At 39.1% G+C, this 124,219-nt stretch overlaps 1 protein-coding gene across 1 annotated transcript; it reads left to right on the top strand.

Moving 5' to 3' along the window:
• Positions 1 to 17,640: 17,640 nt before the first annotated feature.
• Positions 17,641 to 103,525, top strand: GIPC2 (GIPC PDZ domain containing family member 2). The gene is made up of 6 exons (XM_080799933.1): positions 17,641 to 17,950; positions 56,951 to 57,136; positions 68,296 to 68,476; positions 87,563 to 87,669; positions 93,124 to 93,205; positions 103,133 to 103,525. The coding sequence occupies exons 1-6, from the start codon at positions 17,711 to 17,713 to the stop codon at positions 103,276 to 103,278; spliced, it is 942 nt and encodes a 313-aa protein (XP_080656059.1). The 5' UTR covers positions 17,641 to 17,710; the 3' UTR covers positions 103,279 to 103,525.
• The last annotated feature ends 20,694 nt before the right edge of the window (positions 103,526 to 124,219 follow it).

The raw sequence follows: 124,219 nt of genomic DNA, 5'->3' as shown, positions 1-124,219 counted from the left end.
TAAATAAAAGCTTTAAAAAAAAAATTTACAATGAGGTTAGGTTTCTTGTCTTCTTAATTGTCTTCTTAATGTGCCTAGTAGGTCTAACAGAGCAAAAACAAATTTGGAGTGGGAGTGGGAGATCCTGAAAGGCTTCTAGTGAGTGAGGAATGATAAACCATGTATTTATTGCTCATTAAATAATAGGCTATTATTATCTGTTTTTATTTATTTATTTTATTCATTTTTAAAAAGATTTTGTTTGAGAGAGAGAGAGAATAATTGGGGGCGGGGGCAGAGAGAATGGAAGAGGGAGAAGCAGATTTTCCACTGAGCATAGAACCCAATTCCGGGCTTGATCCCAGGACCCCAAGATCATGACTTGAGCTGAAGTCAGATGCTCAACCCACTGAGCTACCCAGGTGCCCCTCTTCTTATTTAATACAATCTTAATTTTAGTGAACCTAAAAACTAACTTCTTAGGGTTGCACCTAAAACTATTTTTTTCCTACAACAACTTCAATTCCTCAGCTAATCCTTTGTCTTCCACAGTGTTTTCAGAAATAACCCTTTCAGATGGGGAAATTATATTGTACTGTAGTTTTTATAAATCATGAATCATGAAATCATGAAAATGGGCACAGCCAACTTCAGAGGATTAATTACACAATAGGAATAGTTTTAAGGGCAACTGGGTGGCTCAGTCATTAAGTGTCTGACTTTTAATCCCAGCTCAGGTCTTGATCTCAAGGTCATGAGTTTGAGCCCTGGGTTGGGGCTACTTAAAAAAAAAAAAAAAAAAAAAGTTAGACATTTTATCCCCCTTTCCCAGAGTATTTGATGTATAAATTTTGGAGGAGATTATTAAAAGTTAAAATTGGAACCCTGAGCTGATAATGGGGTTTTAGTTTTATTTAAAAATTAATTGCTGGATTATATAGGTTATTCTCATGAAGTTTAAAGAGAGTATATACATGATGACCAAGTGGGATTTATTCTAGGTGTTCAAGTCTGGTTCAGTATTTATAAATTCTCTAATACATCCTTGTCTCACCGCCTTTGTACTATTGTTGGCAAATAATAGTATGTTATAGCACAAGAACACATTACATACACCTTGTTTTATATAATTGCTTTTTAAATCAGTTAAGAAGAAGAAATATACATTTATATGGTCTTTTATAATTACATAATTACCTTTGCCAGTGCTCTTTGTTTCTTCATGTGGATTTGAATTTATTGACCTGGGCTCCTTGCTTTCAGCCTGAAGAATTTTTGGCAGTATTTATTGTAAGGTGGGTCTGCTATCAACAAATTCATTTGGCTTTTGTTTATCTAGGAATAAATTTATTTTGCCTTCATTTTTAAAAGATAGACTTGCTAGATACAAGATTCTTGGTTGACAGATTTTATTCTTTGAGCACTTTGAATATGTTATTCTGCTGTCTCTGGCCTCATTATTTCTGGTTATAGGTCAGTCAATCTTATTGGGGTTCCTTTGTAAATAATGAGTCATTTATCTCTTGCTACTTTTGAGATTATCTTCTTTCTTTGGCTTTTAGCATTTTTATTCTGATGTTGTGAATCTCTGTGCTTATCCTATATTGAGTTTGTTGATATTTAGATTAATGTTTTTCATTAAATTTGGGAAGTTTCCAGCCATTATTTCTTCAAATATTTTTTTTGCTCTTTTCTTTCTGGTACTCCACTTTTGCATATAATTGGTATGCTTAATGGTGTTCCACCATTCTCTGAGGCTTGTTCACTTTTCTTCATTCTTTTTTCTCTCTCAATTCTTTGGATTGCACAATCTCATCAGTCTATCTTCAAGTTTGCTAATTCTTTTTTCTGCCAGTTCCAATCTACTGTTGAACCCCTCTAGTAAATTTATCATTTCATTTCCTGTTCTTTCAGCTGTAGAATTTGTTTGGTTCTTTTCTATAATTTCTCCTTATTGATATTCATTTGATGAGACATTCTCATCATATCTTCCCTTACTTAATCATGGTTTTCTTTTTTTTTCTTTTTTTGTTCTTAAAACATATTTACAATGTCTTCTTCTAAGTTTTTTTTTTTTTTAATTTATTTGACAGACAGAGATCACAAGTAGGCAGAGAGGCAGGCAGAGAGAGAGGAGGAAGCAGGCTCCCCACGGAGCAGAGAGCCCGATGCAGGGCTCGATCCCAGGGCCCTGGGATCATGACCTGAGCCGAAGGCAGAGGCCTCAACCCACTGAGCCACCCAGGTGCCCCTCTTCTTCTAAGTTTTGTCTGTTTAATCCAATATCTGGTTTCTTCAGAGGCAGTTTCTTTTGCCTTCTTTTTTTCCTGATGTATTGGTCATACTTTCCATGTCTTTGCACGTCTTATGATTTTTGTTGTTGTTGTTGTTGGCTATTAGGTATTTTAGATAATATAGCAACACTGGGTATTAGTTCCCACCCCCCTCTAGGACTTGTTATTTATTTGTCTGGTGACTGACTGAATTATTTTAATCAAGTCTATTTCCCCCATAAAGTGAAGCTTCTGATGTTACTCTCCAGAGGATGCAGGTTTGGGTATGCCCACAGTCACCCTGGGACAGCAGTGTTTTTGGCAAGGTTCTCTCTCTCTCACTGACCACACCCAGCTGTTAAACTACACTAATTGTTGACTGATATTCTGTTGTTTTCAACAATGCCTTTGGATCGTAAATTGCTCAGCAAACTGATTGAATCAAAGTAGGACTCCTTTGAAGGGATACTTCTGAAATTTTGTTTCAGATGTGTTCTGACCCCTTGGAAGGCTCCTCCCATTTGTCTCTTTCCTCTTTTCTCTCTGGCAAACCTGTGGTGGGGGGCTGGGAAGGGGTAAGAACAATGATGCTTTTGGGGGGTGGGTGACACCCCTGCTTTAGAAGCTGAATACTGGGATAGGGGTCAGTTTGGGAGTAGCCCCATGATTTTTAAGCTTGTTTCTCCCAGCATGGAAACCCTGCACCTTGAGCCAGTTTAAAGGAATTGAGACTCCAATATTTTCAGCAGAGCTGTCCCCAAGGTAGATCCTCTGTCCCACAAAGTGGGGAACGGTGGTGGAGGAAGGGAGTCCCCCAACTCTCCTTCACATTCACCACAATTTAGCCTAGCAACAGGTAGTTGGGGCAGGATGAGAAATGATGAGGTCCTGCCCTTCCCAGGAAGATAATTCTTTGAGTGGATTATAATTCTTCAGATTGGAGAAATAGGGGTATTCCTGGCTATGGCAGTCTCCAGTGGAGTTTCCATCCCATTGAGCTAGAAAGGAGAAGGATAGAGTGGATCTTGGCCAAACACCACAGATCCTCACTATTCCTATCAGATTTTAATAGTAGATTTTATCAAATAAATCTTTCTTCATTTGTTGTATGCCTTTAGAACCATTTCCAGAGAATTTAAATAGGTGTTTAAATTTTTTTTCATGAGTTTCACTGGGGACTAAGTCTGCATAATTTCTCATGCTATCTCACAATTGAGCCTTACACAGTTTAAACATTGACAGATTAAAAAAAATGTTTCTTGGGACACCTGGGTGGCTCAGTCAGTTAAGCCGCTGCCTTCGTCTCAGGCCATGATCCCAAGGTCCTGGGATCGAGTGCTGCATTGGGCTCCTTGCTTCGCAGGGAGCCTGCTTCTTTCTCCGCCTCCGCCTGCCACTCTGCCTGTTTGTTCATGCTCTCTCTCTCTCTCTCTGACAAATAAATAAATAAAATCTTTAAAAAAATTGTTTCTTGAAAGGGTGATAGGTATGTTGCTTCTAATATTTTTAGTTTCTCATATTTGTGCAATTATCAAAATGCCTAAAACTATTAATGTGTTTTAACAAATGACTTTGAAGAAAGAGGATCAATGTATCTTCATTCTTTTTTTATAAGTAATGTTTTTGCTTACTTATGAAGTATAAAGTACATAATAATATAGTACTAGAGGGTGGCCTATTTAAAATATGATTTACTTATGAAAGAAGGCAAAGTGAAGTTGGAAAGAATATTACTAGGCATCAGGTTATACCAATAACTAACATTTGTGAACTTGGTCAGGTTGTTCAACCTCACTGCCTTAGCTCTTTCTTATTTAAAAGTTTAATAAGATGATCTCGAGAGGTACCTTGCTGGCTCAGTTGGTAGAACATGTGATTCTTGATCCTTAGGGTCATGAGTTCAAGCCCTTTGTTGGGCATGGATCCTGCTTAAAATTAAAAAAAAAAAAAGTAAAATAATAAGATGCTCTCTAAGTCTTAGGTAACTCGAAAATATTGTATTCCTAACAAGGAATATTAAAGAATGAAGACTTCTAAGTTTTGCTTTAAAATTGCTTATTTATGGAGGGTACTTGACATAATGAGCATTGGGTGTTATACGCACCTGATGAAACACTAAATTCTACCCCTGAAACTAATAAAAAATTGCTCATTTATTTATCTTACAGGGAATCAAATTTTCAAAACAAGGATTTTTTTTCTTTAATTTTTTTACACTATGAGGTATCTATAGAAAAGAGACTGGAAGAAAACAAACCAAAACATTTAAAAGTGATGATCTCAAGATGGTAGGATTAAGGGTAACTATTGCTTTCATCTTCATTTTCAAATTTAAAACAATTTCTCCAAGGAGCACAGGCTGTATTTATAGTCACAAAGTTGTTTTACAAGTATTGTATTAATTGTAATTTTGATGACTGTTGTTAGATGACAATGACACTAGACGAGGTTTATCTTCCTGTAGATGAAATTGCCTTAACTGATTATACCATAAATTTAATTCACTAGATTCTAGTTTTTTTTTTGTTTTTTCTTTTTAATTCATGAACGGGCCAGAAGTTTATTTGTATCGTTGACAACTTTAGAAGGTCCTGCATGTTTCCTAAGAGAATAAAGTACTGGTACTAATCTTAGTACTAGTACTAGTACTAGTGTTAAGGTGGAAAAGAATGATGTATGCCTTTTATAGTTATAAGAAGTCACAGTATATGATAAAGGGAATTTAACTTAGGTATTGCTATTGTTGCATCATGTTTTGAAATTAAAATTTATAGGTTTAATATGGTTTTAAAAATTGATACAGGGAACAAAATTAGAAAATTAATTGTCCCATCTCTCGATTATTCTTAACTTAACCTTATTTTTTTTTCCTAATATTGTTACCAGGAATGATAATTATAGAAGTTTAGAAACTTTAAAATATCTATTAATAAGCTTGTTAGAATTTATTTTCAAATATATCTACATTATAAGTTTAAAAAGCTAATAAACCACAAAAATTTCATAAACAAGTAAAATTATTCTAACTCGAAGGAAATAAAAATTCTCAAATATTAGGCTATTTTCTAGTACTATGTAATATATAGTATTATTTTGTTTTTTACTCTGCCAGCAAGAATACATTGCTTATATTTGTGCATGAATGTTTATGTACATTAGTTTGAACTATATGAAGTTATATTCAATTTTTTTGAACTATAAAAAGGGAAATATGAAATTAGCTAAATTTTGACTTATGAAAATAATTTCATATACATATACAGAGTTTCATAAAACATCACCTGTCCTTCTTAGATGGAATGATCCAGATATTTTCTATTTTACTCTAGCTCATCAAATTTTTTTCTAATCGTATCCCAGTACATTTATTTCATGGTTTACATTTGTGAACTAACTCTCCAGTTTGAAAAACACTTGTAGATATTCTGATAAAGATACAAATACAGTGACTGCCAAAATTTAAACTTAATTGTCAGATTGTTTAAATTCACTCATTTTATTTTTATGAAATTCGTTTAAAAAAATTTTTATATTTATAAGGTAGACTCCCCACCCAACGTGGGGCTCAAATCCATAACCCTGAGATCAAGAGTCACATGTTCTCTGGACTGAGCCAGCCAGGCATCCTGTTTTTTTTTTTTTTTAAGATTTTATTTATTTCAGAGAGAGAGAGAGAGAGATCACAAGCAGAAAGAGAGGCAGCCAGAGAGAGAGAGGGGAAAGCAGGCTCCCTGCTGAGCAGAGAGCCTGACATGGGGCTCCTTCCCAGGACCTTGAGATCATGACCTGAGCTGAAGGCAGCGGCTTAACCCACTGAGCCACTCAGGCATCCTATTTTTATTAAATCCACTTTTAAACTACTAACTGGAATGTTTTCACTCATTATTTGTTTGTTGAAACAGTAGTAAATATTGTTTTTTCTTGGTCATGAGACAAATTCTAATAAAAAACAACTATGTCCATTAATTTATAGATGGAGTTCATTCCTTTCCCTCCCCCAGAACTTAAGATAATTATATATATAGCAATGTAAATTTCTATTAAATTTACCGTACTAAAGACCCATATCAGCTCTGACAACATTCAGACTTTCTTTGAATTCTGGTTATACATTATTTTAACAATACATTTTATTAGTTGGTAACATTAAAAAAAATAAGTCTACAAACCAATGACCTTATTATAAAAATCTTACATATAGAGAGATAGGTATTTTTAGAAAACAGAAATGTCTTAATTTTCTCATTCAATTTATTTAGAATACTGGTTCAGAACAGATTTGAGTGAGCTTGTTTCTGATGTGTTGCTTTAATCTGATAGAAGGGAAGATAAATGCACGCTTTTTACTTAAACTTTTTTTTTAAAATTTGCTTTAAACTTTAAAAGTGAATTTAAAATTGGCTTTTAAGAACTTCCATTCTCGGGGCGCCTGGGTGGCTCGGTGGGTTAAGGCCTCTGCCTTCGGCTCAGGTCATGGTCCCGGGGTCCTGGGATCCAGCCCCGCATCGGGCTCTCTGCTCGGCGGGGAGCCTGCTTCCTCCTCTCTCTCTACCTGCCTCTCTACTTGTGATCTGTCAAATGGATGAATAAAATCTTAAAAAAAAAAAAATAAAAAAAAATAAAAACTTCCATTCTCTTTGCCAGAATCACAACCATTTCAGGACTATATATGAGAAAATTAAATACCATTAAGAGTGTCTGATTGAATTCTATTTTCACGTTTCTTTTTACGGTAATCTTCAGGGACCACAAATATAATGTAGGGAAATGTTTCCCAAGTTGTTATATTCAATGGTTTTCATTTGCAAGCATTAAATGTAATCTTGATGTTCGAGGAGGTTGTACATAGGTTTTACTTGTAGGCTGTTGGACTTCATAGACCTTTGGGTAAATGTCCTCTTTATTACTGCTATTTCAGTTCAGGGTGTGCTTCTGGGATATAAATAAATGGGACACATACATGTATCTCTAAAACAGCAGCCAAGAAATTGCCTAATAACTGTTAAGAAACTGTTCTTAGGAAATTTAGATAAATAATTTGCATTAAGTGGGGGGTGTGTGTGTATAATTTCCAAAGTCATGAAAATGTATTTTCAGCAAAACTAAAATCTTCTTTTCTCCAGAATAAAACAGTCAAGAGTACTTACTAGTTGACTAAGTATATCTGGAAGATATCTTATGTATGTATGTATGTAATATCTTTACATACCTTGTATGTAATTTATACTTAGCGCATTAGCTAGGGTTCTCCAGAGAAACAGAACCAATGCAATAGCTAGATAGACTGATCTATTAAACTGAAGAATCAGGAAAGCCAGTGATATAATTCAGCCCAGGTCCAAAGGCCTGAGAATGACAGGGTTGCTGGTATAAGATCTGGAGTCTGAAGGCTCTAGAACCAAGAGTTCTGATGTCCCCCCACCCAGGACAGGAAAAGACGGACATCTCAGTTTAGAGAGAAAGCAATTTGCCTTTCCTTTGCCTTTTGTTCCCTTCTTGCCCTCAACAAATTGGATAATGCCCACCCACACCAGTGAGGGCAGATACCTTTATTTACCTGACTGAATCAAATGTTAATCTCTTCCAGAAACTCCTTCACAGACACACCCAGAAAAAGTGTTTTACTAGTTATGTTGGCAACCCTTAGGCCAGTCAAGCCGCTGACAAAATTAACTATCGCACACAGTGAGCACTTAAATTATATGTTATTATTGTGTAGAAGAATGTTTCTTGTTTCCCACTCAGAACACACAAGGAAATCATAATTGTTTCATTTATTAAATATATTACCTCATTTAAAGAAATAACCTATGTGGCTCAATAGTAGCTATTAGCTATTATTAGTCATAGCATCTTTTCATTTGAAAGTGGACTTCAAATCCTCATTTCAGGCCTTAATGCCAGGATTTATTCATTCAATATTAAACATTTAAGAGCAAACTATATGCCAGGGATTAAATTTATGGGGATTTGAGGGTTTCTACTTCCTGGCCAGGACAAGAAAGCAGCAAGAGCTCTCGGACAATCAACCTTAGAGAAAATATAGAGCTAGCTGGAAATAGGAGGAACTGTAGGGAGATTTAGGTTGTGCTGAACGAATTCCTTAGTCAGGGTTAATAGATGGGCGGGCTGGTGAGACAACGGTGAGAGGATTCATCTGAGGAAAGCTTCTCAAGTCTGCTCTTGCCTTTTTCAAGCACTACATTGAAATAGACATTATCTGCGGCTTTACACCCAAAATTGGAGGCAACAGCCCTGGCTGCAGAGGCTGATAACTGCAGAGTGTTACCAGGGCAATGCAAAGCCTTGGTGTCAAGAGGTGTTGATGAAAACAAATGTAGGCAGACTGGTAGTCCTGGGATGGCCATTGCTCTTTCTCCTTCCCTTCAAAGCCCTTGGGCTGGTGAACTATTTCTCCCAATGTGCTTCTTACTAAGGGTTTAAAGGTAAAATTCTGACAAAGGAGTTGCCTAATAGATAGGCAGCACACCAGAATGATCAACAGTATTTAGGCAGTGCCTGGGGTCCTGTGCCCTTAGGTTCTTCCCAAGTCCATAAACTCCTTCAACTAGGGCCCTGGTTGGAGGCCCTCTGCCAATTTATGTTACCAGCTAGAGTAACTCGGGGAATGTGGCCCAAGAGGTACCAATTTTCTTTCCATTCAAAGTGGACAATCAAGCAAACTGTCCAGAGTTCTTCACAATGGGGGGATTTCTTTCACCAGGTCTTTCAGGGCCATCCTGAGTAGGTTGTAATGCAGTAGCTTTCCATTTCTGGCTGGTGCCAGCATACGGTGCAGATCCAGGCCTGTGTGTTTTCCTCCTCTATAACTAGTCTTTACTTGGTCCCAATTTTGCCATGTCATTTATACGTAATGGAGTGTATCATTCTATTAATTCCCTTAATAATGGAGTACATGTTTCAGCTTTATGACTTGGTTGACCAAGTAACACTTGAGGAGTAGCTCAGGTTGCATAATCACTTGGTGTCCCACAATCAGGTGATGAGTCTCTACCAGCATCAGTCAGTAAGCCAGGAGCTGCTTTTCAAAGAGAGAAGGGCTGTTGGCAAAAAAGGGCATGCCTGTACTCCAAATCCGAGGGGTTTTCCTATGATTCTCCTATTGGGATTTATCAGAGGCCCCATCAATTTATATCTACTACAATATTCCATACACCTTTGAGCTGAATTTTGAAAAGGGGACTATCAGGCTACCATATTGGGAAAGAGCTTTTTAAATTTTTATTAACATATAATGTATTATTTACCCCAGGGGTACAGGTCTGTGAATCATCAGGCTTACACATTTCACAGCACTCACCATAGCACATACCCTCCCCAATGTCCATAACCCAGCCACCCTATCCCTACCCACCCTCCCCCCAGCAACTTTCAGTTTGTTTCCTGAGATTAAGAGTCCCTTATGGTTCCTCTCCCTCCTCATCCCATCTTGTTTCATTTTTTTCCCTCCCTACCCTGTCTCTCAAATTCCTCATATCAGAGAGAGCATATGATAATTGTCTTTCTCTGATTGACTTATTTCACTCAGCATAATACCCTCTAGTTCAAGAAGACTGTTTTGAATTAAATACTAAATACAATGTATCACAAAGATAGTTTGATTACTTTCTCATATAGTTTATTTATTTATTTTTAAAGGTTTTATTTATTTACTTGAGCGAGAGAGCAAGCATGACCAGGGGAGCTGTAGGCAGAGGGAGAAGCAGGTTCCCTGCTGAGTGAGGAGCCCTATGCAGGGCTCTATCCCAGGACCCTGGGATTATGACCTGAGCCTAAGGCAGGCACTGAATGACTGAGCCACCCAGGCACCTCTTTGATACAATTTATAACCTGAAATACTCATTTGCTAAGTAAATGTAGTTCAGGATTTGATTTAATGAACAGATAAAAATGTGATCAGCAAATGTGAATTTTCTATTACACTTTAAAATGATTGAATTGGATATGTTTTTAATTTCTCCTATAACATATTTACAATTTGAAGCAACTTTTCTTAATCCAAAATATTTGGAATTAAATGTTCTGATTATTTCGAATAAAGTACACCATGTTCAGACAGCCTATTTTCAAAGTCTGAGTGGAATGAAATATGCTATATGAAAACTGTTATCAAACAGAACACATATTTGATTCAGAAGATACTACAGGATCTTACAGTATGTCATTCATTTTCACTACGAATATCTATTATGTTATAATAACTAATATTTCTTAATTATTTACTATGTGCTGAGTACCATGCCACTTCATCTACAGATGTTATTTCATGTAACTCTTATTTACCATAAGAAATAAATATCTTTAAGCATGAAAAATTAGCCAAGAGGAGATGAAAAGATTTGCTTCAAATCATTGTTGACTACTATTACATAATAGTGTGATGACTTCAATCAGTTTTCTTAATGTAAAACTCATGCACTTAATTGGTATCCTGAACAGCTTCTCTGATTTATAACAGCTGTGGAAAGTATAGGCCATCATACCATCTCTGCAGAACATTCCCTTATGGCTGATTTTGTGCTTTTTAAAAACTTATAAACTCTCACCATTTTTATTTGTTTCACTTTTGAAAGGAAAGTGGAAAGCAAGATGCCCACTTAAAAATTCCATTCATATTGTGAGGTTATATCTATGCCGTGCTAATCAACATTCTCAGCATTCTGCTTGGCAGATACGAACTTCAGCCCTGTCTCTATTAAAAATTATGGCAAAACCTGAATTATGTTATCTTAAATGACAGAAGTTATAATGGTTAGTTTACAGATCAAATTATTTTTTTATTTTTAATTTTTTAAAATTTTTTATTTTATTTTTTTAAAAGATTTTATTTATTTATTTGACAGACAGAGATCACAAGTAGGCAGAGAGGCAGGCAGAGAGAGAGGAGGAAGCAGGCTCCCTGCTGAGCAGAGAGCCCGAAGTGGGGCTTGATCCCAGGATCTGGGATCATGACCCAAGCCGAAGGCAGAGGCTTTAACCCACTGAGCCACCCAGGCACCCCCAGATCAAATTCTTAATTTAAAAAACTTTCTGGGTAAATTCAGTGTTCTAATTTTAATGAACAAATGTGGCAAAATATTTGGGATAATATTTACTAGTACAATTCTTCCAATAAGACCAAGGAACAAAATGAAAAATGCTTGGCCATGTTTGAGAAATTATCACTTCCATGTATAAGTTTAAAAATGGAACAGTTGGATACATTTATCTCATCACCAGCAAATGACTTTCAGGTGCTGACAATCTTGCACATTTTTCTGCCAGCGAATGGATTGTAGTGTTCATATTTTTGATATGTAATATGATTATTCCAGAATTTCTACTCTTTAGGTGATATATTTTTCCTTAGAGAAATTATATCTTCTTGTCTTTACTATCTCTTGACCTTAAAACTACTGTTATAATTATTTTCAAAAGATTATTTAGGTTATTGCTTTTACTGAAAGTATGTCTTACTCTAGCTACTCTTTTGGGTTCTGTATGAAGGAAATTATTTGCCCAACCCTGGAAGAGTCATCAGAGGCTTATATGTCAACTACTTACTCCCACTAGTTGTAGTTTTGTACACAGATCTTAAATGAGTAAAATATATGGCTTTTGTATGTGGCTGCTAAGTTCCATGCAGCTCTTCCATATGTATGTTATTACAGAATTTGTTAAATTAGCTTATTGTTCACATCTGTTCTTGCTTTTGCACTGTTTTATTTACTATAACCTTGGTGATGCAGTGTAATTTGGACTCCATGCCCGAGGGCTTCTTCCAGGTATCCCTGGATGAGATAATGTATGTAAAATACTGAGCTACCAAGTGCAGAAACAGTCTCATTCATCATTATACTTGTGTAAGGAAACCTTACTGAAAAATAGTAGAAGCTGATAAACAGAGACCTCTAAAGAATTATGTTTGATCACGTATAGGAAATATGACCCTACTGAAAGAACTTGTAATCTAGTACCTACCTAGAATGGCCTTACCCTTCCCTACACTCCTTTCTTTTGCCCAGCTCCTCCAAGATGTAATGTCTACTGTCATCTACTCACATATTATGCTCTGCAGATTACCTGTATGACAATTACCTGTAGGTGGATATGAGAGAAGGTGGATTGCTGGAGCCCATCCCAGATGAATCAGAATATCTTAGGATGGGGCCTGGACATCTACATTTTAGATAACTCTCTCCTCCACTCATAATTCATATGCACACTAAGTACCCACTGTAGTTAGTCTTACTGATATCCCAGAAGCCCCTTTAGCGGTACTAACTCCTTCCTCTGATTCCCCAAGGTATTTATCTTTCATAAAGTCATGTAGAGCACTGCTTTCCTTCTCCTCATCTCTCAGTGACTCTGAGAGAAATGAAATATACAACTATCTGAACTCTAAGTCTTATCCTGTGGGTCTCAGGATATGGTGTTTACTTAAAGTTTGTTTTTTTTTTTAAAGATTTTTATTTATTTATTTGACAGACAGAGATCCCAAGTAGGGAAAGAGGCAGGCAGGGGGAAGGGGGAAGCAGGCTCCCTGCTGAGCAGGGAGCCCGATTTGGGGCTCGATCCCAGGACCCTGAGATCATGACCCGAGATGAAGGCAGAGGCTTAACCCACTGAGCCACCCAGGTGCCCCTACTTAAGGTTTTAATTCACATTAACTTATTTAGCTAGGTCGTGAGTTCCAAGTTAATGTATGAGAAACAACAAATAATCACTAGAGAAAGTATGACCAACTTAGCTTCACACACACACAAAAAATACTGAGCATTAAGCCAGACACATAGTAGGTGCTCAGTGAACACTTATGTATTATTGATTACTAACTTTATTCTTCCCACTATATCACTTTACCTTTTTTCTCTTCCCACTTTCTAGTTCTCTATTTCCAATTATTCCTAACAAAATCTACTTGAATTTCCGCTAACTAGGAGTTATTTCCTTGCCCATTTGTCATCTTAAGTTGTTTATTGTTGCCACGCAACTATAAAACATGCTATCTTTAGTTCCAGGGAAAACTGCATATGGCTTAACAAATCCTGTGTTTATTTTCTCTTAAGTATTTGATTACTGGATACATATATAATATAGAAATGGGGGAGGGAGAGTTGTTGGGGGAGAGGAGGACAGTGTGTATTTCTTCAGCGTACCTTATCTTACATGTTGTAATTAGAGGCTTTATTTTATGCTGAGCAAAACAGATTAGTAAATTTATCTTATGATTCATTTGATGACTACATGTTTTCTTATAAACAAGTTAATATTATTGTTTTTGGCAGACATTTAAGGTTATATTAATCTTAGAATTTTTTTATGACTCACTCATATTTGATTTTATAGCTGATACTCTTAAGCTGTTAGAAATGCCAAATACTGTAGATCAATAACCTGGGTTGAACTGTAGCCTTGATGGGAAATGCTGACTTTTTTTTTTAAGATTTTTTTTTGTTTATTTACTTGACAGAGAGCAAGAGAGCAGAAGCAGGGAGAGGAGCAGAGGGAGAGGGAGAAGAAGGCTCTGCGCTGAGCAGGGAGCCTGATGCAGGGCTCAATCCTAGGACCCTGGGATCGTGACCTGAGCCAAAGGGAGAGGCTTAACTGACTGAGCCACACATGTGCCCCATAAAGTGCAGACTTAATACTTTTGAATAATTGAAATTAATTCATTTATTTTAGGTAGTAAGAAAGGTCAATTTATTTTACTGATTTCTGTTATATACTTCACAATATGTGAGAATCTGGAGAGGATGCTAAAGAGGAATATGAAACATGGTTTCTACCATCAAGGAACTCTGTGGTAGGTAGACAATTTACCATACGTGAAAAAAGCATATATGCAAATACAAAACTCTCTTGTAAAAAACTATTTCTAGAACATTAGATTGTACTTTACGAATTCAGGAAAGTGAGGGATTAGGTGGACTGGTGTGCCAGTCTCTCTAGATCAACTTTCATCTTTTTTAGTTTTTCCCAGTGGCATCTGCAGCCTGGGCCATATCAATAGAGACTTTCTTCCCTCTGACATCTGGTTTAGTGTTAACTCTGAATAGGTAATTTGAGGGAAGGAGGAGAATGAGGTCAGGGTAGGTACATTTGTGGGCCCAGGGCAAGAATCAAAATGGAGGCTCAGATACCATATATTAACCATCAAAAACTAATTGCTTAAAAAACAAATAGTCAAATAATATATGTTCTATCCTTCTATTTTTTAAAATAAAGACATTTATTTTAGAAAGAGAGAGCAAGCATGATCAGAAAGGGTGGGGAGATTGAGGGAGAAAGTCAAGCAGACTCCATGTGGAACATAGAGCCCTACGTGGGGCTCAATCTCATGACCCTGATATCATGACCTGGGCTTAACCCAAGAGTTGGACCTTCAACTGACTGCACCAGCCAGGCATCCCTCCATCCTATTTTAACCAATATATTTTCATAATGATCTGAAAGGTAAAGTATAAATATAGAGTTTCTCGGTTCATCAGAGTTCCACAACACAAAGTAGGAACATGGGGAAAACCAGGTGTGTGTCTAGAGTCTACCTATTATACTCTTACCCAGCTTCACCTCCTCCCACTGACTTTCCTTGGCAAAGAGCTGCTCCTTGACTACACTACCCTCAGGCACAGGGTTGTGCCCACAAGCATTGCTGGCTGTCTGTACCCTAGGAAAGCCTATATAGTTTCTGGAAGGAGACTGGGGCCACTTCGGCAGGGAAATCCAGGGAAAGCATGAGTTCTGGGTTGCCACCCTTGTAGGGTTTTGTGCCTCTGAAGGAGGGCTGGAGCAGGGGTTCCTTTTGGTTGGGTCTAAGAATATTGGGTCAGACTTTTCATTTCCTCTATTGTTTTTCTTCTAGATACCCTCTGCTAGAGGATTCCTTCAAACAAATGTCACAGGTCCTCTCAAGGTGTTTTTGTCTACAGACCTTTCGAATTCCTCACCACTTTGGACTTTGGGATAGAAATGGCCCTGGGATATAATACTATGTGGTACGAGTATATCTTGACCACCACCTGCCCAGTCCCTTTGTCAAACCATCACCAAATAGTCTTAATTTGAGGGTACCATCTGTTTCTTCTGGGGTGGTGGCTAATACAGCTGGTTCCTTGAGTGAGATTGTACATGAAGATGAAGTTAATGTAGACCTCAAGCTAAAGAAAGATAGGATTTAGAAATTAAAGGGAATTGAAAGGCTAAAGAATCCAACCTTCCCACCCCATGCCAGTACTTTTGCTCTGTTTGATATTTTGACACAGCTTAGAAGCATTCTTCGAAGTTTTTCTTAATTTCACACTTTCTTGTTTTCCCTCACACTGCTTGGATATTGAGAATTATACCTGCCATATACCCTAGGGTGACTCACTTCTTTTCCTACTTTTCTTTAATCAAACTTCAGTGAGCTTTTTATTCCTACAATATTTTGTGAAGTTATCTGGCTTTCACTTGATGGGAATGCATCACTTACACATTAGGTTTTCTCTGCTCTTTTCTCAGCACATGACAAAGTAATATTATTTGATGTTACAGCAATCATAAACAAACGCAAATTCAAGCTCTGAGATCCTGTAGCAGTATTCCATTTTCAAGGAATATGAACGAGAATATGTTTATATTACTTTTTAAAGCCCATATGAACTGGAATATGTTTATACTAATTTTAAGTCATAGAACATAAAAAAATATTAAAATTACACTAAAGAATAGATCCCCTTCCTCCCTCAGGATATCTGCTAACCTTAATTTGAGAAACAAGGACTTTCAGGACTGAATTGATGTGAGAGATGGGGAAAAAGTTTGGTATGGTCATTCAAAGATGTCTGGTTTGGGTTACTGAATACATTATTCTATTTTCTATAATCAGGAGTAAAAAAAATGCTGTGAGTGAAAAGGATGAATTTGTAAAATCTCACTTTGAGTTTCCTGCAGTACATTTTCTTCGTGGTAGATTGAGCTGCTGATATAAATTTGGAGGTCAGCAACATCTACTGAAACCAAGAGAACAGATGGCCATTCAGGGAAAGCATGCAGAGTAAGAGAAGATGGCCAAGAAAAATAATAGGGTTAGAGAAAACAGTTCCTGGAAAGTAGCAGTTAGCACAGAGAGAGAGAGGTACGTCAAAACAGAGGCATGTTTTAAAAATGAAATGGTCAATGCAGTCAGATACTCTAAAAGGTCAAGTAGGATCAAGACTGAAAAGAGTTAATCATATCTGATGATTAAGAAGTGATCAGAGTACACGCAATTTCAGTGGAGTGTGGGGGCAAAGTCTAATCACAGCCAGCCTAAGAGCAAAGGGGGAAGTGAGGAAAAGCAGCCTATAATTCAAGATTATTTTTGTTTTGTTGTGAAGATGTAGCTATAGGCCACTGCAAAGGTAGTTCTTGAAAACAGTGTAAAAGATTTGCGCTTCTGACCACCAGTGAGTGGCACCAGATGGGGAGAAAGGCAAGAACCAACAGCTTAAAAACAGAGATCCTGGGGCACCTGGGTGGCTCAGTGGGTTGAGGCCTCTGCCTTTGGCTCAGGTCATGGTCCCAGGGTCCTGGCTGGGATCGAGCCCCGCATGGAGCTCTCTGCTCTGTGGGGAGCCTGCTTCCTCCTCTCTCTCTGTGCCTACTTGTGATCTCTGTCAAATGAATAAATTAAAATCTTCAAGAAAAAAAAAAAAGAGATCCTAAAAATGGATGAATCACTATATTGTACACCTGAAACATAACACTATTTGTTAATTATACTGGAATTAAAAAAAAAAGATCCTAGAAGAGTGAGGAGATCAGTGCAAGGGTCAAATAAGAGATTTCTTCGGAGTTTGGAGACGGGAGGTCGGTGTAGTTATACACAGGGGTGGGGAGTTGAGGGAGCTCACACATTGAACAGAATGGCTTCCATTTTCTCTGTGGAAAAAGGAGCAGGGTCCTCTGGCACCAATCTCAAAACTTTCCCTTCCAACTCTGCCATGCAGGGTGTGAGGTGCCGAGAAGGCCGATGAAGGTTGACTTCTACTTAAACCCCTATCCCCAGCGGCCCCATTCTTGTGAGCGCCTACCTCAGAATCGTGAAAAGCCCCGAAAGCCCACCGTGTTTGTTATTCTAAGACGTGTTCTGTAGCTTCAGCATCTTGAGGCTTTTACGGAAATAGAGCCTTTTTTTTCTTTTTTTAAGGCGAGGAGAGAAGCCGGGGAGATGAGATGCGGGAACGGGCCCAACTTTTCCTCTTTCCAGGTCTCCCCGGAGGGAGGGCGGCTGGCCGTTGCTGTCCAGATGCCCCTCCTCGCGGCGGCGGAGGGGGCCCGGACCTGGCGCGGCCGGGCGGAAGCACTTCTGCCATTGGCCCAGCGGCGGCTTTTACCTGCGCGGAGCCCGGGGGCCCGAGCTCAAAGTCCGCGACATCCTGCGGCAGAGGCAGCCGTCGGCAGTGCAGGTGGGCCCCCGCCCTCGGCCAGGCAAGATGCCCCTGGGGTTGCGGAGAAAGGTGAAAGCCAAGTCCAAGGAGGCCGCCCAGCTGGTGAAGGTCGAGCAGGTGGGCGCGGGCGGCGGCAGCCTCCCGAACCCCCCGCCTCCCACACGCAAGCTGGTTTTCTACACGCAGCTGGCCCACGGCAGCGCCACCGGCCGAGTGGAGAATTTCACCTGCATCCAGGAGCTCTACGCCAAGATCGCGGGAGTGTTCGGGATCTCGGCGTCTGAGGTAAGGGCTGGGCGCCCAGGCTCTGGCTGGCGCGCGCGCCCCCCGCCCCTCCCACGTGCCGCGCCGGCTTAAACGCGCCCGGGCTGGCGGGGCGGCGCGGCGTCCCCCTGCAGCGCCCCGGGCGAAGTGAGTAGCTGAAACGTGAAGTCCGGGACCACAGAAAGTCGCGTTTCCCGGGCCCGTGGCTTCTGGGAAACCGGGAGACCTTTCTTCCGCATGCCAATGAGTTATGCTTCCCTTGTCCTGGAATTCCTAGACGTTCCGGGCAGGAGCGCCTCCGCGGAGTGGAGATCTGACTGGGCAAGGTAACACCCTCCGCTTCGCCTGGACTTCACTTTCCTTCCTCTGCTGGGGTAGCATCTCCCAGGTTAAGGAAGGGAGAGAAAAGGGCCTGCTGGGTGATAGCACACCGCGGTCCCCTTAGCCCCTCAGGTGTGTTGTCTGGCGCCAAACACCAGCGCCCCTTTGGTAGTATTCCCAAGAATTTGATTATACCAAGGGTGCATAACGGGAAGAGAATTAGAGCTCACTCCATGGGATGGGTTAACGACACGTTCAGAGGGGAAAGCGGCTCTAAATTTTACACCCTGTCCTTTAAAAGAGGCTGAACCTCGCATTAATTAGATTGACTGCATGCGTGCCCGGAACCGAAGTTTGCTATGGGAAAGATGTGGGAAGCACTACTGTGCGGATGTTCATCGGACTGCCCTGTGCTTACCCCAGCGAACTGCAGATGCAAGAGAAGCTAGCCCAAGGAAGTCTTTTGTCCGCATTGGAGGAAAAGCATGAGATGTTGCCCCGGACTCCAGGGAGTGCAGAGAGCTGCCTTTGAATGACACAGAGCTGCACTTGGATTTCTGTTCTTTAGTGCTGTTTATCAGGTCTGCTCAAGTAAAACGGAGGTCGCGGCAAAATTCTACGGGGAGATGAGAGAGAGCTTGAAGTGTAACCTTTTGTTCTTTCAGGGTTCCTAGGCACTGAGGGGCAAATCACAAACCCATTTTGTGAATGATTTATGTTGACCTGGAGTAGTAACAGTATTTCACGTTCCTGTAGGACATTTCACTTCAAAAGGCACTTTCATGGGACTAATGAATGTCCTTTTCTCTAGGAGAGGCAGGTGCATGTAGTTCATTGGGTAGCTAAAGGACAGGATTTGGAAACACCTAAGCCTGGATGTGAGTCCAAGTTCTACCACTTACTGGCTGTCTCTCCTTGAACGAGTTAAACTTCCCTCACTTTCAGCCATGTCTAAAACAGAGGAGAAGGCGGATGCCTGGCTGGCTCAGTTGATAGAGCCTGTGACTCTTGATCTCTGGTTGGTGAGTTCAAGCGCCACATTGGGTGTGGAGATTACTTAATCTTGAAATACAAAATCTTGAAAAACAAAGAACAACAACAACAACAAAAAACCCAAATGAGAACGTCTACCTTGAAGGGTTGTAAAGACTGGAGCTCATAAATAAACTTAAGAGATTACATGGTACATGGTCCATGCTTAACATATTGTAACTAGTATTACCGATACCTAACAGTTAAGTGAGGAGCTGAGGTGCAAAGTAATTGGGTCTTGGCCAAGGTCACATAATTAGCAAGAAAAAATCTGGAATGTTATTTAAATTTGAATCTTCTGGTTTCTAAGCTAAGTGAGCTTGTTAACACACTTAACTGACAACTTTAAATGTCTCTTCTATAACCAGGGACTCCAGATTTAGTTGCTTTGCGTTAATAGCTTTCCTCATTATTCTGAGTTCAAGGTGCATGACTTTATTCAATCCACTTAATTCCGGAAAGAAATATTATCGATACCACTGCTTCAGAGAGGAAACAGGCTTTTGAGGTTCACAAACTTTTCAAAATTATGCATAGTAAGTAGCAGAGCCTGGGTTTAAACTCAGGTGTGTTTGTTTTTTGTTTTCTGACTCCAAATTCCATGAACTTCTCTTCTGTATTGCTTCCCAAGTTCTCCAGGGTCTCTGGGATAGCTGGCCAACATTTTCAGTGTTTTCACTTTCCAACACACTGAATTAGGAGATAAAATTCCGAGATAATATAATCCTGCTGTATCAAAGTTCATATATTTTTATAACTCCAAATATATGTATTGGTATACTTATGCATGTAACCAACATTAATGCAAGTTTTCTATTTGGACTAAGAATATTTAAGTATATCCAAGATAAAGTATTGGTCATCATAGTATAGTATGTCCTAAATATTTCAATAGTTACTTTGAAACAAGTAACTTATTAAAAGCATTTCTCGTGTCATTCCCCCAGCAAGGGGAATTACGGTATAAACTTTTGAGCTGTCAGTGGGAACAAAACAAATTTCCCCCCTTTAATAGTTTCAGTAGAGTATTAGCTCAGAATTCCTGCCTTTTTTCTAGAGCAGTGGCTTTAGGATTATAAATAGCTCTGTATAGAATTGAATCTTCTTTCCTAAGGGGGAGAGGAAAAGGGAAGGGCTTGGCCTGACCTGATTTCAGGTGGGGCAGATATACCGGGAGTTCATAATGTGCCCATGGCTGTACTAGGCATGTAAATAAGTCCGCAGCATGGTTGTTCCATCCTCACCATAGCACCGAGGTTGGGGTTCTTTTCACTTTATAAAACTAAGTGAGGCTCTGAGAAGTTAAGTAGCTTGCCCAGAGTCACTGAGCAGGTATAGGGCAGGGTCAGAATTTGAATGCAGGTTTTCTGGTTCCAAGTCCATTACATTGCAGCTATGAGGTTCTGGGTAACTGCATTCAAATTTCAATACAAACCCAGGAAAACTTATTTAAAACAAAGGGTCTTTTCAATTAAAGCCTAAGACCCCACCACAAAAATATTGCCTCAAAAAATGCTGTTGTGAAACTAATGCGGATTTCACCTATCTCAAGGTCCCTGAAGGAAGAAACTAAGGAAACTATGAATCTAGGCTCTGAATCACTTTCAGGGTGCAGCCTGTGATCATTACCTTGAAACAGATGGCCAATTATGCAGAAATCCCTTTGAGCTGGTACTTTTTTCTAAACAACTAAATGAGCAATTCAGCAAAAAGAACAAAGTAAATCTTGGTTAAAAGAGCAGTTAATTTCTGTAAGTGCAGGGACACTTTTACAAAAGTTTGATACCATTTTTTAAAATATTCAGGTTATACAAGGGAATTGAGCATTACACTCTTGAGCTTCAGTAGTCACATTTATTGAAGGGGCATTCTGAATATGTGACCACTGTGTTTGACAGTAGTTGGTGCCATGACATGTTTTCTTAGTTCTCTATTATGTGGAAAGACTGTAGAAAACAGTAATTTGAACAAGCTTTTAAGAAAACCAGTTTTGTGGTTCGATACCTCACATGTCCAGGAAATGAAAGCTCAGTGTCTTTAAAGATTTAAGAAATTATTGGGATTCCTGGGTGACTCAGTTGGTTAAGTGTCTGACTTTGGCTCAGGTCATGATCCCAGGACCCTGGGATGGAATCCGACATCGGGCTCCTTGCTCGTCGGGGATTCTGCCTCTCCCCCTGCTTGTGCATGCTTGTGTGCTCACTCTCTCTGACAAATAAAATCCTTAAAATTTCCTTTGACTTGGTTGTATTCGTTCATATATGTATAATACTAGTTCATTGACTGAATGGGTCAAGCAAATGTAGCCTCTTCTTTCTCAATACATAAAGCAGTCCAAAAAAACTAGTATTATTGGGAAGATCAGATTTTGAAAACTGATTTTTAATTTCAAGCTTTATATACAGTAGTTTATAAATAAGTTATACTGTGATTTCTCTCAATAAAACAGCTCTTCCCTTTTCACCTGCCCCACCTCCTGCTATTTCTCTTTTTTCTAGCAAAACTCACAAGTTGCTGTCTCCACTGAGACCTATCCTGTATCTTTTCTACCTGATCAGAACTCTCTGATAGCTCCCCATCTCACTTACAGCAAAAGCCAAAATCTTACAATGGGCTACAGGCCATGTTACCTCTCTAATACCCTTATTCCTCCTGCTTCAGCCAGTCTGGCCTCCTGGCCATTCCTTGAACCCTGGAGCCTTGGTGCTGTTGTCTTTACCAGAACTTCTTCCTGCAGAATGCAGTTCCTTCTTTAAGACTACTTGAATATCATCTTCTCCGGCTGGTACTGATCATCCCATTTAAAGTTCCCCTCCTCACTTAATTTTCCTGCATAGCATACTCACATCCTATGTATATGTAACTGATTTGTCTTTTTCTTCTCCCATTTAGTAGAATATAAGCTCCACAAAGGCAAGGATTTTGTCTATTTTCTTTCTTTCTTTCTTTCTTTTTTTTTTTTTTTTTTACTGATACAGCCCCAAAGGGCCTAGAACTCCACCTAAAACTTGATTGGAGATCAACTATTCATTGAATTAAAAAAATCTTCACACAGTAGTTAAAATCCTGTAGCTTCAGTATGCAGCTTTAGTACCAGTTACAATAATGATATCTTTTTTTTTTTTTAAGATTTTATTTATTTATTTGACAGAGATCACAAGTAGGCAGAGAGGCAGGCAGAGAGAGGGAGAAGCAGGCTCCCCGCTGAGCAGGGAGCCCGATGTGGGGCTCAATCCCAGAACCCTGAGATCATGTCCTGAGCTGAAGGCAGAGGCTTAACCCACTGAGACACACAGGTGCCCCACAATAATGATATCTTTTGTAGATGTTAACTTTTCCTACTGCTGTGTGAAGAAAGACTAGCTTTTGATGGTGGTAGAAATGAGGAGCATCACTTGTACTTTGAAGGGGGTGGGGAGTAAGAGGGTGAAGTATGGACACTGACTAGAAAGTATGGAAATGAAGATTTTTATGCAATTCTTGTATCTCTAAAAATTGCAGAAATTATCAAGTTGGAGGCTCTGTTTACAAGCAGAATTGCTTCCTAGCTGAAATAGTGTATGGGGAGCTGCCTTGTAAAGGTTCCCAGAAACTGCTTCCTTTTGTTTCCAAGTTGCTGGCATCTGCGCTGAGCTCTTGTGAAAGTCAATATTCTGTACTTATGTGGCACTTCTGGAGAATATGAACTGTACTGCAGACTTTATCATTTCCCAGCAATGCAGCTAACTGGCTAGTGGAACCATGCCTTTCTGCTTCACAAATGGGAAATCCAGGAAGACTAGAGCAAAATGAGCTTCACTGACTTGCATATGGTCCCTCCTAGGAGCAACAACAAACATACCAAATGAAGGAATTTGGGAATCCAGTGTGAATTTTTACCATTGAGCTATGAGAGCTGTGAAACAAGCCCAATAGAACTGAATAAAAGAGTGTAAGAGTGAGAAAAGCAGCCCCTGCCATCTGGGAGCTGGCTTGACACTCACAGGTAGGAGTTGGCATTCTCCTTTTGGGCATAAATGGTTTCACAGAACATCAAAATCAGATAAGATCACTCTGTGACTGATGGGGCAGGTCAAAAGTAAGACTACCCTGGGGGTGCCTGGCTGGCTCAATTGAAAGAGCATGTGACTCTTGATCTTGAGGCTGTAAGTTCAAGCCCCAAGTTGTGTGTAAAGATTATTTTAAAAGAAAATCTTGGGGCTCCTGGCTGGCTCAGTCGGAAGAGCATGTGACTCTTGATCTCAGGACTGAGTTTGAGCCCCACATTGAGTATAGAGATTACCTAAATGAAACTTAAAAATCTTAAAACAGAAACCAAAAACATCGCTCTGTAATCATGTCTGGACAGAAACCAAAACATGAACATTCTCACCACAAAAATGACCAGATTCGCACCCCTTTTCCCCCAGACCAGGTGACTGATAAAATCACTGCTGTTCCTTTCGTAATCCTAGCTTTTAGCTTTGATAACTTCTCCCACCTTAAAGATAGGTTTACTCAGATAGTCCTAGAATTGCCCCACCTCCTGATGCTAACCTATCCAGGGCAAACCCATGTTTCCTTGCATGTACTCCCAAGTCCTTTCTAGCATCCCCTTGCTCAGACCCCTCTGTGGTTCTCCATGGCATGCTGTCTCCCTTGATGCTAGGAACAGTAAACTAGAGGTGAGAAATCCTGGTGATCCTTGGCTGGAGGGCGTTGACAGTTGTTATTGTTGGATTATTACAATGGTGCCTGTAAAGAAGCACCCTGATAAGATTGTCCTGATCCTGCCCATCTTCTATTTTAATATGTTGATGGTCTGAGCATACCTATTAGAAACCTTCAGAGCTCCCAGTTACTTCCTGTCTTCTTCCTTGTTGGCTGCTATAACAAAATCACTCTCTGGATAGCTTTTAAACAACACAAATTTATTGCTAACGTTTCTAGAGCCTGGTGCATGACCACCTTCTGGTAATGCCCTTTCCTGGTTCATTGTTGGCCCCTTCTTGCTGTATCCCCACATGGTGGGGAGGGGCTGGTAGTCTCTCTGGAACTTCTGGTAAGACACTGATTCCATTCACAAGGTCTACCCCCAGGCTTAAGCAACTTCCAAATGCCCTACCTAATAATGCTGTCACCTGTGGGGATTCAACATTTGATTTTGGAGGGGAACACAAATATTCAGACAAAAGAACTTATAAATAACCCCCACCAGCTAAACAATGTCTCCTATTCCTCCCTCTTGAGTTCTGTCCTGTGCCTGCTCCTCCGATCTCCTCTTCTAACCATCCCCTCTTTCTCTGTGCCTTTTCTCATACTGTTCTCATTTTTTTAAAGTAGGCTCCACATGGCTGTGGGCTTGAACTCATGACCCTGAGTTCAAGACTTGAGTTGAGATTGAGTTGGATGTTTAACTGACTACTAAGCCTTCTCATTTCTGCTAGCTCTTATTCACCTTTCCAGTCTTAACTGCCACCTTTTCCAAGAAGCCTTCCTTGTGAATCTCTCAGTCTAGATTAGTTATAATATCCACTGTTGCATGATTTTAGCCTAACATTAGCACACTGAATTGAATTTAGTTATTTCTCTCTTCTCTCTCCCAGGATGGTTGGGGGAGGGAGGGCTTGGACTTCTTCTTTTTCTTTTCATTTCTTTTTGTTTCTTAAGTCCTATCTCTATGGTAGCTAGATGGTTTAGCTGCCCCGTGGAAGTCTGATAAATAAAATTAAATGACTGAATGGTGGATACAGTAGGAGCTGAAGATGGAGATGGTGAGTCTATAAACGTCCTTGAAGCTGTATAGATTTTATTCTGTAAGCAATGAAAAGAACTCAAATGTTTTTCAGCAGAGGAATGATCACTGACTTCTGTTTATATAAAGTAGAAATACAATTTACCATTCATTTGCTATGTTTGTCTTGCAAATGTTTGTTTTGTAAGTTGAATATGGGAGTATTTTCTGGAATTGTACAGTACCATCTGATAAATTCTAGTATTACGATCATTATGTTTGCTATCCCTCATGGGCATCAGTTTTTTTTTTTTTAAGCTTCATTTTTAGATTAAAAACTGGAAACAAAAATCACTAACATTTTGAGAAGTGGGAGAGTCTAAGCAGCTGCCTTGTAGACCTCATTGCTATCAGGAAGATAAGAAATGAATAAAACTGTTGACTTTTGCTGGAAATCCCCTGAAGTTAGCATGTGAACAATCCTAGAGTAAAGTCTGAACCCCTGGGCAGAGGCCAACCCCTCCTAGCGTGCTATGTCAGAGACTGATAGCTGGCCTCTGCCTTCTTTCACTCCCTCCCACCACTCCCATTCTGAGTGGACATGAAAGGCTCTTGCAGATTGCAAGAGATGTAACACTCAGATTACCTTAGGCAATTTGTGTGTATGTATTTGTATCAGGATGTATAGGAAGGTAAAGAAGCTCAGGACAGCTTCTCTAGGTGGGTAGTCCCTTTCCATGCACAACTGTAGGATCATTCATGCTGTCCAAGTGGAAGCAGTAGCTTTAGACTTTGAAGAACCAAGAGCAAGTCTGTTTGTCCTTCACCTTCCATTTCAGCTTCTCTCTCCCTCTCCCCCCACATCTCTTCTTGACTGATGAATACCTCTTATCCTTTTGATTTTGCTCCTTTTATGTCCTGTTGTCTCATCTGTGTCTTTGTTTTGTTACTGCTCTACTTTCTGTGCCCCATTGTGTCTCAAATTCAGACTCCCTGAGAGTGAGTCTCTGTGTTGGCAAGTCTGTGCACAGAACAGGTAGGACAGGACCTGTGAACCTGTGGATCAGGGGCTCATCTCTGGTCCAGCCTGTAAGGCATGTGGAACAAAAGCAGGTGAGTGGTAGTTAAGGAGTCACGCTGGAGAGGATTGTGGGCATGACAGGTATTCTGAAGACTACTTTAATTAGGCAAATGGTCGATCTCGTCCATGGCCTGTCCAGACTATGAAACTATTTTCAGTTCCCTCTGACTTTTTTAGTGCATTTTATTTTTTTAGTTAAGCTTTACACCCAGCATGGGGCTCGAACTCACAACCCCAAGATCAAGAGTTGGAAGATCAGGAATGCTCTCAGCTGAGCCAGCCAGGGACCACCCCACCAAATCCCTCCTCCCTTGATATTTATGCATGTTTTTCTGGGTACCTGGGAATCTTTCCCCTTCTCCTTCCCTATTAACTGCGTTAAAAGATGAACTGAGGTATATTAAAAATCTTAGGGTTTACTTGAGCAAAATCTATTGGAATTGAGCAGTGCCAAACCAGAAGTGATTAGAAGTGTTCCACAGACAGGAACTAGGGGCAAGGTTTTTGTAGAGGATATGTGGAAACTAATGTTTTCATTATTGTAATTTGTTGTCTCTAGGTTTTTTTTTTTTTTATTCTTAACCCAGAGGCATTTAGAGGCTTAGATTTTGGTTTGTTTACATAGGCTGCTGAGGTATTAGAACCACTTCAGTCTAAGAACCTCCTTGTTTAATTAAAGGACTTTTACTTATACTCAGGAGTCACTACCCCAAGCTCCCCCCCCACCCCGTCCGCCCCCATCTGCACCGCCCCCCCCCCCAAGGTTTCTTGCCTCTCCTCTGAGCTTCCATAACTCTTACAGACTGAATGATAACTGTTGACTTATTGTCTGTCCTTTCCGTAAGATTGAGAGCTGCTCTAGACAGGTACTAGTAGTTAGTATGAAGTAAATTTTTTTTTCATTTTAAAATTTTTATTATGGAGAAACTTAAATATGTGCAAAAGAAAAGAGTGTGATACCTTCCAGGTGCCCAGCTTCAACAATTATCGACACTTGACAGTATTTTTTTAATCTTCATTTAAATTTTTATTAAATATAGAACAGGTAGATAAAGGCATATAAAACAAATGTACAACTTAATGGATAAGTTGAACATCCTTGTAACCACACTCATGTCAGAAGATAGTCCTTGCCAGCCAATCCAGAACTTTCCAAATACCTCCTCCTGTCTGTCCCCAACAAGTAACCACTATCCTAACTAAATGTGCTTTCCTAAACACCATAATCTAATTTTGGCTGCTTTTAAATGTCGTGTGAGTCTCTTTTAAATGTATGGTTCCTTTCATTCTCTATTTTCCCCTTCCAATGTATTTGTTGAAGAAGCCAGATAATTTATTCTGTGTAATTTTTCAGCTTGTATTTTGCTGATTGCGTCCTGTGGTATAGCTTCTCATCCAGTCATTTTGTTTCTTGTAAATTGATAGTTGTATCTTAGGACTTAAGCAGATGAAGTTTGATTCCCAGTCCCCCACCCCAAACCATGAGACCAAATAAAAAACATAGTTAAAATTTTTACTGATTGAATTAATGAAACCCATAGGGAAAATAAGTAAATTTTTACCTTTGCGGATGGCTTCAATATTCCTCCTGGAATAGAATCTAGTCTATTTTGAAAAGCCTCTTCTATGTTCTGTTTCTGTTGTCTGTACAGTGAAGCAATGGTGTCTTTCTACAGTTGTTTGAATATATGGCTAGAACTATTTGGGTGCCCTTTATCTCGGATAAATCTTGCTAGCAGTGCACTTGGCAGAGCCAGATGGATTCTTTCCCTCATTGGAATGCTAGCAAGGATTTTAATTCTTCAAAAGAAACCTCGGGGGAGGTATTTCTTCCTGCTATTGTATAGAGAACCAAGTACTTTGGTTGATGCCCTTTAATAAGAGGGGTTTATCATATAAAAATGCATATTTTCCTCATTTGTATATGTTATGAATTTATAGCAAGAGAGTATAATAGTTTTAAAATAGAAGATATATGTATTAGGACTGTTCAGTTTGATTAGAAGACTTTTCGGTTATTGACTTTGCCTGTCACTCCTCCAGATCTTGAGATATATCGGTGAACAAAAGCAGGTCATAACCCCTACCCTTATGGAGTTGGTAGTCCAGTCCTCCTGCCTATGAGATGGATACCTCTTGAGTCCATGACCAATACCAGGCAGACTGAGTACATTGGGCATTTGTTGGCCTATTCTGAGTTCTTACAAAGTAGGGTTCTTTTTTACATCTGTATTTCTTGCATTTTAAGAAAAAGGGACCTAGAAGCTTTGCTAAGGAGGATGAAAATATAAGCATGTATATACTTTTTCCTGGACAACCCTCTGTGAGGTGGCTACTCTTCACTCCTCTGTGCTTGTACTCTTAAACTCGCCCCTTGTCTAGAAGCATTGAATGCCCATATAGCTCAGTGTTTGGAAGTGCCACTTATTATTTGTGAGACTTTGGGCAAATTACTGGTTGCTCTGTTGATAGGAGTTGACAGTTGATAGCTAGTTGATAGCTAGTGTTGATAGGAGTCACCATAAAAGATTGTAAGGTATAAATGAAGTAATTTATGTGAACATACAGATCAATGGCGGGTATTTAGCAAATGTTTTTATAATTATGGAGTTGAGTGGGGTTTCATTGTATTCCAACTTTTTAACTTTTTTTTTTTTTTACTTTTTAACTTGTTTACCAACTAAACAACACATGCCTGATTACTTTTTTTTTTTTTAATTTTTTATTTATTTTCAGCGTAACAGTATTCATTGTTTTTTCACCACACCCAGTGCTCCATGCAATCTGTGCCCTCCCTAATACCCACCACCTGGTTCCCCCACCCTCCCACCCCGCCCCTTCAAAATCCTCAGGTTGTTTTTCAGAGTCCATAGTCTCTCATGGTTCACCTCCCCTTCCAATTTCCCTCAACTCCCTTCTCCTCTCCATCTACCCTTGTCCTCTATATTATTTGTTATGCTCCACCAATAAGTGAAACCATATGATACTTGACTTTCTCTGTTTGATTTATTTCACTCAGCATAATCTCTTCCAGTCCTGTCCATGTTGCTACAAAAGTTGGGTATTCGTCCTTTCTGATGGAGGCATAATACTCCATAGTGTATATGGACCACATCTTCCTTATCCATTCATCCTTTGAAGGGCATCTTGGTTCTTTCCACAGTTTGGCGACCGTGGCCATTGCTGCTATAAACATTGGGGTACAGATGGCCCTTCTTTTCACTACATCTGTATCTTTGGGGTAAATACCCAGCAGTGCAATTACATGCCTGATTACTTTTAACTGATATTTGCTGAAGGAGTCCATCTACCTGAGCATTTACTATGAGTCCTGTATTGTGCTTGACCTTAGAACATAAAGGCCTTTCTCCAGTTGAGTTCAGTTCAAAGATAAGAACCTTATCTAGTTTTTGGTTGAGCTAGAATTTTCTAAAATGTGTTCCAAGGAATACTAATCTCTTAAAAATTATTTTAAAAAGCCTCAAGTGTTGCATAACTGGGAAATGTTATCTTGTAGACTCGTAATTTTATGTTAAAGGCCCTAAGAATCCACTAAAAATTTAAAAAGTTTGGTGTTTTTCATTCCTTACATTTATTTGACTGTGGGCCCCCCCCCCTTTTTTTAACCTGCACAATATCCCTTAGGCCAATATTCTAAGGTACATATTTAAAAAAAAAAACCTTACATATGTTTTAAAAAACTATTTGTCAGTTATGTTCAGTGATAGAAAGGTTCTCTGATGATGATCTAGTTAATGCTTATCTTTTATTTCATTCTGAAGAACTTGGCCAGATAGTTTCCATTTGTCCTCTGCTGATCTTTTTGCTGTTCTGTTCAATTTGCTATTCAATGTTGGGCAAGTCTTCCATCTCACTGGGCTTCAGTTTCTTCATATGTAATATGGGCTGGGTAGACTAGACCAGTGATTCCTAAACCTGGTTGCATCCCAGAATCACCTGGCAACCTTTTTTTTTTTTTTTTTAAAGATTTTATTTATTTATTTGACAGAGAGAGAGATCACAAGTAGGCAGGGAGGCAGGCAGAGAGAGAGGAGGAAGCAGGCTCTCCACAGAGCAGAGAGCCCGATGCGGGGCTCGATCCCAGGACCCTGGGATCATGACCTGAGCTGAAGGCAGAGGCTTTAACCCACTGAGCCACCCAGGCGCCCCACCTGGCAACCTTTTTAAAAGAACCATGGTTTCTGGGCCCCACTTCTATAAATTTGGGCTAGGACCTGAATATTATGATTTTTATGGTTCCCTGATATCCCTGGGCAGCTGACCTGTCATGTATTATTGGTAGATACATGTTTGGGAACCATTGGGTTAAATGAGGAGATCCAAAGTGCTTTTCAGCTTGAATGTTTCTCCAGAGCTTGTGTACTCAAAAAGATTTACCCTAAAGATACAGATGTGAAAAGAAGGGGCACATGCACCCCAGTGTTCATAGCAGCAATGTCCACAATAGCCAAACTGCTGAAGGAGCTGAGATATCCTTCCATAGATCAATAAAGATGTAGTTCATATCATATGGTTTCACTTATTGGTGGAGCATAACAAATAATATAGAGGACAAGGGTAGATGGAGAGGAGAAGGGAGTTGAGGGAAATTGGAAGGGGAGGTGAACCATGAGGGACTATGGACTCTGAAAAACAACCTGAGGGTTTTGAAGGGGCGGGGTGGGAGGGTGGGGGAACCAGGTGGTGGGTATTAGGGAGGGCACAGATTGCATGGAGCACTGGGTGTGGTGAAAAAACAATGAATACTGTTAGCTGAAAATAAATAAAAAATTTAATTAAAAAAAATAAAGTAAATATTGATATATATATAAAAAAAGATGTAGTTCATATATACAGTGGAATATTACTCAGCCATCAGAAAGGATGAATACTCATAATTTGCATTGACATGGGTGGAACTGGAGGGGATTATGCTAAGTGAAATAAGCAGAGAAACACAATTATCATATGTTTTCACTCATATGTGGAACTCTGGACTCTGGGAAACAGACTGAGGGTTACAGAAGGGAGCAGGTGGGAGTATGGGGTATTAAGGGGGGCATGTGTTGTGATGAGCACTGGGTGTTAAATGCAACTAATGAGTCATTGAACACTACATCAAAAACTAATGTGCTATATGCTGGCTAACTGAACGTAATAAAAAAGAGTGTCCTCTTTATGTACAAAGTATTAAAATACACACAAAGGTTACTAAGTGCCATTTTCTGGGGCTAACAATGTACAGGTGTGATGGTAACAAGGTCAACTAAGACAAGTATACATATGCTGATAATACAAGGTAGAGAATGAAGAATGTTGCCAGGGACACCAAATATACAGATGGGGATAAGGTAAGCGGAGATCAAAGAAAGGGGAGCTGGAATGTGGCTGAGAAAGTTATGTTAAAGCTTCAGAGTATTGAGTCATGTATACGTTTACTGCTCAATGTATATACCTAGCATGTCATTTTGATTCCACAAATGCAAAACTATAGCTATACAGCAAACTGTAGTAATGAAGCAATAAACAAGACTTTAAGCAAGAGGCTTTCTTTTTCTTTCTTTCTTTCTTTACATTTTTAAAATTCTAAACAAAACAGCAAAAGTTCTGTCTGCTTTGCAAGTGGTTGCACTATAGAAATCTTAGAAATTGTAGAGACCCTGGTGTATTTAAATGACCATTTAGAGATCATTTCCTTCTTGTTAAAGAAGTTCTGGACAGACAGCACAAGACAGAAACACTAATAGTGCCCCCTGTTAGATAAATAAATAAAAAATGAAGTGTTTTGAACTCCATTTCAGGAAATAGAATTCCATGTATATGATTCAGTAAGGTGCAGTAATATAAACTTAAAATAAAATTTTAGAATTTAGGGTATATATTCTGCTTTCGTGACCTCAAATATATTGCTTGGAAATTTGGGATGGTGACATCACACAAGTTCTTTTGTAGTTGCCTCAGACTGTTTGGATATAAACAGGATAGTTATGATCAATTTGTACCATTTATTTCTAATAAAGTGTGTCTAGTCTTGACTTCCTCTTAGTGTTATTAATCATACCCTACCTCTCAGGTCCTCTTCTTCCAAACTCCGCATGTTGACTCTCAGTTAAGAGTATCCATAATATTTGACCAAAGGGAAGTTGTCTCTTTTAATTTTGTTTCATTCTTTCACTGAATCTACCAGCAGAAATTATTCTCTGTAAAGCCGAAGTCCACAGGGGAGCTACATAGTAAATACTGTTATTTAAAACCAGTTTTTAGAGGTGCCTGACTGGCTCAGTCAGTGGAGCATGCAGCTCTTTATCTTGCGGTTGTGGGTTTGAGCCCCACATTGGGTGTAGAAATTACTTTAAAAACTGACTATTTTTTAAAGGTTTTTTTAATTTACTTGAAAAATAATAGATGCATGTGATAAAGATAAGGGGGGGAAAAAGTGGGTCACCCAGAGCCACCATTCTGTAGTCTTCTTCCCCAGAAGCATCTGTTGTGGACACTTTCTTGACCATCCTTACAGAAAAATACTCTGTGAATTTGTGTGTGTATGTGTGAAAGTACATGCATATCTGTGAGTATAAGCCTTTCCTTTCACTTTTATTTATTTTTGAGAGCAAGAGTGCACTTGGGCACACCCATGTGAGCAGGGGAGGGGAATAGAGAGAATCTTAAGCAGGCTCCATGTACAGTGCAAGCCTGGATCTCACAACCCTGAGATAATGGCCTGAGCTGAAATCAAAAGTCTGACACTTGACTGACTGAGCTACCCAGGTGCCCCCAAATAATAGAATTACTATTTATTTATTTATTTATTTATAGTAGGCTTCACGCTGGGCATGACTAATAGCAAGGAGGTCTTGTGGCTACTAGAGATAAGTGAAAGGCCAGAAGGGATCTTAGACCTTATCAGTGATAGAATATTTGTTCTTAGAAACCTATGGCCATCCATAAGTGGTGGTGAAGAGACTCAAGAACTCAAGCATTCAAAAAGTGTTTTTGCTATTCTATTAAAAAAAAAAATCTCCCTGGAGATAAAGAACATGTAGAGGAACAGTTTCAACTGTTTTTCTCTCTCTCTTTTAACTACTACTACTGTTTTCATTTTATTAAGTAAACTCTATCTCCATCATGGGGCTTGAACTCATGACCTCTGAGATTGAGTCACTTGCTCTACAGACTGAGACAGCTATGTACCCCTCAACTCTTTTTTTTTTTTTTAATGGCTAAAATCCAGGATAATCCTGTAGATCATCTCCATCTATAAAAGTCACAGATTCTTAAAATGTAGTGTTAAATTTATGAGGCCTTAAAGGGATATACAGTAACAAGGCTGAGGAAACGATAATTTTGTTTCTATTCTTGAGACAACTCACATATCCACATACTGCATTAATATAGTAGTAGTTTCTGTGATTGGTATTAACACTATGTCCTTGATGACCCAGGGCCAGAATCTTAATTTAACTTCTTGTGGCTTCTCACATTTGGTACTAACAGTTTGTCCTGGGTGTGGCTGGGTATTAGGGGCTGGTCATGATTCCTGTTACTTTCTTCTGTTTTCTTTATACTTCCCCCTTCCTGTCTTAATTTTCCTGTCCTTATGTGGAGGTGTGTGGGGGAAAGGGAAACATATCTTGAACTAAGAAGGGAATTTTTGTTGAATATCTACCCTTACCACTTAACCCATACCATCCTATGGGAAATGACAGTTCCTACCCACAGCCTTAGAGATGGCTACAATCCGTAGATGAGGCAACTGGAGCTCAGAGCAAAAGTAAACTATTCAAGTCATGCAGTCTAAAGGGATGTCTTTGATCTTAGGTTTGTCTGGCCCCAAAGCCCATACCTTTTCCTTTTATACAGTGGTTCCCAACCTTGTTGGACTTGAAGTAACACCCTTTTTATTACTCTGAAATAAAATTTTACCAACCTGTACACATAACTGAAAAAATTATATTAAATCTAATATTTATTTTTAGAGCAAGCATGCACACATGCCTGCAGGGGGTGGGGAGGGCAGAGGGGGAGAGAGAGACTCTCCAGCAGACTCCCCACCAACTGTGGAGCCCCATGCAGGGCTTGACCTCATGATCTCGGGATCATGACCTGAGTGAGCCGAAATCAAGAATCAGATGCTTAACCAACTGAGCCACCCTGGTGCCCCTTAACTCTAATATTAGAAACAAATATGGATTTCAACATGGGGAAAACTACCATAGAAGACCTAATGGAGCAGTTAGGTGCCTGTATCTACTTGTAGTGAATAAGTTTGGATTTAAAGAATAAGACAATATTCAACTCAATGTTTTGACTTTTTTTATATAACATGTAAAGAAAGAAGGGATCAATGATATTTGTTGATGTTTGTAGAATTACTGTAATGTAACAATAGGCATAGATTGATATTTGACTTTTTAACATAAAACGTTACGTGAATAGCATTGTTGTGAGTGCCTTGGTTTTCTAAAATGATAAACCATGCTTGGTAAAATTCAGCACAAACAGGTTAACTCTTTTCCTGATTTACATGGTAATTATAGTCCAGGAAAGTGATAACCAAAATACTTCAGCTGTAACACACTTAGGGTTTAGGCTTAAATAAATCTTTGTTTGTATTCCTCTCCTCAAAGTGAATGTCTGGGAGAACATTTAAAAATCACGTGGAAAACAGTTCTTAAAAATCATTTAAAAATCAGGGGCGCCTGGGTGGCTCAGTGGGTTAAAGCCTCTGCCTTTGGCTCAGGTCATGATCCCAGGGTCCTGGGATCGAGCCCCGCATTGGGCTCTCTGCTCTGCAGAGAGCCTACTTCCTCCTCTCTCTCTGCTAGCCTCTCTGCCTACTTGTGATCTCAGTCTGTCAAATAAATAAATAAAATCTTTAAAAAAAATCATTTAAAAATCACATGCCAAACAGTTCTTAACTGAGCTGGGCTTCTGTGTTAGAGTTCATACAGTATCCCTACATCAGCCCCTGTCTCCCAAATGCCAGCAGGGTCACACAATCATTTTAACAACCAAAAGGCCCTCCACAAAATTTCAGATTGCTTCATTAGGGGCCAATATCCCCCCTTCCCACCAGCAACATTGCTTTATAACCAGTTGCTAGAGATAAAGTACTTGCTCTGTGTGTGAAGTTAGGTGCTAAGGGGGAAAAAAGTGGGAAAGCAAGAAGGGAAAAACCAGCAGAAAGACCTGTTGGCTTTATATGTTCAGTTTTAGGATTAATCTTATAGGATTGTAATTATGTAGAGTGGAGAGTGGTTTGTTAAATTTGCGATGTTTTAGGCTTTTATATCTTATTATTTTTTTCAAAGATTATTTATTTATTTATTTGACAGACAGATCACAAGCAGAGAGGCAGGCAGAGAGAGAGGAAGGAAAGCAGGCTCCCTGCTGAGCAGAGAGCACGATGTGGGGTTCGATCCCAGGACCCCGGGACCATGACCTGAGCTGAAGGCAGAGACTTTAACCCACTGAGCCACCCAGGCGCCCCTAGACTTTTGTATCTTAAAGCAACGTATGTTGCTGTGGCTTTTTGAAGGGTCCATAGCGTCCTTTGAGAGACAGGGACTCAAGGTGGCATGATAGAAAAGTTTTCAGGACCATACAATGGGGGGTGGGTTTCAGGGTGGTGTGGTGTGCCCTGGGTTTGACTCCTGGAGATGCCACCTTCTAGCCTAAATTTTCTCATTGGCAAAATGTACAAATAATACCTGTTTTTTGTGATTTGTTGTAAGAGTTGAATGAAATACCAGGTTAGGTATCTAGAACAATTATTCAATAAATACTCTCTTTTCTTCTTTTCCTTAAACAAGATACATTTTTTTTTTTTTTACAACTCTTTGGATACTTTTTTTAATTTTTAAATTTTTCTCTTCTAGACCTATACACTAAAAAAATTTTTTTTATTAACATATAACGTATTATTTGCCCCAGGGGTACAGGTCTGTGAATCCTTAGGCTTCCACGTTTCACAGCACTCACCATAGCACATACCCTCCCCAATGTCCATAACCCAACCAACCTCTCCCTACCCCCCCACCCCCAGCAACCCTCAGTTTGTTTGCTGAGATTAAGAATCTCTTATGGTTTGTACCCCTCCTGATCCTGTCTTGTTTCATTTTTCTTTCCCTACCCCCTAAACCCCCTGCCCTGCCTCTCAAATTCCTTATATCAGAGAGATCATATGATAATTGTCTTTCTCTAAGTGACTTATTTCGCTCAGCATAATACTCTCTAGTTCCATCCACATTGTTGCAAATGGCTAGATTTCATTTCTTTTGATGGCTGTGTAGTATTCCATTGTATATATGTACTACATCTTCTTTTTCCATTTATCTGTTGATGGACATCTAGGTTCTTTCCATAGTTTGGCTATTGTGGACATTGCTGCTATAAACTTTCTGGTACGCATGCCCCTTCAGATCACTACATTTGTATCTTTAGGGTAAATACCCAGTAGGGCAATCGCTGGGTCATAGAGTAGCTCTATTTTCAACTCTTTGAGGAGTCTCCGTGCTATTTTCCACAGTCATTGCACCAGCTTGCATTCCCACCAACAGTGCAGGAAGGTTCCCCTTTCTCTGCATCCTCACCAACATCTGTCATTTCCTGACTTGTTAATTTTAGCCATTCTGACTGGTGTGAGGTGGTATCTCATTGTGGTTCTGATTTGTATTTCCCTGATGCTGAGTGATGCTGAGCACTTTTTCATGTGTCTGTTGGCCATCTGGATGTCTTCTTTGCAGAAATATCTGTTCATGTTTTCTGCTTATTTCTTGATTGGATTATTTGTTTTTTTTTTTTTTTTTTTTTGGATTATTTGTTCTTTGGGTGTTGAGTTTGATAAGTTATTTATAGGTTTTGGATACTAGTCCTTCATCTGATACGTCATTTGCAAATATCTTCTCCCATTCTGTCAGTTGTCTTTTGGTTTTGTTGACTATTTCCTTTGCTGTGCAAAAGCTTTTGATCTTTGATAAAGTCCCAATAGTTCATTTTTGCCCTTGCTTCCCTTGCCTTTGGTGATGTTTCTAGGAAGAAGTTGCTGCAACTGAGATCGAAGAGGTTGCTGCCTGTGTTCTCCTCAAGGATTTTGATGGATTGCTGTCTCACTTTGAGGTCTTTCATCCATTTTTCAGTCTATTTTTGTGTGTGGTGTAAGGAAATGGTCCAGTTTCATTCTGCTGCATGTGACTGTCCAATTTTTCCCAACACCATTTGTTGGAAAGGCTGTCTTTTTTCGACTGGACGTTCTTTCCTGCTTTGTTGAAGATTAGTTGAGAATAGAGTTGAGGGTCCATTTCTGAGCTCTCTATTCTGTTTCATTGATCTATGTGTCTGTTTTTGTGCCAGTACCATACTGTCTTGATGACAGCTTTGTAATAGAGCTCGAAGTCTGGAATTGTGATGCCACTAACTTTGACTTTCTTTTTCAACATTGCTCTGGGTATTCGGGGTCTTTTCTGGTTCCATATAAATTTGAGGATTATTTGTTCCATTTCTTTGAAAAACATTGATGGTATTTTGATAGGGATTGCATTAAACGTGTAGATTGTTTTTGGTAGCATAGAAATTTTTACAATATGTGTTCTTCCAAGCCATGAGTATGGAACGTTTTTTCATTTCTTTATGTCTTCCTCAGTTTCTTTCATGAGTACCTTATAGTTTTCTGAGTACAGATTCTTTGCCTCTTTGGTTAGGTTTATTCCTAGGTATCTTACAGTTTTGGATGCAGTTGTAAATGGAATTGACTCCTTAATTTTTCTTTCTTCTGTCTTGCTATTGGTGTGTAGAAATGTAACTGATTTCTGTGCATTGATTTTATATCCTGAGACTTTACTGAATTCCTGTATGAGTTCTAGCAGTTTTGTAGTGGAACCTTTTGGGTTTTCCACATAAAGTATCACATCATCTGCAAAGAATGAGAGTTTGACTTCTTCTTTGCCGATTTGGATGCCTTTTATTTCTTTTTGTTGACTGATTGCTGAGGCTAGGATTTCTAGTACTATGTGGAATAGCAGTGGTGATTGTGGTCATCCTTGCCGTGTTCCTGACCTTAGGAGAAAATCTCTCAGTTTTTCCCCATTGAGAATGATATTTGCTGTGGGTTTTTCATAGATGGCTTTGATGATATTGAGGTATGTACCCTCTACCCCTGCACTTTGAAGAGTTTTGATCAAGAGAGGATACTGTACTTTGTCAAATGCTTTTTCAGCATCTATTGAGAGTATCATATGGTTCTTGTTCTTTCTTTTATTAATGTATTATATCACATTGATTGATTTATGGATGTTGAACCCACCTTGCAGCCCAGGAATAAATCCCACTCGGTTGTGATGAATAATCCTTTTAATGTACTGTTGGATCCTATTGGCTAGTATTTTGGTGAGAATTTTCACATCTGTGTTCATCAAGGATATTGGTAATTCTCCTTTTTGGTGGGATCTTTGTCTGGTTTTGGGATCAAGGTAATGTTGTCCTCATAAAATGAGTTTGAAAGTTTTCCTTCCATTTCTATTTTTTGGAACAGTTTTAGAAGAGTAGGTATTAATTCTTCCTTAAATGTTTGGTAGAATTCCCCTGGTAAGCCGTCTGGCTCTGGGCTCTTGTTTGTTGGGAGATTTTGATGACTGCTTCAATCTTCTTACTGGTTATGGGTCTCTTCAGGTTTTCTGTTTCTTCCTAATTCAATTTTGGTAGTTTATATGTCTCTAGGAATGCATCCATTTCTTCCAGATTGTCAAATTTGCTGGCATATAGTTGCTCATAATATGTTCTTATAATTGTTTGTATTTCCTTGGGGTTGGTTGTGATCTCTTCTCCTTCATTCATGATTTTATTAATTTGGGTCCTTTCTCTTTTCGATAAGTCTGTCTAGGGGTTTATCAATTTTATTAATTCTTTCAAAGAACCAGCTCCTAGTTTTGTTCATTTGTTCTACTGTTCTTTTGGTTACTGTTCCACTGATTTCTGCTCTGATCTTTATGATTCTCTTCCCCTCCTGGGTTTAGGCTTTCTTTGCTGTTCTTTCTCCAGCTCCTTTAGGTATAGGGTTAGGTTGTGTACTTGAGACCTTTCTTATGTCTTGAGAAAGGCTTGTATCGCTATATACTTTCCTCTAAAGACTGCCTTTGCTGTGTCCCAAAGATTTTGATCAGTTGTGTTTTCATTATCATTTGTTTCCATAAATTTTTTCAATTCTTCTTTAATTTCCTGATTGACCCATTCATTCTTTAGTAGGATGCTCTTTAGTCTCCATGTATCTGGGTTCTTTCCAAATTTCCTCTTGTGATTAACTTCTAGCTTCAGAGCATTGTGGTCTGAAAATATGCAGGGAATGATCCCAGTCTTTTGGTTGAGACCTGATTTGTGACCCAGGATGTGATCTATTCTGGAGAATGTTCCATGTGCACTAGAGAGGAGTGTGTATTCTGTTGTTTTGGGATGGAATGTTCTAAATATATCTGTGATGTCCATCTGGTCCAGTGTGTCACTTAAAGCCCTTATTTCCTTGTTGATCTTTTGCTTGGATGATCTGTCCATTTCAGTGAGGAGAGTATTAAAGTCCCCTACTATTATTGTATTATTGTCAATGTGTTTCTTTGATTTTCTTATTAATTGGTTTATGTAATTGGCTGCTCCCGTGTTAGAGGCATAGATATTTAAAATTGTTAGATCTTGTTGGACAGACCTTTTAAGTATGATACAGTGTCCTTCCTCATCTCTTATTATAGTCTTTGGCTTAAAATCTAATTGACCTGATAAAAGGATTGCCACCCCAGCTTTCTTCTGATGTCCATTAGCATGGTAAATTGTTTTCCACCCCCTCACTTTAAATCTGGAGGTGTCTTTGGGTCTAAAATGAGTTTCTTGTAGACAGCATATCGATAAGTCTTGTTTTTTATCCATTCTGGTACCCTGTGTCTTTTGATTGGGGCATTTAGCCCATTTACGTTCAGGGTAACTATTGAAAGATAGGAATTTAGTGTCATTGTATTGCCTGTAAGGTGACTGTTACTGTATATTGTCTCTGTTCCTTTCTGGTCTACTACTTTTAGGCCCTCTTTGCTTAGAGGACTCCTTTCAATATTTTCCTAGGGCTGGTTTGGTGTTTGCAAGTTCTTTTAATTTTTGTTTGTCCTGGAAGCTTTTTATCTTTCCTTCTATTTTCAATGACAGCCTAGCTGGATATAGTATTCTTGGCTGCATATTTTTCTCGTTTAGCACTCCAAATATATCATGCCAGTCCTTTCTGGTCTGCCAGGTCTCTGTGGATAAGTCGGCTGCCAATCTAATATTTCTACCATTGTATGTTACAGACTTATTGTCCAGAGCTGCTTTCAGGATTTTCTTTTTGTCACTAAGTCTTGTAAGTTTTACTATGAGATGATGGAGTGTGGACCCATTTTTATTGATTTTTGAGGGGGATCTCTGTGCTTCCTGGATTTTGATTCTTGTTCCGTTTGCCATATTAGGGAAATTCTCTACTATAATTTGCTCCAATATACCTTCTGTGTATGTCTCTCTTTTTTCTTCTTCTGGGATCCCAATTATTCTAATATTGTTTTGTCTTATGGTATCATTTATCTCTTGAATTCTCCCCTGCTGGTCCAGTAGTTGTTTGTCTCTCTTTTGTTCAGCTTCTTTATTCTCCATCATTTGGTCTTCTATATCACTAATTCTCTCTTCTTCATTTATCCCAGCAGTAAGAGCCTCCATCTTTGATTGCACCTCATTAATAGCTTTTTTGATTTCAACTTGTTTAGATTTTAGTTCTTTTACTTCTCCAGAAAGGGATTTTATTTATCCAGAAAGGGATTCTCTAATATCTTCCATGCCTTTTTTGAGTCCGGCTAGCACTTTGGTAATCATCATTCTGAATTCTAGTTCTGACACATTACCAATGTTTGTATTGATTAGGTCCCTAGCCATTGGTACTGCCTCTTATTCTTTTTTTTTTGTTGTTGTTGTTGTTGTTTTATGGTGAGTTTTTCTGCCTTGTCATTTTATCCATATAAGAATATATGAAGAAGGAAGTAAAATAGTAAAAGGGTGGCATTGACCCCAGGAAAATACACGCTAACCAAATCAGAAGTGATCAGAAACCAGGCAGAGAAGAAAGGGGGAAAAATAAAAAAATAAAATATAAAAAAATATATATTAAACTGGTGAATAGAACAGAGCCACCCACTTGATTTTGGGTGTATTCTGGTCTCTTAAAAGAAACTACCTCTGAAAATTTTGAAGAAAAACTTACATATGTAAACAAAAATAAGGGTAAGCTTGATGAAGGGATGAAATATGATTGTAAAGATGAGAATTTAAAAAGATTCTAAAAAAGGAATTGATAAGTTGTTTGGAAAAAGAAAAAAATTAAAGAGGAGAGAATGTGATCAGGCTGGAGACTAGAACAAAGCCACGCACTAGATTTCAGGTATATTTTGATCTATTAGAAGAAATTGTATCCCACTATTTTAAAGAAAAAAAAAACCTATACGTATGCAAAAAATAAGGTTAAATACAATGAAGGGATAAAATATGACTATAACAGTGAAAATTAAAAAAAAATATATATTTCTAGACTTTACTTATTTATTTGATAGAGAGCACAAGTAGGCAGAGAGGCAGGCAGAGAGAGAGAGAGAGGGAAGCAGGCTCTCTGCTGGAGCAGAGAGCCTGATGTGGGACTTGATCCCAGGATTCTGGGATCACGATCTGAGCCGAAGGTAGCGGCTCAACCCACCGAGCCACCCAGGTGCCCTAAAAATATATTTTAAAAAGGTTTGTTAATGGGACGCCTGGGTGGCTCAGTTGGTTAAGCGGCTGCCTTCGGCTCGGGTCATGATCCCAGCGTCCTGGGATCGAGTCCCACATCGGGCTCCTTGCTCGGCGGGGAGCCTGCTTCTCCCTCTGCCTCTGCCTGCCACTCTGTCTGCCTGTGCTCGCTCGCTCTCTCTCTAACAAATAAATTAAAAAAAAAAAAAAGGTTTGTTAAGATAAAATACTTAAAAAACATTAAAAGTGGAAAGAGGAAAAGTTAAAAAAATAGAATAAGAAAAAAATAAAATTAAATAATTTAACTTTGCAAGACTAAAAGATCATGGGGAAAAAAGTCATGAATTCTGTGTATTGCTTTCCTCTTGCTCTGGAGTTCCATAGTTCTCATTGATCATGTTCTTGCTAATCTTCTGGGGGAGGGGCCTGTTGTAGTGATTCTCACATGTTTTTACTCAAGGCGGAATTACACTGCCGTTGCCAGGGGCCAGGCCAAGTAATTTGCTTGGGTTTGCTCTTGGAGCTTTTGTTCCTTGAACAAATGGTGGCCTCCCAATCTCTAGCCCAGAGAAGCTGAGAGCTCAGGGCCCCACTTCTCAGTGCACCTTCAGAGAAAAGCAGTCAATCCTTCCCATCTCCCTGGTCTTCGTCTGCGCTGTGTGCTCACCTAGCCTGTGATGGAACATTTCTGTCTTTGGCACATAGCCCTGTTTGGAGTCTCCAAACCCAGCAGATTCCTGCTGTGTGTTCCCACGCCACTCCTCCTGGAGGAGGAAGGAGGGGGTCTCTCTGGATCTGCCACTTGGGTGCCTGCTTGAAGAGCAGTGGCCTGACTGTGTCGCAGATCACAGTTTAAGGTAACCCCAAGCCTCGAGCTCACTCCTTGGCTCCATCTCTGTAGTTGGCTTCCCCCATCTGATACCTGAGAATTCTGCTACACTCAGACACCCCTGATCCTTCTGTGACCCTGGAGGATGTGAGACCACACTGTCCCCACGAGGGCTCCACCCCCGCTTACCCTCTGGAGCGATGACCCGCAGTGACCAGACTTCTAAAAGTTCTGATTTTGTGCTCTGCTCTTCCACTGCTTGCTGGGAGGCAGCCCACCCCCCCACCTCCCCCAACCCCCCTGCCCAAGTCTATCTTCCCACTGCTTTGGATTCACTTCTCCGCAAATACTACCTTCCAGAAAGTGGTTGATTTTCTGTTCCTAGAATTGCTGCTCTTCTTCTCTTCTCTCTCCTGTTGAGTTTGTAGGTGTTCGGAATGGTTTGATAACTATCTAGCAGAACTCCTGGTACCTAATGATATTTCCGTCTCCTACTCCTCCACCATGTTGCTTCCACCTAGCTCTATACCTTTTTCATTCTCCTATCCTTGGCCAAATCCCCCAAAATAAGGAAGGCTCATCTAAAAGTGTATCCCTATACATGATCCTCAAACTAAATTATCTCAGTGTGGAATTCTGTGTTATAGTAACTAATCTGGATCTTTCTGATGAGGGCTTCTTCCATAGAGTTTAGTATAAACATAATAAATGATGTTCATTTATTACTTCAACAAAGTTGAAGATCTCAGTTAAACTTGAGAAGTAGTAAATATACCAGTTAATTCAGGATTGCTTTGGCAATGTTTCTCATGTGCCAAATATAACTCTTTAATAATATCTGTATTTCTTTGTGTCCTAATTCTAGGCATAGAGCATACCTGTAGCAGAATTTGTCTCAGCATATAATTATATTTTACCCTTTTCTCTCACCGAACACATAGAGCTCATTTTCAATTCTCCGCACATGCAAGTCTCCTAGGATCTTAATTGTGCTCAAGTCCTAGATCCTGATATTTTCCTTCCAAGTAGCTTCTAGGAAAGATTACTTAGATGTTAAAGGATAGAGGAAGAACTCTACCACTGCTGTTCTTCAACATCCAAATTTATCTTTTTCCTTTTATTCCATGCTGTCTTTACTCATGCCATTCTGAAATGGGAATATGCTTATTTGATCAGCTTAATAGGAGATGTATTATAAATAGATGGCCCAAAAATTTAAATTCCAAATCCAGACACTTCAGAGGGTGACAGGGATGATAGTAAGAATTACTCTGATGGTGGTGGGGGGTGCGTTGCTGGCTTAGTTGCTAGGGCATGAGACTCTTGATCATAGGGTCTTGAGTTCAAGCCTCACACTGGGCATGCAGCCTATTTATAAAATAAAAAATTATTCTGGGACAATAGTAGTAAACTGGGACCTGGAGTCTGCCTAATTGTAACCAAATTGCCTACTAGAAAAGGAGAAAGAAGAAAAATGTAAGAACATTTCATACGTTTGCCAATTAAACACCAACAATATACAAGCCAGTTTCCTAGGCAGTAAGGAAGTTTTTGAATTATAGGCATTCGGGGAGGGGGTGGGGAGAGGATAGTGTGGTTATAAAAATAGAAGCCGAGAGTGAGGGCGCAGTGTCAGCAACAAGGCTGGAGCTGGGAGATGCTGGTACTCCTCGTCCTGGCTCTGGCTGGGTGACACATTCCTGGGAGTCGAGGAGAGAACCCTGTGGTAGCTTGCCAGCTTCTTCGGGAAGCCTCTGGACACTGCTGGGTTCTCCTCCCCTCTTAAACTGTTCTGCCTGCTCCAGTCCCAGGAGTTTTATAGGCAGTAATGTTGGCAAGCAGAGGGTGGGAAGAAGCTGCTTAGAGCAGGGGAGCAGGAACTACTCATAAACTAATCCAAGCAAAGGGGAGAGTTTTCCAGCCAGGGTTGTGCCTAAGTGTCTCTGAGTCTGTGACATAATTCTATTCTTGGCAACGTCTTTCCACTTTTTCCCAGTCTCTGTTCTTGGGGCTCTCTTTCCCTGGGGTGGGAGATGGTTCAGGATTAAGCAAGCTGAGCCTAGAAGAATCTTTATGCACACCATGTGCACACGTGCATGCACAAACACACTCTCACACATATACTCAGTTCCTCTAAATTTAGGACTGCACATACTTGTGTCACACGGACCCTACCTGTAGAGGTTTTTTTGTTTTGTTTTGTTCTGTTTCCCGCCCCCCCCCCATGTTTCTCAAACTTGCTAATGAACAATTTAAGTGTCTGAAGTGATCAGTGGGTTTGCCTTCCCCCAATCCTTTGTTACTTCTCTTTTAGGGAACTCTGTAGTACATTTTCTTCTGTCACCTTTCACCCTATCACCTTGTACAATTTCCTGTCTTTCTAGGTGTCCTAGTTTAGAATAAAAATCAGTTTCAGTCTTTCTCTCAAGATGTTTATAGTTTTTCAAATGGCCCACTTTTTACATAAAGTGCTCATCTCTTTCAGAATTTCTGTCCGGGAAATAGTAAGGAATAGACCACCTTCCCTTGTCCCTCCCACTTGACACCTCCTTGGTTCACCGTGCTTGCTTTCCAATTTCCCATGATTTATATGGGTGGCTTCTTTTTTAGTATTTTTTTTAAGTAAGCTGCACTCAACATAGGGCTCAAACTCACAACCCTGAGACCGAGAGTTGCATGCTCTACTGACCGAACCAACCAGGCATCCCCATTTAGGTGGTATGTATGTATATGTGTATTTATTTAAATTAACTAATGAAAAAGATTTAACTTATTTATTTGACAGAGAGTGACATAGCAAGAGAGGGAACACAAGCAGGGGAAGTGGGTGAGGGAGAAGCAGGTTTCCCGCCGAGCAGGGAGCCCGATGTGGGCTCAATCCCAGGACCCTGGGATCATGACCTGAGCCGGAGGCAGACGCCTAATGACTGAGCTACATAGATATCCCTATTTCGGGGTTTTTTAAATACAACATGCTTGTAGCCATTTCATTGTAAGGGTTGTAAGTCTGCTGCCTGGGTTAATATGAACATAGTGTTACATGAGCATTCTGCCAAACACATTTTAAAATTTTGATTAGGGTCCCTTTTGAGATATAATGGCCATCTTTTATAAATTATATTTTGTATTTGGTAAACTGGAAAGCTTAACCATAAATCTCTTTATTAATGTAATTTATAATATTTTACAAGCCACCTTACTACATTGTTCTTAGATGTAAAATGTCTCCTTGTTATAGTCTTTGTCTTTTTACGTTCTTTTCCATTTCATGTGTCAAATAAGAGGAGGCTTTTAAGAAGATAAGTAGGTTTAGGAAGCTGGAAAATTTGAGACAGCACCTGACCAGGGGAATAGCAGTGATTTATGATGTCTTTAAAATTGGCACGTAACCTTGCAGCATTAATAGACTAGGATAAAGTTCTGACTGGAAGAATATTGTGGAAAAGGATGATATATATAGCCATACACATTTGATTTATCTTACTTGGTTTAGTATTTCTGTAATGTCCACAAAGGCAAGACTAAAACCTCTCCTTATCCTTTTAAGCTTATGTTTCAAGAATTGCTTTGAGATTTTTGACTCTTTTGGTCATGTAGTTGCTTCAGTTAGCTTTCATTAGCAAAAGAAAGTGTTCCTTTGGTTACTGTGGGAAGTCATTTGGTAGATTAACAAATATAAATCTGCTTTTCTTTTTTTGGATAAAATTATTTTTGTCCTATTATTTTGCTCACTAAGAAGAAGAAGAGTACAAAGGATGATTCACCTTTTATTTAGGACTTGCCACTGCTGACCCAGGGCAGCTAATTTAGAAGTGAATCATTTATAGAAAGTTCTACACAGTTCGAGGCAGGGCTTTGTACAATATCCTCATGAAGGTCTAAATAGAGCATACAGTATCAGGTTTCTAAATATCTGTCTTGTTGCCAATTTTCTTTTGCAAATGCTGGAACTTGTTTCTAGATGACTATAGCCATTGACGAGGTGAAGGTAGGGGCACTATATATATAAAATCAAGTATATTTTAAAAACAAATCTTAGAAATTTAGTACATATGTTATGCTGGGAAAATAATAAGTTTGAGATTTTAAATGGCTGCTTATAGTACAAAGAAACAAATGTAACTAGTCAGTTTCAAAATTATCTGGAAGAAATAATTTTAAACTTACAGTAGATCAAATCAAACAATGTGTTAGTATTTTGATATTTACTGATCATCTAATATTTGATTTTTAAAGTCCAATTACAAATAGCTCCTTTTTGCAATCTATTTTAACTCCAAGTGGGTGGTTTATTAGATAAATGGTATTATTTGGCTCTATATAGAACACAAAATATATAGTTTCTGCCTTTGTTTTAAATTCAAAGCTGAATTTATGTTTATATTAGTTATAGTATCATGGGTTAGAAAAAGCTCAGAAGTTTGAATTCTTGTTTTGTCATTCATTAGCTATGTGACCTTAGATAAATCACTTAATGGGTCTGAGCTGGTTTTCTCCTCTGCACAGGGTGTAGTGATACCTGCCCCCATGACCTGACTCACAAGGATTAGTTGAGCTAATGCCTTGGGAAGTGATCAGTAACTTTGGTGTCTCTCTGCAGATATCAGATGTCAAGTGAGGTAACATTGCAGGGAAACTAACTCGGACATCCAGGGTTGGAATCTCATTTGTACCACATACTACTGATGTGACCCTATAAGGCTTTTCTTTATTTTATTTTATTTTATTTTTTTGAGATATAATTGGCAGATAATATTATTAGTTTCAGGTATATAATGATTCAATATTTATATATATGACAAAATGATCACCACAATAGCTAGTTAATATCCATCAGCACAAATAGTTATGATTTCTAGTGATGAGAACTTTTAAGATCTCTTAGCAACTTCCAAATATACAATACTGTATTAGCTATAGTTGTTATACTGTATATCACATCTTGATGACTTGTTAATTTTATAACTGGAAGCTTGTAACTTTTGACCACCTTCACCTGTTTTGCCTTCCCTGTACCTACCCCTGCTGCTGGCAACCGCTAGTCTGTTCTGTGTCTTTGAAGTTTGTTTTTTTAGATTCTATGTATACGTGTGATCATACAGTATTTGTCTTTCTTGGTCAGATTTATTTCACTTAGTGTAAGGCCCCCAAGGTCCATCCATATTGTTGCAAATGGTGCCATTTCTAAGCCTTTATTTTTTAGTCTATATATATATATATATATATATATATATATATATATATATATGGTGGTAATATAATACCTCTCACCTAGAATTACCATAGGGAATAAAGGAAGTAATTTATGAAAGTGCCTGGTGCATGTAATGTTTCTTGGACCTTGAATTTTGATTTTATTTTTCCATTCTTCCAGAGCTATCTCCTCAGTTCCTTCACTTTCCGAGTGTTTTTCTGGAAGCAGAAGTCAGTATCCAATCTGTACAGTTAAGAGGGATGAACAGGTGGCCCAGTTTATGACTATAATTGAAGAATTGAGTTTTAGAAGTTATTTGATACAGTACATTTACCACATATTTTGGGGGAACCATAAGACACTCAGAGCTTTTTGAAAGTTTTTTGGTTTTTAGTAGGCTCTGTGCATGCCTAATGTGGGGCTTGAACTCACAACCCTGAGATCAAGAGTCTCATGCTGTACTGACTGAGATAGCCAGGCACCCTGGAAGATTAATGAGTAACAATTTTGTCACTGGCTTGGTTAGAGCTACTCCCTTCTGTTCAAGCACTCAGGGTAATTGGGTAACCCTCTCCCCTCCTCTCCATAATTATTTTGTTCTTAGTTTGATCTTAATTCCTGCTATTTTAAGGATAATTAACTAGATGGAGGTATAATTTTTTTTTTAATTGAGCAAAAAGTCTTTGAGACTTAGATAATGAGAACAGCCCAGAGAAAACCATAGTCATTAACACAGGAAACAATCCAAGTGGTGTTCTTATGGATAAAGGCAAGGTATTAACTCCTGATGAAAGTATGGTCAAGTTGGGGTGCCTGGCTGGCTCGGTCCGTAGAGCATATGACCCTTAATCTCAGAGTCATGAGTTTGAGCCCCATATTGGGTACAGAGATTACTTAAGAAAACTTTTTTAAATGTATGGTTTAATTACTAGATTTGTCATTATATACTTTCTCTTTATTTTCTATAATATTGGTATTTCTATAATGCTTATTTTAGAAAGTATGTAAAAAGTAGCAAGATTCTTGGGATAGATTGAGATGTAGGAAAGTCGTTGTATTAAAATATTAATACTGCTACTTTAGATGACCTTTAAGAGGTTACAGTTCCAGTTACTTACATTTAAAATCACATCCACAAGTAATGCAATGCCAGCTACACAAGCCCATAACTTCTTCCAGAGGTTTTTGGAACATGTGGGATCTTTGGCCAGCTCAGTTCCTGTTTAAGGAAGGCATCAAACAAAAGAAACTTGGAAATGGGCTTCCTGGATTTAAAAAAAAAAGGTGTTGGGGGGGCGGCATTTAATGTATTTTTGGAGAGATCTGTGGTAACAGAATATCTTTTGAAACACCAATGACAAATGATTTATTTAACCTTACACAAAGCACATTGTAAAGTATATAATGGAGAGAAAAGACAATATTAATTTATATTAATGATTCTATATAGTTGTTCAGACTTATCATCCTAGCCATATTGAGTTTCAAGGATGAATAATCATAACCACATGGTAAGAACTGGAAGATAACAGTTCAGATATTATGCATGGTAAGAGCACTGTCCAACAAAGTTGAAGGATAATGTAATTTATGGGAGAAAATGAAATCCATCCTGGTGATGACATTAAAAAGGAGCATAATCTGATCTCCTCAGGAAAACTTATGCAATATAAGCAGCTTGTAAGCATCAGTGTAAATATTACTGTTCAAGAAGCACTTATATTCCAGGAATAATAACCTTAAAAATAGCCTTTTAGTTTAAAAAGTACTTTATATATAGTGTCTTATTGAGTTTTTTTTTTTTTTTTTTTCATTACAACTGCATGATGTAGACCAAGCTTTAATGATGCTGTGATGTACCTGAGGACTATGGAGGTCAAATAACTTAGCTCACTGAGTACAGAATTGGGACTAGATTCAAGTCTCTTACATCTTTTTTTTAAGCTTATTAAAAAAGTTACACACAATGTGGGGCTCAAACTCACGACCCTGGGAGCAAGAGTTGCATGTACTTCTGATGGAGCCAGACAGGCACTCCAAGTTGCTTACCCCTTAATCCATTGGTTGTTTTTTGTTTGTTTGTTTGTTTTTGTTTTGAGACACACACCTACATACATGAGTGCGTGCGTGCGCACGCACACACACACACGATTATGGGTGGGGAGGGGCAGAGGGAAAACTTTTTTTTTTTTTAAAGATTTTATTTATTTGACAGTGCTAGAAAGGGAACACAAGTAGGGGGAGTGGTAGAGGGAGAAGCAGGCTTCCTGCTAAGTAGAGAGCCGGATATAGGACTCAATCCCTGGGATCATGACCTCAGACAAAGGCAGAGGCTTAAGGACTAAGCCACCCAGGCACCTGGGAGAGAGAATCTTTTTTTTTTTTTTTAAATTTTTAATTTTTTTTAAAGATTTTATTTATTTATTTGACACAGAGAGAGACAGAGATGACAAGTAGGCAGAGAGGCAGGCAGAGGCAGAGAGAGAAGCAGGCTCCCCACCGAGCAAGGAGCCCGATGCGGGGCTCGATCCCAGGACCCTGAGATCATGACCCGAGCCGAAGGCAGCGGCTTAACCCACTGAGCCACCCAGGCGCCCCTGGGAGAGAGAATCTTAAGCAGGTTCCACACCCAGCATGGAGCCCAGTCTCACAACCCTGAGATCATGATCTGAGCCAAAATCAAGACTCTGTTACTTAACCAACTGAACCACCGAGGTGTGCCCCTCCCTGCCTTAAAAAATTTTTTTTTGCTTCTATTGGAAGGGGGAACAACTTTTCTGTGCCTGAAATTTTTTCTTTTTTTTTTTAAAATATTTTATTTGTCAGAGAGTGTGCACAAGCAGTGGGGAGCTGCAGGCAGAGGGAGAAGCAGTCTTGCTGCTGAGCAAGGAGCCTGATGTGGTACTTGATCCCAGGACCCCGGAATCATGACCTAAGCTGAAGTGAAGATAGTTAACTAACTGAGCCACCCAGGTGTCCATGTGCCTAAAATTTTTGATAGGGGGAATAGGATGTGAAATTACTATAAGGATGCATATAGTCAATGTATTAAACACAATTCACGGGGCGCCTGGGTGGCTCAGTGGGTTAAGCCGCTGCCTTCGGCTCAGGTCATGATCTCAGGGTCCTGGGATCGAGTCCCACATCAGGCTCTCTGCTCAGCGGGGAGCCTGCTTCCCTCCCTCTCTCTGCCTGCCTCTCTGTCTACTTGTGATCTCTCTCTGTCAAATAAATAAATAAAAATCTTTAAGAAAAACAAAAAACCAAAAAAAAAAACCACCACAATTCACCATCTACCTTACTGAGTTTAAGGATAAAATGAGATAGTAATAGGTAGAACTTTTAAACTGAAGAATTATAAAGATACAAAATATAATGATTCTAGAATTTAGTTGGAAACAACAAAATCTAATCTAGAATGGGTTGGTGAAATTATTGGCTTGTGTAACTAAATGTTCTGAGAGAAGACTATGTATCAGACAGCTATTGATCTTGGAGTTATGAGTTAGAGCCCCACGTTGGATGTAGACTTTACTTCAAAATCTTAAAAAAAAAAAAAAAAGAAAAATGTTAGCCTAGGATGATAATAGTAGAAAATGTAGCAGACTTTATTGGATGGGGAAGATTTTGACATATACTGGATTTAGAAGTTGGGTTTTAGCTATGGCATTTTTGGCCAAGGAAATGCCATGTGCAGATACAGGGAGATGGGGAAAATACAAAGTATAAAATTGATGAAGACGGGATATTTTAGAACTGAGCTGCCCCATGTGGTAGCTAGTAGCAAACTATAGATCCTGGACACTCTGGCTAGTTCAAATTGAGTAAGATTTTAAAAATTTAAAAAATGTAAACTGTCTCAATTTTTGTATTATCTATTTGAAACAATGTATTACATATATGGATTATATAATTAATAAACATCTATTAATAAGTTAATAAATTAACATCTATTTTTACTTTTGTTAATGCAGCTATGAGAAAATTTAAAATTATGTGGCTTGTTACATATCTGTTGGTCAGTGTTGCTTTAGGAAATGGAATTGTCATGAGTATTCCATTTATCTTTTTTTCCTTTAAACCCAATGTATTTATTTAATTATTACAATGGCTCAATCTTAAGGGCTTAATTTAAAAAACAGAAACAAGTGGTGCCTGGGTGGCTCAGATGGTTAAGCATTTGCCTTTGGCTCAGGTCATGAACTCAGGGTCCTTGGATCAAGCCCTACATTGGGTTCCCTGCTCAGCGGAGAGTCTGCTTCTCCCTCTCCCTCTGCCCCTCCCCACTGCTTGTGTGCTCTCTCTCTCTCTCAAATGAATAAATAAAAATCTTTAAAAACAAAACAAAAATGACACCACAGCTTAAGGTGCAGAGTCCTAGACAGGAATGAAGACCATCTAAAGAAAAAATAAAAAGACAACACAAGGAGAGAGGCTAGGCAGTCAGGGATCTTGATGGAGACCTGCTTTGAATAGGTTCTTTGAAGATACTTCTTAAAGGCTGTGGGGTTTTTCCAGAGCTCAGCAGCACGTGTGTTCAAAGGTCTATCAATGTTGGGTTCTCCTAGCAGGCTCTGGATGGACAGGAGTATGGTCCTGACATCATACAGGATAGACCACTGTCCTTCAGGATGTCCAGGCAGATGTTACCCTGAGTGTCCACGCTGGGGTGGTAGTGGGGTGTGAGGAGTTTCACCGTGTGCGTCATTGTAAGGGTAGTCACTGGTGAACTCCAGGGAGAGCGTGTACCTCAGGTCTTCATATACTGTGCCAGCTACTCCATGATGGTCCCCACCCATTTGGAGAGGTGGTCTGATTCAGGGAAGGCAGAAGAAAGGGTCATAAGGGTCATCAGCTTTTGATGCAGCTTCTTGCCCGTGGGGTCCCCACTGGGCTTGACTCTTTTGTGGGGTAGTGGTGGCTGGCAGCAGTAGGGTGGCACTCCTGGGAGACCATCTGGTATCTGCTCAGGGAGCCAGGAACTTGGAGAGTACAACTGCAAAACTAGAATATTCCATTTATTTTATGAAAACGGACAATGGTAGTAAAGCACTAAATACGGATACCTCAGAAGACATTATGGATTTCATTTTACAGTTTAAAAAAAACCCACCAGAAATCTTTTATCTAATGGATGACTCACCTTATAATATGACACCTTGTCCTGAGTTTACTTTCTTTTGATTTAGTTTAGTTTGTTCACGAGAAGGTATAGAATATACTAAATACTATGTCTTACTGACTTTTATCTAGTATACTTACAGTGGAAGCAGTATTTCTTAAAGGAACACAGATATGACCTGAACAGTGCATCATTTTTTTTCTATCCTAACAGTAAACATTTATTAGCTGTGTTCATTGGATAAAATCATAATTCTGTCATCTGCAAAATGAGGACAATAAAATCTGGTATACATGTATATTATATCAAATGAGGTAAATGAACGTATGCTGTCTATGCCACTCAGATACAAAGTGAGTGGGGTGCTTGTTAGCCATTGTAGGAGAAAGAGGACAAGACAAGATCTCCTTTCAGGATGAGGATGACAAACACATGTGTTAAAGCAGCAGGACTCCAAGGGCAAGGTGACTTAGACTGTTGAATGAGTTACTAGATTGAAATGATGTGAGCAATGTGGAAAGATTGATTCCATCTGTGCAGTTACATTTGAGCAGAGTCTCAATAGGCAAGGGTATTATAGGGGTGGAATGGGTGGCCGCATTTTAGATTTTGGATTGAGGGAAATGTATGAATGAAGGTAGGAAACCTCAAGATATGTATTTGAGTTTCTTTTTGGTTTAAAATATTCATAGCTTTTGCTCTCTTTCAGTTAACTCATGTTGCCTTACTATACCTCAGTGCAGTATATGAGCCTGGGATTTCCTTGTTGTATAGGGACTGTGTGTCTTTGCATGCATAGTGTGCAGCACAGAACCTGGGGAAAAGCAGGTATTTAATTGATGATTGGTGGGTGGATGAATGAGCAAGAATTTTGCAGCATTCAGAAAGCACTATATCACTTCTTTTTCAGCGAGGATGTGTTTGAATTTCTAAACCTTTATCACGTACTTACAGATATATTTGCTGATGGTTGTGTATTGAGATCCTATGAGTGTTAGGTTTTTATTCTCCCATGGAGATCTGACCTGAAGTTAGGGCGTTTTTTTACTTGCTGTTGTAGAGGGCTTGCACTCCTCCTCTCAGTGACCATTACTTTCCTGCAGGTTTTCAGCACAGCCTCTTGTGGACCTTTGTTCTGTGAAGGACGTAGCTGGCTCCACTTCTTGGGGGGGAGGGGGGGAAGATACCTTGCCTGCAAACTTTTGGCTGTCTGGAATGGAACGTTCTTCTGCAAGGGAGGAAGCATGGTGAAAGGGGTCATACCTACAGGAAATCTAATATTTGCTTTGCAGTGAAATGTGAAAAATTGAAAGAAAGGAAGCAGCATAGTGACTAGAAGTCCACTTTGTGTGGGATTTCCTTTTTGGGGCTTTTCTCCTGCCCTGTTACATCATCATTGTGTGTGTGTGTGTGTGTGTGTGTTTAAGATTTTACTTATTTGACAGAGAAAGGGAGCAGAGGGAGAGTGCGAGCAGGAGAAGGTAGAGGGAGAGGGAGAAGCAGACTCCCTGCTGAGCAGGGAGCCCATGAGGCTCAATCCCAGGACCCTGAGATCATGATCTGAGCTGAAGGCAAACATTTAACTGACTGAGCCACCCAGGTGCTCCCCATCATTAGATTTTAATGTTTTATTTCCTAACTGATAACTTGCTTTTATATTATTGGTGTTTGGGATCCACTGTGAACACATTAATAGATTCACTTCTTTTTTTTTTTTTTAAAGATTTTATTTATTTATTTGACAGACAGATCACAAGTAGGCAGAAAGGCAGGCAGAGAGAGAAGGGAGGAAGCAGGCTCCCTGCTGAGCAGAGAGCCCGATGCGGGGCTCGATCCCAGGACCCTGGGATTGTGACCTGAGCCGAAGGCAGAGGCTTTAACCCACTGAGCCACCCAGGCGCCCCTAGATTCACTTCTTAAAACCACATAAAACAAAACTGTTTCTTCACCTTCCCATCATTGTTTAAGAAAGGAAATCAGAATAGCTGTTTACTCTGCATATTCCCTTGGCCGTTTACCCACACTATTAATGATTTTTGTAAGTGGACTAATTATACCATTGATTTCACAGTTAGAATAAGGAATAGGGGCCATTCTTTTTTTTTTTTAATTTATTTAAGGTTTTATTGATTTCACAGAGAGAGAGAGAGAGAGAGGGAGGGAGGGAACATAAGCAGAGGGAGTGGGAGAGGGAGAAGCAGGCTTCTTGGTGAGCAGGGAGCCTGATGCAGGTGTGGGGCTCGGTGCGAGGCTCAGTCCCAGGACCCTGGGCTCATGTTCTGATCACCAAATATATTATGCCCTGCCCAGGAACACAAGGGGTTAAATCAAACATCCATCAGTTAGCACAACTCACCACAGATGAAAAAGGGAAAGGGTGGGGACACCAGTTTTTCTTTGTAAGCTTTTATTCTTTGGTACCCAGTTGCCTCTTGTCCTCTTCACTAGCTCCTTTCATACACTTCTCAGCTTTGATCAGAGTTTTGCTGACCACGCTGGACCTTTTGGCCATGTAACGGAACTCTTCAATTCAGACACATTCTGATATGGCTTAAAGGGCCATTTGATAAGTAGTAGTTGCACCATTTCTGAACCTTATGAGGCTTGTGAACGTGTTAAGGCTTAAGTTCCAGTGGGAATCAGGAATGGTGTGAAACCCAGGGATACAGGGAAAGGGTTGAAAGGGAGAACTGAAGCAAGGCTCAGGTTTGGAGGAAGGGCTGGAAACATCTGTGGCAAAATTACTTGGCAGTAAAAAAGAATAAAAAAAAATTCCATTTAGCCATTTTGGTATAAGACACCTGTATTAAAATGTTTTCCTTTGGGACATATGTACTCAGGAAATGTTTGTTGAACTTAATTTTTGAACCAATGACGTGTTTTCAACCCTCTTTCTCCTCCTGTTCTGTAATTTTGTATTTGGGTCCCAGGAATTACCCAGGTCGGGGTGAACAAACTTAGAGCTGCCCTGCAGATTTTAGTAAAATGAATCCTATTTTTGAAGGAAAATGAGCTTCAATAAAGACGTGGTGAACATGAGTCTCTTTGAATCTCTACACCACTTTTTACTATTCCAGTTCTTCATGCTGTTTCTACCATCACGTGAATTTTTTTTTTTAAAGATTTTATTTATTTGCCAGAGAGAGAGAGAGAACACACAAGCAGGCAGAGAGGCAGGCAGAGGCAGTGAGAGAAGCAGGCTCCCTGCTGAGCAAGGAGCCCCATGCGGGACTCGATCCTAGGACCCTGGGATCATGACCCAAACCGAAGGCAGGGGCTTAACCAGCTGAGCCACCCAGGCGTCCTTACCATCACGTGGATTTGACCAAATTGCATTCATCTCTCCATACTTCAGTTCCTTTATTTTGAAAATTAAGGAACTGGATTTGTGGTCTTTAAGGTCTGTTTTAGACCTCTTCATTTTAGTACCTCATTCATTACTTTTCTCAAGCACTATAATGCAAGATAAATAATTTTCCTCATTTAAAAAAAAAATCACCAGTTTTCAAAAACAGTCTTGCTTATATTTTCATTGTGGTAAACATGTCATGGCCTTGCCTTTGGGAACACAACTTTTGGTTTTAGCATTGTAAATGGCAGGTAGTGTAGGTGTTTAAATCACTATGATCTGAACTCAGAATTTTGCTCTTGACAAACACAGGCTTTGTGACCTTAGGCAAATTACTTTCCTCCAGTAGCCTAAAATTCATTCTCTATAATTTGGAGGTGATCATGTATTTCTAAAGTCAGTGTGAGGATTAAATGAGATCATGGCTGTAAATTGTTTAGAACACAGCCTTGCCTATAGGAAGTACTCAGTATATATTACCTGAGGTTAATGACATAACTTCTTAGATCATAAATCGAGGACTGGTTCACTCAAATATTATATAAACTAATGACCAGAATGCTTTGTGATGGAAACTGAGCTAACCTATTTTTTTCTTTCTTACAGATCTTATATTGCACTTTAAACACACCTAAAGTTGATATGGAAAATCTCTTAGGATCGCATGTAGGTCTTGAAGATTTCATATTTGCCCATGTGAAAGGGAACCAAAAAGAAGTGAATGTGTATAAATCTGAGGACTCACTTGGTCTCACCATTACAGATAATGGAACTGGCTATGCTTTTATAAAGGTAAGTCTTAAAAAATAACTATGTGACCTAACCGAGGGTAATATTTAAGAAAATCTACCAGGTAAAAGAAATCTTCAGATTGGAAAGCTGGCTTAGCAGGGATGTTTTGATAAGGTTTCATTTAAAAAAGGTTGCAAAGACCTCATTTTTTGTTTACCCTTTCCTTGAATTTCTTACCTTCAGTTTAAACTTCCTCTAGAATTTAGAACTTGCTGAAAAGGAAAGCCTGGTCCTGGTGCCCATTCATCCATATGAGCTCTTGTAGGTCTGTAGCTCATTAATATCTGATGACTTCTGTGTTGATTTCCAATGATTTTTTTTAGGGTAATTTTCAAGTGAGAGAGAGAGAGAGAGAGAATACTTTTTTTAAAAAAAGTAATCTCTAGGGGCGCCTGGGTGGCTCAGTGAGTTAAAGCCTCTGCCTTCGGCTCAGGTCATGATCCCAGGGTCCTGGGATCGAGCCCTGCGTCGAGCTCTCTGCTCGGCAGGGAGCCTGCTTCTCTTCCTCTCTCTCTGCCTGTCTCTCTGCCTGCTTGTGATCTCTATGTGTCAACTAAATAAATAAATAAAATCTTAAAAAAAAAAGTAATCTCTAGATGTAGTGTGGGGCTCAAACTCACAACCCTGAGATCAAGAGTTGAATGCTCTACTAGCTGAGCCAGGCAGGCACCCTAAGTGTAAACATTTTTTTAAAAAAGATTTTATTTATTTCTTCGAAAGAGAGAGAAAGAGAGAACATGTTAGAGTGTGAGGGAGGGAGAGACAGAGGGAGAAGTAGGCTCCCCACTGAGCAGGGAGCCCGATGTGGGACTTGATCCCAGGACTCCAGGATCATGACCTGAGCTGAAGGCAGTTGCTTAACCAGCTGAGCCACTCAGACACCCCCCAAGTGTACATATTTTTGACAACTTCTTAAAAAATGTTTTTCAACATTTTCTGTACTATATAATTTCTTTATTTAGGCACAAAGAGAGCAATATAGAGCTGCAAAGATGAGAGAAGAAGGTTTGAGATAGTATGAAAAAACTAAGAACTGAGGAATAGTAAAAAAGAAAGTAGATTTATCTCTTTTTGTTTTGTTTTTTAGACTTTTTTTTTTTTTTCTTTTTTGAGAAAACGAGCAGGGGGTGGGGCAGAGGGAGAAGCAGACTTCCACTGAGCAGGGAGCCTGATGTGGGACTTGATCCCAGGATGCTGGGATTATGACCTGAACCGAAGGTAGATGCTTAATTGACTGAGTCACTCAGACACCCAGGCTCATTTCTTAAATCCTTCTATTAAACAATTGCGAAACAGCTGACTTCTATTGAATGCTTATCATGTACTATGCACTTTATGTACTTTTTCTCAATTCTCACAGTTCAATTTGATACTATGTTTTTTCTTATTGATGTACAACAAATTTTTAATGTATAGCTTACTGTACTCATACATGTGTAACCACCACCTAGATCAAGGGAAACTTCATTTCTACCACCCAGAAGTCACTCCCAGAGTGACTCTTCCTAGTCACTCTGCTTCCCTGCCAAAGGCAGCCACTATTCTGACCTCTAATGCCATAGTTTTGCTTGTTCTTGAACTTCATTAAGTAGAATCCTATGCTCTATTGTTTCTGGCTTCTTTTGTTCAATATGGTATCTGGGAGATTGACCTGTGGGTAGGCAGTATTATTAACCTCTGTTTTAAAGATACAGAACCAGGATCAGGGAGGTTAAGTAGCTTGCTTCAAAGTCACGTAGCTGAAAAACTCAGGATTTGAATTCAAGAGATCTGTTTCCAGAGCTGATTGACATTCCTATTCACTTCACTAAGAATTAGTTATAAATTTCATAAGCAAAACATATTTCATGTTTTTATTTTGCCCAAATCTTTGCTGATGCATTGTCATCATTAAAAAAAAGTCTTAAGGAAGCTATCTTTTTAACTGTAAATAGTACTTTATTTAACTTCCCATTTGATAGAATGGTTATTTTTAGCTCTGCAAAAGATATGACTGTGCCGAAGGTTGAGTGGGTGATCAAATGGAAAATCGTGAGTCGGGAAAGTCATGTGGGATTATCTGGGGGAAGCTCAGGACATGAAGCACATGCAGCAATGCCTTTCTAATGTCAGCAGGGAAGGTCTTAAAAGTTTTGCAAGCACGTGTGGATTTTTTAGATCTTAACCTCTGATGTTCAGAGCTTGTGTTCTTTATTTTTTTAATGCCTCCTTGAACATGTGCCTGCCTCTGTACTTGTTACTACTCCTGTGAGAAAGTACATGATGGCAAAGAGAAAGTAGAGCATAAGCCAACTGCTGACATATAATTCAACTTAGAGAAATGAATATCCTACTGTGTATATGGTTAATAAGACTTTAAAAATCGAGGGGGGTGGTAATTTAAAACTTGCTGAAAGATTGTAAGGACTTCCATAATACCCTTGACACATTTCTCCAGTTTTTACCATGTTTGCTGTTTTGTTCTCTCATACATGTGTGTATATGTATATTAAATTCAAATACATACAATTTTTCTGAACTACTTGGAAAAGTGGATTGTATGTATTATGCCTATTTATTTATTTATTTATTTAAAAAGATTTTATTTATTTATTTGACAGAGATCACAAGTAGGCAGAGAGGCAGGCAGAGAGAGAGGAGGAAGCAGGCTCCCTGCTGAGCAGAGAGCCCGATGTGGGGCTCGATCCCAGGACCCTGAGATCATGACCTGAGCCAAAGGCAGAGGCTTTAACCCACTGAGCCACCCAGGCGCCCCTGTATTATGCCTATTTAGCCCTTACTGTTTCAGAGTATACTTACTAAGCACAGGGTTTTTCCTCTATATAACTATAGTATCATAGTGAAATTCAGAAAATCTAATATTGATAAAACTACAGTATGGACATTAGTTTAAAATTATTTTATCAGTTGCCTAATATCCCATTTAAACTAAATGTACATATATAAACAAAGTATTCTTTTTTATTTTTTTAAAGATTTTATTTATTTATTTGTTAGAGAGTGTGCACGCACGCAAACACAGGCAGACAGAGTGGCAGGCAGAGGCAGAGGGAGAAGCAGTTTCCCTGCCGAGCAAGGAGCCCGATGTGGGACTCGATCCCAGGACACTGGGATCATGACCTGAGCCGAAGGCAGCTGCTTAACCAACTGAGCCACCCAGGTATCCCTAAACAAAGTATTCTATTCAGAGGTTACTTGGAATAGGTTCTTTCCTGCCCCTTTCCCCACTAGGTAATTGTTATTTATTTGAATGCTGTTGAATCCATTTGCTTCTCTTTGAATTGGACTTTTCCCCCTCATCCTTGTTTTTTTTTTTTTTTTTTCTGAATACATAAAATATTAACATGATTCAAAAGTTAAAACTATACTAAAAGACATTCAGAGATCTGCCACTCTTTCCCCTAACCCTCTATCCCATTACTCATTTCTCCCACTCCTTATAAGTAATCATTTTCATTAATTTTTGGCTCACCCTTTCAGTGTTTATTTTTGCCAAGATAAGTAAAAAAATAATGAAACATTCCAAGAGTTTGTATGTCATTCTCATTCAGGGACTGTGTTAAAATTTTCTGTATGGTTCCAATTTTAGTGTATGTGCTGCTGAAGTGAGTACATGATATTCTTTCATTAGTGGCTAGAAATCAGTAGGTTAGAGTAGGACGGTGTGGTATAGATTCAGAAAAGGGTAAGGAGGAAGAATTCCATGACTAGGGAGGCAGTGTATTGTGATGCATGGGAACATGGGCTTTAGAATGACACAGGCCTAGGGCGCCTGGGTGGCTCAGTTAGTTGGGCATCTGATTCTTGATTTTGGCTTAGGTTGTGATTTCACGATCCTGGGATTAAGCCCTGTGTTGGGCTCCATGCCTTTTTTCCCCCTAAAGATTTTTTTGAGAAAGATATGAGTGAATGAGAGCACAAGCAGGGGGAGGGTCAGAGAGAGGGGGAGAACCAGATTGTCTGCTGAGCAGGGAGTTGGATGCCGCGCTGGATCCCAGGACCCTAGGATCATGACCTGAGATAAAGGCAGGGGCTTAACCCACTGAGTCAGCCAGGTGCCCCCAAAAAGCAGTTTTAAGAGGGAAGTTCATGGAGATAAATGCTTACCTCAAGAAACAAGTTTCAACCTAATTTTATACCTCAAGGAGCTAGAAAAAGAACAAATGAAGCCCAAAGTTAGTAAAAGAAGGGAATAACAATGATTAGAGCAAAAATAGAGACTGGGAATATCCAGGGGCACTGGATAGCTCCTGGGTAGCTCAGTTGGTTAAGCATCTGCCTCTTGATGTCAGTTCAGGTTATGACTGCAGGGTTGTGAGATCAACCCACATGTTGGGGGGATTGTTGCTTGGGTTTCTCTCTCTTGTCTGTCCCCTCCCAAAAGAAAGAGACTGAGAAGACAATAGAGAAGATCAATGAAACTAAGAGTTGGTTGTTTGAAAAACATTTGACAGGCCTTTAGCTAGATTTACCAAAAAGGACTCAAAACCAGAATTGAAGGATGTTACACTGGGTACCAGAGAAATGCAGAAGATCATAAATGACTATTATGAATAGTTATACCTAACCTATTGGACAGCATATAAGGAATGGGTAAATTCCTAGAAACCTACAACCCACCAAAACTGATGAAGAAATAAATCTGAACAGATGGATTTAATCTCCTTAATAGTAATGAAAAACTTCCCAACAACAGAAGTTTAGGACCGGATGCCTTCACTGGCAAATTCTACCAAATATTCAGAGAAGAATTAATACCAATTCTTCTCAAATTCTTCTAAAAATTAGAAGAGTGAACTCTTCCAAACTCATTTTATTAAGCCAGCATCACCTTGCTACCAAAAACAGAAAAGAATGACACAAGAAGAGCCAGTATTCATAATAACATAAATGCAAAAATCCTCAATAAAACATTAGCAATCATATTCAGCAATACATTAAAAGGATCCTACCTCATGACCAAGTGGGGTTTATTCCAGGGATGGTTCACCATCCACAAATCAATGTGGATACCACATTAACAAAGTGAAGGATAAAAATTATTATCTCAGTAGATGAGAAAAAATATTTGACAGAATTCAACATCTGTTTATGGTGAAAACTCAGCAAAGTGCGTATAGAGGAAACATACCTCAATGTGATAAGGGTCCTATAGGACAAGCCGACAGCTAACATCACACTTAGAGGAAAAGCTTTGAGCTTTTCACCACTAAGAATAGGAACAAGGCAAGGATGCCCACTGTTGCCAATTCTATTCAACACAGTATTGGAAGTTCTAGCCAGAGCATTTAGGCAAGAAAAAGATATAAAAGGTATCCCTGTTGGAGAGGAAGAAGTAAAATGGTCACTGTTTGGAGATGGCATATACAGAAAACTCAAGACTGTATCCAGAAAACTGTTAGAACTAATACATTCAGTAAAGTTGCGGGATATAAAATTGGTATGCTAAAATGTTACATTTCTATATGCTAATAATGAACTATCAGAAAAATTAAAAAACAATTCCATTTATAGTTGCATCAAAAAGAATAAAGTACCAAGGAATAAATTTAACCAAGGAGGATAATGGCATATTGAAAACTACAAGATGTCAGTGTAAGAAATTGAAGACAAATAAATGAAAAGCTATTCCATGCTCATGGATTGGAAAAATTAATATTGTTAAAATGTCTGTACTACCCAAAGTAATATTACAGAGTCAGTGCCATCCCTATCAAAATTCCAATGACACTTTTCATGCAAATAGAACAAGTAGTCCTAAAACTTATGTGGAACCAACCATAGAAGACCCTGAGTAGCCAAGCAAGGTTGAGAAAGAAGAACAAAGCTGGAGGCAGCACATTCCCTGATTTCAAGATATATTACAAAGCTATGGTAATTAAAACAGTGTGGTATTGGCATAAAAACAAACCTTGATCAATGGGGCAGAATAGAAAGCCCAGAAATAAACTCTTGCATATATGGCCAATTTATAACAAAGGACCTAAGAATACACAGTGGAGGAGGGGACACTCTATTTTGTTTATTTATTTACTGTGGGATACTCTTTAATAAATGGTGTGGGAAAAATGAGATTGCCAATAATGGGAAAATTGGATAGCTGCATGCAACAGAATGAAACTGGATCATTATCTCACACCATATACAAAAATTAATCCAGAATGGATTAAAGACTTGAATTAAAACCTGAAACCACAAAATAGAAGAAAAGCTAGGCGGTAAGCTCTCTGACATAGGTTTTGGTGATGATTTTTGAACTTGAAAACAGAAGCAACAGAAGGAAAAATAAAAAGTGGGACTATATAACTAAAATATAGTTGGATTAAAAAAAATGGGCAGAATATCTGAATAGACATTTGTCCAAAGAAGATCTACAGATGGCTAACAGGTACATGAAAAGATGTTTTAGGGCATTAATCATTAGGGAAATGCAAATCAAAACCACAGTGAGATACCACCTTGCACCTGTTAGAATGGCTATTCTCAAAAGGGCTAGAAATAACAAATGTTGGTGAGGATGTGGAGAAAAGGGAACCCTTGTGCACTGTTGGTAGGAATGTAAATTGGTACAACCACTATGGAAAACAATATGGTGTTTTCTCAAAAAAATTAAAACTAGAACTACCATACAATTGAGCAGTTCCATTTCTCAATATTTTAGGAGGAAAATGAAAATGCTAATTCAGAAAGATAAATGAACAGGAATGCCTTGGTGGCTCAGTTGGTTAAGTATCTAACTCTTGATTTTGGCTCAGGTCATGATCTCAGTGTGGTGGGATCGAGTCCTGCATCTGGCTCTGTGCTTCATCTGCTTGTCCCTCTTTCTCTGCTCCTCCCTCTGAGCACTCTTTCTCTCTCTAAAATAAATAAAGTCATAAAGACAAATGCGCCATGCATTTGTGTATGGTGTTCATTGCACATACTATGTCAATATGTGAAAGCAAGATGTCAAGATGTGAAAGCAACCCACGTGCCTATCCACTGATGAATGGATAAAGATGTGTGTATAGACACACACACACACACACACACACACACACACACACACACACACACACAATGGAGTATTAGCTGAATAAGGGAATGAAATCATCCCATTTGTGGCAATATGGATGGATCTCAAGGGCATTATCCTAAGTGAAATGTCAGAGAAACACCTATACTGTATGATCTATCTTCTATGTAGAATCTATCTGTCTGTGTGTTTTTTTTAATTGAATTAAAAGACAGTAATGCATGGTTCTCACAGATAAAACTTTACAGATGAAAAGACAACAGACTTAAACATTTGTGATTTTAGGTTTTGCAAGACTCAATTTCCCAGAATCAGAGTATGTAAATTACCTAATCAGAAGATTCAGAGTATACTTTTAACAAAACCAGAAATTCCTAGAGTGGTTTAAGATGAGTTGGCAAACATTTATATAAAGGGACAGATGGTAACTATTTTAGACCTTGTTGTAATTCAGGGTTATGTAGTCTCTTGGTACCTCCTCTGTTTGAATCCCAATTCTGTCGTTTGTTGTGTTCTTTTGATCAAGCCATGTAATCACTGTACCTTGATATTCTCCTCTGTTAATGGAATGAGGCTTGCTTTGAAGGCTAAATGAACGAGCTATTTGCAGTTATGAATGTTTATTAGAACATCATTTGAGGACAGTGTTGGGAGGATCAGCAGCACAGATCTCAGAGCTGCTGGCCATGGCAGTAAGGCATGCAGCTCAGACAACCTTGAATCTGATGCCTAGGCTGTGAGGAGGGTGGGATGATGCCCTTGAGTTCTGCTGCTGTCTGTGATGAACAGACAGAGTTCTGTAAGTATATGCAATGAAATAATGGAAAATACTATCATAATGGTCTGACATGATTGGGAACCTCTGAGTTTAAGAAGCTTGTGACTCCCATCTTTTAAAAAATATTTGTCTCCTCTGCATTTTGCAATATCAAGCTCTTAAGCTAGATGAGACAAAGTTCTAAGTGTCATAGAGAATTATACTCAGTGACTCAGTAAATATAAGCATAGAACTAACACTTTTCTTTTCCAGTTCTTTGTGTTTGAGTAGCACCTTTAGCAATGTTATTCTCTTTCATGTTATGATTATCAAAGAATAGAGTTTACTTATTTATGTAAGAGAGAGTGTATGCATGGGTGAGAGAGAGAGAATCTGAAGCAGACACTGCACTGAGCTCAGAACCCAACATGGGGCTCGATCCCACAACCCTGGGAGCATGACCTGAGCCGAAATCAAGAGTCAGACGTTTAATCAACTGAGCCACACAGGCATCCCTTTGCTTCTGTATTTTATTTCCCTCACGGTGTTCTTCAAGTTTGTTACAGCAATTTCCCCATCTCTCTATCCCAGATCCTCATCTGCTACCTCTGACGATTACCCATGCTTTGACGTTTTCCTTGCCCACCTGGATTCTTGCCCTGCTACTTGCTCTGACTTCTGGTAACTGCCTTTCCTCCTTTGGTCTGGACAGTCTTCTAGTGACCTCTGTGGCTCCTCACAGGTCCAGCACAGCCTAGATTTTTGTTACTCTGACCTTTAATTTACTGGTAAGATTTATATGTGTCTGTAAAGTTTTCCATTTAAAAAAAAGTTTTATTTATTCAATCTCTACATTCCACATGGGGGCTCGAACTCATAACTCCGAGATCAAGCATTTCATACTTTTCTGACTGAGCCAGCCATGTGCCCTGTAAAGTCTTTCATTTAATTAATTTTATATACTGCTTACTTTTAATAAAATTTTGACAAGTCTTAAAAGTAAGTGGTGGGACACTGAAATTTATATGGTGGTGTTGATCAAAGGAAAAAAATAAGTTCGGAAGTCATTAAGAGATATTAGAATAAAAATCAAGGAAGTGAGAGTTATATATAGATTTCCACATTCTCGAATGGCTTTTTTTTTATTTAAGATTTTATTTATTTATTCGACAGACAGATCACAAGTAGGAAGAGAGGCAAAGAGAGACAGAGAGGAGGAAGCAGGCTCCCTGGTGAGCAGAGAGCCCGATGCAGGGCTCGATCCCAGGACCCCGAGATCACGACCTGAGCTGAAGGCAGAGGCTTTAACCCACTGAGCCATCCAGGCACCCCGAATGGCTTATTTTTTTAAAAGATTTTATTTTGTTTATTTGAGAGACAGAGAGAGAGAGAGCATGAGAGGGGAGAAGGTCAGAGGGAGAATCAGACTCCCCATGGAGCTGGGAGCCTGATGTAGGACTTGATCCCTGGACTCTGGGATCATGACCTCAGCTGAAGGCAGTTGCTTAAACAACCAAGCCACCCAGATGCCCACATTCTTGAATGGCTTAAGAATGGGTAGATGTGGGGTGCCTGGGTGGCTCAGTGGGTTAAGCTTCTGCCTTTGGCTTGGGTCATGATCTCGGGGTCCTGGGGTCGAGCCCTGCGTCGGGCTCTCTGCTCGGTGGGGAGCCTGCTTCCCCCTCTCTCTCTGCATGCCTCTCTGCCTACTTGTGATCTATATCTGTTAAATAAATAAATAAAATCTTAAAAAAAAAAAGAATGGGTAGATGATAGGCTATTTAATAGGTTTTTTTTTGTTTGTTTGTTCTTTTAGACTCTAGTTTTCTTTTAAATCTTGCTTATTTTTCTATTACCCTTTAGAAAACCCAGTTGCACTTGGTGGTATGTTGTAGTAACTCTTAATTCTATTATAATGGTAGTATCAACTCCTAATAAAACAGTAACAGATTATTAAATTTTTTCATTTTTTATATTTCACTTTTGTAATGATAATGAGCTCTGAATTGACATTATTTCACTTGCATAAAGCATATTAATAGTTACTATTTTAATGAAGATAGGAATGTTCTTAAAATTTGGGGGTAAAAAAGAAACCAAGTTTTGGTATATAGCAATAAAACTTAAAACTTAAAGTCCAACCTTCCTAGAAGAGTCTTTTACAGTTCTCTTTATTCTGTTGATATTATGGAGATGCTAGGGTATGTGAGATCAGTTTTCCTCTTAACTCTTAGATGCAGTGGTTACCCTACTGATTCAGAAGATGTTATTCTCCCACCTGGTAAGAGTGGGGAATGGCACAGGCTTTTGTTATACATCTAGTGGCCTCTCATATTTCTATCCTATCCGCCCGCATGAAAGATTTGACTCCTGAGGCAGACTGTGGCTTTTCTTTTGCCCTGTTCCTCACAACTGTGGAAGAACCGAACTGTGCAGGGCTGTTACCTGTGCAGTTTTTTCTGGGCCTCTTATCCCTAGAATTGTTCCATAAAATCTTAGTACCATCTTAGGGAGTGTTAGGTCTCCTTTTGATACTCTGCGCTGTAGATTTATTGTATAGAAGTAAAATAGATTTAAGAAAGACCAATTTGAAGTTTTCCTGTGAGTCCTAAGTTCTCCTTATCTAAAATGTATAAATGAAAAATGATAGTATAAAATCACTCTTACTGGCTTCCTAAATGGTAACCACATCTGTGTCTTATTAGTTATCAATGTTCTTAGCTGAGGTTGTACCAATTCTTGAATTACTACATTTGTTACTAAGGTTTAAAAAATGTAGCCAGTGAACAAACAAACAAACACCTTAAGGTCTATTCTCATGTATTGGGTTTCATTTTGAAATGATTCAACAACCATTTTTGGAGGGATTTTTCTGTGTAGTACTGTGCTAGACAAAGAGCATATAATGATGAATAACACCATCTCTGTCTCCAAGGATATTACAGTTTGGTAATGGAGATTGAGAAGTAAATGAACAATTGCTCTATAGTATGCTGAACTGGCAAATTACTTGATCTTCCCAAGCTTCAATTTTTCTGATCTATGACATGAGACTCTCATAAAGGCTGTTAAAATTAAATGAGATGGCAGCTTAGAGCTCAGAATATGTAGCAAGACCTACTTTAGAGCATGAGAGTGACACTGTGACCATTCTTGGGGGTGTCCCCCCAGGGGATGTCAGAAATTTCTCAGAGAAGTTGTTGATCACTGATGGAGCATAATTCTGAATGAGGTAAGATGGTTGTCCTTTATTGCTTGGTCTTTCATCTTTAACTGAGCATTAAGCTGTGTTGTCACTATGTCAACATATATAATGTCTCAGGAGCATGAAAAGTAATGTTATGCAGTTCCATTTTTTGTTATGTGTTATCCTTCATTTTCTTTCAGAGAATTAAAGATGGTAGCCTAATTGACGCAGTTAAAACCATCTGTGTGGGGGATCATATTGAATCTGTAAATGGAGAAAATATCATTGGGTGGCGTCATTATGATGTTGCAAAAAAATTAAAGGAATTAAAAAAAGGTGAATCCTTTACCTTGAAGTTAATAGAACCTAAGAAGGCATTTGGTAAGTTGGGTGTGGGTGTGTATGAGTATGAAGTGTTCCCTTCCGTGCCTTGTCTTTCTAAGGGTAGTAAGTACTGAGGTGTGATGCCATGTGATACAGCGTGTCCATTAAGACTATAGAGAATTGCAGCACTACTGACAAGGGGAACAACAATTCAAGGAGAAAAAAGTTGTTTAAAAGGACAACTTCTGAAAGACCTTTGGAGTTACAAAGTCTCATGTCCAGTGGCTTTGTGGCTGTTCCAAACTCCAAGAAGAGCACATTGTATTACATTTATCTTGCTGAGCAATAAAATTCTTGATTGAGCTCTCTAAGCCATAATAACTGTTGGTTCACGGACCTCAACAGCAAAAACTTCAGTTACACACAGAATTGGTATTTAAAATAGTTATCTAGTCTATTTTAAAGGCTTCCTTCAATACTTTTCCTCCGTTGGCATTTTGGATTTGGCAGCATGGGATGGTATGAAATTGCTTCCACTTTGGTGACATCTGTACTCGCTTGGTTTTAGCCATGGCAGCTGTGTCCCAACTGTTCAAATCCCAAGGGGCATCTCATCTACAGGGAAATGTGCCAGCTTCTCTCTCACTACCCAGCACTATTTTAATAAGCCAAATGACAGCCTAGTGTTCATCACTGTTGAAATATCTTCAGCAGAATCATTCTAGGCTGCCCTTACTCATCCATGACCCCACCCAACTTATGTCCTTTCCTTTGCTCACAGTACATAAATATTCCTTAAAGTTTGTCTCTAATGAATGTTTTTTCAGGACAGTTAATAAAAATGATGGGAGAAAGCAATGGATCTGGGCAATTATATTTTCCCTCCCTTAGCAAGTAAGGGACAGATACTAACCATATGGAAATGTAAATTCTTCTCTGCTTCCAAGGGATTCTGTGCCATTTAATAGAAATACAGTGTAGATTATATGACTTGGGGGAGAAAGAGTTCCTTAGAAGATGTAAGAAAAGAATGCTTTGCACTGAGCTATGTATAGATTTGTTGAATCTCTATATTGCATGCCTGAAGCTAATAGAACATTGTGTGTTAACTATACTGGAATTATACTGGAATTAAAATAAGAAAGCAACCCCAAAAAGAAAACATGGGGTGGCAGGGGATCAGGGGAGGGAGAATGCCTTATGCCAGTGCTGTTCCTGGAGGGAATCATTCATTCTAGGAGACAGTACCGTAGAAACTGTGATTCTGCATGGAGTACAACCCAGCTTCTGAGCTCGCTTGTCACAGAAGGTGGGCAGCACTCAGGTTTCTGTCTATGCTCCTTTTGAAGTGGTTGTTTTGCTAACCAACTCCCTGATTATTGTATAAACTGATAGGATGTAAGCAGTTTGAGCTATTTTTATTTGATTTAGACTCTTTGTAAATCAGTCATTCTTAGTATAACTCAAGGAGTATAATTTTTTTCCACCTTTATTTCTACCACTTAGTCTATTTTCCAAAGTTAATCTTTTTCTATTTTTTCTTATTGTCTGCTTCTAAATCTGGTGGTCCCTGTATCTTGATAGAAAGTTGCTGATATACTTTAACTTGGATGCTTGGTTGGTGTTAGTCTTGGATGTTACAGAGATCATTGTATTTGGCTATTATTGTTTCATGATTAGATTTTTTTCCTTCAGTATCTGAGACACGTGTAGATGGATGGGGTGCGGCTCTGCCTTATGTGCCTGACTACTATTGAACCTGCTCTCTGTTGCCCCATAGGAATTCCATGTACACATTTGAGAAGGACACAGGGTACGATTTTCCTAGTGGAGGTATATTATTTTAGCATCTCAGATCCTGGTGGTGCTGTGGGTTAGGATATGTGGAAATTGATTTTGGAGCAATGATAGGTTTTTATCTTCTGAAGTTCCTCTGACAGCTTAACTCAGCCCAACTTAAATCTGCTGGGCCATATGCATTTTCCACTCTGGGTTGGAACTTGACTTTGGGCCATAGCTTGGGAATTTTCCTCTTAGAAGTAGGCCTTGCTGCTCTGCCCATACTTCTGCCTCAGTTTTGCTGATTTTTGCCTTGGGATAAAGGCAATGCTAGTTTGTTTCTCATCCTTTGACTTCATCCCAGTGCTTTGTGCTTTTCTTGGAAGGGAATATATATTAAAGGTACTTGAGGGATCTAGCTTCCCCCAGTACTCTTGGTTCTAATCTTATTTTTTTCTGTTTCCTTCCTTCCTGTGTTTTCTAGCATTATCATGAATGAACTGATTCAAATTCCTAGTCCTTCATGATTATCTGTCTCTCATTGTCTTGGATTCCTAGAGGAGAAAAGGACCAACGTGGGTGAGGCCAAATGTTCTGGTCTCTGTGATCAGACAGGCCATCTAGGCTGAAGTGAAGTCATTTCTAGGATTTTACCAAAAGCTATTGAAATAGCCATACACTCTAGTAGTTTGACATTTTCTTACCAACTTCCCTAAAGATTTAGCCTGGGGAGTCATGTGGACTGTGTCCTAAAATGCAAGTAGTAGTGTAGTTGGTTGCTTTGGAATGGTATAACAAGGATGATGAACACAACTTTCAGCCGTGGTTAGGGAAATCTTTACAGCCTACTCCTATTTGCATATTTTTGGTCCACCACCAGTCACATCCCATTTCCAGGAGCCATTATGTGAGCTAAGATTCTTTGAGAGCTATAGAATAAAAATTTTCCAGGTTAATGAAAGGGCATTTTTTTGGGTAGACTATCAAGTAGGTCTCAGAAACAAAGACTGTGTCAGTCATGCCTTGGGAAGGTCAGGAATAAAGGCCATTTCAGGAATGTATGAACCAGGCATCTTTCATGGCCCTGGCCTGATTAACTCCCTCCCGTTATTTCCTATCTTTATGTCACTTCACCCGGATTCAAATTCCTGGGAGAGCGGGGGAAACTGATTAGGTCATGTCCCATCTTGATAGTGGGAAGGCAGGCATGGTTAATAGGGCCACCAAAATCATGCAGAACAGTGAGGGAGAAGTTTCCTTTTGGGTAGGAAAAAAGTAGCAGATATATGTTTTGCCATTTCTCCTAAGCTAATATACCTTGTTTAGTGGAGTGTGTTGGTTTTCTCTTGACTTTGAGTCTGACTGTATCCATGCATGATATTGTCAGTCTGGATATATCAGAGTGGATCTGGAGGGAGGCAGGGTATTGTCAGCTGGCTTTGGGTGTCTGGTCTTACAGATTTTTTTTTTTCCTGTTTGTGTTGGGTGCTGTGTAAATGGCATTTTGGCAGTGGACTCTCTGGAGGTACTGATAGTACTAAGTTTTTAAAAGATTTTATGTAATCTCTACACCCAACATGGGACTTGAACTTACAACTCTGAGATCAAGAGTTAATGTTCTACTGACAGAGCCAGCCAGGCTGCATCAGGCTTTCTTTAAGGCAGAGTAAAATCCACGTTTTTCTTGGTGCTGGCCACCAGATTTGGAAAGGACAACAATCCAGATTGGGACTATACTCCTGGTCTTTCATTTATGTCTCCCCCAAATAAGTTCTTGAGAATCTTCTGTGTTCCAGGTGCTCCATTAGGCCCAGTGGATACTAAGAAAGAAGACTAAGCCATAGCTACTGCCTTTTGAGGAGCTCACAGTTTAGCAGAAGGCTGTTAGTGACTGAATTGTGTCCTCCTAAAATTCATGTGTTGAAGTCGTAATCTCCACTACCTCAGAATGTGAGTGTATTTGGAGATAAGCTCTTTAAGGAGGCATGAAGTTAAAATGAGATCATTAGGGTGGGACCCGATCCAATGAGACTGCTCTAAGAGGAGAAAATTTGGATACACATACACATAGCAGGAGAATGCCATGTGACCATGAAGACCTCTACAGACCAAGGAGAGAGGTCTTAGAAGAAAGCAACCCTGGGGATGACTTGATCTCTAACTTCTCTAGAACAGAGGAAATAGATTTTTTCTGTTTAAGCCATGTGGTCCTTTGTGGCAGTCCTAGGAAACTAACATAGAGGCCATTAGGCTTAAAGAAAAATTACAGTGTAAATTCTTTGACTGTGGCAGTATGAGTTCCCTAATAATCTAGAAGGTATAGATGGAATGTCTTAGCTGTCCTTTGGCCTTGGGTAGATGGCAGAAACATACTGATGTTTTCATTGAATAAATATTTGAGGAGTTAGTACATGCTAGTCTTAGAGTATTAGTTGCTGGAATAATAATAGTTTCTTGAACATTGTATTCATATTCAATGAACATCTGTATTCCATCACCATACTACCGGCCTGATATATCACATGAATAAGATCTAGTTCCTGCCTTCAAGAAGCTCCTATCTAGTGGGAGGAGATGAATATGAAAAGAAATTCAGGGGCGCCTGGGTGGCTTAGTGGGTTAAAGCCTCTGTCTTCAGCTCAGGTCATGATCCCAGGGTCCTGGGATCGAGCCCCACATCAGGCTCTCTGCTCAGCGGGAGCCTGCTTCCTCCTCTCTCTCTCTGCCTGCCTCCCTGCCTGCTTGTGATCTCTGTCAAATAAATAAATAAAAAATCTTAAAAAAAAAAAAGAAAATAAAGAGAATTAGTGGTGCTAACATGTACTAGAGGCATAAAAGTGGGCCACATCAAGTCAACCTAAGGAGTTGAGGAAAAGCTTCCAGGAGAAAAGATTTGAGCTGGATCTTAAGAGGGAAGTTGGTCCCAGGGCGTGGGAGTAGGAATAGAATAAGAAAAGGTGTAGAGGTGTACAGCAGTGTCCTGTGTTTGGGAATACCACGTATGTCTGTATGATTGGAATAGAGGTTCTAGGTGATTGTATGGCAAGAGATGAAGCTCAAGGGTCAGTAGAGACCAAATAATCAAGAGCCTTATATGTGACGATAAAGAGTGGGCAATGAAGGGGTTTAAGCTGGTGGATGAGACTTGGCTTTTAGAGAGATAGTTTGGAGACTATGTCACATGGGTTTATAAGCTCACCTGGCCAAGGAAATCCTTGAAGATTCTATTGTGTAGGTTGAGAGAGAAGATGAACTCCTAAATGAAGGCAGTAGAGTAGGTATAGACGTGAGAAACAGATCAGAGGAATAGACAGTGGTGTGCTGGAGCCATTTGTATACATCTTTTCCAAACTCCATGTTCAGTGACCTCATGTTAGGGGCTTGAAATTGGCTATGGTGGTTTGTTTATATCACAGACACAGACGAGTACAGCAAATTTGATTTTTTTTTTTTTCTTGGAGAGCTGATGGTTACACATTTATCTGCATACCATTGAATATTAAGAAGGTAGAGTCGGAAGATTGGAATATTAAGAAGGTGGAGTTGGAAATTCATTGAATGTAGAAGTAAAATAGATTGCAAATGATGACCCACAGATTTGTGGCTTGGGTGAGGAATGGAATGGAGTGCTTTTCTTTAAGATGAGGAAAACTGGAAGAGAAATAGATTTGGGTGAAGACTTAGAAAAGAGACACTGTACTTACAATATAATTTTAGGCCTGCTGAGTTTGACACCTGGGAGAGAATTTAGTTGGAAATGTGTAAGAGGTAGACAAGTGTCAGAGAACTAGAGCCTAGGGAATGGGATTTATGAGTAATTTGAAGCTGTGGAAATCCGATCACTCAGAATAGTAAGAAAAAGACCAAGCCTAGAGTTGTGGAGGAAGCCTAGCATTAAGGAGTAGAAAGGAAGAGCCAGCATAGTGAGGAATGGCCAGACACAGAAGAGACAGCCTCTGGATGGCCTTTTCCCAAGTACTCAAGGACCTATTACTTGTCCCAAGAGCAGGTGCTTCACTACAGCTTTCCTAAGTTGGTGACAGGCTCTGAGGGAAAAATAAAGGCTGCTTTAAGACACACCCTCGGGGTGCCTGGGTGGCTCAGTGGGTTAAAGCCTCTGCCTTCAGCTCAGGTCATGATCCCAGGGTCCTGAGATCGAGTCCCGCATCAGGCTCTCTGCTCACCAGGGAGCTTTTTCCCTCCTCTCTCTCTCTCTGCCTGCCTCTCTGCCTACTTGTGATGTCTGTCAAATAAATAAATAAATAAATCTTTAAAAAAAAAAAAAAGACACACGCTCGGATTGTCCTGTGTTGATCAGGGTTTATATCACTGTTTTTCATCTAGTGGATCTCAGCCTCTGTGTTTAGAACAGGGAGTAGAATTGAAAACTTCATGGTGCTTTGTGCCTAGTAAGGGTAGGTTACATTGTACATGTAAGTTATATGTGTTTTTGTATATTTGTGTTCCAGATATATATGTGTGTGCATCTGTATAATTGTGTTATGATATAATTTATATATTTCTCATTGTAAGTCATAGCAAAAAATAAAATTTGGAAGCCACTGGTTTAAATGATTCCCTTGTTAAAAATTTGTAGTTTGGGAAATCTTTCCCATACCTAACATGGTTTCTCCTGGTCAGCTGCTTTCTGATCCAAATTCTCCCCCTTCTAGCCATGAGTTGATGGCAGCCTTCCCAGTCCTTATCAAGTATCGGGTGGAATGTCTCTGGTGGTATTTTTTTTAGGGCATGGCTCACTTCCTTTCCCTTTTGCCAATGAAAAGGAACATGTCTCCACAATGAGCTCAACCTTGCAGGGTTTGCCCTGTAAACCTAGACTTTCCCAAGGCCATGAAAACCCACTCTTCTTAACTTAAGCTCTAGGACCAGACTAGTTCAACTGGTTTGTTTCCTGTGAGGACTTTTAATTGCAGAAAATAAATGTTAAATCTATGAAACTTAGATTGTTTTACTTGGATGAGTCTGTATTTATCCTGGAGAAGTTCTTTTGTTTGTAAGTGTTGCCCTTTATGGAAAGATGTTTATAGAAGGAGGCCCAAAATATTTTTGTAAATTGTTTCCAAAATCAAAGGGAGTTGAAAGAAAAAGTTTACCTCCTAAAACATTGGTAGTCTTTATTTTGGGGTTAGATTTTGTAATAGAACTCTGGACTATGTCTTCTTTTAGAGGATTCATTCCTGTGCTATGTGTCTATCGGAATAGGATGTTCAGTATGTGAAGTACGTCTGACTCCTTTGAGTCATTCACAGCTGGAAAACTCGGACCTCATCTTCGTGATTCAGCTCACTGATGTACTTGTTTTCAAAGATGAAATCTATTTTATATCAAGAGAGAAACTTTCGCTTTTAAGTTTTAGGTGATTTTTGAGATAGAAAGTATTAAATATTTGAAAAGTCTATTTTTCATGCTATTTCTAGTGAAAAAGTTTCAACCAACAAATATGTTTGGTGTCTTTTCATGTATACTGAATTCTACAAAATATACTGGGGAATATGATAAAAGTTACTAAAGACGAAAGGAAAAGTAGTTAAGTGTATACACTCTGTCCTATATGGGATGTGTGATAATGTGGCATTGGATAAATTACTTAAACTTTCTGTAGCTTGGTTTCTTCATACCAAAAGAGAAGATGGTAATAGTATTTATCACATTGAGGGTTAAATGATTAAACACACGAAAAAAATCATAGATTAGTCCCTGACACACGGTGCTGTTCAATAAAAGTGTTATTACTCTTATTATGAAGGTGTAGCCTTTCTTGAAGTTGTTCATGAACAGCAGTGCAGGTGAGTTGTTGGGAAATCTGGCATGGTTCCAGATCACATCTCCTATCAAATATGTCCTAATAGTAGCTACCCGCCATTCCGTTTTCTAAGTACTTTCTAAGTAAGAATTCATGTAATCCTTTCGCCCATGCTAAAAGATTAAGCCCTTTGTTCAAGGTTTCAGAGCCAGCTAGTGCATGACGGAGGCAGGCTTCTAACCCATGCAGGGAACTTTCAGAGCCAGCTCTCTAACAGCTGTTTTGGATAAGTCTGTATATTTGCTGTCCTCAAGGAGCTTACAATTTATATAAGGATGTAGGTACATTAAGAATCAGGTAATTCTATTAATTACAGTAATAGCTGCCATTTATTGAATGCTTATAAGAAGCAATAAGGAGCATAGACTCTGAGACAAATTGCTTGGGTGTAATTCCTGTCTCTGCTGCTTATTACCTATGTGATTTTGGACCACTTACTTCCTCTGTTCCTGTTCCCTTATCCATAAAGTGTTGTGAGGATTAAATGAGTTAATATACGTAAAGCACTTAAAATAGTGCTTGGCACATAGTGCTGTATAAATGTAAGTCATTCCTAATAGGACTACTGTCATGGCCTGTTTTAATCCTCCTGCCTTTCCCGAGAGGGATTTTCAGATAAGTAAACTGAGACTTTGGGCTGTTAAATACTTTGCTGAGGTCACCCAGTGGTGGACAGGAAGTGCAAGTACGGTACTTCATTCCTGTTTGTTCCTGAGGCTTGTAGTCTTTTTTTTTTTTTTTTTTAATATTTTATTTATTTATTTGACAGGCAGAGATCACAAGTAGGCAGAGAGAGAGAGAGAGAGAGAGAGAGAGAGAGAGAGAGGTGGAAGCAGGCTCCTTGCTGAGCAGAGAGCCCGATGCGGGGCTCGATCTCAGGACCCTGAGACCATGACCCGAGCTGAAGGCAGTGGCTTAACCCACTGAGCCACCCAGGCGCCCCATGAGGCATGTATTCTTAACAGCATATGGCACTGTCTCTCTAGAATACGATGTGAGCAAGGACATGTGCTGTCATACAGACTTAAACAAAGTGTGCTTCAGCTGAGAGCTGACTTCTCCATGACTGGGAAGTGTTCTAAAACTTAGAGAGTGCTGGGGGCTGGAAGAAATGGTAAGATTGGGACGGTACTTTCCCAAAGAGAAAGCCATGGTTTTCAGTAGGTCCCAACAGTATCAGGAGCCAGTGTCCTATTTCCATGGAGCTCCCCATGAGAGGTGATGGGACAGTCTTAAGAACTGTGCACAGGAGCGCCTGGGTGGCTCACTGGGTTAAAGCCTCTGCCTTCAGCTTAGGTCATGGTCTCAGGGTCTTGGGATTGAGCCCTGCATTGGGCTCTCTGCTCAGCAGGGAGCCTGCTTCCCTTCCTCTCTCTCTGCCTGCTTGTGATCTCTCTGTCAAATAAATAAATAAATAAAATCTTAAAAACAAAACAAAACTGTGCACAGCCTTGCAATCTGAGGTGAAGGACACCTGTGTCCTGGGCTTGGGTTGCAAGTGGACCCACTAAATTGGACATAGAGTTTCAGAGTAGGGTTTGCGTTGGAATGAGCATATTAGCCCTCTTGTTCCTCAGAGAGGAAGATAGATTTACATGACAAAAAGTCAGTTTCTCACCAAGCCTTGAGTGGGGGACTCAAAGTTTGGGTTCAATCTGACATTTCTTATACCCAGAATTGTGGAGTAAAATTTTAAATCCATTTTTTCCAGAAATTTAAATTGGTGTTCAGAGGAGGGAAAGATAGGAGTAGGCTGGACTCGTTGAGAAAGATTCCTAGAGAAGATTGCATTTGAACTTGGCCTTGGTAGATGGAAAGAAAAGTATAGATAAGGAGGGTTTTCTGTGGGAAGCATTCAGAACAGTGAATAGGGTGTAGGAATTGGAGCAAATCAGGTTGCAAAAGCAGTTTCTGGGTTCTTTTTAATTTTTAAATTTAAGTTCAATTTAATTAATATACACTGTAGTATTAGTTTCAGAGGTAGAATCTAGGGATTTATCAGTTGCATACAACACACAGTGCTCATCACTTCAAGTGCCCTCCTGACACAGAGGGAGACAAATGATGGGAGACTTTTTTTTTTTTTTAAAAGATTTTATTTATTTGACAGAGACAGAGAAAGAGAACACAAGCAGGGGGAGTGGGAGAGGGAGAAGCAGGCTTCCCACTGAGCAGGGAGCCCGATGTGGGACTTGATCCCAGGACCCTGGGCTCATGACCTGAGCTGAAGGCAGACACCTAAAGACTGAGCCACCCAGGCACCTTATAGGCAGTAGGCTGAGGGTTGCTGGAAGGGAGGCGGGTGAGGGGATGGAGTGGTTGGGCTCTTTATAGAAGAGCTCCAAAAACTAGGTGGGGAATTTGAGCTTGTTTTTGAGCCCAATAGGGAGTCATTTAGGTATTAGAACTGAAGAATGATATGATGAAGTAGATTTTTATGGAATTAAGCCTAGAAAAACAATGTGGCCATACTTTATAGAGGAGAAACTGTAGCAGGCTCCTGTATCAGTGCCTGAGTGAGGGATAAGGGCTGGGATTAGAGGCAGCAGCAGGCATTTGAAGGAGAGAAAAAAGCCCGAGTAATATTGCCAAGGCAGAAATGGCGGTTGGGGGTGAACCTATGCTGTTTAAAGGAGAAGAGTGAAGAGAAGAGCGTGCTGAGAAGCAAATGTCCCTCCCAAGATGTCTATCCTCGGAGCCCCTGTAATAAGAGTGATTAGAAATGAGGTGGTTTGGATGTGGAAGTTGTTTGGGGCAAGTCAGTGAGAGATGTTCAGCTTTTGATATTTTGCATTTTATCTGACAGTAGCACTCTCTTTCATGTTTTTTTTTTTGGCAAAGGTTTAAAGTCTTCACAATGATAAATTGGGGGGATAGAACATGCCATTCAATCATCTTTTTATGTCCTAGTTCGTTCTGTCCTTCTCTCCAGCTAGATGTGGTTTGGCATTTACCACAAAGTTACTATGGGAGAAGATAAATGAGGAGCTAAGTTCTGTTTTATTGGGGGTGTGGCAGATGTGTTAGATGAATACTGAGTGTAACTGATAAATGTGTTTTCAGCTGAATAAAGACTCAGGCTAAATATGCACTCTTCCCATTCTAGTTGTAAACTGTCATTAAAAGAAAATTTATTAAATGCTGACATTTTTAATTGAGAAAAGAGAAATTATAATCCATAATACTAAGAACTTTGTAATCTGTTTTTCCAGACACTAACCCTAAACAGTGATTGGTTTCTTAGAACTATAATGTTTCAGGAGCATTTGGAGTTAACCACAACCATGAGTAGAAGACATAACTGTTTTCAACTGGTCTTTTTTTTTTTTTTTTTTTAAAGATTTTTATTTATTTGACAGGGAGATAGAGAGTACAAGTAGACAGAGTGGCATGCAGAAGGAGAGGGAGAGGCAGACCGAGCAGGGAGCCCAATATGGGGCTCGATCCCAGGACCCTGAGATCATGACCTGAGCTAAAGACACCTGCTCAACAGACTGAACCACCCAGGAACCCCTGTTTTCAACTGGTCTTAAACTTAGTAATAACAGTGTAGGAGGAAGGGGAAAAATGATGCTAAAATGTAAGTGACTTCCTTAATATGGCTGAATAATATGAATATAATGTAACTTAAAAAAATGAATATAATCTAACGTATTAGAAAAACAGCAATTATAGCAATAATACATATTCTGCCAGAGTATTTGTACAATGAGAGTTGTCATATAATTATAGGAAAATGGATCTAACAAACTGTGCTCAAAATTGTGGTAAGAGTATGTTTTCAGAAAAAGTTAGGGAGATTATCCCTTTTGTGTATGGAAAATGATTGATATGTTAAATGAAAAGGCAGATTATAAAAATAATGGGTGGTAATATCCCATTTCTGTAAAAACGATCTTTAAATGTAGAAGAAAAATGAATTACAGTGTATGTATATTGAAATTTAACGGTTTAGGTGGTGAGTTTGAGTGACTTCTTTCTTTGGGATTCTTGTATTTTTTTGCATATTTAATATAAAATAAGCATACTAATGTTCATAACCAGAAAATAATTATTTAGAAAAAGAGGATAGCATTTCTGGCTAGGAAGTAGGGAAACTGAATCATTCTACTTTAATGGCTTTATAATTTTTAATTATAGGATTCTAATTTTTTTAAAAAGATTTTATTTATTTGAGAGAGTATGCACATGAAAGAAAGAGAGAGTATGTGTGTGTGTGCGTATGCACACGTATGCACACGCGCTCACACAGGGACAGGGACAAGAGGCTGAGGGAGAGGGAGAAGCAGGCTCCCCCTGAACAGGGAGAGAGAACTGGAAGTGGGGCTCTATCCCAAGGCCCTGGGATCATGATCTGAAATGAAGGCAGGTGCTTAACCCACTAAGCCACCGAGGTGCCCCGATTATTCTCATTTTAAACAGTTTTCTTTAATATTATAAATGGTTCTGTGTTAGAAATGTGGTAGAATATTCCATTGTATTAATTTTTTAAATTAAGATTTTTAAAAAAAGATTTTATTTATTTGGCAGAGAGAGAGAGATCACAAGTAGGCAGAGAGGCAGGCAGAGAGAGATCACAAGTAGGCAGAGAGGCAGGCAGAGAGAGAGGGGAAAGCAGGCTTCCCCCTGAGCAGAGAGCCCGATGCAGGGCTCGATCCCAGGACCCTGAGATCATGACCTGAGCTGCAGGCAGAGGCTTACTTAACCCACTGAGCCACCCAGGTGCCCCACGTATGTTTTTATAACTACTTTTCATACCTTTTTTTGGAAAGCTGGTAGAAAAATATGTAGTAAACCAGTAATAAAAGTAAACAATAACTCTTGATTTTTAAAAAATTCTTATGATGAAATCATACTGTAGAATAAAATAAATTTAAAAGGGTTAACATCTTTTAGCTAGCACTTAAGTTTTTCACCCTCCTATTCTCCAATAGGAGGTTTGTAATTTCTTTTGTAACACAGTCCCCTCTGGATTAAAGCTACAAACCTTCTTCCCATTAATTTTTGCCTGTAATTTCAAAGAGTGTTAAAAACAAGGCTGAGTTTTTCTTAAATGACCTCCTAGCTAAGGAACAAGATTTGGGTCACAGTTATTCTATTTCCCATAAATGTCATGCACTGTTCAGTCTCATCAGAGGAACAGTTAAGAGCAACTGTGTGTGTGTGTGTGTGTGTGTGTGTGTGTATGTTTTTGTGGGGTTGGTTCACGTGTTGCCAGCCCTTTTGATCCAGGGGACAACTGTTGCCTTGTGCATGTAACACCTACTTCATTCTTTTTACCTGTCCCAGCATCCTACCAGCTGAATTAAGAAACAAAAACTCACAGCTATTCTAAAGGAGTCTGAGAAATGTTGATGAGAGTAAGGACACATGGGAAAGAGGGACGTACAGTTAAAATTTTAGATTCTGGGGACACCTGGTTGGCTCAGTGGGTTAAGCCTCTGCCTTCGGCTCGGGTCATGATCTCAGGGTCCTGGGATCGAGTCCCGCATCGGGCTCTCTGCTCAGCGGAGAGCCTGCTTCCTCCTCTCTCTCTCTCTCTGCCTGCCTCTCTGCCTACTTGTGATCTCTCTCTGTCAAATAAATGGATAAAATCTTAAAAAAAAAAAAAAGGAAATGTAGACTATCAGGCCTACAAAATCAGAATCTGAATTTAAAAAAAAAAATTAGATTCTGGGACACAAGCTAGATTTTAGCCAGTTGTGCCAAGAAGTGTGCATTTGTGCATGTGTGAGTTGGGGTTTGGAAATAGGGTAGGGAGCACTCAGGCTGTTTACAGACAGTTCCATCTGTGTGTGTCTAAACATTGGAAGGCCTGTTTAGAAGTTGCTTTACTGCTTAGACAGAATTCTGCATTGTGAGATGGCTTTTAGCTGGAGACAGCGGAAAACCTTCAAGCTGGCTTATGCGGAGAAGAAAATCTTATAAATCAACTGTCCATGAGTGATGCTGACATTAGCAAAACTCTGTAGGGCCTGTATAATGTGATCGGAACTCAGTTTCACGCTCTTTTTTTCTGCACTGCTGCCCGAGGTATCTGCTTCATTATTCATGTAACTTTTTTTTTTTTCATGTATCATTTTAAGGTTAGTTTGACACTGTGTCCCAAGGTGGTGGTCGGCAACTGTTGGGACTGTGTGCTTCCTTATTCATGTAGAATAGAAAAGGAGAGTGTGCTTGTCTCAGAATTTCTAGCAAAAGTCCTCAGGTTCATTCTGGCTTACCTGACTTTGGTCACATGCCCACCTCTGAAATAGTGACTTGTGATGAAGGGAATCTATTAGGTTTTCCATCCCTGAAGCTGGGAGCAGTTAGCTTCCCCTGAACCACAGTGATCCTCAAATAACCAATGGATACTGAGAAAATGACCAATGGGATGAACGCTGGAGGGGCTCCATATGGAGTGCCCCCATGAGGGGCTGGGTCTAACCTCAGTCACTTTGGAGAATCTGAGTGGAGCCATGGGATGGGCATGTGCTGTTTACACCCTCCTGTAAACTGAAGGTGGGGGGAAGGATAGTTTTATGGAAAAGATTAAATAGAATAAAAAAGAGACCTCTGTATTTGAAGTGACAATTTTCTGAACATTCTTAGAAAACTAGTGCAAACGGGGCGCCTGGGTGGCTCAGTGGGTTAAGGCCTCTGCCTTCAGCTCAGGTCATGATCCCAGGGTCCTGGGATCGAGTCCCACATTGGGCTCTCTGCTCAGCAGGTAGCCTGCTTCCTCCTCTCTCTCTGCTTGCTTCTCTGCCTACTTGTGATCTCTGTCTGTCAAATAAATAAAATCTTAAAAAAAAAAAAAAAGAAAAAGAAAACTAGTGCAAATACTTCTGATGGGGAGGGAGATCAGGAACAGCAAATTTCTCCTCTCCAGACTGAAATGTATCAGCAGAAGCATTCTATAATATGAACCAGGCCACTGGGCTGAGCATATTTTATACATTAGCCATGCAAATGTTTAAAACCACACCATATTTAGGTGTTTTTCTCATTTTCTGGATTAGGGCTTAGTCAAGTTCACACAGTTTGTAAATAGAGGAACTGGGTTTTAAACTCAAGTTTCTGGATTCTGAAGTCCATCTTGTTCCCTGAGCAAGTGTTGGATGTAGCTGGGTTTGCCTGTGCCCACCACCTGTTGAAATCTGGCTCTGTCCCTGCTTATGAAAGTGATGATCCGTATTCTACCCATACCCAGCTAGGGCCCTCATGGGACCAGAACAGACCTCATTCTGTGCAGAAGTATTCCCCACTGTGTCACCCTGGGTCAGTTGGGGATCTAGGCCATGTTGTATGTGCTCCTTCTGAAAACGGGGCTTTAGTTTCTGTCAGCCCCTCTTATTTCTCTAGAGGTCAGGGTGGAACTAGAGATAGACCTCTTTCTGTCTTCTCTGCTTCCCGTTTTCTCCCCTTTACCTTGAAAATGCCACTTAAAATGGAGTATAATAAAGAATGATACGAATGTGTATAAACATCTTATTTTAAAACCTATATATTCTTTTAGGTTTTTTTTTTTTTTTGACGTAAAAGCCCCTTTCTTGGAGTGGAGGACACAAATTGGAGTTCTGTGGAGTCTTATAATTATAACCTTAATGCATGCCTGCAGGTTCTGTTTCATTTTTCGTAATCTAGTGTTGTCTTGCCCATACCTAATTTTTTTTTTTTTTTTTTTGATCTTGGCCTCATGGAATCTTTCCAAAGCAGTTAACCTACTTTTCCTAGCAATAATAACTCTTTGGTTCACATTTTTTTCATCAGGGCATGTACTTTTAAATTTAATTGTGTAATTAGAGTAACAGATACAATCTCCACAAAAGGGGCTGGAGAACAAATGTGACTGCTTCTTGGTGCCATCTACTTCAGCTGTGGGAGCAGCCACGCACGCCCCACACACAGTGTGTTTTGTGCCCTTCGTGACCAGCAGGCGGGTAGTCTGTGTGCTTCAGCCGAGTGAGGAGCCCTGCGTCTAGTGCCTCCAGCCGGCTGCAGGCTGGTTTCTAGTGTCTACCTTATGAGCTTCATCCCTCTCCTCACTTGGCCCCAGGAGAGGCCCCAAGTAAACTTGTTCATGGAAAGTGAAGGGACTGATTTAGGGCTTGGCCTGGTTGGTTAGTCATGCTGAGGTCAGCACCCCAAAAGTAGGCCAGATGAGAGAGAAACATTCATAACCTTCAAAACACTCAGCACAGATATACGGAACTTTTTTTTTTTTTTTTTAATTTTGTTTATTTATTTGACAGAGAGGGAGTGATCACAAGTAGGCAGAGCAGCAGGCAGAGAGAAAGGGGAAAGCAGGCTCCCTGCTGAGCAGAGAGCCCGATTTGGGGCTTGATCCCAGGACCCTGAGATCATGACCTGAGCCGAAGGCAGAGGCTTAACCCACTGAGCCACCCAGGCACCCCCAGAACTTGTTTTTTTCCCCCTGTGGGTGAACAGGACCATCCAGCCTGTTTTCATGTATAAACTGGTTGACTTATATCCGTAAATCATAGGATCATAGAGAAACATGGCTTCTGTTTCCTCAGCTATGAAGGCACGTTTTTGGAGGCTGGGCCAAAACAGAACTTAAAATTTAACTTTTGGTGCCACCGAGTGGTTGATTTTGAGATAACTACTGTCATGGAGAAGGATGGTTTGACAAATAATGACTGAAAAAAAAGCTGGGGTGAATCGGCAGAGCATATAGGATTTTTAGGACAATGAAACGACTCTGGATGCTACAGTTGTGGTAGATCTAGGTCACGACATTTCCCAGACCCGTAGAATGTACAGCACCAAGAGTGAAGCCTACCGTAAACCGCAGACTTCAGGTGATGATGTCAGCGTAGGCCTGTTGATTGTAACAAATGTACCCCTGTGCTGGTGGACGGGGATAATGGGGGAAGCTGTACATATGTGGGGACAGAAGGTATATGGAAAATCTGTCTTTAAGTTTTGCTGTGAACCTACAATTGCCTTAAAAAAATAAAGCTTATTAAAAAAAATCTTCCATTCTACATTTTCGCTTCTAGCTACTGGTGTTGCAAGTAAGAACAAGGCAAGATAGAGCCGTCATCTGGGGGGTTGGCTGACTTCTCCAGCATTGATGACAGTCCCTTGATAGAGTTCCCACATTCCAGAGGCTGGGTGCTTAGCTTTGTAAATCTCAGAAACCTTTTATTTTTTTACTATTTCCAGAGTTGTTCAATTTTCCAGGGTTATATCATGCTCACTAAACTTCTAAGAAACTTGTTAAGTCAGAATGCTAGTGTAATACTTTACAATTAGAAATGTGTATGTAGCAGGAGACCAAAACACAGGTGTTAGCTGAGCAGTTCATTTTCTACCCTATAGGAAATTTGTATGGGAAGATGGATTATACTGAGTAGGTTGCTTGGTGAAGTCACCGCGGTTTTGTGTGTGTGTGTGTGTGGTAGAGGGAGTGGGGGGTGTAAGGTTGTTTATCTTGAAGGTTAGTATCGTTAAGCTGAAACTGCCTTTTTTTTCTTAAGATATTATTTAATTGAAGGAAAGAGTGTGAGTGCATGCACAGGCAAGAGCAGCAGCAGGAGGGAGAAGCAGGCTCCCCGCTGAGCAGGGAGCCCAATACAGGACTCGATCCCAGGACCGTGGGACCATGACCTGAACAGAACGCAGACACTTAACCCCAAGCTGAGCCTGTCTTGAGCACTTTAGGTCTATGTGGGACTCAGAGCTGGGAATACGTTGTTGGGCAGTGCTGATGACAGACTAACCTCATCTTTTCCTCTGGGCACTCTTTCGGAAACTCTGTGCAGAACATCTTGCTTCCATTAACTCGTTCTTCCCTCAGGGCATAGTATGACTGACAGGGCAAATGCTGTGGACTTGCCAATAAAGGTTTAGTCTCTGGAGACTGTCTGAGCACCATAATTAGCATTAGCATCATTAGCCATCACTTACAGGTTTTTGCTTGGGAAAACGGGTCTCTTTGTTGCGTTTTTATTAATTTTTTATAGTAAAAATTTTAATAATTTTTTGTACATTTATAATGAATTATATAGAAATTTTTATAATTTTAATAATTTCATTCTCAGAAGAAGACTCATTTTATGTTTTGGTGGTTGTTTCCCCAAATGCAGGTTAAAATTAATATGTAAAATCCTTAATCGCTTTGGAGTAGATTCCCCGTAGTAAAACAGCACTTGCTGAAGGCTGGAATTATTCTAGGTTCTAAGTCAGTTAGATCCCATTTCTGTGGTCCACTTGGTGTCTTTCTTGAGACGTCTGTCTCACTATCTACTTGCATATACCAGCACGTCCTGTAGTTCCTCGTCGGAGCTCCATTATCTACAGTTCTTGGTATGGCCTCTCCCTGCCCCCATTTCTGTCCCTTGTCCCAAACTGCTGCCACATAGAGTCCTAAGTCCTCGGGGGATATTTGCAAAGTTATAAATTGGTAGCTTGTGGCCAGAATTGGATCCCCAGATCTTTTACTTTTGCCAATATGTTGTTTTTAAAAGTTTGACTTATTTGACAAAACTTAAAAATGAGGAGATTCACAGAGAACTTTGAATATCCAGTTTCTTTGCATACACGTCCCTCCAGTTATGCAGGGCCTATGTTTCCCCAGGGCAGTGCGTTATTGGAGTGGCCTAGAAAGGTTGTGAACCTTGGAGTTATCCTCAGGCCCCACCCTACCTAGCCTTTCACTCATTTATGTTACTATTTGGTCTTGGGGAAGGAGGTGACTCGGTGCATAGGAAAAACAAAAGAAAAATAAAAGACAACAGGCCTAAGGAAAGTAGTGGTTTTCCATGGATATTTTGCTTCCTGTTCTTTTGCCTGCCTTCTGAGGGGAATTCCTTCCTAACTTGGTCCCAGCCTCTATAGAATCCTGCTTCTTTCAGTATGACACCTTTGAATATGTCCCCTGTGGTTGCAAGAGGGACGGTGTTGGAGTGTCACTGGGAAAAGCATACAGACTTTGGTGTCACAAGACCTGGATTTGAATCCGTGCTCTGCTTCTTATGGAGTTCAATTTCCTTTTCAGTAAAAGGAGGGCTATAACTTATCTCCTGGGTTGATAGGAGTATTAAATGGGATTTTGTATATAGAACGTCATGCAGAAGGTAGGTACTCAAACAGTGGCACCTCCATCCCTCTCTTCTATCAAGACATGACTTTTCCTTTGTCATGACCTTAAGGAAGTCTGGCTGAACATTTGCCACTGTTCTCCTGTTCCTTTACACCCCTTGAATCTTATAATAAAGCTAACTTTCTATTCCTTATAATTTCCAGTCTTTCCCAACTGTACACTTCAAATCGTTCCCTTTTCTTTTTGTAGCTAGACTGTATGTGGAATATAAGAATGATGGCAGGAGAATTTACTATATAGGAAATTATATAAGAATATAAGAATGATGGCAGGAGAATTTACTATATAGGAAATTATATAAGAAGGCATACCTTCTATCAGATCTCTAATTGTATATATAGTTTTATGATAGGAACTACATTTGCTTTTATAGCAATCTGTTGAAACTGAGTATACACACCTTTCTTCCTCCATTGTATGTTTATAGAAGTAGAGCAAAGGTCAAAAGCTGGAAAATCATCAGCAGAAAAAATTGGTACTGGAAGAGAGACACTTCGCCTGAGATCAAAGGGTCCTGCCTCCATGGAAGACATGGTAGGTTATGTTTATTTAATTCCCATTCTGCTTGGAAATGTGTGGATGTTCATGTTTATTAGAGCTGGAAATAAAGGTAAAGCCACAAAGTTAAACAAAATACCACATACCCTATTAAAGTATGGACTTTAATTCATTGCCTACTTAAACAACGTGAAAGTTACTGAAAGCATTTAAGAAGGAAATGTAGAAAATAGATACAAGAGAAGAAATTATGATGTATAGCCATCTTCAGCTATCTGCAGAAAATGTTTGTTAGAAATCTGTAAACATCTAGAGAGCCAAGAGAAAGTCTCTTGGCCACCTGTAGTAGCAGGCATAGTTAAGATTTTGATAGTGAAAGATATTCATGAACTCCAGTCTCCTCAGGTAAAACAAAAAGTCGTCTTTGACTCTTCTCTTTCATGTTCTATGTCCCTTTCATTAACAAACCCTGGTGGGTCTACCTCCACAATAGACCAGAATCCAATAACTTCTCACTATCTCTGCCCTCATCACTCTGACCCAAGGCACCTACATCTTGTCCTGAATATTGCAGTCTTCTGTATTCAGTCTTCCTGTGTTCACCCTTGCCCTCTTTCCCTCTGTGCTCAGAACAATAGCCAGAATTAAAAAACACAAGTGGTTACTTTTCTGTCCACACTCTCCAGTGATTTCCCATGCCACTCAAGATAAAAGCTGAACTCCTCAGAGTGACGAACATGATCTGACTCTGCCCTTCTCTCATCTCTGATCTCATTTCCCACTCTTCTCTTGGCTCTTGCAGCTTCAGCCACAGGGGTCTCCTTGCTGTCCCTAAATACTTCGGATGCGTCACAGTTCAGGGTCTCTGTACTGCTGTTCCCTCTTTCTGAATGCCTTGCCCATTTCGGGACATGGCTCTACTGACTTCTTCAGGTTTCTGTCCACATATCACATTATCTAAAAGGCCTTTGAGTATCTTGCATAACTAGCAACTTCTGCCATCCCTCCCTATGCCCAATCTTGCTTGCCTTTCATTTTCTTTAAAGCATTAAGCACAATAGGACACATTGTATCTTTGTTTCTTGTCTGTTTAGTTCCTTTGCTCACATCTTGTTCACCGCTGTGACCCTAGCACCTAGAACAGTACCCGACACATCAAAGGAGTTCACATCTTTGTTGAATTAATTAATACATGATGCATTTAAACCTGAGAAGAATAGGGTTTTGTGATGGACTCGGTCAGTTTTTGAGTGAAAAATACCAAAAGGGGAATAGAGAAATGGAGGGAGGAAAGGTAGAAGGAGAAAACAGCATTGGTTAAGGGAGAGAGGGTAAGGGCTCAAGGTGGCAAGTGGTGGTCTGCTTACCCAGTGAAGACAATGGTGATGAAGCTGTCCTATAGGCAGAGGGGGCGTCGGGCCTGTGTCTGAGGCTAGGGAGTTCCTGCAGGCAGAGGGTACAATGCCAGACCTGGCTAGTTGTGTGTTCCTATTGTCCTATGTTTTTGAAAAACAAAACAATGTTTTTGAAAATAAAAAAACATTGGTTCCCCATGTTTTTGAAAAGCAGAAGAGTGAGACCGGTGAACAGCAAGGAGGCCATTTTCACAGAGTGGGATCCCAGAGCTTGTTGGGTGACGATGTCCAGGGTCAGTCATGGGGGTGGTTTGTTGGGACAGACACTCAAGGAACCATGAGGGTGAGGTTGTGCTTTTGAATGTTTGAGTCAACCAGGATGTTGTCAGCAGGGGAGAATCCAGAGGAAGACTCTGAGTTGGGTTCCTGGGTACTGGGTAGGAAGTGAAGGGATTGACATGGAGGCAAGGAAGAGACCTAGGAGGACCAGAAGCATTTTGCAAATGAAATATGAAGAGGTATGTGAAAAACTCAGGGCAGGGACATCTGGCTAATCTGAGTCTCTACTTCCCTGGTGTCCTGCATACTCTGAGGCATATTGCTGCGTGAATGAATAAACCTGTGTAGAAGAAAGGAATCTGGAAGAGAATGGAAGGACAGTGAGAGGGAGCTGGCAGGGGGAGCCAGGAGAATGCCTTTCCATTCCAGGCTGGGAGGAACAAACGACAAATCTTAAAACCACTTACAGAGGAGGCAGAGGCAGTGGGAAAAACTCCATGTTGCTTCAGGAGGAGGGTCACTTAATAGTTAATATTACTGATATGTGTACAGCACCTGCTATGTATAAGGTGCTGAGGTGAGAAAGAGAAGCTGAAGATTTATCTGGGAGGTAGGAAAGATTCATTTAAAGATAAACATCTAAAACTCCATTCCTATTTGCATGGCCTGTTTCATTAAATAGGGTAATTGAAGTAGCTTGTAATAAAAGGAAAAAGCTTGTTTGGTACTCATATTAATTTGTTGCAAATGACTTATCATCTAAAGAATTTATAGATCCGAAACAGGTCACCCTCTTATAACCCAGCACAAATCCTGAAAACTGTGGAAGAATTCTACCTGCATACCTCATAAATTATTCAGTATGTGTTTCTTGAGACAGACACAGTCCAGGTGCTGGGGATACAAAGATGAATAAAGACCTTGTTCTCCTTTAAGGGGAAAGAGGTGTTGAAAGAAGCTTTTGAAAACCAGGGAATAGGTTTAATGTCACAGAGTAGGGCTGATCAGTTGCTGTCAGGGATTAGGGAAGAGAGAGAGGTGGGGGGAATTTCCATCCTGAGGAAATGATTGAATTGGTTAAAGATGGGGAGAAGAATGTTCTAGGCCTGAAACAATGATGGGCTTGGGGGACCTTGTGAGCATCCATGGGATTGGAGTGTGGAGTGCTGGAGGGACCTGGTGGGGGGTGAGAGACTTAGGTCAGAATAGGAAAGGTCTGTGGAAATGGGGGAGCCATTTAAGAATTGTGAGGAGAGCAACATGGTCAGTTTTGCATTTTAGAAAAATCCCTCGGTTCTAGCAGATGGATTGTTAAGCTGGGTAGATTTGAGGGGGGTGAAGATTGCAGGCAGGGAGAAAAATTAGAAAACTTCTGCAAATACCAAAAAGTGAGAGCTGAACCCAGGCAATCAGAATGTGAGTGGAGAAGAGGTGATGAGATCAAGAGCTATTTAGGAGGTAAAATGGTAACATATTGATGTTTGATTGTGTATGCAAATTACTGATGTTTGTTATGAAAACTTAACAGTATGGCTGGCTGGATACAAAGGTGGACATCAAAGTTTCTTTGCATAGCCAGCTTGCTTTATACAGCACATCCAAAATATACCATAAAGAAGGCGAGAGTGGTATATTGTAGCTGTTACTGTTTTTAAGGCTTAGTTCATATAAATAAGAACATGAGAAAGTTGTAATAAAATCCACAAGGAAATAAAAATTGACATTTATAATAAAATGCATATTTCTAATAAGTTTGGAGAACACAAAGCAACATATATTTATAACAGTATTAAAAGTACTATGAATTTTTTACAAGCTAATCTTGAATTCTGCATTTGCACTGATAGTTGATTATTTCACATTTTTGGGTAATTTCTTTTTCAGCTAGGAAGCCATTTAAAATCAAGTATTAAACTGAATGTAGAACCAGACTTTGCCAGCATTAAACTAAGATTTTCAAAGAATGATAAAATGCATCCACTTGTGCTTTTCACTGAAACCTTTAGTAATAGTTTTAGGAAAAACACATTTTGGTACCATTAATACACAAAAATTACTTAAAAATTGTTGTTGGGGTGCCTGGGTGGCTCAGTTGATTGAGCATCTGACTCTTGATTTCAGCTCTGGTCATGATCTCAGGGTCATGAGATCAAGCCCTTCGTTGGGCTCCATGCTCAGTGAGGAGTCTGCTTGTCCCTTTACCTCCCCCTCAGCCCCTCTGCTTGCTGTCTGTCTCTCTTTCAAATAAATAAAATCTTAACAATAACAAAATGATTGTTTCATCATTTCATCCTTATAACATTTCTATTTTTTGTGTGTGTTTTTATAATGTTTACAATATACTAATATAGTAATATGTTAGTTTATGAAAGATACATATTGTTAAAAAACAATTTAAGAAGGCGTGCCTGGCTGGCTTAGTCCATTAGAGCATGCCGCTCTTCATTTTGGGGCTGTGAGTTCGAGCCCCACGCTGGGCATAAAGCTTACTTTAAAAAGTAAACAAGTACAATAGAATGTTATTAAAATTAAAAAGAATCATTAAAGAAGACAATTTATGTGATACAAACAAACTTTATTCATGATGTGGACGGTCTCAGAGAATTGCAAAGTGGGGTAGAAGGCAAGAAGCTTTGATAGGATAAAGATTAAAGAACAAGTGAGAGGAAAATAGAAAATACTTGACTGGCTGGGGCCACATGGTGGGTCTTGTCTGGGGTGAGACGTCCCAGAGCTGGCTTGTATTTGGAGATTGGCTGACTGGATTATACTGTGTTTCTGATTAAGCAGAGCATTTACAGGGATAAAAAAGTTAGATAACATGACACCTTGGACAGCGCAGATCCATCTTGGACATAAAAGTGATTTCAACAATACAATAAAATTAAATAAAAAACAAATAATAAGAGTATGTATTCAGAAATGTTTGGGTCACCTTGGGGTAAGCCATTGAAAGCTTTGGAGACCCTTCATCTGCAAGATGAAGGACAAAGCCCTTTTCCTGGCGCACAAGACCCCTTAAGATCTAGTCCTGTCTGGCTATACTCTTTATCAGACTCTGTGACCTCACATAGACATTGCATATCAATTGCAATACTTTTTAAAAAAAATTTTATTCATTAATTCGACAGGGAGAGACACAGCGAGAGAGGGAACAGAAGCAGGGGGAGAGGGAGAAGCAGGCTTCCCACTGAGCAGGGAGCCAGATGTGGGGCTCGAACCCAGGACCCTGGGATCATGACCTGAGCTTAAGGCAGATGTTTAATGACTGAGCCACCCAAGCTCCCCTAAAAATTTTATTTTTAAGTAATCTCTATACCCAGTGTGGGGCTTGAATTCACAAGCCTGACATCAAGAGTCACATGCTCCACAGACTGAGCTAGCTGGGCATGCCTGTTGTATACTTCTATTTGCAGTGCCCTCTCCTGCATATCTTCCACCAGTGTATCTTCGAAAAGAGTTTTTAAGTCCCCTTTCTCAAGTCTTCTGTGACTTTTAACATATTTAAATTTACTTTGCCTGTGATGGCTCTTACATCCTTGAAAAATTTTTCCTTATTATTACATAGTTATTTATTTTCACAGTTTTGTCTCCCTTTCTAGATTGCTAGCTACTTGGAGACTCTGTTCTGGCTTTTCTTCTTTGAATCCATAACACTTAACACTAGCAGTAAAAATAAGTATTTGCTGTATTGATTTGTATTGAGCTACAGAGCACATTGTAGATCTGTTTCCATCCAAATGAGCTGATGTATACAACCATGAACTGGCTCCACATCAGATTTTCCCTTACCCTTAGCCTTGACATTCAAGAGATTTCATGAAAAAATATCTTATTTCTCTTTTCTTTGATAAAGCCCTCTGAAACCAAGACAAAAGCAATTGAAAAGATTGATGATCTTCTTGAATTGTACATGGGAATTCAAGATATCGATTTAGGTAAGATGATATTATTTTTTTGTCTCTACATTTCTTTTTTTTTTTTTTTTTTTTTTTAAAGATTTTATTTATTTATTTGACAGACAGAGGTTTCAAGTAGGCAAGAGAGGCAGGCAGGGAGAGAGAGGAGGAAGCAGGCTCTCTGCGGAGCAGAGAGCCCGATGTGGGGCTCGATCCCTGGACCCTGGGATCATGACCTGAGCCGAAAGCAGAGGCTTTAACCCACTGAGCCACCCAGGTGCCCCTGTCTCTACATTTCTTAATTGAATTTAGTGCTTCTTTGTTTTGCTTGCATTTATACTCAATGATACTTTTCAAGGTAAATACTGGAAAATGATGAGAAAAATGTAATGAAAATAAGGATATAAAACATAAAAGAATAATAAATAAAGACCTGGCCCTTACCCTTTTACTAGCTGCGAGTCAAATCAACTTTTCTGAACTTCAGTTTTTAATCTCAAAACTATAAACTGTGATAATAGCCTTCCTTCAAAGGCTTGTTTAATGGATTTAAAAGTTACATATGAACAGATTTTGTGAATGACACATATGGAATGTATTTGATACATCAGATCTACATTGATTAAATCATATGTTATGATATTGTGTGCACTTAATAGGATTACTGAGAGCCTGTGAGCAATGAATCAGAAAGAGGAAGAGAAAGGACTCAGCTGGTGTGTGACTGATCAGGGCAGCTGAGAAGTTGAATTGATGGGTATTTCTTTTTTTTTTTTTTTAAGATTTTATTTATTTATTTGATAGAGAGAGATCACAGTAGGCAGAGAGGCAGGCAGAGAGAGAGAGAGGAGGAAGCAGGCTCTCCGCTGAGCAGAGAGCCCGATGCGGGACTTGATCCCAGGACCCTGAGATCATGACCTGAGCCGAAGGCAGCGGCTTAACCCACTGAGCCACCCAGGCGCCCTTGATGGGTATTTCTTATGCCATCCTTAGGATATCAGGGTCTTGATTTATCAACTGCAGATAACAAAATAGTAACAACAAACTGAATTCTAACTGACTTACAGGATAAAAGAGGGGAAATGTTTTGGTTCTTATACCTGAAAACTTCAGAGGTAGATCCTGACTTCCAAAATGGCTAGATCCAGAGTTCTGATGCAATCACCAGAATGTGGCTTCGCTTCTTTCCATTTAGGTTGCATTTTAGGCTCGCTAGTGTCCCTTGGCACCTTCAGACCCTCCCTTTTGGAGTCAAAATGATGGTGATGGCTCCATCCGCTACACCTCAAGCGTGGTGGGAAAGGGGGAGGGCCTTTTCCAAGTCATTCAAACAAAATGCTTAGGATTGACCCTGACTGGTCTGATGGGCTCGCTGAGGTGGTAGTGGTGGGGGTGATGCTTAGGTCTGGGTCAGACGCTCTCCTTCTGGAGCTGAGAGTGACTGAAATCCTAGGGCTGAGCTGGTGAAAAGTCCTGGCCCCTCCCATGTAGAAGCCAGAAGAAAGCGCCTTTGAGAAGGGCAGAGGGATGCTGGGTGGTGAAACAGTAACTGTGCCCCATGGTGGCGTTCGTGTGTGCATGGAGTATGTTTGTGTGGACCAGGTACTTTATCCATTTTTTCTAAGCCGAACACTTGGACTGTTCTGTTTCCCTGCTACCAGGTTTAAAGAATTTTACTCTAGCTCAGGTAGAATATTTGAAACTCATTATTCCACTTCTACTTCCATTCATTCTTACTTTTTTCTTATAGAGCCTGTTCTTATGTTTTTCTTGCCTTTCTGAACTTTGAAAATAAAATTTCTATGGTGGATATACAGACGCTGTCTGTAATTGAAGAAATATTGATGCTCTTTTTTCTAATTCCTTGATTCAAAGTAAAAAATTTGCGTTTAACTTCTTGTCACTCCACACAGACAAGAAGTTAAAGCTGAGATTATCCTGTAGAAAGACAGCGTCTTAAAACTTTTCTATAAAACCTTTCCTCAACCCTTTTGTGTTTGGAAAGACACAGATTTGCATCAGTGAGGTGGGCCTATGAAAATTATGCAAATGAAAGCAAAGGGGATTTATCAATGGCAGTCACTTAAATGCAGAATAGGCAGTATTGGTTGGAAAATTTATATATATCTCTATTTAGTTGAGAAGTTTTCTAACAGTATAATTGAATATTATAAGATTCAGAAGCTAGCATATCAGTGCTAGATTTTGATGAACTCAGATTTAGGAGAACCACACTTTTCTTTTTTCTTTTTTAAAAATTAATTAATTTATTTTTTTATTAACATACAATGTATTATTAGCCCCAGGGGTACAGGTCTGTGAATCACCAGGTTTACATACTTCACAGCACTCACTATAGCACATACCTTCACCAATGTCCATAATCCCACTACTCTCTCCCTAACCCCCCCACCCTTGGTTTGTTTTGTGAGATTAAGAGTCTCTTATGGTTTGTCTCCCTCCCGATCCCATCTTGTTTCATTTATTCTTATCCTACTCTCCAAACCCCCCACATTGCATCTCCACTTCCTCATATCAGGGAGATCATGTGATAGTTGTCTTTCTCCGACTGACTTATTTTGCTAAGCATAATACCCTCTAGTTCCATCCACATCGTCGCAAATGGCAAGATTTCATTTCTTTTGATGGCTGCATAGTATTCCATCGTGTGTGTGTGTGTGTGTGTGTGTGTGTGTGTATATATATATACATATATATATACCACATCTTCTTCTTTTTTTTTAAAAAAATTTTATTTATTTATTTGAGAGAGAATGAGTGAGAGAGAGCATGAGAGAGGAGAAGATCAGAGGGAGAAGCAGACTCCCCAAAGAGCCGGGAGCCCGATGCGGGACTCGATCCTGGAAGTCCGGGATCATGATCTGAGCCGAAGGCAGTCGCTCAACCAACTGAGCCACCCAGGCGCCCCACCACATCTTCTTTATCCATTCATCTGTTGATGGACATCTAGGTTCTTTCCATAGTTTGGCTATTGTGGACTTTGCTGCTATAAACATTCTGGTGCACGTGCCTCTTCAGATCACTACATTGCTGTCTTTAGGGTGAATACCCAGTAGTGCAATTGCTGGGTCGTAGGGTAGCTCTATTTTCAACTTTTTGAGGAACCTCCATGCTGGGAGAACCACACTTTTCAAAGGGGAGAATTTAAAATAGTCTTTAGAACTTAATTTTGGGTATAGGCCTTATAGTTAATTAAGTGTAACTTTGAAATAGTTAAATAAATTAATTTTGTTCTTTTGTTATTAAATTTATATATGTATACAACAGGGTGGCTGGGTGGCTCCGTTGTTAAGGGTCTGCCTTTGGCTCAGGACATGACCCCAGGGTCCTGGGATATGTCCCCATCGGGCTCCCTGCTCAGCAGGAAGCCTGCTTCTCCCTCTCCTACCTCCCCTGCTTGTGTTCCCTCTCTTGCTGTCTCTCTGTCAATTAAATGAATGAATAGAATCTTAAAAAAAATAAATATGTATAAGTATACATGGAAGAACAATGGACAGTGGAGTAATTCTAGGTGAATTAAGGAACAGTTCTTTAAGAATCCATTTATTTCACTTTGACAAATTCAGGGCACTAAACATTCCTCACAAATTCCTTGTAAATTAACTCGTAATCCCATTGTAAAGTTAATTAATCATCTGTAGCAAATTCCTCCAATGACATGGAAAGTCATTATCATTATACATGATTAGCAATGTGATCAGTCATCTAGGGAGGTAAAGTTTAAGGAAAGTAATTATTTGAAGAATGTCAACCATTGTTAAATTAGGAATTTCTGTCATTATTCAGATCTGATTAGCATGAAATAGAAATCACAAATGTGATACTGATTCAATAGAGAAATGAATATATTTGCTTGTTTTTGTTCTGTGTTCTTAACTGTCAGAAATGTTAAGTCTTAAGGCAAATTGTAGCCACATCATGTTATTCCAGAGTTGTTAATATAAATTTACATTAAAAAGTGAGAAAGGTAATATGCAATAAAATGACCAAAACCAAAACACTATCTTCACAAAGCTTTGGGATGTATTTACCACTTGAAAATGGAAAATAATTGAAATGAGTTTAGGAAGTAACTCTGCAGGTGACAGGGCTTTATTTGATTGTAGAGCTAGGCTGTGAACTGACTTTTCAACTGATCCAATGCCAACATGTGTTGCCTTGGAATGTTACCCATGGCGGGAGAAAAATGGATTCTGGAAGATTCTGAGTCCTGTAACATATTTTAGGAGATTGAGGTAACTTAATGAAAAAGTTGTATCCTATAAGTTTTCTTATGAATATTTAAGGCAACTGTGTTAATTATATATCGAACTATATACTATGTCCTGATGATACCAGTTTAGGAGTTTGGAGCTCACCCTAGCCATGTCAGAATTTTAGGATTTCTAATTTATTCAGAGGTCAGAAATGTGTGGAAAAGAAATTTGAACGATAGATTCTAAGTAATTTTTTCTTATAAAATCTTTTTTAGCTCCTTTAAAAAATACAATAATGGTATTTTAATAGAGATAATTATATTTCTTTTTAGGATGATTTTCTTCTGTGAATTCAAAACAGTGAATACTGTAGAAAGTCATCCATCTTAGGTAAAGCCAATGATTTTGGAAATAGGTTTTCACTAACAAAAAACCGTATTCAACATTGGTCATGTTTTTAATGTTTGATTCCTGTCTGAGTTCCTTGAAATGGAACACTTATTTAACACTTATTTCCCACAGACTTTTCATAAAGACCTCCGGTAGGAGGTACAACTATAGATTTTATGGTTAACAGTGTTTAGGACTAATCTTTATTCAATCCTGCTATGTGTCATTTTATAGATTTGAAAACAGATTCAGAGACGTTTGGTTACTTGCCCAAAGTCAGCTAACAAATTAAAAGCTGAGATTCAATTCTGGAATTTTTTTATGCCAAGACTTTTCATCTGCAGTAGTATCTTGTTTAAAAGTTCAGTTCAAGTATTTAAAAACTTAGAGGGAAATATAGATTGACCTATATCACAAAAATAAATTTGTTGTTAATAAATGATGTGGAAGTTCAGTTGTGGAAACGATACAAAGATATTTTCAAAATGGCCAGTAGAGGTCAGCACTTAGTTGCTGTATGTGATACAACAATTCTGTTCTTTCAGGGGATTTTTTTTTTTTTTTCCTAGATTGCATTTAGGTGTTAAATATTATTGCAGTGTAGTGCAGATCCATTTTAGGTGAAAAGTATTTTAGTAGCTGTCATATTAATGTGATATGACTTAATAAAAAGTGCTTCTTTTTGCTAAAAGCTTCATTTTGCTTTTCTCTTAAAGATAGTTTTAATAACAAAAAGATAAAATTATACCAGTTTACTTCTCCTTTAAGAATTTTCAAAATATGTGTTTGTACTTTTTTTTAAAAAAGATTTTATTTATTTATTTGACAGAGATCACAAGTAGTCAGGCAGGCGGGGTGGGGGGTGGGAGGCAGGCTCACTGCCGAGCAGAGAGCCCAATGTGGGGCTCGATCCCAGGACCCTGCAATCATGACCCGAGCCAAAGGCAGAGGCTTTAACCCACTGAGCCACCCAGGCGCCCCTATACTTTATTCATTAGGAAAAATTTGTGCATGTTTTAATGCATGCTCCATTCTTAATTTCTTCGAAAATTCATATAGCAAATTACTGTATTTTAAAAGATTTATGGGACACTTTGTTACATATGTATTTCTAACACCTTAATGAAGCTGCCTAATTGATATTTTTGTTACTTTTACCAGACGTAATTGATAATTTTGTTACTGTTACTTGTTCTAACACTTCATTAAGGTCTTAGAAATACAATTACTGATATTTTAGTTCCTTGAGGGTAGATACTGTACTGCTTTTAATCTCAGCTCCTACCACAGTACTCCTAGAGTAAATATTTGGTAAATGTTTATTGACGGATCGCGTAGAGGCACAAAAATAGTGAATTCACTAGGAGTATGTATCCTAAGTTCAAAAGTTTGAAACTTTAGCCTTTGAGAACATTATTAAATTCAAACCTTAATTTCCACATCTTTGTAAAAGAGGTGTAATAAAATCCTTAGAAGGTTTCCAACATGCTAAATTAAATAATATGTATAAAGTTCCCATTACATCATAAATAATAGGTACAGCTATTATTATTTTTAGCATTGATCACCAATAATTATTACTGGTACTAATGGTAGTGGTAATAGAGGTAGGACTGTATCCCTGGAGGTCTGACCAACTCTGGGACTGTGTTTAGTGTAGAAGTTTTACTTTTCTGCTGTGCCAGCATGAGCGCATGAGTAAGATTACACAGTTTGGATTGTGGTTGGAGGTTGTGGTATGGGCCTCTTAGACCATCATTTTTCTCATTTTGTAACTGAGGAACTAAGAAACCCAAGCCAGAGATTGCAAGTCAGAGTAGGCAAGGTCCAGAATATATCATTCCTGGGCTCAGTGCACTAGACAATGTTGCTGAGCTTCCAGAGGTACCGAACAGCCTTGTACCAAGTTATTTCTTATAGTCAAGTAGGTATGTGTATGTGTGTGAGTGAGAGATTGGCTGACTCATTGCCCATCAGTGAACATCTGATTGTGGTCCTTGTGTCCCCCCAGCATTTAATAGCATCATTCATCTGCACTGTTAGTTTTTGCTTCTGAACGGTCTGTAGATTTTCTTACCTTCTGTGTGAATCTTATTTCTTCCTCCGCTAGACTGTATATCACCCACATGTTAGTATAATCTTTAGGTAACTGTCTCAATAAGTGCTATCTGTGGAGACTATGGGAAATATTTAAAATGGTAGACTTAGCAAAATTCTGAACTTGAGTCTTGCTTTTACAATACTTCCCTTTAAGTTTTGGTTACTCTTCTTTCACAGCCTGGCTACAGCGCCAGACCTCTGGGTTTTGCTTTCTCCAATATACGTTAACTGTGTCAGAGCAAAAATTATTTAAGGAAATTACAAAGCAGCCTCCTGTGCATCTTCTGGCACATTCAGTGCATAAGACACTGAACTTGTTCCGATGGGCACGAAAGACTGAGTAGGCTATTCAAGATCAGTCGGGAGTTTCTTCTTCTTCTTCTTCTCCTTCTCCTTCTCCTTCTCCTTCTCCTTCTTCTCCTTCTCCTTCTCCTTCTCCTTCTCCTTCTTCCTCTTCTTCCTCCTCCTCCTCCTCCTCCTCTTCTTCTTCCTCTTCTTCCTCTTCTTCTTCTTCTTCCTCCTCCTCCTCCTCCTCCTCCTCCTCTTCTTCCTCTTCTTCCTCTTCTTCCTCTTCCTCCTCCTCCTCCTCCTCCTCCTCCTCTTCTTCTCCTTCTCCTTCTCCTTCTTCCCTTCTTCTTCTTCCTTTTTTAAAAATTTTAAGATATTTATTTGAGAGCACACAAGCAGGGACGGAGGGAGAGGGAGAAGCAGACTTCCCACAGAGCAGGGAGCCTGATGTGGGGCTTGATCTCAGGACCCTGAGATCAGTTAAGCTGAAGGCAGGCGCTTAACTGACTGGGCCACCTAGGTGCCCCTATTTATTTATTATTTTAGAGAACAAGTACAGGGTGGGGAGGTACAGAGGGAGAGAGAGAGAGGGGTCTCAAGCAGAGCCCCCCTCTGAGCATGGAGCCTGTCTCGGGGACGTGATGCCATGACCCTGAGATCAAGACCTGAGCCGAGATCAAGAGTCAGATGCTAAACCAATTGAGCCACCCAGGTGCCCCTAGGATGTGAACATTTTTGAGGATTTTAATCGTACTTGTTGTCAAATTGTTTTTCAGAAGCTAAGTTTATGAATCAAGCCTGTATGTATCTGAATGTTTGCTTCACTATATCCTGGCTAGCATTGGCATGCCATATAAAAGATATATAAAAGTTGCAATAAACTTGGCCAAACCTTTTGGCTGGAGCTGAACTGAAGTCTTCTTTCTCTTTGAAGTATTTGTTTCTAGACTGAAAATAAATGCAAAAGCTTTTGGTTCAGGGCTGAGGCCAGAGGCAGAGTAAGAGAGAGAGAGGGATAATGATAGAAGGAATCAATTCCTCCTCACTCATAACTGCTTTTTAAAAGTATTTTTAAGGCAGGGCGCCTGGGTGGGCTCAGTGGGTTAAGCCTCTGCCTTCTGCTCAGGTCATGATCTCAGCATCCTGAGATCGAGCGCTGCATCAGGCTCTGTTTGGCAGGGAGCCTGCTTCCCCCTCTCTCTCTCTGGCTGCCTCTCTGCCTACTTGTGATTTCTCTCTCTGTCAAATAAATAAATAAAATCTTTTAAAAAAATAAAAGTATTTTTAAGGCAATCTTAAACATTGAAAAAGGTTATAGCACAAAGACTTCTTTTCTCCTTGAACATGGGAATAAATGAACAATATTTATTGCCCCCAAATACTTTAGTGCATATTTCTCATGAACAAATATATTCTCCTAGCTAAGCACAGTATAAGCAAGAATCATGAAATTAGCATTGATATATTACTATCCCCTATTAATCATGTGTTATGTTTCACTAAATACATTGAACATCCCTTATAGCAGAAGAGCATGTTCAAAATCATAGGTTACTTTTATTTATATCAATTTGGAACAGTTTCCCACTCTCAATTTTAATGATCTTGATGCTATTGGAGGGTACAAGTTGTTATTTTATAGAATGTTCCTCAATTCTGGCTTGTCTGATTTTTTTTTTTTTTGGAATTATGTTTATGTCATACCTCTTGTAAAAATATCGAATGTGATCCTCTATTCTTTTCAATTATATTTTACCAGGAGGCATAGGATTTGGTTTATTCTATTTCTGATATTGTTCATGTTAATGGCTTAAAGTGGTGTTTGCTAATTGTCTCCACTATAAAGTTATTCTCTGTAATAAGTATTTGGTGGAGAGATACTTTGAAACTATGTAAATATCCTGTTCTTCATGATCCTACCTTCTTTCCTTCCTTCTGTCCATTTGTCAGTCATTTCTTTGGGCCACATCTCCTCCTTTCCCTTTGGCCTGTGTTAGTACAGAGCTGTTTGAGACAAGGCACAGTTTTTAAATGCTCTTAAGAGCCCTAGTGGCTTTTAACTGAAATACCAGACCTCTTGGTTCATTCAGAGAAATCCTACAAGTGTTGAATTGTTCAGCCTTAACCTGGGAGGAACGGAGATGCTGAGATTTGGTGGTGGTTCTTTTTTTTTTTTTTTTTTTAACCTAGAGTTTCTTCATCCAAGTCCTAAATCACATACACACTCTTTCCAGTTGCTGGTGCTTATAAGGGGCTGAGAAAAAACAGCTCAGGCTCATGGGCTCCCAGCCAGTTAGGGCAGGTCCCATGAGAATGTGTACTCTTGAAGATGCTGGTTCCCCAGATACAAGAACCGGGGCTAGGCAATTTACTAGAAAAACAGAACACGGGTGCCACATTCACTTTCTATCTCAAACTAGAAAGGGGCTCAGGAAAAGTTACCTTGATTCCATTAGTAGACCAATACCTTCTTCTTCACCCTAGCTTGATTTTCCCATTGCAAACTGTTATCCTTTGTCTTTGTTCTTTGGAGGAACAGGGAGTACTGGGTTCCATTATAGTACTGGGTACCACTTAATACTACTGGGTACTGGTAGAGGGGCAGAGAGAGCTAGTGACTGTGGGCAGGTGGAAGAGGGATGAGGTACCCTGACTTTCCTGGCAGGGTTAGCCATAGGGTTTCCTTTCTGGAGAAATACCAGTAGTTCTTGACTGGTTGGCTTCAAGGTAGAGGAGAGGCCAGGGGTGGCCAATCTGGGTGCAGTGGACAGACTGTTTAAATGCTACCCTGACAGATATTAGTATATTAGTATGTTACTGTTAGTATGTTGTTAGTATGTTACTGTTATAACTTGTGCTAGAAATAGATCTACGCATGTTACACTGAGAAAGTAATTTTTCTGGTGTCATTTTTCTTGGTTCTCTGATGTCGTCTCATGTATCATTAATTTTTAAAAATTGTTTTTGATAGCTACCATAATGTTTGAAGCTGGAAAGGACAAAGGTAATCCAGATGAATTTGCTGTGGCACTTGATGAAACTCTTGGAGACTTTGCGTTCCCAGATGAATTTGTCTTTGATGTTTGGGGAGTCATTGGTGATGCAAAACGAGAATGACGATGACGTGGATGATCCATCTCTGGAGAAATGAACATTCTTTTTAAAAATATCCATAAGATCACGGGGCGCCTGGGTGGCTCAGTGGGTTAAGCTGCTGCCTTCGGCTCAGGTCATAATCTCAGGGTCCTGGGATCGAGTCCCACATCGGGCTCTCTGCTCAGCAGGGAGCCTGCTTCCCTCTCTCTCTGCCTGCCTCTCTGTCTACTTGTAATCTCTGTCTGTCAAATAAATAAATAAAATCTTTAAAAAAAATATCCATAAGATCTGATTTTTAGACACTGTTACAGACTCTGGTTTGGTCTGATGTATATGGAATACATTCTTTGAAATACACTTTTGGTTTCTGGGTACCTTTTAATGTGGCTGCAGATGTGCTATGCTTGAAATCACCTAAAATATGATCAATTTTAATATTCACTCAAGAGTCTTTTTAAAGTAAGTTTTAGGAAGTATTTCTAGAGAGGATTTTGCTCCCCATAAACGTCTGTGTTTTCTTTTCCACCCACATGCAAGTAGCTGATTGCAATAGCTCTGTAGCTCTTTTTAAAAATCTTAATGCAGGGAAATTGGGATTAGAGTATGATTTGCTTCCGAGCATCTTCATTTTTGTTATACCAGCCTGATCTAGGCGTGTTCAGGAAGTGAAGTGTGAATTATGCCCACTCTGGGTCTAGAAAGCTTTTTTTTTTTTTTTAATCCACTGAGTAAGGGGAGGAAGATTCCTACAGCCTCTTGATATCTGAGGCCTTCTTTCTTCTTAAAGCAAGGACTGATTTACTTATTTTTTTGGTTCTTTGTAATTGCTCCTTTTTAAAAACTTGTTAAAATCTATTATACTGTGTATGTGTTTGCTTGTGTGGAAGAAGGGTGGAAAAGGCAGATAGGGTAGAAAGCACTTAAATTTGATTTTTTTAAAAGATTTTATTTATTTATTTGACAGGCAGAGATCACAAGTAGGCAGAGAGGCAGGCAGAGAGAGAGGAGGAAGCAGGCTCCCCGCTGAGCAGGGAGCCCGACGTGGGGCTCGATCCCAGGACCCTGGGATCATGACCTGAGCCGAAGGCAGAGGCTTTAACCTGCTGAGCCACCCAGGCGCCCCAAATTTGATTTTTTTTAAGCAGTTCTTAAAGCATTCTTTTTCCACTCATACCCACTTTTATGTTATGCTTTATAAGCACTCCAGGGAAGGTTTTTATAGTCTTTGTAGAACTTTTCTTTTGAAAGATATTTACTCAGAAAATAACTGTGTTTGAGAACTTTTTTTTTTTTTTTTGGGTGAAAGAGCAACATTTTAAGCCCCCTAAACTTTAGAGGAGATGCTATCAGAAATCGATTTCCCCCAGTGGAAAAAAAGAAGGACGGGAGGAATTGAGAAGATATATTAGTCTATTATTTTAGAGTTCTAACATACTTTCTCTAAAACCTTACATTGAGAAAATTGAGGGCAAATGACTGTCTTATCACTCTTATGTGACATTTTATGGCTGTCAGAGAATGGAAATGAATGGTTTCAGCATAGATCATTTAATAAGGCAGAGCATGGTGTGACCGAGCATTCTTCTAAAATGCTAGATGGAAAATGTTGTGTGCTGCCACGGTAATCAGAAATAATGACCCGCGAGGGCTGTATTCCAGGAAGTCAGAAGTAGTTCCCTTTTCATGGTGAGTTAATGCTTCGGTAACTGTTGTTTTCCCGCGCAACTTTACTTTTGCTAACATCCACTCCTCTTTCACAGAAGTTTAATGTTTTGAAGCGGATACTCTTTGTCTCATTAATCTGAGACCTGTACAGAAGCCCTGTTTTAGTCATTAATGTGTAACTAAAGGAGTTAGAATATGGATTGTCTTAATGCGCTTGCCCATCATTTGAAAATGGGACCCAACTCAGGCTGTAATTTGGTGTTGTTAGTTTCATGGATTTCTTTGGGAGCTTTCCAAATATCTACTAATTATTTTTTTAAAAATTATTTCTAATTTTTGATTTTAATTTCTGTTTTTAAGATATCTACCGATTCTTAATACCACCTCTCTTAGGAGGACACCCAAAGAGTTGATATTTCTGAAGATTAGAAAGCTGAGACCCATAGGAGCACTTTAGTTTAACAAAAAAAAAATTCCTGGCACTAGATGTTAGATTTGAAATGAAGAGTCATTGTTTATTGCTGATGGATGTCTTTTTCCTCTTTCATTTTTGGGCATGCAGGAAGATTGACACTGATTCTCTGATTTATGGAATCTCATATTCACAAAGTGAGCTGTGCTCACCATGATTTTTCTAGAATCTTGACGTGTAAGGTACCAGTGTCCACTTACAGTGGTAACTCTACTTGCCTCTTAGGGTTAAATGGTAGTTACCATCATTCAGGGCTTCAGCTGGGCACAGGTTCTTTAATCGTAATAGGTTTTTCCTTGAAATGTCTTTCTCTCACACCTCTGTTGCTAAGCTGATAACAAGGTCAGTTTCTTTGTATTATTTTGTTCCCTTCCCTGAAAATATATCTGTTTGTGAACTTCCTGCCATTCGGTAACTCTCGGTGCACAAAAAGAGCAAGGTCTCATTTTAGTTGTCACTGTCTACAGTGTGGGCTACCCTTCTACCCTTCTGCTACAATGAGACAAGTCTATTTTTTTTTTTTCATTAAACATGCTATTTCATTGATACCAGTAAACATTTCCAGAAGGCCTCTGTTGTTTTATTTTGTTATTTGTTATTTTAATTTATTTGTTATTTTGTTTTTTTTCCCCCAGTAGAGGAACACTATTTTATTTTTGATTTCCCTCCATGCAAAACTGCATTTTTCAGGGGCCACTAAGAGCGCACTGTGTGTTCTCTGTGGCAGAGTATGTAGGTGGAGACCAATCATTGGGCTCAATGGGGCCTTGAACATAACTTGCTCCTGATCAAGAATACACATTCTGATGATTCCAAATAGGTATATTTTGGGTTTCCATGATGTTTCAAAAATATATAATTACATGATATGAAACTTTTTAAGAATTCAATTATAAAAGCACTAATCAGTTAACCTCTACTTGAGGCCGCTGTATCCAATATTATAATGTTAACAGGTAATTAAAGATAACTTAATTTTTCCAAATGACTATTTTGCTGTATTTCCCCTATATCTTTAACAAATAGAGATTTTTTCCAAGTAAAGCACACTTTCTTTAGGTCCACGTAATTGCTAGACCTTCATCAAGTCTAGAGAGAGCCTTCCTGGCATCCTTTGGTTATCATTGCCTCTCTAGCATAGTTGCAAAATGAATTTCATCTGCAAATAGAGTTTTCAAAATAATGGTTCTTCTAAATAGGGCACATTATCTGCCAAAGATGTAAAAGATCGATCATATAATGACCATTTCACCCTCTGATACATCTAGAAATATATGAATACTGATAGCATTATTATTTTGGTGGAAGTAATGGGTTAGAAGGACCGTTCGGTGTTCTATCCAAGCTACGAGTGAATAAAAAGATAGGAGATGCTGTTCAGCTCACAGTCCCAAGAACTAATGCTTTGTGTAAAATGTACATTTATTATCTTCTTGACACAGATTGAAAGGGACATCAGAGTAATTATAAGTCCTTACGCATGTCATGGTTATAAAATGTTTCTAAGATTTTGAAGTGTACAAATGGCACAGCCTGTCCCCACCTCTTACCTGAAAACCTAGTTCTAAGAAAAGATTCATGGTTATTATCTGCTGGGAGGGTGAAAATCGCATATGACATCCTTATCTCAATTTGAGATGTTAAGCTTCTGTAAAACTTAAGTATAGCCACAGATATTTTTAAAGCCATAACAAAAAGAAAATAAATTTTCTGATAGTTTTAAATATTTTATATTTTGAACTATTTGTGTCATGCAATGGTATTGACTCTATGCAGGTGAAATATTCTATGTTTTGGGAGGAAAAAAACTTCTGTCCTTTGTAAAAATCATAGCATATACTTTAAAATGTTTTTGAGATTGAATTTTGGAAATTTATTAATTTGCAAAATTATATATTTTATTTAAAACTTTATTTACTGTATTTCTACTTACAGATTGTACAAATGTTTATGTATTGATCAAAGTGAATTATTGTAGAGGCATAATTTATAATATTTAAAATATAACTCCTTAAAATAACCTTTTCATGAAAAAAATGATGAATTTTTTTATGAAAAAATATTCGGGGTTTTAAATGTTTGACTTTTTAGTTTTATTTAAATAAATGATTCAGGGATAAGACAAGTACATGTCTAGGTCTTTTTTAAAAATTTTTAAAGATTTTTTATTAGAGAGGGTGCGTGCTCACACCGGATGGGGGAGGTGCAGGAGGCGAGGGAGTAGCAGGCACCCTGCTGAGCAGGGACCCAGACATGGGGCTCAATCCCAGGACCCTGGTATCATGATCTGAGCCGAAGGCAGACACTTACCTGACTGGGCCACCCAGGTGCCCTGGCCTTTATGTTTTTAATACATTTTGGTATTTTTTTTCTCAATGTATTTCATATGAGGTATAATCTCTAAGGTCTCTTAGTTTTAAAATCCCAAAATTAAGTGTTTTGGTTCAGTAAAAATATATGAGCTATGCACTGCCAGAATACTCTAAGGTAAAATAGTCATATAAGTTGTTTCTGTTTATAAAATAGAGGTTTACCCGGGGTGACATTTTCTTCATTCAACCAATTTTATGGCAGTGGTTTCCAAACAATAGCATAAGTAGAAGAAATACCAGCCCGTAGCTCTTAGGTGGTTATGCCTTTTGGATTCATTTCTCCTTGATGCATTTTGAAGGCTCTCTTAGAGCTGTTAGAAATCCTTAAAAATATGCTAATTCCAACGGTGGGGAGGTGGGGTCCAGAAATCTGCATTTTGACCCATCCTCCAGATGATTCCAATGGAAGTGAATCCTAGACCTTTGCTTTGAGATCCCTGACAATCAGGACCAGCACTGGGTAGTAACAATAGACATGACTTCAAGAACTCACCATCTGTCAAGATAGAGATTTCAAAGAGCTCTCCAAGAGGATTAGGTAAGTGCTAAAATGGATGTAAAATCATATGGAAAGAAGCTATATATGACAGTAAGATTTCTTTTAATTTCACCAAGTGGGTGATTTTCTAAATGTAAATTGGTATGCTAGAGAACTTTGTTCTTGGAGAAGTAGACTTCCCAATTGGTGCACTATGGATTAATCCATGTGATAGTTTTGCCTTTGTTTACATGTAATATCTGATGCTTACCAGTGATACGAATAAATATTGGCTTTATCTTGCCCTTATTAGGTATTCTCTTCTAGTTTTGTGGATAAAGATCCTCTTAGACACGGTTTTTAGAGTGGGATTGACATGCGTGATGACTGATCTCTCTCAATGAGAGTAACCTGTGGTTATCTGTGGTTTTGATCATGGAGAAACTAAGCTTATAAAAATGCTGCTTGTAGTCTCCTTGTGTGGATTTTTCTCTTAGGCTCCTTCATGTAGGGGGTAGAGTGAATATGATTCATGCTTCATTATCTTATATGTCATCTAAAAATATGTTGGGAATAATATTTATGATTAAGACAATTGTAGATCCAATGAATGAATTTAGCTTTGAGAAAGTGGTTTCTCTAAGAATTTCTACCCCCCTCATTCAGATGTTGTTATAAAAATAATTTGATATAATTTTAATGGCTTTCCAGTGAAAAGTAAATAGAGATATAAAAAATGAAGTAAACCAAACTCTTCCCCATAAAGCAAAAGGAATACTTTTTCTTCTGCAATGGCACTGGAGAAAAATGAGGAAATAAAATCCTGCAAAGTTAAGGAAAGGTGGAAGAACTATAGGATGCGTTAGCTTTGGGAAAGGAAAGATGGGAACATTGTTGCCATCTTCCTGTAATGTCCTTCCCTCTTCTCCATGCATCCCTTCCTGGGTTTTCCCTACCCACCCCATCCAGGGGACCTCAGGTCTCAGACTCTACCCTCTTTTCAGAGGACTCATCTCTTCCTGTGGCTTTAAGCATCTTTATAGTTACAACTCCCAAACATATCTCCCGTTTATATCTCTCTTCTGAGCTCTATATTCAGATGTTCGACTGATTCCTTGACATCTCAACTTGTGTGTCAGAACTTGAACATGTCCAGGATGAAACTTAAAGTTTTTTTAGGGAAGAGAGAGGGACAGAGGGGGAAGGAGGGGGCGACTCTTAAGCAGGCTCCCTGCCCAGTGTGGAGCCCGACATGGGGCTTGATCTCACAACCCTGAGATCATGACCGAGCCAGAATTGAGTGGGACACTTAACTGACTAAGCCACCCAGGCGGCACCCAAGTTTTTTTGTCTTATTGTCTTCAATTTTCTCTGACAGAAAGTGGCATCATAATTCACTGTTTCTTTCTTCACCTACTATGTCTAATTCTGCAGCTAGTTCTTTTTGTTGTATCTCTGGAAATATCTCCCAAATATCTACCTTTCTTGTTTCAGTGTTACCTGTTCAATCAATCCATGCCTCTTTTCCATCTGGGATGCTGCTTCAGACTCTGCACTGCTGTCCCACCTTCCACGCCTACCTTCCTCCCCCTGGTGATGCGAGTGCTCTGAAAACATTGATTGCAGGCCATGAGTGTTCAGCTTTCTTGAAAATGAAAATGTCAGGGTCTCCTTGTTTTCTTCTCTGGAGGGACTTAACCTTATGCTCATTTTTGTCTTTGAGGGAAGGGGCACTAGTTTTTGGATGATTCTGCTTCTGCTAAAGGTCTCACAGAAACTAAAGGCTATGGGATGTATGGATGTGTTGGGGAAAGGGAGAGAGATGTCTTTAAAGGTCCTAACAGAGGAAGATGGTGCCTTGTTTTCTTGCAGGGTTGTGATGGCTCGATAGAGTGTTTGGACCAACTGGAACAAGAGCCTTCCAAAGATTCCTGGTGTCTCATCATTGCAGAGGCAGTAAGATGCACAGTTAGGGGTGGTGTTTGAGTACCCAATGCCCTTGTGGAAGCTTGAGCATTGAGCAGAGCCCATCAGCCTTCATAGAATCAGCACTTCCCATCCCCTATTTGTTTCTGTTAGTGTTTGTCTATAGTTTTGCCCATTATTGTCTAACAGGAGAGTCACCACACCAGCCCAAATCTCTGGCTTATTCCTGTGGATGCCCTGTTCTCAGATTTTTTTTTTTTTCTTCCATTTTGAGCAATGACCTGACCCACACATAAACTGTAGAAAAGAGAGACGGTCCCTTGCTTGTGTCTAGTGGAGTGTTGGGGGGAACCTTTGCTTTTATACTTGGAAAGATGAACTGAACCAGCACAAGAGCTTTGAAGGGAACATGGGCATTTTTGCTAGATGCTAATGGGATCACACCACTTCTCTTCCAGCTTTTTTGCAGTGGCCTTCAAAGCCCTACCCATGTCATTCACCATACTCATCCCAACTCGGTGCCCTGGTTACATTGAACTTGCTTTTCACTTCTAAGTTCTTCCTTTCTTTTTTTTTTTTTTTTTTTTTAAGTTCTTCCTTTCTTAGAGCTTTTTCACTTGCTGTTTTCTCTGTCTCGAACCCTTCCTCCTATTGGGATGGCCAGGTCCTTGTCATCCTTCATTGTGTAAACTGTGTAAATGCCACTTCTTTGGCAAAGATGTTTTTGACCTTCTTCCTCTCCACATTCTTGATTTCAGTCCTTGTTTGTTTTCATCTTAGCTCATTTTTATTTTAAATTATTTTTATTCTATATTTCCCATTTGAATATCAGTTTCTTGGGAGTGAGGTTGTTTATATCTCTCACTGTCATACCCTGGGCACTTAGCATGGAGTCTGGTATATATTAAACACTAACAAAATAATCATTAATGAGGAACTTTAGCAAAGTTGAGTGCCTACTGTGTGCTCAATTGCTGGACGTAGACCAACTCACTCAATCTTCAGCAATCCCTTGAAGAAGGTAATGCTTATTTTCATTTTAAAGTTGAAGAAACAGGTTCAGAGAAATTAAATAACTTGCTCTAAGGCACATGTTTCATTAGTGGCAAAGACAGGATTTGAACCCAGTTTGAAGTCCTGAGCTCTCTTCCAAATTGATCCTGTTAATACTTTACCAGAGAGCAATGTTCTGAGTCACTCAACTGAAGAAAGCTGTGGCGGGGATTCAAGCTGGGAGAACAAGTTTGTAGATTCAGTTGGCTGCTGTTGTCAGCCTGAGTAAGGGAGCAGCTACTCTGAGGTTAGGCCAAGAAGTGGACTTAAATGGTTGAGTGATGGATTTTAGGTTAGAAACCATGCGCTGAAAGAGTTTAGTGGTTCTTTAGGTTAAAAAAAATGTAACTGGCAGTAGTTAAGTCTGGTTTTTTAAAAAAAATCATGGTAGTCACTGGCTTTATAAGTTCTTCCTGGTGTAACTAAAGAAAAAGAAAGATAAAGTTCTTGACCATTCTTAGAGAATGAGGATCAGTCTTAGAAATCCTTCAAATATGGTTAAATGATTTTGTGGTTTAGTTGTTTTGACTTGGGTTGTGGGTATTTTGCTTCTGGAGTCATTGTTTCAGAAAACTACTAAGGGATGATGACTGCGTTCTTTAGCTTTTTTTCTTTTTTTAATATTGTGAAACAAATTTGAATAAAGCTGCTTGTTATCAAATGCTCTGTGTGCCATTTACTGTTTGAGAATATAATTAGCATTTGAGGTTTCATGGAGCATGGAATCTTGTCATTAACCATTTTTAAGACTAAGATACTTGAGTTCTGAGAAATGAATTGGAAAGTTACGTTGCTCCAAAAGTCCATTTCTGGAAAAAAATTCTAATTTGTATGCCAAAGGGATGAGTTTACGGAGATGATTATAAATACCCTGGATATATTCCCTGTTCAGTTCTTTTCTATACAGAAGAGTGGTCAGTTTCAACATATTAACTTATGAGTTAGTGAGTAAGGAATATTTGTGAGGCTTCCCTCAATCTTAAACCCAAAGTAAGACTATTTATAACTGTAGTAATTTAAAAAATGAAGTCAATCATGTACCTTTCCAGAGGATCTTTAAATAATCTTTAAAAAAAATAAATGAGGTCCAAGGTGTGCCTTTGTGACTCAGTTAAATGTCCAACTCTTGATACCAGCTCAGGTCTTGATCTCAGGGTTGTAAGTTTAAGCCCTGTGTTGAACCTTCTTTTTTTTTAAAATTTTTTAAGATTTTATTTATTAATTTGACAGAGCACAACAGGAGGAACAGCAGGGGGAGAGAGAGAGAGAGAGAGAGAAAGAGAGAATGAGAATGAAGCTGTTTCCTCACCAAGGTGGGGAGCCTGATATGGGGTTTGATCCCAGGACCCCAGAATCATGACCTGAGCCGAAGGCAGACGCTTAACTGACTGAGCCACCCAGGTCCCCTTGAGCCTTCCTTAAAAAGAAAATGAGGTCCAAGGAAATTCTGAAGAAGATATACTGACTGAAATAGAGATAGGTGGTGTTTTCAGGACTGATCATTTAAAAATTCTACAGAGTATGTCTGTGACTCTCCTTTCTGACTTTTTTTTTTTTTTAAAGATTATTTATTTTTTTGACAGAGAGAGATCACAAGTAGGCAGAGAGGCAGGCAGAGAGAGAGGAAGGGAAGCAGGCTCCCCGCTGAGCAGAGAGCCCCATGCGGGGCTTGATCCCAGGACCCTGAGATCATGACCCGAGCCGAAGGCAGTGGCTTAACCCACTGAGCCACACAGGCGCCCCTCCTTTCTGACTTTTTTGATAAACATTGTTAGTCACCTTGGTGTAATATTTTAAAATACATTAATTAGCTTCCAGAAAGATTCCCCCAGGTGATACAGTGCTCAGAAGGAGACTACCCAGCTTTTCACCACCTTGTCACTTGATGGCAGAAGGGAATTCACCAGGCGTTTAAAAAATTTACCTCCTCTGACCAGTAGGTGGCATTGCCTGCCCTTGTGGCTACCTCTTTTCCCTCTGCCGCTTTTGTAACCCTCAATACCAAGTCAGGTATTTTAAATTCTTCTTGTAACTGTTCTGACTTGTCCAGCCTGATTTTTGAGCTCTTTTGTAATTTTACTAAGGGTAACTTTTTGACAGTGGAAGTGTCTTGGAAACCTAGCTAGTTTCTCCTCAGAATCTTGGAGTTTGTATCATGTGGTCTGTGAGAGTGTTCAGAGCAAATGACTAATTCTACAAAACCAACCATGGCTCTTCTAGATCTGAAAGGCAAAGAAATGACTGAGCGCCGACGTACCGTAGGAGGTGATTATGGTTAATATCCTGTGAAAGTTATAGACAGTTTCATACCAAGCATAAAATTAGGTACATTAAAAACTTTAAAACCTTATTCATGACTTCAAAACTTTTAAACAAGTTTCAAGCAGTTAATAGTGAATTTGTTCTTTACCTGAATGAATAAAGAAAGCTTCTTTATATTTAGTAATTAACATTGTGTGGATGATTCACATCATGAAAAGACCTTCTTTCCACGGAGATAGAATTCTGGCCAGATACTGATTTAAGTACTACTGTTTAAACAGCTGCCATTTGAACTAACTTGTCTTCTCTCTAATGTTTTTTACATTTAGGCAATTTGCCAATACTTATGAGGTACGATACTTTGTACTTATCATAGGATATTTTCCCCTTAATAATTGTATATCCTATCTATTATCAACTGATGTTATTCAGGACACTCATTAGCTACAGTTAAATGACATTTGTTAGAAACAAGACTTTTTAAAGCTGGAATTGTAACTTTTCCTCTAATTATAATAATACAGAACTGCTTCCTTATAGATCATCCTTGTCAGTTCAGATTCAGGGTCTATATGAGTAATTTCCTGCTGGTGTATGAAGTCGAGTGGCCCATGAAAGAAGCTGCTGAATCACAATGAAAAATACTTTATCTGGACTTTATAACTTGTCACAGTATAATAGAAGCTCACAGGGAAGAGCAGAGATATTAAACCAAAGGGGAAGTTGGAAGGAACCAGTGGCTTCTAGAAAATGTCCCTTTATTAGACCTCCTGAAAAGCCCTGTTGTAAGCATTAGTCTTATTTTAAATGTTCAAATTCTTCATGTTGCCTTGATAGTAAGGATTTCATAACCTCTGGCGCTTAGTAATTGATTCCAGGAAAAGCATAGACAATTAGTTAGTGAATGTCAGTCATTAATCTATTGTTAGATTCCTTAATGTAGCTGATTTGTGGCTCATTTTTGCACTTCTGTTTATTTCCTCTGTCCGCAATATTTTATTAATATAGCATGTTCCACATGGTTGAAACCAAATATACAAACCAAATGTTGGACTTGGATTTCACTAGCCTGTGAAAGACCATGTCTCTGAATGACACTCACAGAAGTCTATCTATGTGCCTCATTTTCTGCAGATCTGGGGGATTATGGTTCATCTCTTCAAACTCTCCATTTCGAGCTTCCATCTCAATTGTCTTGGAGAGAGAGTGCCTCTCCTGATTGATGACCTGAGACCTCTCATTGTCCTTGGGTCTCTCTTGGTTGAATTTTATATAAGTTATCCTGTTAGTAAGGATTCAGTTACAGAGAACATAATCTGTCCTACTGTTGTACACAGAAAGTGATGTAATATGAGTTATTGGATAGGCCCCAGAGTTGTTAGGACTCAAGAGTTAAGTCTCTAGGCTGAGGAGGCAGACACAAGGATGAATTCCCAAAGCTTTCCTCCCCAACTGGGTTGCTGGTGGAGCTGCTGCCATAGTCAGGAAGCTGTTTCTGCTAAATCTGTGACAACTCTGGGCCATACCACTTCTGCTGTATCTGCCTCAGCACAAACGATGTCACGTGCTCTGCTTCTCTCACGGGTAACCTTCTGAATTCAAATCTTGAATGCATGTGATTGGCAGACCTAAGTCATATCCAGAATCTGTAGCTGCAAGGGACCCTGGGGAAAAAAGTTTTTTGGCCATCGTAGAATCAGAAGGATAACACAGTGAGTTTGGAATAGATGTTGAGCAAGCCAACCCACGATATTTGCTACTACCAATAGTCTATATTTAAGTCAGACTTCTCTTTAAGCAACCCAGCTCCTCTAATTGGTAAAAACAAACAAACAAAAAACCAGCCAGCCTTTTTTGGCATGATGCATAGTAAGCAGATAGTCAAAACATATTTATATAGATTGGTAAACTAGTTTTTAAAAGTCGATGCTGTTTTTTAAACATCAGTAGTTTAATGAATAAGAAATAGCTAACATCTTTGATTAAGGCTTATGTGAAAGTTGGTGAAATATTGGGCATAGGATAAAACAATACCACCCAGCTGATCCTATTGCCTTACAACAACATAATCTATGTTAGAGGATTTTGTTCTTGAAGACATGAAGTAAAAGTGAGTTTTGTAGATTGTTGAGTTGCTTGGCATGAGGCAACCTGGTAGTACGCTCCTTCCTCTGCATTTCTTGTTGGTGATATGACCCATTTCATGGCTGCTTATTAGTTGGGGACTCAGTGGGCAACCATCCACTGTATTTTTGTTTCATTTGCATTTTACTTTCCCTACTGGGTGATTGGAATGTTCCAGTTTTCCTTTCCTTAAAAAAAAAAAAATCCTTTGTTCCTACACAAATGATGGTTTGCTTGAAAGAATTTTGTTAGGCTTACTTCATTATTATAGTGTCTTGGTGCAAAAGAAATAGACAAATCATATTAAGGAACTAATAGACTGTTAATTGATCTAAGTGAACAAATGGCTTTTTTTTTTTGCCTCCCTCTTGTGTATTTCTAAAGCCTCTTTTCAATAAATTACATATTTCTTTCCAATTGGATTTTTTTTCCAATTGGATTTTATAAGCAATGCTAAACGTATGATTTTTCCTTTATTTGTGTTAAGTACTGATCTCTGTAAATACTTACTGTTCTTTGTCACTGACCTTTTTTTTTTTTTTTAAGAGATTTTTATTTATTTATCTGACAGACACAGCAAGAGAGGAAACGCAAGCAGGGAGAGTGGGGGAGGGAGAAGCAGGCTTCCTGCTGAGCTGGGAGCCCAATGCAGGGCTCTATCCCTGGAGCCTGGGATCATGACCTGAGAGGAAGGCAGATGCTTAATGACTGAGCCACCCAGGTGCCCCTTGTATAGTATCTTAGTATAATTCCATCCCTCATTGTTTGGTTGTTGAGATACTCATTCAGCCATTCTCATAATAGGTATTTTTACTTTTGTTTTAAAAACTGTAGATAGTTGGGGAACTTAGGTGTCTCAGTCGGTTGGACATCTGACTCTTGATTTTGGCTTGGGTCATAGTCTCAGAGTCCTGAGATCTGAGCCCCATGTCTGGCTCTGTGCAGAGTCTGCTTGAAATTCTCACTTCCTCTGCCCTTCCTCCTTGTTGTCTCTTTCCTTCCCTCTCTCTTTCTAGAATGAATGAATATTTGGAAAAAAATGTAGATAATTAATGTTTTAAATGTTCTATACACTGAGAAATTCATATTACTGGAAATCTATTGGCTCTAAGATATAAAGGTTAGTGAAAATATCTTTGTTATATCTTCTAATGCTACAAACAAGCCCTGCACTTAGAATTTCATTTTGGCTAGAACATGTTGTAGAATGTATAACATTTTCAGTTTTTAGAAAAGTCTGGGGTTTTCTCAGCCTATCCTTCTTGTAACATGATGGTAAAGTCTTTTGTATCTAATAGCATCAGATTCTTTTTCCTTCTTTTCTAGTTCAAATTCTTTCATCATCTACTACAGAGAGAAATAGTTAATGCAAGTAAACATATCAAATTAAGCAGTATATTAAAGAACAGTAGAGAAAAATGGCTCATAATGGGAGACAATATTACATAATGAAATAGTGCATAAGGAAATGGGTTGAAGTCATATAAACTTGGATGCTAGACTAGCTCCACCACTTACAGGCTGGATAAATTACTTCTCCAACATTCCATTTCTTCATGTCTTAAATGGGAATAATAATACTTACTTGTTGTGAGGTCATTGTAAGGGTTATATTAGATAACACACCGAAAATGCTCAGCATATTATCTTGAACACGGTAAATATTTAATAAATTTATTTATTATTGTTAATATACATCCAGGCAGAATTTTCACAAACTGGTAGAGAGGTTTCTGAATATGATAGGAGCTGGCTAGAAGTGCCAGATTTGCCTTCTCCGACCTTCCCATTTAAATCATCTTGAAGAATGTGGAGAACTTAGACTATTCAGCAACAATCTGCCCTACTTGAGAAGGAATTTCCACCATAGGTGAAATAGATAACTTTCTGGAAAAAATTACCCAGATTGATTCAATGTGAGTAGAAAACTTGAATAGTCCAATAACCATGGAGAAATTCCCTTCATCTACTAAATGACTATGTGCAGACAGAAAAGGTGAGTTGTTTATTATTATTATTATTATATTTGAAGATTTTATTTATTTGATGGAGAGAGACACAGTGAGAGAGGGAACACAAGCAGGGGGAAGGGGAGGGGGGGAAGCAGGCTTCTCACTGAGCAGGGAGCCTGATGAAGGGATCGATCCCAGGATCCTGAGATCATGACCTGAGCCGAAGGCAGATGTTTAAGACTGAGTCACCCAGGCTCCCCGAGTTTTTTATTTTAGAAAAAAACAATTTTTATTTTATAGAAACTGTTGCAGAGCATAGACACATCATGCTAAAATTTTATCAATTACAAGTGTAGTATAATAATGGTATAAAACTTGATAAGATTTGAATATTTGAACAGATTTAAATACAGAGATGAGTATCATGATGGAATATCATTAAAATACTGTATTCAAAAGACAATGTCTGAGAAAATGTATACTATTTGTTTATAAGCGTGGGAACATGGGACACCTGGGTGGCTCAGTGGGTTAAAGCCTCTGCCTTCGGCTCAGATCTTGGTCTCAGGGTCCTGTGATTGAGCCCCGCATCAGGTCTCTGCTCAGTGGGGAGCCTGCTTCCCTTCCTCTCTCTCTGCCTGCCTCTCTGCCTACTTGTGATCTTTGTCTGTCAAATAAATAAAATCTTTAAAAAAAATGAAAGAGTGGGAACGTATATAATAAAATAAAAAATGAAAGAGTGGAAACGTATATAATAAATATATATAAATATATATATTTTTGTGTTCAGTAGGATCCAATTGTTAAAAAACATATTTTTGACTTAAGTTTTCATTTTAATCCCAGTTAGTTAAAACACAGTGTTTTATCAGTTTTGGGTGTACAACATAGTGAATCATAATTCCATATAACACCTGGTATTCCTCATGACAAGTGCCCTCCCTAATTCCCGTCACCAACTTCTCCCAGCCCCTTGCATCCCTCCCCTATGGTAACCATCAGTTTGTTTTCTATATTTAAAAGTCTGTTTCTTGGTTTCTCTCTTTTTCTCCCCTTTGCTCATTTATTTCTTAAATTCCAAATATGAATGAAACCATAGAGTATTTGTCTTTCTCTGACTTACTTTGCTTAGCATAATACTCTCTGACACCAACCATGTTGTTGTAAATGACAAAATTTCATTCTTTATGGCTGAATAATATTCCATTGTATAAATATACCACATCTTCTCTATCCATCAGTCAGTGGGCACTTGCGCTGCTTCCATATCTTGGGTATTGTAAATAATGCTGCTTTAAACTTTGGGGGAAATGTATCCCTTTGAATTAGTGATTTTGTATTCTTAGCCTAAATACCCAGTAGTCCAATTACTGGATCATAGGGTAAACCCATTTTTAACTTTTTGAGGCACCTCCATACTGTTTTCCACAGTGGCTGCCTCGGTTTGCATTCCTACCATAGTGCAAGAGCGTTCCTTTTTCTCCACATCACCACACCTGTTGCTTCTTGTGTCATTAGTTGTAGCCATTCTGACAGGTGTGAGGTGGTATCTCATTGCAGTTTTTGATTTGTATTTCCCTGATGATCAGTGATGTTGAGCACCTTTTCATGGGCCTGTTAGCACCTTTTTCGTGGTGTCTTTGGAGAAATGTCTGTTTATGTCTTCTGCTCATTTGTTAATTGGATTATATGTTTTTTTGGTGTTGAGTTTTAGAAGTTCTTTGTACATTTTGGATACTGACCCTTTATTGGATATGTCATTTGAAAATATATTCTCTCATTCCATAGGTTGTTTTTTAGTTTTCTTGATTATTTCCTTTGCTGTGCAAAAGCTTTTTATTTTGATATAGTCCCAATAGTTTATTTTTGCTTTTGTTTCCCTTGGCTCGAAAGGCTATCTAGAAAGAAGTTGCTACAGAGTAAAAAACAAGCAAACAAACTATGAAACAAAGGCAATAATATAAATACAATCAACAGTAAAATCTGGGCAGTACAATTGTTCTTCCTTGTACCTTTGTCTATTTTCCAAATCTCAACAATGATTATGTATTATTTCTATAGTCAGAAAAGGAGCATTATTCAAAAAGAAGACAGTGGCTGTATAAAAATATAGTCATGAAGGATATAATAAAACTGATAATATTTATGAATAAAGATTGGTTAGACAATTTCACTTGGTTAACTTTATTCTCAGAGAGCTTTGGGAAGTTTGTTCTTTAGTTTTTTGCTTCATTTTCTATTTAGTTCCTTAAAAAATTAAGAAAAGAATTTTTTAAGCAAATGAGTTTTATCTGTTAAATTTGTGGAGGAACTGAATTTGGAATTTAACAGTGTTCTCTAGGTGATGAGTGGGCTTTCTGTTTTAATTTTTTGGTCTGATCCCTTCTCATAATGTGACAAAAATGGAAGGAGCTTGGCTTATTGAAAATTGAAAAGCAAGTTACTTCTATCAAAAGTTCAAGGTAGGGGGATGCCTGGGTGGCTCAGTCGGTTAAGTGTCTGCCTTCAGCTCAGGTCATGATCTCAGGGTCCTGGGATCGAGTTCTGCATTGGGCTTCTTGCTCAGTTGGGAGCGTGCTTCTCCCTCTGCCTGCCTCTCCCCCTGCTTGTGGTCTCTGTCTCTCTCTGTCAAATAAATAAATAAAATCTTAAAATAAAAATTTAAGGTAGGAACACAAATTTAGTACTTTAGTTAGGAAATGTTAGAAATTTAAAAAAGGATTTAACCAACTGAGCCAGCCAGATACCCCAGTTAAAAAGGATTTATAATAGCAAATAGGATAATTCTACATGTAACTTGGATTTTATGTTTCTGAGTTAACAAATTGAATTTAGAGCTTTAGAGGTACCTAGTTGCACACAATAGACATTCAAATAGTATATGAAAAAAATTTGTTTGAAAGCTATATTAATTTATACTCTATTCACCTCATGCTCCAAGAGATTTAATCTGGAAGACTTCTAGAGTATTTGTTGTCCTTTTTGTTCTCAGTATTAACAGATAATACTCTCTTTGCTGTATAAGATCATTGTAGCTTTCTCAGTATTCTACAACTTAAAAAGAAAAATGTTTGAGAGAGAGCAAGAGAGAGCATGCATGCACAAACAGGGGGAGTGGCAGAGGGAGAGGGAGAAGCCGGCAACCCGCTGAGCAGGGACCCTGGGATCATGACCCGATCTGAAGGCAGAAGCTGAACTGACTGAGCCACCCAGGCTTCCCAATATTCTACAACTTTTTAAAAAGATTTTATTTATTTATTTGACAGAGAGAGACACAGCGAGAGAGGGAACACAAGCTGGCGGAGTGAGAGAGGCAGAAGTAGGCTTCCACTGAGCAGGGAGCCTGATGTGGGGCTTGATCCCAGGACTTAGGTATCATGACCCGAGCCAAAGGCAGACACTCAACGACTGAGCCACCCAGGCGCCCAGTTTACAACTTTTAAAAGTTGAGGGGTGCCTGGGTGACTTGGTCACTTAAGCATCTGACTCTTGGGTTTGGCTCAGGTCGTGAACTCAGGGTCATGAGACTGAGCCCTGTATTGAGCTTTGTGTTCAATGCAGAGTCTGCTTGAGATTCTGCTCTCTCTTTTCCTCTACCCCTTCCCCCCCACACGTATGCTCTCTCTTTCTAAAATAAATAGATAAATAACATTTTAAAAGATTCTCTCCCTTTGCCCCTCCCCACCCTGCATGCTCTCTCTCTCAAAAAATCTGTATTACTTGAATTTCAAAATTTGGTATTATAAGGATTGGCATTGTAAGGATTATTCAAAGATTCTATAGGAATTTATGGATAATATTGATCACATGTATTAAATGCTTGCAATAAACATGTTAATTTTAGGTTTTACTTTGTTGACAGGAAAGAAGAAAACACTGACTTTTAAATAATAATAAATATAATAATTTAATGAAATATTCAGATTCTGAAGATATTGTAAAGGGGAAAAGTTACTTGAGATTTTAATGTTCAAAAATAAACATTGTTAATATTTTATTGTGCATACTTCCAGTAATATTCCTATTTTGTTTACTTATATATTTTAACAAATTGTGATCATACTCTCCATTTTGCTTTAGATCTTGATTTCTTTTTTCATTTAACAATATAGAAGATGTTTCTAATATCAGAAATGTTTTTCCACAACACAGTTTTAATCATTATGTCTTATTCCTTCTGATTACTGTATCACAATTTATATACACTGAAAATTGAGGTTTTTAAAATAGCTTGTCAGTATTACAAGTAACATGGTGATAGTTCTTCTTTTTCCCATTACAGGAATACAAAATCCCTGAAAGACCTACACATACAAAAAAATCCATCAATTTATCATTAGAAAAATATTTAAAAATTATTTTTCTCTAAAATCCTTAAGGTATGAAACAGAAAACTTGATTTTTGTTTTATCTGGTTTCATAAATTTGTAGTCTGTGAAGGAAGGTATTTGAAAGAATGGATTCTAAGGTACGTTAGAGAAATTACACAAAGGTTAATTAGAAAGAATAATGTGGTAGGCAGACTTCTAAGATGGTTCCCAGTGATTCTCACCTATTGGTGTTGTAGTCCCTGTTTTAATCTTCTCCCCTTGATCGTGGGCTGGACTTAATGACTTGGTTTTAAGCAATAGCCACGGCAGGATGATGGGATGTCACTTCTGTGATTCAGTTACAAAATACGGTGACTTCCATCTTGCTAGAAAATCGTTTTTGTGTCCTCTTGGCCTGATACTTTGATGAAGTAAGCTGCTGTGTGGGAGAGGCATATGGGATGAGGAAATGAGAAACCTATGGCCAACAGCCAGTATGGAATTGAGGTCTTTAGCCCAACAGCCTGGGAGGAACTGAAGGCTGCTCCCAAGCACTGAATGAGCTTGGCAAGTCGATCTTTCCCTGTTGAACCTTCCGGGGAGACTGTAGATCCTGGACCAACCCTGACTGAGAGACCACGAGGCACAGGATCCAGATATGCTGTGCCCAGGCAACTGTGAGATAATAAATGTACATTGTTACAAGCTGCTTAACTTGGGGTAAGTTGTTACGTAGCATTAGAAAGTAATACAGATTTAATCAGAAAAAAGGGGCCATTCAAAGATCATAGAAAAGATACAGATATAAAGGTCATAGGAAACACTGCAGCTTTTACTCTTTCGGGTATCTTTTGCTGAATAGATAATAGTGACTGTGTTTTCTTTTTACAATTATTTTTGGCTATTTAATAAACATTTCTGTAGAAGTTAGCAAATATGGAAAAGTTCAAAGAAAAAGTAAAAAATCACATATAATTTTATCACCCAAATAGAACTACAATTATTATTTTGGTGTACAGTTTTTAGTTCTCTCCCTGTCTCTACAAAATCAGGACAATACTTTAATAATGTTTTATAATAACCTGCTTTCTAACCTAAACACATATCACATTTTCCATTTCATATTCTTCCACACATCTTTTAAATGGCTATATAGTTGCTTGTTGTATGACATATTACAATTTATTTAACCAAATGTCTATTATTTGACACTTAATACTGTATTTTAATACATGAGATTTGGACTGTCCCAGAAAATCAAGGTTACATGGATAACATTTGTGTTTTGTTTTGTGCTGTGCTTTATTTCCAAGACATAAAGGATAAATTTTCAGAGCTAAAGGAGGGCATAATTTTTAAGGCTAGTTCTCCAGGCAAATAGCACATTATTCTCCAGAAGATCTCATCAGGGCCATTTCTGTCCAGTATTAAACAAAAAGGCTCAAATAATTGAACCAACTGACTGACGAGTGGAAGTAAGCTTAAGAAGTGTTAAGCATCTATGACCTCCTCATTTAAACAAAGCCTTAGTTGGATTGCAGGGGAAAAGCAAATCATCGTTTGAAATATAGCTGTTGTAAAGAAAAAGAGAAATGTTATAATAAAATACTGCATCTGTTGGCCTTAGCAGAGCTTGAAGGATCAAGTAGCTGACCTTTATCAGTGGGGGAGAGATCTCACTGTGGGCATTAGAAGCAGCAGGGACACACGTCATGATCATGTTTCACATTTAATATAGTAGTAGTACACATAGCTTTTCCAGCCTTCTTCCTTACGATTTTTAATCTTGCCTCTTTCTCTGTTGTCTAAGATCTGTCTAAAAATAGTTGGAACATTTAAAAAAATTTAAATAATATCTTCCTTAATGTTTCATACTTCGTTGGTTTTTGGCAGGTCATTCTTTTAAAATTCAAACTTCAAGTAAGAATGTCAATAACTTAAAAAATGCTAAATTCAGCGTTTTTTTTGTTTGTTTGTTCCCAATTTTTGCTTGTTTCCAAAATACCTTTCACTAAGCATAAGAATTGAATTAGCGAAATGTGGTTAGTCATATATCTGATGTAGTGTTTTGTCTAAAATCCAGATTATATATTAACACCTTCTCCAATCCTAGAGATTCTGTGATTTCATTTGTAAGAGTGATTAGAAAAATGACTAATCTCTACACCCAATGTGGGGCTTGAACTCACAAACCCCGACTTGCATGCTCTACCATCTGAGCCAGCCAGGTGCTCCTGTATTTGCTGACTCTGTGTCCACACGATTGGCTGTGTGTATTCTCTCAGATGGAATATTGGAATTTGAAGGATCTCAAGGCACTTTTCTCAGATGTAAAGATCTGGACCTTG

This window comes from Martes martes, assembly GCF_963455335.1.
Source record: "Martes martes genome assembly, chromosome: 4".
NCBI lineage: Eukaryota > Metazoa > Chordata > Mammalia > Carnivora > Mustelidae > Martes > Martes martes.
The sequence above is the reverse complement of the archived record's forward strand: the minus strand, read 5'-3'. Positions and strand labels throughout refer to the sequence as shown.

Coding starts and splice junctions, on each gene's coding strand:
- GIPC2 (XM_080799933.1), top strand. CDS start 17,711: ATGCCCCTGGGGTTGCGGAGAAAGGTGAAAGCCAAGTCCAAGGAGGCC. Junction 68,477..87,562: donor AGAACCTAAGAAGGCATTTG/GTAAGTTGGGTG, acceptor GTATGTTTATAG/AAGTAGAGCAAAGGTCAAAA. Junction 87,670..93,123: donor CTGCCTCCATGGAAGACATG/GTAGGTTATGTT, acceptor TCTTTGATAAAG/CCCTCTGAAACCAAGACAAA.